The 121896-nt window shown below is 41.5% G+C and overlaps 3 protein-coding genes and 1 long non-coding RNA gene across 8 annotated transcripts; 3 read left to right on the forward strand and 1 right to left on the reverse strand.

The window, feature by feature from the left end:
• The first annotated feature begins 5937 nt into the window (after positions 1-5937).
• Positions 5938-82900, forward strand: neto1l (neuropilin (NRP) and tolloid (TLL)-like 1, like). 4 transcript variants are annotated; one of them, XM_085468535.1, is made up of 12 exons: positions 5938-6685; positions 7393-7449; positions 7561-7695; positions 8073-8321; positions 53630-53671; positions 53901-54028; positions 66065-66147; positions 67756-67901; positions 73266-73379; positions 77474-78101; positions 79062-79136; positions 82053-82900. In XM_085468535.1, the coding sequence occupies exons 1-11, from the start codon at positions 6658-6660 to the stop codon at positions 79120-79122; spliced, it is 1671 nt and encodes a 556-aa protein (XP_085324661.1). In that variant the 5' UTR covers positions 5938-6657; the 3' UTR covers positions 79123-79136; positions 82053-82900. The 4 variants fall into 4 exon arrangements, with proteins under 4 accessions (XP_085324661.1, XP_085324662.1, XP_085324659.1 ...); XM_085468536.1 differs by lacking the exon at positions 79062-79136; XM_085468533.1 differs by lacking the exons at positions 79062-79136; positions 82053-82900 and adding an exon at positions 80122-81130.
• An 11386-nt stretch (positions 82901-94286) lies between these two features.
• LOC146702043 (uncharacterized) lies at positions 94287-108013 on the reverse strand. Of its 2 annotated transcripts, XR_014922271.1 has the most exons (6): positions 107948-107988; positions 96099-96150; positions 95884-95997; positions 95723-95783; positions 95526-95620; positions 94287-95430 (listed from the first exon to the last, which is right to left on the reverse strand). It is a non-coding gene; the product is annotated as an uncharacterized LOC146702043 (long non-coding RNA). The 2 variants fall into 2 exon arrangements; XR_014922270.1 differs by lacking the exon at positions 96099-96150 and having other exon boundaries at positions 107948-108013.
• On the forward strand, positions 102605-106785 carry timm21 (translocase of inner mitochondrial membrane 21). Its single transcript, XM_085468537.1, has 6 exons — positions 102605-103080; positions 103483-103545; positions 103631-103728; positions 103854-103927; positions 104031-104136; positions 105286-106785. Exons 1-6 carry the CDS (start codon positions 102792-102794, stop codon positions 105376-105378), a joined length of 723 nt encoding a protein of 240 aa, XP_085324663.1. The 5' UTR covers positions 102605-102791; the 3' UTR covers positions 105379-106785.
• LOC146702045 (uncharacterized) lies at positions 107545-117027 on the forward strand. The gene is made up of 5 exons (XM_085468538.1): positions 107545-108168; positions 108447-108528; positions 108630-108789; positions 111603-111735; positions 114810-117027. The coding sequence occupies exons 2-5, from the start codon at positions 108509-108511 to the stop codon at positions 115010-115012; spliced, it is 516 nt and encodes a 171-aa protein (XP_085324664.1). The 5' UTR covers positions 107545-108168; positions 108447-108508; the 3' UTR covers positions 115013-117027.
• Positions 117028-121896: the final 4869 nt, after the last annotated feature.

Raw genomic sequence — 121896 nt, forward strand, 5'->3', positions numbered from 1 at the left:
CACCTTTCACCTTTCACATTGTGTCCTGCGTCCTGATCGCTGCAGACGATCTCCTCTGTGACGTCTCTCCTGTACAGTACAGAATCGCTGCATCAATCGCCTGCAGTGTGAACGTAGACGATTTGATGCGGCTACGTTCACACTGCAGGCGAAAGCGCATCAAATCCGATTTTTTTGACCCTATGCGACCCATATCCGATCATTACGGAAGAGGATTAGGGCCACTGGAAAAAAAAAAAAAAGAATTCTGACTTTAATCTCAGAATTCTGACTTTAATCTCAGAATTCTGACTTTTTTCTCAGAATTCTGACTTTTTTCTCAGAATTCTGACTTTAATCTCAGAATTCTGACTTTAATCTCAGAATTCTGACTTTTTTCTCAGAATTCTGACTTTTTTCTCAGAATTCTGACTTTAATCTCAGAATTCATTATTTACATTATTATGTAAATAACAAAATAACTTAAAGCAAAAATTGGGAAACGTAAAGTCCGAAGTCTTTATATTAAGGGCCATCAGTCAAACAATATTGTTTGCTCTGGGTCTAAACAGAGCGCGTTGTGTGTGACGTCTTCTTTTGCGCATGCGTGCCGCTTTGAGCGTTCACACTGGAGCGCGTTTGCTGTCGCATTTTATTTGTAGTGTGAACGAGCAGACAAAAAAATCGGATCTGATCAAAAAATCGGAATTGAGCATTAAGACCTGCAGTGTGAACATAGCCATAGTCTATTACCCGATCATCTCACTGAACAACTGAAAACAAAGTGTTCTGCTGGTAAATAGATGTATAAATGATTAGCTGAAAATGAATTGCTGTACACCCACTTTTACTTAACATATTTTACCTTAGCAAAGAAAAGTAGCCACAACAGATTTATATGACAAAACAAATGTCAGGTACTTACATTAGTTTTCTAATAATAACTTCACCACACAACAAGAAATCCACCCTTTTTCTCAGAACAGCTTTCTGCTTCAAGGCTGCTAGCTTGAGGCTGGCTCTGAGCACCGCACAGCTTTAGCATTAGCCACTCTATCTTTGATAGTGTCTTTAAAATCTCCATGTTCAAAAGGATGACAGATTTAAGGTTGTGATTTTGTTTGTTGTTACACACACATTTTACTACGGTGGTCACCCCATAGTTTATTTTGTGTCTTCACTCACAGTGAACAGCTTTCAATGCTAACGAGATGTTAGCATATGGCTATAAATATGCGTGTGACTATTTTCTGCACAACTGTTCGCATGTGGAACCTGCAGAAATCAAATTGGCTCGTGATCTGACATATGTCAGACTGACCCAGTCAGTCACCGGTGAGGGCGGGAAAATGGTCCCTAGCTGGTCGATTGTTGCGTCTCTTCAGTAAATACAGAAACAAATTTTCGTCCAATTATAAGTATTAAGTGTTTTGTTTAATATCTTACTCTTTTTTGCATGACAAAATATTTTGATGTCATGTGGATATTAAATTTTTTATCTTTTAAATATAGCATATTTCCTCAAAAATAATATTATTAGCTAATGACATCTCCCTTACCTTTCAAAATACATGTAAGCTGTGATTCTTGCATCATTCCCCATACAGTATATCAATCTAAAATAACCCCCTTTTTAGGCGGTGGTATGACATTGGTGACTCTTACTCCTGCGCTGGTGTTATTACCCGCAGAGTGCCAGTCCACAGTGTCCGTGGCACCCCCCCCCTTCAACGTGGCTAATGAGGTCAAATGACGAATTACACAGTCGGTTAAACAAAGGGGCTCGGGACTTCATCCACAGAACAGATTGCAGAGGGTATGTTAGTGCAAATGCTGTGAAACAGCAAGCCATTGCTTGCTTCATGCTTGAGTGTATGGGAAGAATGAAGGAATGAAAGGCATGTGGAGGAAACACTGAAAAAGAATTTGCTGAAAAGTGGTTAAAATAAAGGACTACACGCAGATGTAATTCCTCTCAATCCTGTAACTAGAGCAGAAATCTGCAGACCAGGCGTAGCAATTCAGCAGACATTTAGGTTCATAGACAGTACAGCTGCCCCTCTTGGGCTGAGATTAATTGCTGGATGGATAAAGCTACAGTGATTGACAGATGAGGAGAAACACTGAAGGGACTGAGAGAGATGAATGTGGAGCAGTTCGGAGGGAAATTAGTGCTGAGTGTTTAAAGTTTCTCAGATTATGGTTCGCTGGAACCAAATGTTTGGAGTTCATCATGCAAAATATGATTGAAGGTCATTAGAAGTTATCAATTAACACAATCAGTGGATGAGTTGTAGTCATTGTAGGTGGGGTTTTTATTTCCTGTCCTACTGACGCTGTTAACCCCCAAATACGTATCCTGAGAGTGATGCTAGGAGTGTGCGCTGCACAATATTGTGTCCGGTGTCCTTATATTTTAAAATATTCACCCCAAGGGCAGGTAGCTCACGTTGCATCCATCTTTAAATCTAATAGTGTGCCAAGGTAACAAATCATGTTTGACCCCGAATGTTCTATAAACAGCATCATGTATGCGCTGTGAAGCAAAATAAGAACAAAGTCAGGCATCAATTGCACTCAATTTTACAGCTTTGTTGAATGGATTACAGCCTTGGCATCGACTCGTCACCTCTAAGACTGTCAGGTATTTTTATTTGGTAAAATTTATGTTACCTTCATAAAACACTTTTGGTAATTTCCAAACTTTTCTGTAATAGTTAGTGCACCAGTATGAACAAGCTCTTTGACCAAAATGATATTTTTAATGCTAAAGTGTAGTTATTGTTGTTATCCATGAATTTTCAAATTTACTGTTTTACAAAAGAGCAGGAAAAAATTGCAAAGCACGTCATTATTTTTTGATTACGATGCCAAATTACAGTTATTTACTCCCATTCCTGAACAGAAAAATTTGTCTTAGTCATTGAATGTTATGATTAATTAATGTCTGACTTCTCCGACCTGTTTGACGACTCAAATTTGGGTAAAAGGATATGAAGTCAGTTTGCTGATAAACAGATAAAAAGTGCAGAAAAACAAAAAAAAAGTTCTTTACAAATTCAGCAACATGAAAACAAAGATTCCTTGAAACCTTACTTACTGACTGTTAAAGAGAAAATGATTCATTGGTTAATCCAGAAAATCGGCATCAGATTAACATTTAATGAAACTTATTTACAGGATAACTTTAAATCTCCTCTATATTAGAATTTATCTTCTGCAAAAGTGGTGAGTGTTATTCGTTTCTCCCGTTTTGTTTGTGTTGTATGTCAAATATAATTTGCCTTCAATCTGATTTTTCACACCGCACCCTGTTTGCATAACTCAAGATGCTCTTTTTCTTTTTTTTTGACGAAGAGCCCAGGACCTAAAATGACATGCTGTATTGCCAACAAACATAAAACCACGAGTAGTTTATGGGTTATCATCTCATGGAATTATTTTCTTACTAGCTCCAGGTGCAGGGCCAGGATAAAGGTAGCCTATCGCCAGAGACCCAGACAGCTAATGTAGCATAAAGAGCAGCTCAAAATTTGCCCGTGGACGGAGCAAGCCTTTCTTGTAACTGGGTCTTGCTTAATGAACTACAAGGCGCCTCAAATGACAAATAAATTGTGTTTTTTTTAAGCCAACACGCTGCTCAGTGCATCACTAATAAGGTTAATTTGAGTCCCAGTGGGCAAGAGGCATTAGCCTAAGTGTTTATCCGCTTTAGCACTGTCCCCTGTTAGAATGACAAAAAGAAAGTGTGCTGGCAGTGTCATTATAATGACAGTAAGTAGAAGGTGAATGCCTAATTTGCACATGAGGTCTGAGCCAAATGAACAGGAAGCAATCGTGAATTACTCTCTGTTTTGCGTATGCAGCAGAGTAATATACTTGTTGTGAGTGCATTTTTGCATGTTTTAAATGAAACTCATGCGCCTTGATGGGGTTTTTTTGTTTTGTTTTTGGGGGGTTGAGGGCACAGACTGTAGGAGTTAAATTGCCTCTAGACAATGAGCAATCGTGAAATTTAACTGAAGATGAAACAGCAAACAGAGCAGAACATGTGTAATGAACGACTTCATTGAACTGGCTGTTTAGTTATGTGCGTGCTGTTAGTAAAATGTATAGTTCCAGACCTGAATGTTCCCAATTCCCCAAACTGATTACAATTACAAATGTAGGTAAAGCCGACACAGCGCAATACTTATCTTCAGCCAAATGATAGACTTCCTTAATTAAAAATGGCAGACTTTGAGACTGCTGTTGAATGAATTATTTCTCTGATATTCTCCCACTGCCTCTGTGCTACTGAGTCAAAGAGGCGGTTTATGTAGCTAAACTGGAGGCTGCTGTTAAATTCGCTAAGGCTACTCTTGCATACAGTAGGCTAGATAAGCCTCATTTGAATAATACCCATGTAGCTCTGCTGCTTTATCTCCGAGTTTACCCATCAGAAATGTGTGCCGTTGTGTTTATGAAGTTGTCAGATGGCACAGCATCACTGCTGATCAATAACAAGCTTTGGGCACTGCATTGTATGATATTATTGACATCCCTTCAGACTCGAAGATCTATAATAAGCTTTGCCTTTGCTGAGAAATTGACATTTTAAAAAAATTTTCAGCATTTTTGTGTGTTTGTGAGATTTTGGAGGGAGCAGAGCGAGCTACACTGTGTAGCGGGTTACAAGTTTCATGGGAGTTTTTTGTACAGTAGCAAGAAAGTGAGTGGCTAAGCTTTGGTTCGTGTGTGGGGGTCCAAATCCCAAGTCCATTAAATCACGCTATAACAGATTAGCGGGAGCCTATTAGTTGAAAAGAGTTGTGAGATTTTCCACTCCCACATGTATTCTTGAAGTCAGCGTGGCACCTTCAGAGTCTACATTACCTGCTATAAAACCAAACAGTTTTAGAGTGAAGAGTAACAAGCCAATCTCTGGAACAGGATGTAATTAAGAGAAGGACGTTGGAGGCGATAGTGAATCTTTATCTTACAAATCTCAGGTGGGTTTGTGACCTAGAAAGACACACAGAGGAAGAGGGAGACAGGAAAGGAAACAAAGTTGTACAGGAGTATGTCATGCTGCAAAAGATGAGACATAAATGTCCACTATCGCGAACAGTTCTGTTGAAGCTGATCGCAGTTGCGGGGCAAATGCAAACCAGTAACAATAACAAATGCACAGAGAAACCGAGTCCAAGTTTGCCACTGCAGTAGGAGTATCTGAAGATGGATATTGTCTGATGGGAGCCAAAAACTATTTTGGGAGCCTGAGCCCCTGAGTTGTCCCTGGGCACCCTCTGATCAGCTTTGTCATCAGGTGTGAGAGTGACTACACAGTCAGTAGAAGAGTGCAGATGCATCCTGACACTCACACTACAGGAAAGTCGCTGGCACGGTTTTAGAAAAAAAGAAAGAAAAGTGGAGTTTTCTCTGTGTCCTCTTATCGCTCCAATTTCTGTAGAAACTGGAAACATGAAGTGCAGAATTTCTAAAGATGCCATCCTTGGTCACTTGTTTGTGGATGACAGGTGTGTTGTTGTTCTATATAAACTACGTTAGCCTACTTATGCATTTTAGGATAGCTCCCAAACACAGCAGAAACAAATGGGTGGATTCTTAATCTGATAAAAGAAGGCGATGTGCATTTTTTTCGACCATTGAAATATGACTTGAGATTCCTTTATGCTTAACAGTGCATTTTCCGTTTGTTTAACCTCGCTCCTTCGCGTTCCTCGACTGTTTATTTCATTTCCAATCCCCTTTGCCTTTTCTGCTTACCTTTCCCTTTTTATGTTGCGCGGTGGATCTAGTGAAAATGAATTCTGCAGCGCGTGCTTTATTGTTCAAACACGTGCGCGTGTCGTGTGTGTGATGAAGTCGTGTCCTGGAGAACTTTTCGATGCGTGCGTCAAAAGTACGTGAGGACTGTGGCGCATTGGACGGCCGTAGTCGGTGGTGAATGAACGGGAGGAGGAAGAAGATCTTACATTAGCTCCTGCCGGCTGCGGGGACTCAGGCAGTTGACAGAAACCCAGGCAGAGGGACTCAGTGAGAACAACACTGACAGCTTTTTTGGGGAAACACGGGGCGACAAATGAAAGCCAAACAAAAAATCAATTAATTATTATTATTTTTTGTATCTGTTTGGCAACCTCTTGTTTTCCAGAAGATTTTTACGCAGCGCAAAAGAGTACAGAAAACGCCGCAGAGATGAGTGTTGCGTGGTTTTACGTGCTCTTGAAGGATCATCTCTCTTGATAAAGGGACCAAAGCGGACAAAACAAGGTTGCCCGTGATATTTTCTAAAAGAAGATTGCAAAGGTGGAGCGATTAGAGAAGGGCTGATGAAGGGACTATTAATCCTTTCAGTGCATCAAACGTGCCAAGGGGTACTAGAAACGTTTGGATGGAAATCGGGCGAGTGTTTGGAACTGTTTTTGGTTTTATATGAAACTGGTGATTAGTAGTTGTTGTGACACATCTGGAAGGATTTTTTTCTCTCTCTGAGATTTTAATAAGGAGTAAAATTTCGCTTTTTTTTAACCCACCACCGAAAGGTTTGATAACATGAGCGATATCTCTGCGTGAATACTCAGAAACTTACATCTCTATCTTTTTTCTCTCTTCAAGTATTCCTAATCTAAATGGAATTAGTTGAGCCTAAAGCCGTTTGTGAAAGGAACAGACATGCTACATGGGCACAGCTTCCATCACGGTAAGACATCCGTATTCACCAACTGAAGCACACTTGCTGAAAAGCTCTTAATGTTTGTCCTACCCAAGCGCAAAAGCGGCATGATAATCTTTTAATCAGTTTAGACGGACTGTAAATATCAGAGCAACAGATCGAAATCAACATAGGAACAAAATGGTGATTCAGTAGGGATAAACAAATATGAGATGAAAAACGGATGCACCGCATCCTGCAACCTGTAAACTCACAGTGAAGGTCACAGTCTTAAGTTTTTTTTTAACCTCCAGTTTTATTTATGGCAGGAAATAGTCATATTGAGATTGTTGCAGTTTGTGATGTGGGCCTATCGTTTAAAAAAATATATAATTTTGAAGCCTTTGGCTAAAAGGGGCTTTATATAGGTGTAGTCTTTGTTGGAAGAGACTTTTAGTAGCAGCCTGTAGGTTATGTTCTTACGTGACCTATAGGTTGCGTGATCTATACTATTATTATTATTATTATTATTATTATTATTATTATTATTATTATTGGAGGTATTGTGTGTTTTTTTAATTCCTTTAGGTCGGGACCAGGTTGTTACATTACGTACATAAATACAGTCTTAATACCTTTGTTCCAACCTAAATGAAAAAAACAAACAAAACAAAGACAAAAACTAGTGTAATTAAAAAAAACAAAAACACCCCCCAAAAAAACCCCAATATGAATTCATCTTTCTTTCCTTACAGTTGTTGCAAGTCTACTCATACTTGGGTTGTGTGGGGCAACAAAGAAGGATACAGCAGGTAATAGCCATCACCAGCTTGTCTTTTTGGTGTCCAAATGTCCTCTGTTCAAATTTATATGTATATGCTTAACACTATCAAATACATAATGTATGTGTGTGTATATTTCAGTGAAAAACAATTCTGGAGTGAAGCCTGCAGGTCAGTGTGGAACGTGGGTAAAGGAAGCAGAAGGAGGGCTCTTCACTTCTCCCAATTACCCAAACAAATACCCCCCAGACACAGAGTGTGTTTACATCCTTGAAGGTAAATCATCTCTTTAAACACAGCAGTAGTGAAGAAAAAAAGCCAACGCGATCTAGCTGTTTATTCTCAACTAAAGCACTACTGAGGCTATCCTCAGTGAGTGATGATACACATTGGACTGATTGGCAAGCCTAGAAAGCCTTTTTTAAATATAAAAACATGTTTTTTGTGTGTCAGTGCACATAGCCTCATTAATGTAGTACCAAAGTGAATGTGGAAATAACATCTCTCGTTATTTAGAGATGACTTGACTAACAGCCAGAATTTGAGTTGAGCGCTGATAATGAAAGAAGCTGAATGTTCATCGATGAAAGCATGACTAATAGTTTACGCCATTCTTTGTGCTAGGTAGTAATTATTTCCATTGTGTTTTGCAGCTCCCCCAAGGCATTGTATCGACCTACACTTTGACGAGAATTATTCAATCGAGTCCTCTTGGGAATGTAAATTTGACAACATTGAGGTACGAGATGGACCGTTTGGCTTCTCCCCGATTCTCGGACGGTACTGCGGTCAGCACAGCCCGCCTGACATCAGGAGTAGCGGCAGATATCTGTGGATAAAATTTGTTACGGATGGTGAACTGGAAGCAGTGGGATTTTCGGCAAGTTACAACTTTACTGCAGGTATGATTGTTTTTGTAGCTTTTTAGGCTTTTTTTTAGACTTCCTTTATAAGCATATTCAGAGTTTATAGCTCTAACAGCAGGTTCCCAAGTGAATAACGAACATCATCTGGGGAGCTCGGCCTTGATATTTGTGGAAGCCTCTTAGAGTGTTATTGATTGTCTGTCTGCACACGCTCACTGTTACCATTGGCATTATGCTGTCATTGGCTGGGACACTCTTGTGACTGGTTGGCTCGCTCTTGTTTTTCTCTCTATATGTGTAGAGACATGGAACGGTTTCATCAACACTGATTCACAGGGAGAAGCTAACCTATCTGTAGTGTCGAACACAAACCTTGGCGTTTTTTAATTTACCTCATCTTTGGTCGTGATAGCATTACTGAAGCAGCATGAGGATTGGTGACAAAGAATCAGGGCATAAGAATGATTTAATATTCACTCACCCACACTTGACTGGGTTTAATAACACTGTCAACTTTTTTTTTTTAGTGAGTCAAAGGCTTGAAAGACATAGTGCCAGGAAATGCATAGAGTATGCCAATTTGTCTCCAAACCTTCTGGGGCATTTTACCATCGGATATTTGAGCGTGTCACTGTTTAAATAATGAACACATGCAGTACATGAACCTTTCATCTGAAAAACACGCTATTAGCTGCAGGCAGTTGAAAAGAAAGCTATTGGGGTGAAAAGGGAGAGAGCTGCAGATTTATCTCCGATTGCTTTGTGGAAATCCGAATGGTGAAGCTGTTCATAGGAAATTGCGGGTTTCTACTGTATATTGACAAAGCAGCCTGGGGATAAACCCAACTTTTACCTCAGGGAAGGGTTTCAATTTCATGCTGTTCATACTGACTCCTCTTCACCTCAGCGCACACTGCAGTACCATAGCCTTGCCCATCGTGTCATTCTGTTCTGTTGGCTTTGGTTTATCTGAGTAGGAGCACACCATTAAGCTCGCTCATTAACACAAAGATTCTTTTGTATTTATGTTCGATTAGCTTTACCAATATTCTTCAAAGGCAGATGTCAACTCTTGACCAAAATTAATAATTATATATGAGATAAGCACTGTTTCCAAAATGTTAAAGGTGATCATAAAATGTCAAAATAGTAGCATTTTCTGAGTTTTTACCCTGACTAAGTCTGCATAGCTTTGTTTCCTAATGGGTGTGAATAAGAATTCACATGCGGTAATTGCAATTAACATCTGTACTGTAATTTTTCAAAATTGCTCTGAAAAAGAGTTGCACATAAAGGATGTTTTTTTCATCCCTGATAGTTAAAGACCCCTCTTTTTTCCCAGCGGTGTGTAATTCAAGTATTGTTTCTCCTTCCTGCTTCTCTTGGGAGTCCTATTGAAAATTTGCTTAGAGAACAGTGAAAAGCTTTGCCTCTTGACTTGATAGGACATATCTGAGGCATATGATTTCCATAATTAATGAAGATAAAAGTCTTGAATTCACTCGACTCGATACTCTGAAATATGGCAGTGTGAATAGTGTCTCACATCTGCAGCTGCTCTGCTAACCATGCTAATTTACACAGCCCTCCTCTCATGAATGGAAGCAAAAGAAAAAAAGATGTGGCAACAAAGCTGACATGAATCATCTCCTCTCACTCTCTTTCCTCAGTCATTTTAGCAGCTGCCAGATAAAGAAAAAATTGTGCCTCTCCTTCACATTCTGCTACTGTCCTTTCAGAGCTCTTGATGACTAATTCGGTTAATACAGCAGCCAGTGAATGAATAACCAATGACTGGAATCTCCAGTATCTAATGTCCTAGCATAGATCTTGAGGTACTTGAAGTCTGAAGGTGCTATGTATTAAATTTTTATATTTATATAAGAGATTTAGCAGACAGTAGAGATCCAAATATAATAGTCTTTGATGCACTTAATGTTCCTGTTGATGTGACTCACAATTTAGTTGTCAAACACGTTACACCCAGATTCTTCATACTCAGTGTATTGTGTCACAGAACTTGTACAGCATTCTTTTTTCCCCTCTTCAAACTGTGCTGTAACTTGTTTTTTGCAAAGAAATCAAAGTTACGTTGGGATTTGACAGATATTTTGGAGGTATATGTACAGTAGCTTCCGACTCAATTACTTACAGTCACTCAGACACATTTTTAATTACAAGATTGCCTGGCACTTTTGCAGGATTTATAATGGAAGCTTACCAGGCCATGGCAAGCTGCCTGTGTGACTCACAAGCGAGCCACCTGACTGAATTAGAACACCTGACACATATAGAGGTTCCTCACATGACATCACTCATACCTTGCACGAGAGTTGTCCGTCATATTGGATGTGATACAACTACCAGTTATGAGGAAGAACTGTGTATTCCACATGAGCTGTTACTGGATGCTCCTGGCTATCACTAAGCACAATCAGTTGAAAAGAGAGGGCTGCACCAAAACCCTTTTTGGGATAGGTGAGACTGGGTCAATTAGCAAAAACAAAGTACTAAAAATTGAAAAAGTGTGATGCAAAGAGGAAATGGAAAGCATTTGTAAAGTCAAGTAGGTATGTGAAAAAAGAAACCACAAGGAGATTAATGGCAACACATTTTTCTTTCACGTTGACTGCCATCAACCTCCAGCAACCACTTGCCAACCAGTTTGGGAGCATGCGTATTTTTCTTGCAACGGGTGGTTGGTAGATTGGCCCAGTCCAGTCTCGAGGCCTGTCTGACTTGGACCTAATTTACTTGGCCTTACATTCTCATACATCCAACATGGCTGATAAGTTAACTTCACCTACTTAGCTGTCACGTAAATGCAAAACCTCATTAGGTTCCCCAGCTCCCCAATTGCAGCCATTTGAGACATGGCCTGTATAACACATAAGTCACTTAAAGTAACATTAAGAAAAGGATCTATGTGTGTTTGTGTGTACTGCATGCAGAAACCTTGACTTCCACGCAGGCTCTGTAAAAAGAAACTGCTTCTGAAGAGGGAACAGTGACAATGAGTTACAGACAAATTTCTTAATCTCACTTTGAATTAGAGGCAGAGTTGATGATGCATATGTCTTGCTGTTTATGCAAAAGAATGAAGTTCAGACTTGCTAGTCATGCTATTATCTACTGGCACCCACAGTGCAAGAAGTAACCATTTTGCAGCCTTCACACTAAGCTAAAAGGTTATTGGTCATACTGGCAGTAGCTTAAAGACATGTGAGTGGCTTCAGTCTTGGCAGCGAACTCTTTGCAAGAGAGCAATTTCACCAGCGTATTTGTTAAAATGTCACACTAGTTTCTCAAAAACACCAAAATGCTGTACACTTAGTCTTGACATGTAATCTTAATACCACTTTGAAACAGCACGCAAACCTCAGTGTATCTCAGAATTGATCACATACTGCTCAGTAATCAAGTGAATATATAAAAAAGCCTGTTTAGCCAGATGGGATTGAGACTAAATAGTGATCAGCAAATATTCCAAAACAAAACTATTTTAAGAAAGAAGAATAAGGCCTGAGGCTTCCTGCGTTATAACTTATGGTTTTATTTTTGTGTTAATCTGCCTTTTTCATTACAGTGCCTGATTATACATGTATTCATGGCAGAACCATAATGTAATTGTGAACTAGTGACGAAATGTAAAAGTGTGATACTGAGCCATTGTGTGCAAAAGCCCGTTGTGTGGTGCTATGAAAGAAACTATAATGAGCGCAATTTAGTTGTCTGTCATAAAAGCCAGCACAGTAATAAGCTTGTTATATTTTAAAAGCACACGTGAAGTTGTGGCCAACAGATTTGCATCATCCGTGGAGGTCAGCGAGAGAGCTAATGCATTAGGTTGACGGGCAGCCTTCTATATTGTGTAATATAAAAGTACAACGTGTGCAGCAGGGGAAATTACTCAGTGGAGGAGCTGTGGTATGTGTGTTTCTGTGTGTATGTGTGCATTCAAGACTGCTGGGGGATTTCAGCAGCATTCTGCTATTCAGGTTGTCCTAGGGCGCCGTGACCTTGGACCCTTGTGGACTGGTAGATTAAGTGGTGTTTCAGCACCTTAAGCGAAAGCCAGAGCAAATAAAAGCTGCAAGTTCTCCCGCCTCTTGCTCCCTGCACTCGGCTGTTTGCAGAGCCAAGACCTGGAACTGAGACAGATGCTGTGTGGTTTGTGATAAAATATGGAGACTGTGGTGCTCCATGAAAAGCGACCATACATTTATAATGTTGACTGTTTTAATGGTTTTCGTTCGATCTTTTTGAAATGTGCCGCACACAATCTAATATTCCTCATCGTTTAAATTCCACAGGAAACCTCAGATGTTAATCGAACATCTTCTTAATGTTTTCTTCTATTTAAAATTTTAACCGTGCCTGGTAATCAAGATGACACTGAGCGATCACAGTGCTTCAGAGCCAACCGCGCTCTAACTGGGCTGAGAATTATTTTGAAATGAGTCAAATGGCATTTAGTATTATATCTGGAATAGGATGTATGGGCCCATCACAAAGGAGGCAGGGTCATGAGATTGAACCTAGATGGGCTCAAACAGGAAAATTGGAAATTGAACCACAGAGATCGACTTGTCTCTCTTGGAAGCGGCTGAGTACAGCGACACCATCGCTGGGGCTGGGTAGAAAGTTCAGTAACTTCCCAGTAACACATCTCTTTCCAAAGCCATTTGCCAGCAACTGACATTTAAATGTTTGAGTCACATTTTATTTAATTGCATCCACCAAACTCTCAGAGTGAACTTTCTAAAGACACTGACATTCAACAGACAGGCAAAGAGAGGTAAATAATCATTCATAATAGTTGTAATTTATGGTATTGTGTGTGGAAAGCGAAGTCACATAGGTGTTTTAGGCTGTAATAAGGACAGTTTTAGGGGAGTTTGTTCAAAGTTTGCCTGTAGAGAGAAGTACAGGTCTGGAGCATATTCTACATTTGTCTGCAAAAACTCACAATATGTCATGAAAGTGTAAAAGAAAGACAAAAGTGGGAGTCATGGAGTATCTATCAGGATCGTATTATTATGTAGCACTTCTGTGATATTCAGTAGTTTGCAACACAGTTATTTGCCATCCATCACAATATCTGTGTAACTGGAGAGGGAAAAATAACCCTCAAGTGACCTGAAGTGTGTATTTATCCACTGCACCATAGCAACTGATCTACTGTTTCAACCATTCAGTTATGTGTCAGTTTAGTTAACCAACACCCCCTATTGGGTCCCACTGGGTAACCTTCTTATTTCTCCTTCTCCACTGTTCACTTTCTTCACATTTATTTGATAAGCCCCACCACAGGAAGTCATAATGCAGTGACTCTAGTAAGTCTGAATCCATTTGAGTAGCTCCATAGTTTGTGCCAATAATTAGCACGATGAAGCAGTACAATGTTTTGCTGTATCGAGGTATTGAATGTAATTGTTGTCTGGACTGCTCTCTCCTCATAAGCATTTTCTTCCCCGACTGCAAACTATTGTTAGCTACTGCAATTGTTCCTCGTAGCTCTTTTCTCCCGAAAGACAAAAAGATGATGCTTTTCACGCTACAAAATCTTTTTCAAGTACTAAACATGTATCCAGTTGTTGGCTGATAACACTTAGTTCAAACACATTTCAGTCTTGTAGTGTGTGCATGTGAGATGCGGTCCACTTGCCATCATAAATCTAATAAAAACATTGTCAAAGTGGTATAGCACCTAAGGTAGTGGGAGTTAAATTTCATTTTCCTCGGCCCAGCAGTGGTAGGGTTTCAAATTCAGTGGAGCACAGAGAACAGGTAGAAATGGAGAGAGAAATCTCCCATGGTACACTTTTGGGTGTTCCCTTAAGACCTCAGTGTGTTTGCCTGAATAAGATTCTTGCATGTAGTCATTACTAATAAATCACAAAGCCACCACCAACAACAAAATTATCTCCCTCCTTATGTTTTGCTCCAGTGCTTATTGCCATTAGCGCTGCCTACAGTGCAGGACACATTCTCTGGGAGTTTCTTTTCTGATTGTTCAGGGCTGCCTGCTGTTTCTCTGATTATTATGGGTCTTTCTTTTCTTTACTGGAAACACATATAGGTGTACTTTTTTTTAACACACTCCCCATGTGTTATATTGTTTCACCAAAGGAACGCTATCAGGCTAAAGGCTTTAGCAAATAGAAAATAACCTGTGTTAAGAGAATAGGCTCTCCTGCGTATTTTCTTTTCTAACTTTTTGTTTTTGAGTGGTGGCTGCCAAACAAAAATCTAATTTCAAGAGGAATCTCATGCGCTCGCATCAGGTGAAATACGTCAAACGACAGGTGGTACGTCCGAGCTCAGCTAAAGACTCCCTTCTCTCTGCGCTGAGCAAAATGAGACGGATTGAGCGAGTTAGCATTACAGGCACACCTCTTGCAGCTGTGGATGAGGTCAGCCGTGCCCTCGCTCCCCTCATCTCATCTCTCTCTGTTTTCAGCTAGCACACTACCTCTTTTCTTCTCTCCTATTTTCTCTCATGCTATGCATGGTTCACACCAAGTTTATGAAAGGGAACAGCACACAATTCTTGCGCTTTCTGTGATGTGAAAATTGCAAATTTACATGCAATTAAAAGGTAAGTCTCAAATATTAAAACCCCGTTTCTATCATTCCGATTTATGATATTTACACCATATTGCTTAAATAAGATACTAACTTGGATTTTTCCCTTTAATTACTCCCTTTGTAGAATTATGGTTGGTAACTAGCTGGTTTGTTAGTGGTTTTCTCACCAGCTAGATATATAAGCTATCTTGTAAAACTACATATGTTGGAAAAAAGTGATTGAACTTAGCTGTGCCGCTTTCTTGTGTGACTGTTCATCTGCCCCACTCAACTCCTCTCACATCCTTTGCTCTGATATTACACCTTGCTCCTTCCTGCTCAGCAGTGGAATCTCAGCACAGAGTGTTCCCCAGCTTATCAGACAACAAGCCTTCACTCAGGGGACAACCAGTCAGAGTTTATCGCTCTTGTGGAACTTAACTCACTGTCCAGCGGGATGGCTGATATTTACGTCCTCTGGCTGTTTCAGCCACTCCTAGCCAATTACGCTGCAGATCAATCAGCAGCTCAGCCTGCCTCCTGCTTCTATCCTCTGTGGCGGTTTGTTAGCCAGGCCTGCTGTTCAGCTACAGATGCTTCTGGGGTCAGGGCATCTCTCTGTTGTAGCTGGAAGTCTGCAGTAATGTAAACCATGCTTGGTGTGGGGGTTTATTTGTGGTGTGGTGTGGGGATTGGAGTGGGGTGTGTGTGTTTGTGTGTGTGTGTGTGTGTACATGTGTTTGTCTACACCATGCAACTCTCCAATCTGTACCAAAATCTTGGCTGCCTTCCTGTTCAAACCCCTGTGTCCTTCCTGTGCGACATCCACAATAGAGTGCTCTATTGTGTATGCACGCTGTGCTTGCTACATTGTGCACATGATGCATATGGTCTCCACTGCATTGGAAATTAGCTCGAGTGTTGTAAGGCTTTTTTTTTTTTTTGCATTCTTCCTACCTCTGTAGGTATAACAGCTTGCCTAGGGCTCTTTGTTTCATTAGCCTATCGCTGTGGTGGATCCATGGCTGTCATGCCGAGAGCCCGACTCTCTCCATTATGCTGTATTAGGCAGGAATGAGATTGAGCTCTGTGTTTTATCTCTGTACACATTAAGGCCTCAACCCATCGAAAACGTCTAAGAGAGTTATTCCCTTAAGAGCAGATTGAAAAGGTCTTTTGATTGTTGGAAGGTGAAGGAATTTTGTTTGTTCATCACTCCTGATTTGCACCTCTGATTCCATATGGCATCACAGAGCAGACTGCTTTGCGTGCTTGATGGATTTTACTTTTATTTTCATCTTCTCATCAGTAGGACGCTTCCTCAGGGATGAATGATGAACGTTCTGTTTTCATTATCTACACTTTTGCTCCCCCATTTTCTTACATCCAGTTTGGCAGCGGCTTGGACTTTAAATTCCCAGCTTATCATCTAAGAGCAAATGTCCGATTCCAAAGGGACCTAAATCACATTTGGCTTCTGGGTAATCTAATAGGTAATGGCAGGCTTTTGTTTGGCTACTGGAAGAATGATGTCAACAATGAAGGAGGGCATCCATGATGGGATTATGAAATGTGGAATGTCAGTAATCCTCGTAATATTGCAGAATAATAAAATAGTTGCGGATTCAAGCAGATGGCCACACCAGTATATAATATTCCCTTATAGAAAATGACAATAAAACGAGTTAATGGTACATTTCATGAACTAATAGTGCAGCTTGGGCCATATACCAGCTACTCTACTTCATACACTGCTGAGACCGTGATGGAGGTTTAATGTATATCATTACCATCTGTTAGGCTTACGGGCAAACCGTGACAAGTGGTTTATGGTTTACAACTGAATGAGTTTCCTCCTATTTCAGCTTATTTCATGTATTCTTCTTTTCAAGGTTCAACCAAGGAACAAATACTCAACATGATTATAATGGAACAAAATGTTTACACAAAGCAGAGCGCAAAAGATAGACTGTATTATGTTCAACAAAACTTGAGTTTGCCCGCTTAGTTCAGCTGCCTCATCCTGCCTTTTCTTATGTGTGCAGAGGGTTACTACGGCGCCCAGAGGATCCATTAAGTGAGCTTGCAGGGTCCTAAACTGTTCCTATAAGAAAGGCCAGTTTAAATTGGACCGCTTGTCGTCCTAAAGGTGCATGTGACATTTGGTTTCATAGAGGTGTAAACCAGATTGCACGATGTTCCGTGTTATTTTGTCTCAGTTCACTTTTTGCTTGAGCTGCCAAGCATTTTTCTCGCTCTGCATCCTCGAGTCGCACACCTTGACAAAACTGTCAAAATGACAAACACGAATCTCCTTTTACCCTCGTCAAAGCTCGAATTGCTCATTCGTCTACGATTTTTGAGGTTCACGCAAGAGAATTTTACTTCCTTCTCAGACCATTGACTGTACACCGGCGTGCTCCAGCAGCTCATTTAAAGCCATCTTCTTTCAGTGAGCGACTGAAGTCTTTCTGGCAGAATGGAAGGACGTGGAAAAGTCAGGAAGTCAATCGTGTGTGTTCGTCTGCGTTTCTTTCTCAAACTAACACTAACAGTGTGTTGACGGCATGGCCTTGCTGGCATTTTCCAATTGGCAAGCTCGATTAATCACGGCACTCCTATACAATGCGACGCACATGGCCACCCACTGTTGCTGGCTCTCATTATTCCCCAACACGGGAAAATGTACAGCACGGAAAATGGAGGCAGAGAAAGAGCAAGACTATACAGGAAGGGTATATATGAGTGATAAAAGTAACAGGGAAAAGAGAACAAGAGACAAAGATGGAAGAAATTAAAGGAGGATTCAGTGATACAGAGAAAGATTTGGATTGCTGTGAATAGGTTGTGGCTGCGCTGTGAGGAAGACTGATAAAAGACTGGGGCTGCTCCATGTCCCCTCAAGGCTTCTGCTTCTATCTGAATATTCATTGAGCTGACAGTGGCTTTTCTCGCCACCATCTATAAAAGGATGCCAATTGGCTTTTACCTTGTGGCTTCTAATAAGCCCGTGTGCCTAACATGCATACAAATGACTCTTCGTAATACACAAATGCACATGCTCGTTCCTGTAACCTTCTCACGAGCAGCCTCAAAACAACTTAAAGTACCATGACGGTTTACTCTCAGTAAGTTTCAATTGCTGTGCATTAAAGATATTACATTTTTTTTAAATGCCACTTGTTTGGCTGAATATCTCCGGGATTGAAATTGAGACTTGCTGACTTTATCTGCTTTCCTGCATGCAGTGTGATTGCTTATTCTTTCTTAATAATGAAATATCTGATCTGCTGCAGGGGTTGGGGGGGGGGATTGTTTCAGGAAATCCTTCAGTTTGTCAAAAAGCAGATTATTCATCCATTCAGCACATTTATATAATTTTTATTCAGATATGATCCAGGATAGTCAGGTTTGCAGTGATTTTTTGTAATCACATTGCATCACTTTGCTCGGGGTTGCAGATATCTTTGTGAGAATAAATGAGTTCGCTGGAGAATCTGTATTCTGCAGGTACAAGATCTTTCCTGTCTAAACGTAATTTTTAAGGCTGGCTGTCACTGTCCACGTATATGGCCGTAGACATACAATCTTGTTCTTGTAGCGTGTGTGTGTGTGTTTGTGTGCAGAGGATATTTCTCATCCAAGAGTTGAGTCAATCTGGATTTTGGTTGGGCGAAACTGCTCAAATCTGTATGCTGCTCCTAATCCCTGTGCACAAACACAGACATACACTCTGGACCTCCGCTGAGCAGCTACATCTGAACCCTCAGATCTAAAAATCCTTTTCATTTTGTCCTCCAGTTTATTTGTAGGGGTAGTGTTGGTCCTGGGTTTGTGTGCTGGCAGCAAAAAAAAAAATCTCCATGTTCGTAAGGAGGAAAGCCGTGAAGAATAAAATGATGGGAAGTAGCTGAGCAGCAGGGCTCTATCTTCAAGTGGAATACACACACAGCACAATGCTGCACACATTTTGTCCGTTTTATACACCGGACAATCTTAAATATTCAGACGTAATCCGTTTTGGGGCTCTGCTGGTAAAATGTAGAATTCAAGTGCGATTTGAATCATAGTCCTTTCCCTAGATAACTGGGTGCCACAAGGACATAATTTCCTTTTTCTTAAATTAGAAAAGATGAGGTTGAATCTGCAGAGCTCGGCTGAAAATTTTGTCTCCCTCTGGGCAACACTGTATTTCCTGGTATTTCAAAAGTCTGCCAGCTTTTACCTTCTGACTTAGTAGATATTTCACACTCTGTCTCTGTTGTAGAAAGGGAGATTATGTGTGTAGGTTGCTGTACCTGTGGGAAATTACTTCACCTACCACTTCAGAGACATTTGACTAATGTTTTTGTTGCTTGACATGAACTGAACCACGCCACATGTAATGAAAACACCAGAGCACAGCGAGGTAAGAGGGCTGGAAACAGCATTATAGGGTCACGCGTCAGAAGGAGAAATAAAGAAGAGTGGGAGGTAGAAGGTGAGATTAGATTTAAAACCTCCCTTACAAAAACTCCTTGTGTGTTTGTAGCTTATAGGAGAGATTGACTGTGATCAAGAAGAAAGTCTGAGTCATTGATTTTATCGTGCTCTGCCTCTGAAGAGCAGGGCTTTGTGGAAACTTATATTGTAGTAGAAAAAGCTCAGTGAAAATGCCTAAATTGAGTGCTTGGAGAGGAGGGCTTTGGTGTGGCTTAAATATTCATTTGCTAGTGGCAGTAGCTCTGGAGTAAGGTTTTAGCTCCAAGCAGTGGATCTCTTGACACACTATTTGTCAAACATCAGTGATTTTTGCCCGATGGGCTGATGCAAAGCTGATTTCAAAAGCATGGGGTTTGAATGTTGAGTTACACGAGCATTTATTGTCCTCCTGTGGAGAAAGGTGCTTTTGTGTCTTAATAAAGAGGTTTGCTTTAGCAGTTTAGAAATGATAAGTGGTTTGTTAATGGCTGGGTATGCTATTTCTGAAAATCCGTCATCCTATAGCACTGCATCGTCTGTGCAATTGTTCTGTTTGATTGTTTGTTTGTTTTTTGGATAAAGTTTATTGTTGTGTCTCAAATTGTGTACTTCCACTCCCAAAGCGTAACATTTTACACTAGGTGACAAATCGTCGGTATATTACGCTGTCGGCCACCCAACACGTCCCTAATGAGGAAACATGGGAAGCATTTGGAATGAATCTTCACATGTGTGTTTATTTTACTTAAATCGCTTTGGAAAAACTATCTAACATGATTAAGGTGGTGGTTAACGTTAGGGATAAGGTTGTGGTTAGGGCTGGAATACACGGCTGGAACGTGTATTACCGAGGTAGCATCATTCTATTCGATTTCATCGACAATCTGGCGTGTAACATTGGAACGCGGAAGGTCACCTTTTGTGTTCCCATGGGATGTCTCGGGACATGAGACGTTAGCCCTCAATGGATGTCGTGTCTTGGCAATGCAGAGTAAAGGGAGGGACCACCAAACATGCAGCAGGAGGACTCTATTTAGCCAATACTGATGTTGTCATTGCAAACCAGGAAGCTAACAATAGAACAAGGTTGTTATAGTTAACTAAACTAAAACCTAAAACTAGATTATTATGGCAGAAATAGCCTTAGTTTTGTATTTGTTAATCTGATAAAAAAAAAAATAAAAAAAAAGATTGTCACAAACTACCTGATATTGTTTTTATGGACATGTTTATTGAGGCTTTGTATGTCTTCTGTTTACGTTGGAATATCTATCATATAAATGTGCTAATAATTTAAAAAACACTAAAAATTAACATTAAAACTAATAAAAAGTAAACTGAAAACCACTCTGGAAACTAACCGAAACTAAGCTGAATTTAAAATAAAAAGTAAAAATGAAATAAAATAAAAACTAATTAAAGAAAAATCCAACATGCAATAACTCTGCAGTGGAAGGCTGCAGACCTAACACAAACACTACATTACAGAATTAAGAGGCCTACAACAATAAGTAGATACATAATGACAACAGACAGAACAACAAATGAGGGATTCATGAGTTGGAACGGGCAAAGTGTAAAAGTGGATTTTGAGCTTCGATTTAAAAGCAGAGATTGAAGATGCTCTTTAAAATAAATGTAAAGATCCAAATGTATCACATGAACAAAATATTTTCAGTCTTTGTTGGCAGGCATGTTATTTAGGGGAGACTAATTCATATTCACGACTGCAGTCTACACAACACCCAGCTTTGTTGCCGTAACACATGTGAGTAATTAGATAATGTATTCAGTGCGCCACATGAAAATATCCAGAGAGAAATATTATATGAAGGCATCGACTCAGAATGCATTCTGAGCTGTCAAATACTGGTTTATCTGGTTTTTTTCCCCAGTTTGGCAAGACATCAAGTAAGCATTTGGACATTAAGTAGCTGCTGGCTGTCCGTCAACTTTTCCTGATGTCAAATCATTGTTGGAAAATACTTCCAAAAGGAAAGTTCAGGAACATTACCATGACATCAGTTTGAAGTACTTCTTAAGCATCGCCTAGACTTCCCTTTTTAGACTTTTTAGCAAGAGACGCTTTGTTTTTTATCAACTACAATAAAGTGACGTAAACATTTAAGTTTCTCGATAGAAAAGAAGAGAAAGGAAAAAGCACACCAACTCACAATGTCATCTGACTGAGTTAACTCACTTCACATATGCATCATAGGATTGCTGATGTCATAAGTGTAGACATCTGTAGAAAGATGTTCATTTCACCAATGAAATTCAATTTAGGTGTAAAAAAAAAAACATAAACAGCTTAAAAGTTTTTATTTATCAAAAGAAAAAGTGGGAACAAACATGGTCAGGTAAAATATTGTGTGGACTCCATATGAATTTTTCTTTAAAAAAATATGTTGCTTTTTTGCAATTGTTACACACTGAAGGACGACAGGGTTCATTCAGGTGCACATGAAGATTTATTGCGCTGAAACACAGCAAAACAATTCAGTGTTACTGGCGGCTTCCATTGTAATAACTGGCCTGCGTTACTTTTGTAGCATTATGTGTAATGGCCACGTATTAATCAGCCCTTAACACACAGAGAAAATGACCAGTAAACAATAGACAACATAACATGTACTGGCTGGTCTATTTCCTATAACTTTAACTGAAACCAGCTAACAGTTTCCTTTCACATTACTGATGGAACAACACGGTTACAGAGATTAATGCAGGAGGCTAACATGACTTAGCTAGCGCACAAATGTTACTAGCATTACCCACAGATAACGTGAAACAACTCCCTTATTAGCTCACATTAAACACCATATAAACAAGAATTACACTCCAAACATGTTAAATAAGTATCAACTTTACATAAATGTATGTAGTTCTCGTATATTGCTCTCACCTGAAACACAGCAAAACAATTCAGTGTTACTGGCGGCTTCCATTGTAATAACTGGCCTGCGTTACTTTTGTGAAGGATTATTTTGCCAGTTACCCGTTTGGCTGAGCCGCCACTGCCACCTACTGGCGAAACTAAATATCGCCCTAACATCACATCAGGTGGGAGCAAATGAGCTTTTCGCTCTGTGTTATGATGCAAACTATTGTCACAACAAATAGCAAAAAAAGATGATGGGGGGTGGGCACGAACACATAAGGAACACATCTGAGACTTGTTCTTAATGCTCAAAATACTCAGGGCGCCACACAATAATTAGATCCCTATTTTTCACTTTGTAACAGCCTGTTTGAATTTACCTCAGTTCTGCGTAGGACCACCGTTGGCATTCGTCCTTTTAAGCTTCAGTTTTTGCTCATGAGGATGTTGGGACTTCAAGCATGTTTTCTGCGTAACTCTTGTTTACAATTGTGCTGCTCTCAGTTCTGATTGGACAGATGTTTCTGTTACCATTGCCACTATACTGCTGCGCATAACAGCTTTTCTTTCTTCTTCTTTCATCTACTACCTGAAGGGGATTATCTGCCTCCATTCGTACTTCAGCATCCCGTAAAAAATTGCATTACAGAATTATTCAGATCCACGTACTGTCTTTGATTAGGCAGCTATGTTAATATGTTACTTGGCTACAGATATGCCTTCTTGACACAAACCTGCCCATTTATTGGAGAACACTGGCTAACACGAGTGCTGCAGTTTGCTGCGGCGTGCTGGAAACAGTGTTTTGAAGTTCCACCTTTCTTGGTGTTGGCAAATGTTGAGTCTTAGATGTTCTTTGGTTCCATTCAATAAAGGAAACACGTGCACATCACATTGCGTTTGTTAAAACACCAAGCTTCAGGTATCACTGCTTTGAACGGTACTCTGAGCGTCTGTTGGTAGAGAAGAGATAATTCCTTCCCTCTGCTGCCAGTGCACCACCTCATGAAGCTTTATTTGAAGATTAAATCCGCAATTTTCAACCCATAAATGGCTCCTTCCTAAATGGCTTCCTCCTAATGGAAGAAGCCATTTGTGTCATGCCATTTACGCCAGTGGCATGACTTACAGCGACAAAGGCGGGTGTTGTTGGTTAGACAGTTGTGAATATAAATTAGTCTCCTCTAAAGAATATGCCTGTTAAAAACGAGTGAAGATGCTACGCTCACGTGATGAATTTTGAAGCATTGATTTCATTTTTACCAACTTAAATTTGCCCTTTTGATGCCAACCATACAACTATATTGATAATGTTAATTAAACAGCCTCGCAGAGGTTAGCCCTTAAGGTTTGGCATTTCTCAAAGATTGGAAACTGTTGTAGTGTTTTTACAATTTCTTTTAGCACAGCTTGTGTTTTGTCAGTGCACTTGGAAATCTCTTTTGGGTTTTCTCAGTGCAATCCTGATCAGGACTTTTCTTTTCATTAAACGCGACAGGGATTTCATCACCTGGAGGCAACAGCTTGCCTGAGGTTTAGATGTGTGAAACAGCCGCAACTTTAGTAATTTCCTAAACTAGCAGATGGGATTATAAGATCGGCATTATGAGTGACAAAAGAGTTTACATGAGGGCAGGATATGTAAACGAGTAAGCGCTTCCTCTGTAGGGTGGGTGGTGAGTCCTTATTTAGGCATATCCGATTCCCACCTCTGTCACTGGACTTTAACAAAAAAAAATCGCTGCGAGCAATCGCTGCTGCACCGCGGCCGGCATAATTAGCCAGCGCACCAAAGAGCAGTGTTTCATTACGCTGGAGTGAGATCTTTATTTGATCTTTCTCTTTTAGAACATTTCCCTGTTAATACCCCTTCTGATGCCTGATTAAAACTCACAGTAATGTGCATACAACACCCCCCCTACACACACAGAGACATGCAAACACACACACACACCCTCTATCAGACACAAAAAGCCAATTTAAGAAAATTAAAAATCTTTTAAAAGGATGTAGTTATCTCGCTTTTTTTTTCCAGCGGACATCTTTATGTAACTCAATTGATGCATGACTGTTTCCATTAACTTCTGAACCCTAAGTTGGTATAAATATTCTTTTCAATTTAGATAGCGGTGAGTGGTGAATGGGGCGTTACGTTAGCATGCATGTAGCGCGTCGACCTCCACGACAATTCTTGACGAATCCTTCATTCTTTTTATTGCATTAAGCCGATGTTGCTCTCTGCTCTGTCTGCGAGCCCGGACGACCAGCTGTCTGTGGCGACGCACAGATATACAACGCAGCTCTTAATTGCGGATTGTGATATTCCATGTGCAAATCCTTCGCAACAGTGTGTCATTTATTTTTTCCCCCACTCATTCTGAGTCATCTCGGGCAATTTGCCTTCCCCTTTCTGAAAGCATCTTCTCCTTTATCCACGTTTTATACAGCATCTGAGCAACCTTGTATTTTTGCCCTCAAACTGGTTCCTCTGAGGCTTATAGCATGTAAGCACTTGCGAGAAAGAGAGAGGGGGAGATAACGACAGTCTAATAGGGTTTATCAAAGTCAACCTGAATACTCTAACAGTCTGGGCCTGGACATCAAAGCCTACTCTCCACTCCACTGCCAACTACTCTGGGCATCCGTCAAATAGCCAAGCAGGGGAAAGCCTAAATTGACTTAACTGGACGACGGAAATGTTTGTATTGTAGGGACAGTGTTGCATCTTCAAAAAATAAAAATACAATAACTGAGCCTTACACCGGAGTATCGTTGCACTGGTTTACTGAACCTTACTTTCAGGGCATGTACAGAACATGAGCATCCATTTTCTACTGCCTCCTACAGGACACACACTTCTTCCACTTCCTTACACATTAATGTAACACAGAACTAATACTGCCTCTCCTGGCATTACCATTGTAACAACACATTCATTCTGTTTCTTTCAGAAGAATAACAGGAACTTAGGATGTAGGTATCTATGAATAATAACTATTATGTATACTCATATATTTATATAACCACTTATTTCTTGCGATACCACAGACAGATACTCTGATGAAGGTGTAATCCCAGCCTGTCAGTGTGACTGTGAATAAACCTGACATTTTGAAGAATTAACTCGCAGGTGTCGCAAGAAGCTCTGTCCTATTTGAAACTGTGTGAAAGAGTCAGGAAGCAGCCGTGCTCATCAGTAGAAAATGCCAGAATGCCGCAAGGTCAGCCCCAACATACTTTACGACATGGTATCGATTCAAGAGGAGATGAAAGGAAATGCTGTGTGATTTGATTTCTCATTCATTGGTCTTAATTCCCCCTGACACACACTGAGAAACACACGGTCCTTTTGATTGCAGTGAATCTGACCAACAGGGTTATTTTCTCTAGGAGATCAGAGTGTTTCTTCCCATTTTTATGAGACTTCAAAGGTTACATGCAGAAATAAATGCAGCTCATATACAGTATGAATATATATATACATATATTCATCCTCTGGTAGCTGTGGATACACCATAATCCATCATGAATCTGCATATTCGTGTGAGTCATGCAGAGCAATGTTTGCATACTTTCCTGGCAATAAAAATTAAACAAGATTCTGAAAACAAACACAGAGGCTTTGCATAGTAAACCCATCTAAGGGATGAAAATCCATTATGTGAACTGTACTTTGTACTCTCCACAGGTCACAGAAACAGATATTTACATACGGCTGATCCTGCTTCAATTTGAATCTGTAGTATCGTTTTATATTTTGCCACTCGTAACTGCGGCTTTCTGGTCAGGATTGACTTCTAATTATAAGTGGATGTAATGTCTAATGTCTGGAAAGTCGAGGTTATTGATGAGATAAGGTGACCACATTGACTGTGTGTTACAGTTTGTGGTGACGTAGTGTTGGCACAATGGGATCTGTCTTAATTGTTTTAAGTTGTTTCCATTAAGTTGTTTCAAATGAACACAATTTACAGTCTGTCTGCGCTGAAGCCATTGTCTGTGTGATGCTAGCTTGTGTTTTACATGTGCTCTAAACCCATAAACACACCCAGAAGAGCGTATTTGCTCTTCAGAAAAAGACACAAAGTGTACAATATTTTTTATACTACTGCTACATTTTATTCCCTGTGAAACAGGTTACTGAACTGCAATATGTTAACTAGCAGGATTAGCAAATTAACAAAAACTACAAAGTACACTGGAGGTTGATTGGATTTGATTGGATTTTTTGTCATAAGTATTGAACAGGTAAAAAATTGTCCTACATAATGTACGATCGACAGTCATGTAGCGGATTTCATTAATCAAAAGTTGATGAAAGTTTACAATTGAAACCACCACACTGATCCTTGCAGGATCACCAGAGTCAGAATAAATCATCACAGATCCACCAACGCCTGCACAAAATCCAGTGGCAGTTCATAGTGTAATAGTGGAGATGTTTCAGTTTGTTAGAGCCAAGTAAATATGTGGCCAATGCTGCATGTGTGGACCACAAGCACCAAAAAATCAAAGTCAAACTGGGTCAACGCGAATACACAGGAAGTCCGCCAGGTAACAGTGAAAGTCAAAATCTGAGGAATCTAAGGGATTGTTTGTTTTTAGAAGGAAGCAAAAAATGACTAACCCTGTTATAGACTGATGACTTGTGTCGTATGACAGACGGAATAAGCTCTAAACCATGAAACCCTGAAGTGTATATGCAGTTAAGAAAATGGATGGACTTTTAGCCCAAACACTGCGACTAAATTTTCTTAAACTAGTATTAATACTGCCATCAGTATCAATTCCAAAACTCGAGTGTCAGTCAGGTTATCTCCATCACGAAGATTTATCAAGTGGCAGGCAGACCAACACTGCCGTCCCCAGAGTGCGGCTGCGAGCAGATGTTAAAAATCATAAACAGTCATTTTACATGTCATCCACATATCATACATTTCTGTCATAGTGCAGCTACATAGATGCAGTGTAAGCACAACTACAACGGCCAGTGCAGGCGTAGCTCACACACGCAGTGCACCCACACCATAACTGTATAGTTATTGATTGCTCCTCTCTATTTTGCTGAGACAGATGCTGTTTCTCCCAGGATGGTGCTAGACCACTTGGCTGGTGGCTGGTTTCCTGCTAGAAAGCTATCCTTCATCAACAGCCATATGCAGACTCACGCACACACACACCCATACCTCGAGTCATCACATCACTACTAATGACCTGCCTCTCTCATCTGAATGTAGACAGCTCGCAAACCTTTTTTCCCTTTTTTTCGGTCTCTCTTTGCTTCTGTCAGGCGTTGTTTTACCCACTCCCCATCACTAGCTTTTCCCATTTCTCGATACTCTTTAATAGCCTGGATTTCTCTTTTTTATCTCTTCCCTACTCTCTAGCTCCCACTGTTTCCCAACACTCTGCTGTTTCCATCTCCTCTTTCTACTCCAAACCCCTCTGTGTCTCTGTTTCTCACTTTATGTTTTTCGACAGCCAAGGCCATTTTTTTCTGCCCTCGTCAGTTTTTGTGTGTCAGTCTGTTTTTTATTTTACAGGTGGACAGGTGCTACCCTGGCTGTGTCTCTTAGTATCACATTGGGCAGCTCACTATGTCACAGTAGATGATTTAGTAAGCGTCAGCGATGCTTGTCTCCCTTTATCTACAGCACTAGAAACGCATCATTTCAGTTTAGAGCACAACTAATTTCTATATATCATCATGTAGCATCACAATTATGTTTCACTATTGATTAATATGTTTCATTAGCAACTCATTCATTATTTTAGTATAAAAATTACAGAAAATGTAGAAAAGTAGTTCCAAGACCCAAGAGAGATAATTTCAATCATCAGCGTGATTTTTTTTCTCTCTGAAAAATCTGATGTATACAGTCAGACACATGCAGTGCTACTGTGAGCAATTAATTGCACATAAATGGAATTTTTTAAAAAATATTTAATGAATTTTATTTATTAATTTACATTTGTCAGAATGTTTAATAAACACTCCAAAATTAGGATTTATAACAATTATTTCCTGGTTCAGGCATTACAGGGTTAATGTAAAGAGCCAGCTAGCTAGCTAGATAGATAGCTATCACCTGTATATAGAACTTATATAGGTGCCTGACAACAGACCCAACAGACTCCCCATGCAGACTGATGACGTTAACATTCCTCTGCACTGCCCTCTTAGTCTCCTTGCTAACGCCTTGGCTTAAAAAACATGTTTGATCATTCTCAGGGTTTAATCCTGACCAGAAAACCTTCAGCAATATACAGGGAGTGCAGAATTATTAGGCAAATGAGTATTTTGTCCACATCATCCTCTTTATGCATGTTGTCTTACTCCAAGCTGTATAGGCTCGAAAGCCTACTACCAATTAAGCATCTTAGGTGATGTGCATCTCTGTAATGAGAAGGGGTGTGGTCTAATGACATCAACACCCTATATCAGGTGTGCATAATTCTTAGGCAACGTCCTTTCCTTTGGCAAAATGGGTCAAAAGAAGGACTTGACAGGCTCAGAAAAGTCAAAAATAGTGAGATATCTTGCAGAGGGATGCAGCAGTCTCAAAATTGCAAAGCTTCTGAAGCGTGATCATCGAACAATCAAGCCTTTCATTCAAAATAGTCAACAGGGTCGCAAGAAGCGTGTGGAAAAACCAAGGCGCAAAATAACTGCCCATGAACTGAGAAAAGTCAAGCGTGCAGCTGCCAAGATGCCACTTGCCACCAGTTTGGCCATATTTCAGAGCTGCAACATCACTGGAGTGCCCAAAAGCACAAGGTGTGCAATACTCAGAGACATGGCCAAGGTAAGAAAGGCTGAAAGACGACCACCACTGAACAAGACACACAAGCTGAAACGTCAAGACTGGGCCAAGAAATATCTCAAGACTGATTTTTCTAAGGTTTTATGGACTGATGAAATGAGAGTGAGTCTTGATGGGTCAGATGGATGGGCCCGTGGCTGGATTGGTAAAGGGCAGAGAGCTCCAGTCCGACTCAGACGCCAGCAAGGTGGAGGTGGAGTACTGGTTTGGGCTGGTATCATCAAAGATGAGCTTGTGGGGCCTTTTCGGGTTGAGGATGGAGTCAAGCTCAACTCCCAGTCCTACTGCCAGTTTCTGGAAGACACCTTCTTCAAGCAGTGGTACAGGAAGAAGTCTGCATCCTTCAAGAAAAACATGATTTTCATGCAGGACAATGCTCCATCACACGCGTCCAAGTACTCCACAGCGTGGCTGGCAAGAAAGGGTATAAAAGAAGAAAAACTAATGACATGGCCTCCTTGTTCACCTGATCTGAACCCCATTGAGAACCTGTGGTCCATCATCAAATGTGAGATTTACAAGGAGGGAAAACAGTACACCTCTCTGAACAGTGTCTGGGAGGCTGTGGTTGCTGCTGCACGCAATGTTGATGGTGAACAGATCAAAACACTGACAGAATCCATGGATGGCAGGCTTTTGAGTGTCCTTGCAAAGAAAGGTGGCTATATTGGTCGCTGATTTGTTTTTGTTTTGTTTTTGAATGTCAGAAATGTATATTTGTGAATGTGGAGATGTTATATTGGTTTCACTGGTAAAAATAAATAATTGAAATGGGTATATATTTGTTTTTTGTTAAGTTGCCTAATAATTATGCACAGTAATAGTCACCTGCACACACAGATATCCCCCTAAAATAGCTAAAACTAAAAACAAACTAAAAACTACTTCCAAAAACATTCAGCTTTGATATTAATGAGTTTTCTGGGTTCATTGAGAACATGGTTGTTGTTCAATAATAAAATTATCCCTCAAAAATACAACTTGCCTAATAATTCTGCACTCCCTGTAATATCAGTCAATAAATCTGCTTATAAAGGGGGACACTGACTTGATACAGTCCAAAGTAGATCATTAGCAACTGTGATAAAAGTAATTTATGCTCCATTTGTATTTTTATTATGTTCATAATCATTTTTTGCCATTATTATTGGCTCGCTGCAGAAACTGGATTTCTGTCAGTGCTTCAAGCAAATATGAATCAGTTGTGGAAATCGAAACCCTGACACAATCAATCCCAGTGGTCAGTCTCTCTCACCTCAGATTAGTTATTTTGTAAACTGGCATTAAGGGTGACCTGAGCAAGGCTCAAATCTATTTGGCTTGTTTTGAGTGGACAATTTGACGAACAGTTTGTAATACTAAGAGTAGTAAGAGTAAGATGATTTATGTTGAATCACAAACACTTATCGCTCGCCTCAAACCCGGTATACAGGTTTAGACTCAGAAATAAAATCAAACTCATCAAAACCATCTTTGTTTCTGATTCCACTGATCTAATAGCCTCAAATTCTGGTTTGTTCAAAATAAAACCTTCAGTAGCTTACTCTACTGAGTTAGATGTGAAAACATCAGGGGAAAATGAGAATCAAAGCAGGTAATCAGAAAGATAGGAAATGAAACAGCAGGTAGAGCCTGATTGTGTTTTTTTTTCTTCAATGTTTTTTAATTTAATACTGCAAAATCTATTGAGGGCTTAGCCACTTGTGGCTTACACTAAACAAGGTAGCTAGAAAATTACTGTCTGGAGACTGACTGACTGACTGCCTGACTGACTGCCTAATATTACGTTCCCATTCAGAGCTAAATCACTTAATGCTATTAATTAAAGAGATCAAATATGTTTGGTTTAATTTCTCCCCTACACGTACATGTTGCTGTCTCATCGTGCCTCCCATGTGCAGATGTGCACCTGCACGGCTCTGCAGCTTTGTCACACAATTAGCAGTTTGCATCATAGTGGATGAGTAGTGCCACATGTACGATATGGAAAGTAGTGGCGCTGCGCTGCTCTACACATTCTGTGCTGTATGTCTGAGTAGTTCTTGTGAAAGATATCCCACTAGGATGTGAATCGCTGATTGCTTGGCATGCTTTTGACAAGTACAGACAGACTCGACTGTGGCTTTCGCTCAGTTCAGCAAGGTGCTACTGAGCACCGCTGTGTCTCTGACTTCTTTTTGTGTGCTATGTTCAGCTTAACCAGCCGCACGATTCATGACAGATCTAAGGAATGTGGAGCATTTTGCAGAAAAGGGAATTGAGCTCGAGTCCAATTGATCTCATTAATTCTGAATTTCTAAAACTGATTTCTGTCCTTTGCAAATTGCAGTGAAGTACAAAAATCTTCCTAATGCAGGCAAAGTTGTCCTTTCAGTTTGCACATGCTCCAACAAAATGTTGAAAACATCCAAATACTAAAAATCTTTGTTAAATTTCACCACTGCTCAGCCCCTAAATGATGCTTTGGGCTGCCTTCTTATCCACAGAAGGCTCCCTTGTTTTCTAACAAGTGAACTGTGACCTGTTGAGTAATTTGGTTGTGGGAACCACAGTGGGAACAGCTTAACCAGCAGTAATCTCCTCATCTGGCACTATGTGGTCTGTCAAACACAAGTGGGGCTTCATTTCACTTACTCGTTGGCATCCATCAAAAATGGATAGAACTATTTTTAACTTGGCATACGCGAAATAATGCATGTGAGGAAAGGATAATGAATGATCATAGCAGGTGTCAGAAGTATTCTGGTATAAAGCCTTGGGGCTAAGGGAAAATTGGACTGATCTTGCTGTATTTATTTATTCATGCTCAAATCTGGCAGACATGTAGCAAAAGCTATGTTGCAGAACAGCTTCCCTGCTGCTTAGAACCTTACAGCTAGTGCTGAGAGCTAGTGCTTGGCTAGCTTCCTGTTGCCTTCTTATTGTGCCGGTGGCAGGCGAGAGTCCCACTGCCAAGTAGGCCTTATCCTTCCTTAAAGCTGCATTTATTATTTTTCGGAGAAAAAAGTATCACTGCTGCTGCATGAGGCTTTTTAACTGCTTCTAAATCAAACTGGATATACATATGAACTTCCAAAGTAGTTTTGCATGTTAAAAATCCAGCAAAAATGAAATTTTTATGTCTGTGTATTCCTCTATTCTGTGATAAAATCTAATTTAAAGTAATTCGTAGGAAATCAGCACCTCTAATGTTGTGATTGATCTGAAATGTCTACGCTAGCTGGAGGAAGGTAAGCCTAATTTTTGAATTGGTGAAAAGTTCAGGAAAAGCCTGAGAAATCAAATGAATTCAGTTGATCTGCCATGTTTCAACAGGCAGAGAGCTGCACTTTCTTATTTTGCACATCCTACACCTATAAACAAGCGCACACTACCTGTCACGGAAACTGTCAGAATCAGCACTGACAGACAGCTGACATGTTTTCATTCCAGTATTATTAAACTATTTTAAGTATTAATGTCAGTCCCGATATGCACAAGCGGTTCCTCTGTGTGTCTTCAGCAAAATCAGGAAACCTTAAACTGAAATCTATTTTTTAATCTCCCGTGCGGCTGCAAAGGGCGCTGAGGATACTGGTAATGGATACTATAAATTATGTAGCACAGTGCAAGTATTTACTGTACCTTTGTGTGCACAGCTACTGTGCATACATATGCATATGCACTACACTCACAATCCTTAGACAAACCCACCCACACACACAACCCACATAAGTTAATCCACTTCCACTTTCAAATTTGCCCTCATAAAGCTTGTGATGCAAACTCATAAAGTGGCACTTATATGACTTATGAAGCTGCTGATTTAAAAAAAACAAAGTGCCAATCTGTGATAAAAGTTTTACGAAGTGGAAGAACACTCATATCTTTGTCATATCTCTGTATTCTGTTGCGCTTTATTGGTGTGTGAGAAGTTTGTGGAACAGTTATGCACCTACTGGCGCCATAAACTACACGATCTGAACTGCTGAGCATGTTGATGTTTGACATTTCAGGTAACGTAAGACGGTACTTCAGCACATGCTGTCAGTATGGAAAGTGTGACATGGAGATATGCAGAGGGCAATGGAGAAGAGCTTGAGTGGTTTTAGAGTTCATTTAGGAACCTTGTTATCAACATTATGTGCTCTGCAGCTTTGATTCAGCTTTACTGGTCATCACCATACTCATATATCTGACAGTGAGAAGTATGTGACTTGAATTAAAATGGCTGGCTGCAAATATCTTGCAAATGAAACTCACTCTGCTGGCTGAGATTGGCAGACTGAACGGTGTAAGACAGTTAAGATGCAATTTGCTCACACGGGCAAAAAACCTGTGAACAATCTGAGGTGCATAATTATTACATGCGAAATGCCATCACGGAAAGAAAGAAAGAATAAAATAGATGAGATGTTGATCATTTTTTCCCCACTTTTTTTATCGTGTGAGTAATTAAAATTTTCTTCATTTTCAGCAAATTGCAAACAGCTTAATTATCATTGCCAGCAACTGCCACTTGTCATCATGAAACGATGCTGACTGTCTTGCAATATTAAATTAAAGCTGCCCTCTGGAGTTTTTGACCACTATTAGCACACAGTAGTTTTTTTATGAGTGAGTCCTTATTTGATTTCAGCTGTGCACGTGCACGAGGGCAAACATGCGGCTTTTCTTATCAATTACTGACTAACTATGTAGGAAATGCACCCGCACGGGCAGTGCAAATAGGAAATCGGCACATCCATTTTCTTCCATGTATCCAATTCAGGGTTGCACCGGGGCTAGAGCCTGCAAACAGAAAATAATATAATGACCACCTTTGTTTTGGTTAATTAATGAGAAAATCCTACAGGAGATCTTCAAGTTACATATTTTAGTGCGTGCTGTGCAATTGATCTATAAATGAAAACTAACAATCACTGATAGATGATGAGAGCGTTTTATGTTAATTTATGTTTGTAATTGACGCTTGCATCCTTTTCTCTTGAAACTTTTGCAGGAGCTGCACATTTGAGTGTAAATAAGGGAAATAGAAGCTGAAGTGCTCATAATATCATAGTGAAAGTCGGATTCACATGGCTGCCCATCAAGTTGGGTGTCTCGACAGAGATGTCACACTGCTAACAGGCCGGCATCCCTGCTGCAAAGCGATGCGAGGCATGTGTGTGTGACACGTTGAAATGATGCAAACCTCTGGGCCTCAGTCTGGTGTCTTTGTTTCTGGGCTGTCATCATTCTCATGAGTCCAAGGCTGCTGACCTTAGACCTTCACAGTGACAGCAGGACTTTGAAACAACAGACCTAGAAGCCCATACTAAAACTGGAGATGTCAGACACATGAACTCCAGGATATGGAGCTCGGATGTCAAATAGTAACAGAATACGATGCCTGCACGGGACACTCAATTTGATGGGGGGGGGGAAATGTTGACAGTGTGACGTATAATGGTGCAAAGACTGTCGGTTTGACATTTGCAACTCAAAAATGACGGGCAAAGGCAGGAAGATGAAGGAGGGGAGGGGAGGGGAAGAGAGGCTTTCCTAACCCCTCTCTGTTCTGCACCATGGGATAGAGAGCACAAGCAGAGAGAGGTTGACGGGACAGGAAGGAGAAAGGCTGGCATGTTGACAGCTGAATTCTCTCTTTCACACACACACACACTCACACACATTCTCACAGGTATGCATTTGATTACATAAACTGAGTAGAGCTGATTTTAATACACAAGAGGTGTTTACTGTATATATTAGGCCTCACTGCTGACTTCTGTCAGAGGTCTGGCATATGGTCTTCCCAACATAATTTGTTGTAAAGAAAAGTAGGTGCCCTGTCAACACTATCACCTTGACGAGTGAACTATGAAGCGAGCTTTTAGAATGCAGAGTGCGCCAGCAGCTCCCCAAAGAGCGCTGCTAAAATATTTCAGCAGGATATTATTAAAAGTGTACTGTGGGAGACGAGAGAAAGAAAAGCTATCAAAACAAAAAGTGCAGAGCCCATAGAAAGGACCCAGCAAAGATTACAAAAAAACGATAAAACTCTGGAAGTTTTATAGATTGAAACAAACTAAACCTTTACTGTAACGTTTTGGATGATGAAGGAGAAACTTGGCCCAAGCTTGCATATAAAGCAAAGTACAGCTGAAAGGGGGAGGATGCATTGTTCTATTATGCACTGCCTCCGCTGAGAGTGCTATGATCAAAATTCTGCAATTTCACTTTGTCTGCGAGAAATGAAAATTATTGTATCAATATCCACTGAAACCATTTCTCTCCTTTTATCTCCCCGAGACAGAGAGATATTTCAGTATCCATGGGGTTCAGTCCAGTTACTCACAATAGAGATTGGAAATAGACAGGTACTAAAGAAAGGTTCATGGGGGGAAAAAAACTGAAACAGGATATGAACACGGTCCAAAAAAGAAGCAGATCCACATTCAGTAATTAGACCTTTCACCCCTACTCCCAAGCCTCCAAGTCCCCTGGGTTTCCAGGCTTGGCATCACTACATTTCACGGACACTGTAAGCACCAGGGACACATATAGATTAGCCCTCAAGGGTAGTCTCACACTGAGGCTATTGCTCCTGACTGATTACAGATTCAGCTCGAATGTTCCGCTCCCGCTTCTACAAAAGATATCAGCACCAGGGGTTAACTCCACTGGATTCATTTCTTTCTACAGTCACAGCGAAGATTATTGTAAATACTCACCAAATGCCATCACAGGTGTCTCGCAGACCTTATTTACCCCATTCGACAACTCTATTTTACGTTCATATGCGGTTCTAAACTTTTTTTTTTCTCCTCGTTTGGAGCCAGGAGTTTAAAATGTGCAGCTGCAGTTCGAGTTCAATAAGTTTCAGCAATTCATGCTCATCTCTCAGATTTGTAACACTGTCAGCCTCCATTTTTTTCACTTTGTCTTCACAGGGACATGATTTTCACGGGAGTATAAAAATTGAGGGGTTCTACTCCAAACTCAAGTATGAGCCGCTTTATGGCTCTAGAAGACGAGCGATCTCGGAGACATCAGAACATGCTAACAGGCTGAGAAAACCAAGTGTTCAAGAACGCTGTGAATGTTTGTGTTGCGGGTGCTGATCAGTTTGTAAGGAACACTGAAAAGAGATGGATGTGCTTGTGCATCGGAGCTTCCAGTGTGAAATCTGGCAGCAGTCCAGTCTTAGTAAAATGCATGTCAGTGGCCTTTGCCGACTGAATGATGAGCCCGTCACTAATGATGTGTCCATATGGGAGCATGGGATGAGCAGTCATGAAAGCAATGACAGAACACAATACAACAAAGTGGAACATCTGGATGCTCAAAGCTGGAGACACGCACCAATCTTGAGAGCACATGTGCAGCCATGTAATTGGATAAAGGATCCCTATATATAAAACACATTCCTACATCCTCACATTGAGAGATGGGGGAAAAAAACTGCTTGAACGCTCCCTGCAGGAGCTCCCGAGTACGGTTTGATCAACCACAACATTATAACGATCTCAGTGAGATCCATCAGCGCTGACAGTGATCACTCATGCCCGCTGTGATGAGGGTATGTGACGCTCAGCCATCTCTGCCCTGTAGCACAATGATGGTGAGAATGGTGTGTGAGGAGAAGATATGGACAGAGTGCTATGTGGGTGGCTTTTAGATGACAGTTCATCAGTAGCTCTGTGTGCATGTAGATATTTGTTGCTGTGCCAACAGGGACTTAATCAAGTGTCACTACAGTAAGTGGAGCCAGAGGTATATTTATGTGTGCGAACCTATTTGTGCCTGTTTGATAAAGTGGAGGGATTAAACACCTTGTTCCGTTGTAGTGTGTAAATCTCAAGTCTTTTCCACTGTGCAGGTGTTGATTTAATGGAACAGTTCGACATTTTGGGAAATAAACTTGTTCAGTTTCTTGTCAGCACAGTAAATATGAAGCTTCAGCGAGCAGCCAGTCATCTTACGGGTAGATCTTTGTTAGCGTTGGACAGAGCAGGACAGCTTTCACCCCCTGCACTTACGCTGTGTAGGATTTTCTAACACTAACAGACTATTAGTGGTAGCTTCATGTAGATAGACACACGGTACAGTGCAAAAGTCTGAGCCAAAGGCAAGTATTCTTCAGGAGTAGTTCTCCAGGCTTCTCAAAACATATTCAAAGCTCTTCTTTGGATGTTTCTGCCTTTTGTTCTGTTCTCTGTCACGGTGATCCCACACTGCTCGAGTAATGTTGAGGTCTGGGCTCTGCAGGGCCCAATCCATGACTGTGTTCCCTTGTGTGTTTTTCTATTCAGTTGTGTTTCCTGCTGTCAATGGTTTTTAGGACTGACAGTTTTTCTTTTGTCCTCCACTTTTGTTAAGCACACATTGCATACCATGCAGATAGATGGCAATTTTTCAGCTAATAGCTCTTTGGTACGCATAGGCAGACTTTGTGCAGACTTTTTAAACACTCATTAGGTGAGTGTGTAAAACCTCAGCTAAAGAAATGGAAAGAATGCATGTGTCTTTGTGACAGGCTGCTGGTAATACAGTGTTTAAAGATACAGTTTTAAACCGGTTCTTTGCTAAGTTCTCTGTTATGTGTAGACCAACAGCTAGTTCATCACTTGAGTTAGGGGCCTTTATGTTTGAATTTTTCATAAGTCAGTGTTAAGTGGTCGAATACAATGAATGGACTAAAAATGAGGGGCAAAATAGCCAATGTCCAAAGAAAAACTTTGAAAGACCTTCAGAAAGCCAGAGAACCATTGCTCAAGACTCACTCCTTAGAGGGTGACCTCTAAGGAGTGAGTCTTAAGGTCATCCGAGAGGTAAGCCATGAGGTAACACCATTAACGTTATATTTTTAACATGAGTAATTGACATTGTGCATGAATATTTCCAAACCTTAATCTTTTCCTAAACTCTGCGTGATACCCTGGTATTGTGCACTGAGGATATTTTTTAAGCTATACCTTTAAACTTCTTGGCAATCAGTCTTTTTTTTTTTTTTTTTGCCTGTCCCGTTTGGCTCTTTTGCCATCAGAATTATTGTCTAAAGGCAAAGAAAGATGCCCAACGGATTTACTTTACCAAATTGACCATCCCAGCCTTGCCGTAATGGTCCATTTGATTCACCTTTTATTGTTTGTTTTATTTTCACTTACTGAACATGGGACAGACTTGACTGGGGGAAAGAAGGGGAGAAAGAAAGAGGGAAAGAGAAACAGCTGAGAAGAGGGACGGGGAAGAAGGGCAAAAAACAAAAACCAACAGAATGGGCAAAAAAAAAAGGGGGGAAAAAATGCATTTATCAATCACCTGGGTCACCTGCTGAGAAAGAAAAAAGAAAGCAAGCAGAAGAGAACAAGAGTAATAGAATAAACAACATCACAATGATATATGGGAATATGACAGTAAATACTAAATGTTAAACATTATTGTGCAGCACATAAGATCAACAGAACACAGTGTGCTTTGAGGTAGGAGCCAAAAAGGATGTAGTTTGTGGGTGTGATCACCCGTGTGTACACCTGTGAGCATGGACGCGCTTGTTTTTTTGGGGTTTTTTTTAAAAGGTTCCTTCATGTAATGATCTGCTAGAGGGTGTGGGGGGGCCACAGCCCCGTCCTCCAGGGCATGAAGCAGGTATGAAGGAGATCAAAACTCCAGACATCCAGAGGCCCCCAGAACACAAGAGACCAAGGAAGACCAACAGAGGGGCAGCCGCGCCACTGTCCCGGAAAGAGCTGAGGAGAGTCCCAGATGAGGGCTCACTCAGCAGCCGCGGAGCAGAAGCCAGGGGGAGTTGCACTGACGCGCCCATGAGCTCCGCCGGCAGCCAGCCGTGCCTGAGTGACCGAGCCCCAGGCTGAGAGGCCGGGGGCACCCCACCTCCGAAGTGGCCCGAGCGAGCCCCAGGCTCCAGGCCCCGATAAGCGGCCGCCAAGGAGTGAGCCGGTGTGTAACTGGACGCCCATCCCCGGACACAAAGAACCACCAACGCACCGATGTCTGAGGGAGTCCGCCACTGGCAGGGGAAGTGGTGGTGGGGGGAGATAGGCCTCCAAACCTTGGAGGACCTGGGATGTCCCCAGAGAGGTGCCGTCTGATACCCAACCTGACATATAGACACAGGCACACACAGATACAAACATCCGTTCCCACCCTCATGCTCTCATATGCACTTACTCCACACTCAACCAACGTGGAGACAGACATAAAGAGACGCTGTACACACGATCACACTCCCCAAGCGTACTCTACGAACCGGGTCTAGGTACCCTTGCCCCTGGAGGGGGGAACTGCACCCAGACCCAGGTGGTGTTACCCTTTTCCCTGCGGTGGGGGGAGGCAGACCGCCCCGACTCCGCAGCAGCAGGGAGGCCCCACACTCCAGACCGCAGTCGGACGGCCAGCTCCTCCTCCCAGCCCCCCTGCTCCAGCAGGTCGCAGAGAATGGGGGTGAGAGAAGACTCCAAACCTCCCTCCACCCGCTCATAGCTTAAAGCTATGCTGTTTGTTATCGATTGTTGTCTTCCACTGAGATTGCAATTAAGGTGAACAGTGCGAACCTGCGGAAGTGCTGAGCTTTTAGACCCTGAACAGTATGAGAAGAATTGACGAATAATCAAACATCCTAACCTGGTCTGCTTCACTGAGTCCAGCAGGAATGCTTCTGTCAGCTTTTTTATACAGTGTGGTAGCTGCTGTGAAAGACATCCACCTCTGTATGGATTTTTTACTTGCAGCACACTAACAAGATTTTCCCAACAGGTCATCATTAGGATAAAATGCGAGACTTTGGCAGAGGTTTCTGGGTTAGAAAAATTAGCTCTCAGTTGACATTCAGCACATCCAGAATTTATCCCAAACAACCTGGGTGAATTTATAATGTGACAGATGCATGTCGAAACCTGCCATTATGGGCACAGGTCAGACATCCTTGGCTTCATCTTTCACACAAACCCTGATTATCAGTTCATTGTTCGACCTTTATTACTATTACTACCATTAAAAAGGGATAAAAGGCAAATAAGGTATGGGTTCAGAGTGCTGAACTATGTAATAGAATGAACATCTAAAGCAAGTCACATTTCAGTTCACATTTCAGGCACTGCAGTTTCTTCATTGTTCCCAAATTACTGGCAATATGAAGTCAAACACGTGGGTCACCCATTACTCTCTCGTCCACACTGCTGAGAGCTGTTTGAAACGCTTTCAGTGCGCACATAGAAATTTAAATTCTATTAGTATGTAACTATGGTACCATTCCACCCTCCAACGGCATCCCCCTCTCTATCACTGTTGATTGCATTTACTTATTTGGGTGTAATGGAACTGGCTTGAAAATATGCCATGCTGCATGGAATAGCTCTCTGCCTGGAAATATGCCATCATTATGCTTAACCACTCTGGGTGATTACCTACCTGCCAATTTCATCTGATTCCATACTTCATGCGACATATTGGGGAAGAAGTGACAGTCTATGATGTATAAAAGTGAATTTTCACTAAACAGCATCCTGTGAAATGACGGTCACGATGGACGTGGAGTCGGATTTGGCAGTTCGCTGCCAGTCACTGAATACGCTCTACAAGAATAAATTGCTGACTGGCATAAATATTTTTTGACTGTTGTGGCCTTAATGCGCAGTCATGGTTGGATGGGTGCTATATTTTAACAGGCTGGGGTGTGTTGGAAATAGACTGTGTGGAGAAAGTCAAGGAGGGTGAGCAAGATAAGGCCAAGTAGTTTAGCCCAGAAACAGCGAGTGTGTTACATTATTTCTATTACAAACCCAGTGAGACCAAATGAATGCAATTAAAACCGATCAAACCTGCCTGTTTTTTTATGAAATGATAATTATGTAGAACCATAGGAAATTAACCTTTTTTTAATCAAATGGCCAGTGATTTAATTAGAGGGTAAAATGTCTGTATGTGACCCAAGCACTGGGTGAAGAAAGCTCAGCACTGTTATCCTGCAGGCTCAGTTGGGATAGACTCATACAGGTCTCATGCAAGCAGCCCACCATATAAACTAACCACACAGATAGCAGCGTGCTAAGATATCAGAGCATTTGTGACAAAAAGAGTGAATAATGGACTCTGGATATTACTCAGCTGCATAGAATTACAGGTCAAAACGAGAATAAATGCAGAGCACCATCTTCTGGATGTGTAAAAAAAGGTTTGCTGGTAAATTTGCCACATACACTGTTAAAAGTAGAAATACACTTTTTTGTTTTTTATTCCTTTGGTAAACACCGGATGCTACATTTTCCAAAAAGCTACTTTATAGCTATTTTCCAGGAAAGAAGAAAAACACATTTCCATTCCAGCTTCTCAAGCTCGACAAAGCTCCTTCTGAGCCGCAGAATATATTACATAACAGTTTGCCTCCATGAAGCCCTTTGATGTGTACAGTCAGCGGAGAATCCCTTAAAACTTCATAAATGATGTGTGTTTTTAGACAGATTCCTCTGTTGGTCTCCATAATTGATTCAAAATATTCATCAATTTATTCACCACTGGTGTAAAATCCTAACAGTAATCCAGCACTCAGGGCCATAAAAGTGGATTTTAGCTGCTGTTCACCAAAGTCACTTCCTAATTAAATTACCTCATTCTTTATTGTTAAAAAAATCAATCAATTTCATCAAGCTCAAAGTTTATAGCCTCAAAAACATGTCATTCTCTCTGTATTCTGACTGTAAACTGTACTCCACCCTGCCAGCCGTGTTTCCAGAAACAGATTTTAGAAGTAGCTTGGGTAAGTAGCCCATATGTTGTTGGGATTATGTTCTCAAAGGGAACATGAATGTCAGAAATGTATCAGCATGGCTGACAGTTGTGACTGTTACCAGAGCTGTAGATTTTATAGCTTGTTCTGCCTTTGTTCTAATGACCAGATCCCTTAAGAGCTCTTGTTGTGCTACTCGGCTGCACTGGTGGTGTAATATTCTTAATGCAGCTGTCAATCCTATTATGGTCCGTCACTTTTGTGATGGAAAAGTGTAAGCAGCAGTCTGGGAGACAAAGTCTCAATCTGCGTCTTTCTCTCAGTTTCTTAATCTCTCGCTCATAATCCCTCATCCACTGTTAGTCCTCTCACTCTCTCCGTAATTAAAGATTCAGCTGTCAGATTGCAGTTTTACTGTTTCCACCCTCATTCTTCTTAGGTTTCACCCTTCTAACCAACTGACGGTTTGTTTAAGAGCTAATGCTGCACACAGTTTAACCCTGTAATTCTGACTAATCTTAAACCTGTTACCGAGCTAACGTGGAAAAAATAAATGCTTAGCAATCCCCCTTTCATGTTTTTGCATTGGCTACTAGTTGAAGTATGTTAGCCTGTAGTTTATCGCCCCGCTGGGTCAAATTGCAGCCTGTTGTTGGTATAGAAATGTCTGTGAGCCATCGATCGCCTCCCCGGGCCCTCTGGAACAGATGCACAGCGGCAGTGAAAATTGAAACAGGAGTCTGCTACCACTCATAATTCCATGACAGTGAAATGAAACACATCTCAAGAAAGCAATCAGACTCTTAAATTACCTTTCTTGAGGGGGGCATTGTTTGCAGATCAGCAGAACTATCCTTGCTCTGTCCCTTTATGTCACTGTATCGCTCGCTCAGTCTCTCTCCCTGCCTCTCAGACACTCTGCGTGCAGTAATGAGTGGCAGAGTGGCGATGTTGTGTTGATTTATTGCATGGTTGCCCAAGTGGAACCTGGATGGAATTTGTCTGTCATTGGGGTGTCACTTAGATGGAAACACCTGTGATGCCTAGGGACAACTAACCGCTCCATCAGGAATGGGTTCCCGACTGAGCTATCAGCCTATCCTAGATGCATGCACACAAATTTACACAGGTACACAATCACGTGCGCTAGGACTGAAAACAAAATGCACTCTGTACTGACAAAGCTACACAGTCTTTACTGTGAATAAAATATTGATTTATTACCATTCTATTTTTATTTTTATGTTACGAAGCAGCCCAGCTTTTTCAGAATTGGGTTCACAACATGAACCAAAGTGCTTTAGCTGCCCTAATCTAACAACAACAGGCTGTATATAAGAAATAAATATGGCCTCCAGGTCTGAAACGTGAAGCCAGCTCTGCAATTCTTTCTAAAGACCAAAGGAGGGAATGACTCGTCTGCTTGAAAAAACTGATTATACAGAAATCTGCTTACTTAATCTATATTTCTAAGCACTTTTCTATTTAGATTATGATTGCAATTGTATAACATATAGTGAGCCACTGATAAAGAAAAACTGCTAAAGCAATTTAGTTGTATGGAAATCTCCTTTTCACTCCATGAAAAGATCAGTTTTGTTACTTTAATAGAATATTTTGCATAGATCCAGTTATAAAAGATGATTTTATAAGTTAAGCTACCCCAGAGTAAAATAGTTCAAGCTCTTCCTACCAATATACCACTCCAACACTGCAGCATGCCGTTTCTTAACAACACATGCACACATACCTAAACAGGATGGGGGACATTGTTGGCAAGATGCAGGAGTAGCGTTGTATCAGCTTTGTGTCCTTGTCATTGTTCCCCGGGGTATTCTGGAAAGAAAGAGGAGGAGAGAAGGAGGAGAGCAGTTAACAGTTTGATCAATGGGAGAGATGGAAGCACATGCACACACACGCACATAGAGCTATGGGCACACACAACCATAAACAGATTTCTCAAATCCATCAGTGTAAACAAGAAAGGAAAATAAAGTAAAAATCCATCCCAGTGACTGAATTCCCCCAGAAATCTGGATGGACACATTTATTCAATGCGGCATATACACTGTGAGTTTCTGTAACAAACTCCTCACACTAGCAATGTTAAAGGATATGGGGGCAGAAAGATGGATGAATGGACCATTGAGCATATTTATTAATAAATATGATTTTTTTCTCTTCAATGCCGATGTGCTTAATGGTCTGTAGCGAACAAAGACATTTCAGCCTGTGAAACCAAAACTAATTAAGACAGTAAATGAACAAAACACATAATTAAAGACATTGCAACACTTCAGTATATTTTCATAATGCGATTCTGATTGAAGAGATTTCGAGCTGTAATCTGCCAGAGGTGCTTCTGCGATATGTCTACATTTGCTCATACATGGAAAGGTTGCAGAGTAGATTATAAAAGACACTCCTTATGGTATTTTTGGCTGTGTGATTTTCTTAGGAGCTATGTCTCACCATGCCTGGATGGAAGGGTAGTGACCAAAGTTATCAGCTGAACCAATCTAGCGTGGTTACTACAGTGCACAGGTACCTGCTAATAAGAGCTAAAATGTGAAGAAAATTATACTGGAATGTTATTAGCTGAAATAATCTAACTGCACACTTCTTAGGCTGTCTGTTATTTTAAAAATAAGTGCACAGCAAGTCATGAATTTGTGAGATAATTACAGTTAAAGCACTAAAACACATTCTACTTGAGTAATTTGAACTAGCTAATGTACCCCAATGGACTATAACACCTTGTGTTGGTACCATCTGTACCAACAGAGCTGTTACTCAAAGTAGCCACGGCCCTTTTCATGCAAACTTTAAGCCTTAATACAGTTTAAAGTGGTAATTTATCATACAGGGGGTTGAAGTAGTATGCAAACATTGTTTTTTTGTACTGAAGTTCAACATTTTGTAGGAACTGCCTCATTTTTGGAGCTAAACTCAAGTGGCCACTCTTGGAACAGCAGTTTTTGGTTCTAGTGGAGCGGTCCCCAACCTTTTTTGTGCCACGGACCGGCCTTTAAGGTGTCACGGATAAATACAACAAAATAAAATCAGTACCGGCACCAAAAAAAAGAAGATTTATTCATAACACATGGGAAAAGATCCAGGGAAACTGAGTTAATGATAAAAACGATTAAAAAAATAATGCTAAAAACCAATAAAAACCCTGAAAACCATAAATTTCACACCCGAGCCTCAACTATCGCAGCCTGGTACCAAACAACTCACGGACCGCTACCAGTCCGTGGCCCGAGGGTTGGAGACCGCTCTTCTAGTGGACTGTCTTGATATGAGGAATAAGTTGTTACAATTAAGTCCACATGTGTGAGTCGTCTTAACTGAACACTAACTTTTGAATACTGAAAAGATAACAGCTTATGATCCAAATGCAACATGGTGAATGGTCTCAATCAAGGGAGAGGACTATGGGACAAAAAGAAGCCTTTAGAGGTTAGAAACAAACGAGATGACCCTGAGTGTCATGTTTTCCCTGCTGAAGTGTCCTTGACCAAGACACTGTATCTCTGTCTGCTTAAAGAGCTTTTCTATAGTGGTTTTCCTTATGGAGATCAATAATGTATCGCATGAATCATAAATTCAACCACAAGGACAGAGATTCCCCACCTCTTGTAATTTATATGTCTCTGAAAACGATGTAACAGTCAGTTCTGCTGACACAGGATTTTTCTTTTTAAAAAAAGACACATTTCTGGATACTGATCACCTCCACTAGGAAATACTGAGGGTTAAGTGCTTTGCTCAAGGGCACTTGAAGTAGAGGTGGTAGTCACTAGCTGCTTTGACCTGTATGGATTTTATTTTCTCAGGTACAAGCTCATCCTACTCCTTTAAAGAGTATAATTTTACATTTGCAGGTCAGTGACATCCTAGCCTATCATTTTGTGCACCATAAGCACAAGTTGAACTCTTTCCATCTGTCTTTTTTCCCCTTTGCAGACTAGCTCAATACAGTTCTTAGCAGGCACATTGATGTGTGGCACTGGGATACACATCAGTGCTAATCACTGTTTGGGGCAAAGACCCAGCTCACTGGCCGTGTCACCAGGGTGTGGTGAATCCTATCAGTCCCCAGCAGATATTGCCCCCCACTTTTTCTCAGCTACTCCTCTGTATAGTTGGGTTGTCATCCACAGGGTCAACAAAGCACTGTTGAGTGTGTATTAGCTATATGGCTAATCTTTACAGCTCCGTTTCATTGAAAGAGGCTTTCACAATAGGCTTTTGTTTGCTCAGGGAAACAGTCCAGCATGTATTTTGCCTTTATAGTTGAAAGCTGGTCAAACTGCAAGAACGAAAAGTGCACTCAAAACAGGAAGCCGTGAAATAACGACACCGGCAATCGTCTCTGCCAGAATTGTTCTTCAGATTGAACTGATTGAACGGGCCAGACTGTGGAAAATCTTTTGTTTTCAGGCCCTGACTTTCTCACTCTGCCTCTTCCTCTGCTTGTCTTTTGAACTCAATCCTCAGCTACGGCTGTTGTGATTAATGGCAGCCATTCATTAACTTGATCAACCACTTTAGCAGAGATTATTAATCAGATGCTTATTTAAATGTCACCACCGAGCAGCTGAGAGGAAATGAGGCCACTGGGAAATTGAGTTTTTGTGTGTGGGCTGCTTGTCTGTCTGTGTGTGTGTGTGTGTGTGTGTGTGTGTGTGTGTGTGTGTGTGTGTGTGTGTGTGTGTGTGTGTGCGTTTGCGCACTGTGCATGTTTACTTGCTGGAATATTTCCTCACACTGCTAACCTTGAACTCATTCATATGCTGTTATACATGCATTTGTGGGAGCAGCTAATACTGAAGGGATATGTAGCAATGGAGCCTAATGTTCAATTCCAAATGAGACGCATTGTGTCTCATTAATAAAACATTTTGTTGTGCCTGCATTATGAAGAGCATTACAATACTTATGGGATTGTTCAGTTATTAGAAATTCACACCTCCTGACAGCTTTGCAGGGCTCTGCTTCATTTCTATGTGTGGGCCTAAAGTATAGGCTATATGTGCTGTATATAGAAGATTTATAACATTTATCACTAAACATGCTGCCAAATAGGGATAATCAGGACCTACGTATCATTTGTTTCAGAAAGTTTTACCACAGCAAATTCGTAATGATTGTTTTCGTGTCCAGAGTTGCCACTGCCAAACTGCTAGTACAAACATGTTTTGAAGAAATGTAATGAGCAAATTTGAGCTGGCATTTGCAAGCTGCTCATGTTTGCTTTCACATACAGTCCAGACCGTGTGTATTTTCACAGCTACGTTTTTTTCCCCGCTCATTCGGGGCTGTGCTTCAGCGCATTCAGTTTGAAATGAAATATTGGATATTACACTGAAGTCCCTGGTCTTTGCTAAAATTTGAGCAGGATTATGCCAATATTGAGAGAACTGTGTGGGAGGTATTTTCACACATAAGGGCCAGATTTTTAGGGATCTAAGTGACATGAAGTCAGAAAAAAATTTAATATTCTGTGGAGAAAAAAAAAGAGCAAAAACTTCAATGACAGCCTGAAGTCTTTGACACACAAACCAGGCCCTTTTATCTTCCCTGGTGTTGCTCACACAGACCTTCAGCTATTGCTTATTGTGGGGAATTTTTTTCCATGCATGCTTTTTTTATACAATGAACTCATCTATTTGTGGATTTTAAAGTCGTATTCCTTTACACGGTCACATTGTTACTCCTCACAGTCAGAATAAGTTTTCTGTGGAAGCTGTTATCACAACCTTTAGTTACTTTTTAAAAAATAAATGACAACTAAACACCACGTGAATATTTGCAAGTAAAATGTGTGGCTTTGTGTGACCTTTAGATGTGCTTTTTTAAAAATCTGATGGTTAACAGTGTACTTTAACCCAAACGAAGATCTAACCCTAATCAAGTAGTTTCTGTGGCTGTGTGAACAAATAGTTCTAGCGCCTGACTTTCTTCTTGTGGCTGCTCCTTTTAGGGGTCGCCACATCTACCTTTATCTCACCCTATCGTTAACATCCTAATTGTTGTATGCCTAAACGTAACTAAACCAGGAATAAAAATGAAAGCAAATAGAAAGTGTAAGCAGAAATTAAAAATACTCCCAGACTGGAGTCTCCCAAGTGAATGTCTGGTATGCTTGTGCCACCTTCAGCCTTCCTGCCTTTAATGAAGAAGCTTATGCTTGGCTGCTAGTCTATTCGTTGCCTCACTTCCTCTTTTCCACTCTGTAAAGCCGACATCATTGCTGCAGTCCAATGATCTATCTGCCCGCCTTCTTTAAGCCAGTCAGCCTCCACTCTGTATACTTTAACTTGCGCGGCTCCTCTTTCATTCTCCCTTGCAGACTCCTTCGTCCAAACCACCCCCTCCCCATCTCCGGGGGGTCTGCCCTAATTCCCATCACCACTAGGATTTCATTCTGCCGTGATGGGCCATCAGAGTCAAATCACAGAATACCATAATTGTGCAGAGTTCCTCAAATATTCAAAGACTCAAACTGAAGTTGAGACCTGGCACTTTGTTGTAGTACTTTTTTAAGTAGCCAACTTAGCATGCAGATTATAGCTTCTGTGAATTCTGCTCTGTCTCTGGGAATTGCAGTGGTTGTGCTACCTTCTCTTTTTTTAACCATACCTGTTGTACATATAATAATATGCAAAAAAGCTGTTTGTGTGGTTAAGATTAAACTGTACGCTGGAGGTGTTTTTCTCTTTAAGTTGCCTGTGAATGAAGAGCACATATAGGACTTAAAGTCTGCATCCCAGGCTTTAAAGTGAGCAGTTCTGTGCTGCAAAGGGTAAACGCAGTAAGTCCCAGATTACACTTAGACGAGCTTTATGAAGGGAGGAGAGGGTGTGGCCAAGTGTGGATGTGCTCTGAATCCAGCTTGCTTCGAAAGCATTTATACGATAAAGCAGGGCTTTTAAAGACACTGCAGCGAATACGTCTGCAGAGAACGCACAGATCCCACATGTCAGCTGTCTGAGCTGAAATCTCTATTTTATGATATTTACCTTCAGTGTAGCAACACACAGAAAGAGCCTTCTGAAATGTCCCATTCACAGTGTAATCAGTATTAATAGTGCTGGTGAGCTGATGCATCCAATTTAACAGGGTTAAATCAGCTGCTGTGGAAGGAGTACACTTCTTCTGTATATGCTTCATGAATCATTCCATCAATCCATGTAATTGATTAAATTGATTAATCAGCGAGGGCAGAGAAGGTGATGGATGGCGAGAGGGATGGGACCCATCAGAATGAAATTCAAGAGCTGAAGTTTAAAAAGGTCAAAGGTCACACAAGTGACATTTATAGGCATAGCACCCTCTTCGTTCTTGATGTTAGGAATAACCTTTATCAAAGGTTCATGAATGTGTGTGTGTTTGCCCGAATGTGTGTGTGCATCGCCATAGATACATTCCACTTAGGTTTCTTGCCCCTGTGATCGTGTTTGGGTAAGTGATGCCAAAGCCCAATAATAAATCTGTGCCGCAACTATCATCGATGACCTGAAGGTTACAGTTTCATTAAGTGTCTTCCACTTTGATTTTCTCATCCCTCATGCCCTTCTGCTCTCCTGCCTGCCTAACTCCCCACTACACCTAGTAAAGATGCTCTGAGAGGCAATGTAGACACGGATAATGAGAAGTGGGGGGGGGGGGGGGGGGGGGGGGGGGGGGGGGGGCTTTCATAAGTGGTGCAGTCAGCAGGCTTTGAGGAATGCATTGACATTTAAGGAAATATACTGATTACCTTTCTGATCAGCCTAGTTTGTTATTGATCCTTGCCTAGTACACGTCTGCGTGTTTGCAGATGCAGCGCCCAGATGAGATAACAGTTTAACTCTGTTAATGCCTCTTATTACTTGATAAATGTTGATATCTATCATAACATAGTTTTATATTTCAGAGTCTATAATTACTCCATCTTTAAGGTGATCACGAGTTAAATATACTTGCCGTACTAATTAACATCAGACCTTTGCAAGTTGGCTGATATCCACACCAAGGCTGCCTCAAAGTCAGTCCACAAGAAGAAGAATCAATGCATCATATTTTGTTTATTTCAAACTCCCGTGTATGAATAAACAATACCTGCTTGTGTGTGTGTGGATAGAGAGCGAGATCCTCCTTTTACATTCTTGTTTTTCATTATTTATAGTATATGTAAAGATAAAATGAGCTTAAACGATCAATGGAATAAAGATGCTAAATGGGCTCTAAATGTGTGGTTTTTAACCGTATACAAAAACTAGGCCACACCGCTTTCATTTGCAAATTTAACAAATGTTATATTACATTACAGCAAATTCACATGTTTTCCTTGTAAAAGGAAAAAAAATCACTCATAATATTGAAGCATATGGCATCTTTCACCACTTCTCCAGATGGAAAGACGACAAGTGGGTGGATTTGTTTGAAATGTACAAGCAAAGCATTGCTTTCTCCAAAAGACAAAAAACATGTTTACTACCACTTAGCTGTCCAAGGCCAGAGGAGCCACTTTTAAAATTGCGTGGTATTCCCCATTCAGCTTTTTAGAGATTGAATCATTGAGCCTAAGTTGAAAGCAACAATTAATCAGGAGGGAAGTGTAGTAAAAGCCTCAGGAGAAACTCTTGAGTACACTCTAAGCACGTCTCCTGACTGCTTTTGTGCTCACATGAATGTTTTACTGTCCCAGACGGTGTTAAAGTGCCAAAGAGAGAAGGGGTTTCGGCAGCCTTGCTACATTTGTCACAGGTATTCAACAGGCTCGTCTTCTCACCATTTGGGGAGGTTCCCATCTTCTGAATCTGTGAGAACAAAGCAGAAATTGAGCCAAGAGTGCCTATCTGAATCCTATCTGTTCCATCATTTGACTCCCTTTTTTTATATCACCGCAGCACAGGCGTCGGTGCAATGTTTTTCCGAGTCCGAAGTGCTCACACTCAAGTACCGACTCATGTCTAGACAGAAAAATTAGGGCATACATACAGACAAAAAAAAACTTTGACATTTAGACAAGGTGTTCACGCTGTGCAATCAGACCTCATTTTCCACACAGAGCTCAGTCAATGGTAGCCATGTCTCGATTTGGCAAGGAACAATCAGATTTAATGTGAAGCCTTTTTTTGTGTTTCTTGTTTCTGCAGGCTCTATCCTCAAAAGAATGCAGCCCGAAGATCACAGCTAACGGCATATCTTTGAAAGCCCAACCGCTCTGTTACTAGGCTGGAATAAAATGGGGTCTCTGGGAATGTATTGTAATTCTGTGGAGGTTTTACATCAAAGAGAATGCTGTATTTCAGGGCAGGTGACATGCAGTGGTGTAATAGTGGAATGCTGCATCAGAAAAGTAGCCTAATAACTTCTTTGCTCTTTCCTTTTATTGAGAAACAATCATAAATAATCACACATCGCATGAATTTTAGACGCGTTTAAGCTTCACCGGTTTGTGCTTATGAAATTCTGATAGACTGAAAAAACACACACAAACCTCCTTGACAAGATACACACACTGAAATGATGATGTGAAAGACTAGTGAGAGTGTTCAAGAGTCAATTTCTGTCTTCTGTGAAGTCATCTGAAGAGTGATATTGAGTCTTTGGGGATAAGAGATGAGACTGTGATGTTGCGCTAGCAGGAGGAGGGAACACAGCTCAGAAAGGCTGGCCTTGTTGATGTAATTTATTGCAACATTATTCAGGAAAAACTGCTAAAAAGCTCTCACTTGAAGCTGACTTTTTAAACTTTGCGTGACATGTTTCTTATCACGTACAGCTGGGAAGTTGAGTTTGATTTTTGTTCTGAATATGTAAAAGTTTGGTGGAGGATTACCGTCACAGCCTCGCAGTCTGCTAAAATTTTAAAACCTTTCTTTAGGACACATTTAATGTTTCTTCTCTTCCGTTTAGGTCTGTTAAGCCTCAGTTATGCTTTGTTCTGGCACTGCTAAATGGAACAAAAATGAGACTTATGTGGTGAGCTCAGGGGAGCCGAGCCCAAGAAAGGTTATCTTTGCTATATACTTTCCAGAGGCTTACAGCGTCATCTGCACAGGAAGCATTCATCTGAATGTCATGAATTACCACTCATCCACTGATTTGCAAAAAATGTAATCTAACCTGAATTGCTTTGAAATATAGCTAAAATAAGTGATGTTGTGTGTTAGCTAATGAGCTATGCTAGTGCTACCATTATCCATGCAAGCTATCTGATGGTTAAAACAAAATTCCAACCCGAATGAACATTTTTTTAAACACTGGCTATCTAACTGAGAAAGATTCTTCAGCTCTGACATGTTTGTGCATTTAGCTATTTGTGTTCCAGTAGTAAAATTAGAAAAGTGAGGATTTGTTATGCTTCCTAGCAAGGTGGAGTCATTCATCTACCACTAGCAATACAGCGCAGTACCAGTTTTCAGAATCAGAATCAGAATACTGTATTGATCCCTAGGGGAAATTATTTAAAAACAAATGCTTTATGCTTTTAAAAACACTTCTGCAACCCGTCGTGGGTAGAGACTGGTCAGGGCTCTTTATATGGCTTATTTAGCAGGTCACAGATCATAACAGATTACAGGTTTCGCAGTTTTGCTAACATTTGCATGCAATGCTGCCATCGTGGATTGTAAAGTCAGGACTCTCAAAAGTCAGGATTACCAACATGGACCTTGAAATGCACCCCCAAGCAGGACATTTTTTAAGAAACGCAAACATCTTCATCATAAGTTACTAAACACAATTGGTCACCAATTTAAAAACAATTTTTGCCTTTTAAGGGTGTACTTACGATGTGATTAATAATCGTTGATGATCTATAATCGAACAGATTTTTTTTTATCACAGTTAATTTTGATTTTTGTTTCTTTAAAGAATAATATTACATGATGCTGGTTGCATGTGATCTGTCGCTACCCAACCCTGATTGTGAGTAAATACTGACTTGACGGTGACCTCATGTTGGCATCAATAAGTTGGCTGCTACACTTCACAAAATCATCACCTGTCTTGGTTTAAAGCCAATTACTGTAAAATACAGCTGCAATGTCCTGATAACAATATTGAATTGAAGCACAAGCGTGCATTTGCCTCAATCCTCCAAATCGTTTGATTTTATTCAGAGCAATATCTGACAAACATATTAAGAGGTTGTTTTATTGTACTGCAGGACTTTGCATGTGGGTGGAGTAGATTTCTTTTTGTAATTTTATCAAACTACTCTAAGGAAACAAAAAAGCGTTTTTCAAATACTCCATAGATTAAAAAAAAAGAAAAAAAAGAATTGCCGCTCAGTTTGGTTTATTCATCCTGCTTTATCAGTTTCTAAAACGTTGGTCCTTTGGTTCAATGATTTCAGCTAGACTCGTTATCATGCATGCCCTGCAACGGTTTGTGAGCTCACACTTTCCAATGTTGTAGATGTGAACGTGCTAAAATGACAAACTAAACAACTGTATAGTAATTAAAATGCTAGCATGGTGATGTTAGCATATAGCTTAGTGCGGGTTCAGATAGACAAATAGATACTGGAGCACTTCCCAGTTTAAAACATTAATGGCACAGCTGCCTTAACAGTGTTGGTACCTGTAGTTAAAAAAATATTTTTTATGTTGCTTTAATGCTTAATCCACCAGTGCAAAGTGCAAAAGTCACACATAACCAGATGTTATATGGAGAATATCTGGAGAACTTCCTGTTGGTGACTTCAAAGAGGAAAAAGCAGCAAAGCATTCAGAGACGCTGAAATAATTTATACGTGAGGACAGCAGTTTGTTGTCTTTGCAGGAAGTTCCTCAGTACATAGATAAACCTTGTTGTGTTTTCCTCTGTAATGATTTTGATTTTGTAATCATATATTAAAAAATAATTTCCCCCTTCCTCTATTCTGCTCTCTCCTCAGATCCAGACTTTGGAGACATGGGAATACCCCCACCTCTGCCCTGTAGGTACACTCCCTCTCTCTCCCGCTTTCTGCTTTCTTTCTCTCTCTATAGCCATTCTTCTTCTCTTGTCTCTCTAAAGTGTATTTATGCTGTTTTACTATCACTTATATACATACTGTGTGTTGGTGCATGTGTTATACCTCTTAATCATCGGTGTTTGTCTGCATGAACCACACATGTGTGCATGCATTTGTTTTGGGTGTGTTTATACATATGCGTGTGTTTCAGCCTGTCAGTATGACATGGTTGGCCCAGAAGGTATCGTCGAGTCTCATCAGATCACCAGAGACGGAAAGGCCGGTGCCACAGAGGCCGTCGACTGTAAATGGTACATCCGTGCCCCGCCGCGCTCCAAGGTCAGTGACGTAAACTACGCTCCCATCAAACTGTGAATTTGATTTGAAGCCAAATTTTGAAATGTCACATGAAATAAAATGGAAATGAAATTGTGTCCCCATTAGCTGAGCTGATGACAGCACAACATAGTTACATCAGAAAGACTAATGTTCAGCTGACAAATCCTGGATGTATTCCTTGTGAAATTTCCGGCTTCTGTTGAGATATTGAGGATATTTTTTCTTAATAATTATCTGTTTCCTTTCTATATTTCGCCACACAGGCAGTAAGATCAGGGGTTGCATCAGGAAGCTTTGATATTACATGTCAGTTTGTCTGCAGCTGTCAGCAGTATCCCGACGAGAGTGTTTGTGGCTGGGGGGAGGACTTGTTTCCCCGCTAGGGTCAGACAGATAGGCAGAAGGGTTTATTTGGGGTCAGGCCCATTTTTTTAATCAGTGAGCTGTTGCCAAGAGGAATAGAGGGAGGGAAGAAAAAAAAGAGAGCGCTGCAGAAGGAGAGAGGACTGAACAAACAAAGAGAGGCAGGAAGCGTTACCATTGATAAAATAGTGTTGGGTTGCAGTTTGACCCTGAGGCCTGCAACAGCCTGCATTTGTTTTCCTCGCCTGTGTTTTGCATATACAAATACAGGACATGCATATACATGCACACCTTTGCTCCAACCCCTAATACACACTAGACATGCTTCCTTATCTACTAGAGGTACCTGTGCTGCATTAATGCATGGGATTAAGTGTTTCCTAAGGGCAGAGCAGCAGTGCAGGAAAAGGCTATATTTTACAAATGCTACCACCTCTCATATGATTCTATATGGTTTGATCCTGTACATCCATGACTGCAGTAAATCTGCTGCTCAAATAGTGTTGGCCCTCTTCTGAGTGCATTTGGGGGGTTTGATTTGATAGCATAAGGCCACAATTTTACTTTGACTTTCATGGTTAGAACAATTCTTTGAAGGGCAGGAAGGAATTATGGTGTCTGCATAGTTAAAATGTTAAAATATTTGATCTCCCTCGTAATACTAAAACTATAAATCGTGACATTAAATAAACCCATGTTTTATATTACAGTGTCTTTTGGATCTGCGCGTGTCTGGTTTGTACATATGTGAGAATGTATTTATAACTTTGGTCATGACAGGCTTCTTTAACTATGACTCACTTATGGCACAGACATGTGGTTCATTTATTTTTATCGTTCTTATTATCTTCATTATGCCACTGTAGAAAGTCAGATGACCAAAAGAACTGGTTGTATGTAAACACAAAATGTATATGTCTTCTTTGCAAGCTACATAGAAATCTGTTCAGTTTTAAAGACAAACAAAACCTAACCTGTAAACTTTGGGTTTGATGTTTACCTGGAATACAGTAATGTTAGTCTGTGAAGGTTCTCAGTCATCCAGGTCATCGTAGTCAAAGGAGCTTGCAAAGAAAAGCGTCTGGACTTCTTTAAGTTGCTTGAAGACGTTTCACCTCTCATCCGAGAAGCTTCTTCAGTTCTAAGGTCAAATGGTGGAGAGTCCCAGATATAAACCTAGTGGGAGTTTCCCCCCACGGAGGGACAAAAGGACCCCCTGATGATCCTCTAATCGCCTGAGCCAAGGTGTGAAACTGGGTGTGGGTCCCCATCAGCCAGAGTTTCGGGTGTGTTCATTGTGAAACCTGGCCCCACCTTATCATGCAAATTCCTGAGATCAGATGGCCCAGGATGTGAGTGGGCGTTAAGGCGTCTGGGAAGGGATCTCAAAACTGGATTATAGATGGCAGAGAGTTGGTGTCGTAAACCACCACCTCTGTTCAAAGATGGTCGCTCACAGTGGACATAGATGGCTTCTTTCACTCCTCTTTCAAACCATCTGTCCTCTCTGTCCAAAATGTGAACGTTGGCATCCTCGAAAGAGTGTCCTTTATCCTTAAGATGCAGATGGACTGCTGAGTCTTGTCCTGTGGAGGTGGCTCTTCTGTGTTGTGCCATGCGCTTGTGACGTGGCTGTTTGGTCTCTCCAATGTAGAGGTCTGGGCATTCCTCGCTGCACTGTACAGCATACACCACATTGTTAAGTCTGTGTTTTGGCGTTTTGTCTTTCGGGTGAACCAGTTTTTGTCTCAGCGTGTTGCTGGGTCTGAAATACACCGGGATGTCATGCTTGGAGAAAACTCTCCTGAGTTTCTCTGATACACCGGCTACATAGAGGATGACAATGTTGTTGCGTCTGTCCTTCTTAGCCTCCCTCGCTGGTGTCTGGTCTTCTTTTCTGTGCCTCTTTGCTGACTTTAAGAACGCCCATTTAGGATAGCCGCACGTTGTGAGTGCTTCCTTTACATGTGTGTGTTCTTTCTTTTTTCCTTCAGGCTTAGAGGGAACATGTTCTGCCCGGTGGTGTAGGGTCCTAATTACTCCAAGTTTGTGTTCCAGAGGGTGATGGGAGTCAAAGAGGAGGTACTGGTCCGTGTGTGTGGGCTTCCGCTAAACTTCGATGTTGAGTTTGCCGTTCTCTTCAATGTGCACAGCGCAGTCCAGGAAAGGCAAACAGTTGTCCTTTGTGTCTTCCCTGGTGAACTTGATGTTTTTATCCACAGCGTTGATGTGCGCAGTGAAGGATTCCACTTCTTGGGTCTTGATTTTGACCCAGGTGTCGTCCACATATCTGTACCAGTGGCTGGGTACTCTTCCTTTGAAAGAGCCAAGAGCCTTCCTTTCCACTTCCTCCATGTAAAGGTTGGCTACAATAGGTGACACGGGGGAGCCCATGGCACAGCCATGTTTTTGTCTGTAGAAGCCTTCGTTGTACTTGAAATATGTAGTGGTGAGGCAGAGGTCTAACAGTGTGCAGATCTGATCGGGTGTGAAGTTGGTCCTGTCCTCCAAGGAGCTGTCTTCTTGTAGTCGTTTTCTGACAGTCTCCACGGCCTCCGTGGTGGGTATGCAAGTGAAGAGAGAGACTACATCAAAGGACACCATGGTTTCATCTGGATCCAGGGTAAGTTTCTGGACCTTGTCTGTAAAGTCAGTGGAGTTCTTGATGTGGTGTGGGGTGTTCCCCACGAGAGGAGCAAGGATGGTAGCAAGGTGTTTAGCAATGTTATAAGTGACTGAGTTTATGCTACTGACTATGGGTCTGAGTGGGACAGCTTCCTTGTGGATTTTAGGAAGTCCATAGATGCAGGGTATGGCATCACCTGGGTAAAGGCGGTGATATGTAAGGCGGTCAACAATTTTGTCCTTTTCAAAGTCTTGAAGGCAAGCTATAACTTTCTTTTTGTAGCTGCTTGTGGGGTCTCGCTTTAAGGCTTCGTAGGTATTGTTGTCACTGAGGAGAGTAGTGATCTTTGTATGGTAATCTGTAGTGTTTAGGACCACGGTGCATCTTCCCTTATCAGCTGGTAAAACAGTGATGTTGTGGTCTTTGCTCAGGGAAGCGACGGCCTTCTTTTCCTGTATTGTGAGGTTGGATGGAGGGACTTTGGCACTGGAGAGCGTGGCTGAGACTTTCATCCTGATTTGCTCTGCTTCTGTCTGTGATAATTTATTAATCCGTATGGCAGATTCTGTGGCTGTGATGAGGTCCACTATGGGCAACTGTTGTGGAGCAATGGCAAAATTGAGTCCTTTGGCTAATACTCTCTTTTCAGGTTCAGTGAGAATCCTGTCTGAAAAGTTCTTAACCCATTTCTCCTGACTGACATCAGGTGTGTTTTCTTCTCTGGGTTGTGTAGGTTCAGGATGAGGAGTGTGTGTTTTTGAAAGCAAGGTGTGAAATTTCCTGCGTTGTCTTTCTTTTCCTTTAGAGTGTTGGGCCCGCTGAGCCTTGTCCACAAACTTGTAAACCTCTTCTAAGATTGGAGAGGGTAGAAGGATTTCCAGTTCCTACAGGGTCTGGCTGATCTTGATCTGGAGGGCATCTATGGTGAAATGGACCTGTCTTATCCTTTCACTTAAAAGTTGATTTTGTGCTCTCTGTAGAATCAAGTCTGCTCTGTATCCCCTGACAGTGGATCCAAGGCGCAGGCTCTTAGGAACAACTCTGCTTTGTCTACATCTTAGGTTGAAACGGAGATGGTTCCTATAATCTGCTAGTTTCCTTGATTCCCTTTCATACTCCCGCACCAGTTGAAGGGTGTTCCTCCCAAAATGTACGGCAATATGTCTGTGAAGGTTCTCAGTCATCCAGGTCATCGTAGTCAAAGGAGCTTGCAAAGAAAAGCGTCTGGACTTCTTTAAGTTGCTTGAAGACGTTTCACCTCTCATCCGAGAAGCTTCTTCAGTTCTAAGGTCAAATGGTGGAGAGTCCCAGATATAAACCTAGTGGGAGTTTCCCCCCACAGAGGGACAAAAGGACCCCCTGATGATCCTCTAATCGCCTGAGCCAAGGTGTGAAACTGGGTGTGGGTCCCCATCAGCCAGAGTTTCGGGTGTGTTCATTGTGAAACCTGGCCCCACCTTATCATGCGAATTCCTGAGGTCAGATGGCCCAGGATGTGAGTGGGCGTTAAGGCGTCTGGGAAGGGATCTCAAAACTGGATTATAGATGGCAGAGAGTTGGTGTCGTAAACCCCCGCCTCTGTTCAAAGATGGTCACTCACAGTGGACATAGATGGCTTCTTTCACTCCTCTTTCAAACCATCTGTCCTCTCTGTCCAAAATGTGAACGTTGGCATCCTCGAAAGAGTGTCCTTTATCCTTAAGATGCAGATGGACTGCTGAGTCTTGTCCTGTGGAGGTGGCTCTTCTGTGTTGTGCCATGCGCTTGTGAAGTGGCTGATTGGTCTCTCCAATGTAGAGATGTAGTCTCTCTCTCTTTGATGTAGTCTCTCTCTTCACTTGCATACCCACCACGGAGGCCGTGGAGACTGTCAGAAAACGACTACAAGAAGACAGCTCCTTGGAGGACAGGACCAACTTCACACCCGATCAGATCCGCACACTGTTAGACCTCTGCCTCACCACTACATATTTCAAGTACAACGAAGGCTTTTACAGACAAAAACATGGCTGTGCCATGGGCTCCCCCGTGTCACCTATTGTAGCCAACCTTTACATGGAGGAAGTGGAAAGGAAGGCTCTTGGCTCTTTCAAAGGAAGAGTACCCAGCCACTGGTACAGATATGTGGACGACACCTGGGTCAAAATCAAGACACAAGAAGTGGAATCCTTCACTGCGCACATTAACGCTGTGGATAAGAACATCAAATTCACCAGGGAAGACACAAAGGACAACTGTTTGCCTTTCCTGGACTGCGCTGTGCACATTGAAGAGAACGGCAAACTCAACATCAAAGTTTAGCGGAAGCCCACACACACGGACCAGTACCTCCTCTTTGACTCCCATCACCCTCTGGAACACAAACTTGGAGTAATTAGGACCCTACACCACCGGGCAGAACATGTTCCCTCTAAGCCTGAAGGAAAAAAGAAAGAACACACACATGTAAAGGAAGCACTCAAAACGTGCGGCTATCCTAAATGGGCGTTCTTAAAGTCAGCAAAGAGGCACAGAAAAGAAGACCAGACACCAGCGAGGGAGGATAAGAAGGACAGACGCAACAACATTGTCATCCCCTATGTAGCCGGTGTATCAGAGAAACTCAGGAGAGTTTTCTCCAAGCATGACATCCCGGTGTATTTCAGACCCAGCAACACGCTGAGACAAAAACTGGTTCACCCGAAAGACAAAACGCCAAAACACAGACTTAACAATGTGGTGTATGCTGTACAGTGCAGCGAGGAATGCCCAGACCTCTACATTGGAGAGACCAAACAGCCACTTCACAAGCGCATGGCACAACACAGAAGAGCCACCTCCACAGGACAAGACTCAGCAGTCCATCTGCATCTTAAGGATAAAGGACACTCTTTCCAGGATGCCAACGTTCACATTTTGGACAGAGAGGACAGATGGTTTGAAAGAGGAGTGAAAGAAGCCATCTATGTCCACTGTGAGCGACCATCTTTGAACAGAGGCGGGTGTGTATGACACCAACTCTCTGCCATCTATAATCCAGTTTTGAGATCCCTTCCCAGACGCCTTAATGCCCACTCACATCCTGGGCCATCTGACCTCAGGAATTCGCATGATAAGGTGGGGCCAGGTTTCACAATGAACATACCCGAGACTCTGGCTGATTGGGACCCACGCCCAGTTTCACACCTTGGCTCAGGCGATTAGAGGATCATCAGGGGGTCCTTTTGTCCCTCCGTGGGGGGAAACTCCCATTAGGTTTATATCTGGGACTCTCCACCATTTGACCTTAGAACTGAAGAAGCTTCTCGGATGAGAGGTGAAACGTCTTCAAGCAACTTAAAGAAGTCCAGACGCTTTTCTTGGCAAGCTCCTTTGACAGTAATGTTAGGTGTGGCTGGTGATGCTCACCAAAAACCATACACATTTAAATTGTTATTTAAAAAGAGACATTTAAGGCATTTAAGGGACATAGTACATGTTTGATTTCTTTGGTCAATAATTTAAGATCCCAGTTGTAATGCACATTTGTAACCTACTGGATTCACATCTTGGCTTTCGATCTAAATTTACCCGGAGGCTCATTAGTTAGATGGAGCCACTCTCCTAGCTTGGGAGTCACGGCACCAAGTGCTCTGATTACCACTGCACTGCTGTTACCTTCACCCTCCACATCTTCTCGAGCTCTTCTCTGAGCCCTTGGTACTTCTCCAGCCTCTCGTGTTCCTTCTTCCTGATGTTGCTGTCATTCGGTATCGCTAGATCGATCACTACAGCCGTCTTCTTTCGCTTGTCTACCACCGCTATATCTGGTTGGTTAGCCAGCACCATTTTGTTCATCTGTGTCTCGAAGTCCCACAGGATCTTAGGTCGGTCATTCTCCACCACACTAAGGGGTGCCTTCGGGACTTCCAGGCCATACTCAGCACAGATGTTTCTGTATACTATGCTGGCCACTTGGTTATGGCGTTCCACGTATGCCCTGCCTGCTAGCATCAGGACCATCTTTAAACAGCTTGCACCTGGGGTCTTGCCTGGTGTGGTAGACCCCAGCCTCTATGGATCTTGTGCCTAGAGCTTACTCCTGTGCTGCCATGATTAGTGCCTCTGTGCTGCCTTTCAGTCCAGCTTTGTCCAGCCACTGGTAGGATTTCTTGATGTTAGCCACTTCCTCTATCTGCCGGTGGTACATACCGTGCAGGGGCCTGTTCTTCCATGACGCTTCCTCCTCTTCCTCCTCTTTCTTAGGTTTCTGCTGCCATCGTCTCTCAGTTGGCAAGAGATGATATGCTATGATCATTATAATAAGATACTACAGCAGGATATGAAATAGTGACTTGCTCTGACTTAATGTTAATAGGAATCAATTTTTCCGAGTACGTGCATTGTTCAGTTATTCCAGGGGGTGAGGCAAGGTAGCTGTATTGTCAGCTTTACTGTGTCACTATTAGTTTCACTAATTCAGTGCTTATTAGTGATGCCATGCTATTATGGTTACTGTAGAGATCTTTTAAGATTTATAGAGTACACATTAGAGAAGCTATTAAGGCATAGTTTATATCAGATGGAAGCTGTGATTAGGTTCACAGTATTTTTTTCTACACAGGCTTTTCATACTGAACTGCAGGCTCTCTGTACTGTACACACACACACACACACACACACTGGCTTATGATATGACTGGCTGATAATGGTTCGACTGTTATTCATGGGCACAGTATTTGTTCTTATCTGGCATATTCCTCGGGTCGCATATTTCCTGCTAATGCTCTGGTTTCCCTTCAGAAATGACCTTCGGATTCAGCTGTTTTGAAAACTCAAGGCCACAGGAGTTATACAACTGCATCAATCAGGAGACTTACTCTTAGTCGTCACATGGAAGCTTACAATAAGTGTTAAATTGAAACAGCTATTAGCAGGGAGTCTTGCCAGGGTTAAAGGTTATGCTTGATTTTTTTTTCTTTTTTTAAAAAAAATCAATTGATGCATTGCCAGTGAGCCATCAAAACAGACAAGTCAAGTTTGTGCGCATCACATGCATCCTCCGTTTGTGTGTGAATACGTTAGTTATGTGCATGAAAGAGTAACAAAGCAAGCAAGCCTGGCAGTATGATGTATTAGTTTGAATAAGTGTCACATTTCGTACTGCAGAAATGCCTCCGAGGCCAAGTCATGGGCCAGAGGCTGACAGTCATTGGCACTGATGGACAAGGCAGCAAATCACATTTTTAGTACAACTCTATCTTCTGTAAATCACAGTCCTGAAGCTCCCACCTGCACTGCAACTATTCGCACTCAGTTACACATAAAATATAAAAAACCTACAGTTTCTCTCTTTGGTTCCTCACTACCTCTGTCAAGTAGACGCATGCATGGTCACATGCTGCTGCAGAGAGGGGGACTACATTACTGTGTGTACGCATGCATGGAGGTCGCACAGTGTGTAAAGCAAGGTGTTCATCTCCCTATGCTTATACACTACTGCACTACACCCAGTGTGCCAGAAACAGCAGAGATAATGACATCCTATACCGGAGGCTCTAATTAGACTGCACCGGAGCACTCCAGAGAGAAGCCGGGAGAAGGAGGTAGGAGAGGAGGTGGAAGCATGAGAAAGGAGGGAATAAGGGAAAGCAATGCTTAATAATGCGTTTTACTGAAGATCTTAAATATATAGGGATGGAGTTTTGGGGGTGAGATGGCACATGGCAGATGGCAGAGAGAGGGATGGAGTAAAAAGGAAAGAAAGGTGGAGACTGACTGAAAAACATACCTGCAAGTAAGCAGTAATGACCATGTGTTGTTGCCAGAAGTCACAGCAATGCACCAAATTTAATACCATCACGTTACTTTACACCACCATTCATCCTCCACTTCAGAATAGATTACCCTTCACTAGGATTCACAGTGATATACATGTCTAATAAGAGTGATTTACAAAAACTTTGAACTGAAACTGCATTATATTTAAATTTATAAACTCTTCCTATCACCACTGCTCTGTTTTTTTAGGTTCTTTGGGCTATTTTGGACAGCCGTCCAAATTCAGCGCAAACTTATTAGCTGTACTGAGGGATACATTCAGTTACCTCATCAGTGTCTCTGTTTTCCACAGAGCATCTCTGTCCCGTCTGTTTTACACAGTCTGGATTTTTCTTGCCCGCGCTGTCTGACACCTTCTACATCCTTTCATGATAATGGTCAAAATATGGACATTCATTCTGACTGTAATGAACAGCACGCGCTGTTACAGACACCCTTTAGCAACAGAGAGAGCATATTCTTCCCCGGTCAATGATGGATTCGGCGTCATTATTGGGCGCTGCAATCAATGAAGAAGCAGCCTATTTCCCTGCTGGAGCCAATCTCTCACCGTACAAATTGGTGATTGTATCTATCTTATCCGTTGCTGTCATTCTGTGTTGTGATGCCATCTGCACTCAGAATTTTTCTTCATCATCGGCCTGTTAGGGCTTAGGAGCCACAGAAAAACAACATCAGAAGCTTTTATTTGTGAATTTGTTAGTAAATGTTATATATTTGTCACATAATGAGGCCTTCCTGTTCACCTTCCAGTCAGTGCTCACAGTAACTACATCGGTCAGATAATGAGTTTGTGTATGCAACGCCTGATCAAAGACAATACTGAAAGGATTTTTTTTTCACAGACATGCACATCCTTATGGCCTGCCATACAAAAGTACTCGAGTTAAGCATGTTAGAATGCTACAATATTAGAAACTCTCACCCTAGAAAGCCATCGGCCAGTCTGAGGGCCAATTTTTCAGCTTAACTGGTTAGTGTGCAGGTCACTGGTTAGTCTTTCATAAGGGTTATATATTTAAAATTAAAAGCTACATTTTCACACGATAACTGACAATTTTGAGATATCAGCAAAGGAACTGATTGATTAAAAGAAATTTAACCAAAAACAGGTGAAACGGAAAACCAGAATGCCTCCAGTATCAAAGGTTTTGAACCTTGCCACAGCTCCAAGACTCTGTACACAATTTTGTGACAGTGCATCCGTTCAGATATTCTAACGTGATCAATGTGGAGAAGCCCCCTTCTTCAACACCATCACTGTCATGCTTCCATCCAGAAACAGTCATGATGGTCAAGACTGGGAATTATGCTATTTAATGGCTGTAGTTTTATTGCTTTAATTAGCCATTAGCACCAATTGAAGTCTATGCCAAAATCCTAATTTGTTCATTATATCAACATTGTTTTGCATTAGCAATTAGTCTCCGCTTGCTGAAAAAGTACTTTTATCAGTTACAGATGGCTGAATTTAGTGCATTCTTTGTGCTGTAGGTGGAAAACTTCATGTCTAATTCTCCCACCATTCGCTGACGATGAAACGACGGGGCCAAGTGTCCTAATTAACATGCTCATTGGTGCTTTTACCAATTATTTGCCTCTTCAACTCTAGAACAGACAAAGAAAAAATTGGCAGAGAGTCCCTAACTGTAACCTTAACCTTCACTATAACCTTAAAATTTTTGCATTAAATCTGTCGTCTTTGGTAATCTGCCATATGGAAAGGAGCCATCATCCACGTATTATAAATTCTTTGTTCTTAGTCAAAGTCATTTCTGGCAGTTTTCCCTTAATCCAAAGTTTTCCTTGTTCTTAAAAACTTAGAACTTCTAAACTTAGAAACCTTTTTATATTGTACTACAATGTCAAGTGACATTCGTCTCAGATCACTAACTTAATCACAGCATTATCCCAACTGCTGAGAAACCAAATTTTAGGCACTTACTGCATGTATCTCCAGTCTAAAGCTTTCAGTCATATTTTATGCTCTGTACTGGAAATCATTGTAATATTGACAAGAACACAACAGCACTCAGTGGCGTCAGCTTAAGTGTATTTTCAGAGTATCCCCCCCTCTCCCAGTGTAGAGCCATTAATATGAATGTAATCTATACACTCCCTGGGACAAATCACTTTTAGTCACATGCTTCCTATGTGATTGAGTTTATAACTGGATACATCTTTGCATCAGAAAGCCTGCAATGAATTTGACAGTATTTAATTCCACAATTGCAGTATAGGAGAGAAAACGCTTCCCCCATCCCTGTGACAGTATAGCTGAATATGATTGTTTTTTATTAGACTGATTATTGACATCAGTGTGATACCTCGAGAGAGCTAGCTTGTTTTCCCCCTCTAGTCCATTTCGCTTGTCATGTTGTTGAAGCCAAGTTGACATTGCAGGGTCCATTATCCTGCTCCATCTGCAGCTTTTGTCTTTGGGTATTTAAAGCGTCAAATTTTCCTGTCACAGTCCAGGAGCCGTCCGCTCATTAACCGTAATGATGGCAAGTGCTGTGAGCGGCCGACCAGAACCATAGCTGTGATTGGGGGAGCTCAGCCTGATGAATGAGTGACAGAAAATGGTGCGGAGACAGTTAGGAAGTGCAGAATAGCTACTATGAAGAGTCAAGGTGGATAGCAAGGTGGATATTTTACTCAACGAGCGATTGTTAGGATATTAAAACAGAGCATGTGTTGTATCTGTCTTAGTTGCTTCATGAATAGTTAGACATAAGGTAAGTCTGTTTATATACCAAATATGTCCTTTGGTGTATAAGTTCTTTGCATTTTAATTTTAAATGATGACATCTTTTTTTCGCTTAAATATCCAAAACTGGTGGCAAAACGTCCAACATGTCCTTAAAGTTTAACAAGGTTGTAGGTTTTATGTAATTCTTTATCTCAACAGATATGGATAATGAGTGCAAAGCTAATAGACTCCGTCTGTCTTTGAGTCTTCATTTGAAATGCGTATGTAATGACTTTGTGCTAGCTGCTGTCTGTCAGTCTTATTTCATTACAGGGCTGCTATATCAGGCACTTGGATAATGACTGAGATGCCCGGGCAGTAATAGGAAAGAGCTGAAATCTTTTCTCTCACTTGTCTCTCCTCTCCGCTGTTTGCTTCACATCTTTCTTCTGTCACCTCCAAATCTTACTGTGTCCTTTGATTTTCCTCGCCTGATCGCTTCTTTTTCTTTCTCTTCTCTTTGTTGTTTTTCCCTCCTCTCTGCCTCCTCGGACAGATCTACCTGCGTTTTCTCGACTATGAGATGGCAAATTCCAATGAATGCAAGCGCAACTTTGTGGCAGTGTATGATGGCGGCAGGTGTGATTTTTTTTTTTGTACATCTTTAATGTGACATGCTCTTGTTGCACAAGAGGGCTTTGTTTTAAATCTTCAATTGTATAAATCACTTCACTCACTTTACTTTATCCTCATATAACAACTTTGTGCTGTTCATGAGCTTCTGATCTGAAAACATGAAATTGAAGTCGCCTAAAAAAAAACTTTTTTAATTTAAGGAAACTGTTTAAGTATTTTAGCTGAGTTAAAGGGTAATCACATATTGGCTTTGTTGATGAAAGCTAGATAAAAAGAATGATGCTACTCATGTCTATATGGGAAATACAGATGAACTGAGCTGAATGACTGGAAAGGGTCAAGTTACAGCATATGTAACATCACAACTTCATAATTTCCATTTATGCAGTCAAAAGTGGGAGTCTTCTCCCTCAATAAACATGAAGCAATAATTTTGAGTAACATGCAATGGAAATATTTTAAAAGGTTAATTTATTCAAATAATTCTTTACTAAGGGAATTGTGCTCTAAACTGAATGTATACCAATCGAGTTAATCAAATTTGATTAAATGTAAAATTTTTAAATTGTAAAAAAAATTACATGGAAAATTTACATGCAATTAAATTATTTAAATTCAGGAATTTGGGCAGGATTTCTTTTCAAGTTTAGGCAGCAAGCTTTAAAGCAGGGGTGTCAAACTCGTTTTATGTCGAGGGCCACATACAGCCCACTCTGATCACGAGTGGGCCGGACTTTTACTACAGGTTTAATAGAGATATTTCATTATAAGAGAAAGAAGGTCAGTTCCAACAGTACGTCTCAGTCTTTCTACATGATATATAAATGCTGCTGTAGCAAATGAAAGAAATGTGTCAGCATGACTGTTTGGGCTTTAGCTGTAAGAAATAAATGTGTACAGTTCAAAAACTGTCCTGTAATTATAACACTGAGCTTACAGACAATGTCAAAATGTCTAAAACTTATTAAAATACACTTAATTGTCCAAAAATGTAAGACCTCTTTCACATTTTCTAAAGCTATCCATTAGGCCCGACTGGGCGATTCTGGCCCCTTGGCTTTATGTTCGACACCCCTGCTTTAGAGGATCTGGATGCTGGATTTTATTAGCTGTGGGTAGAACCAGGTCAGGCTATCCATTCCAGTCCTCATGATAAGCTACACTAACCAACTGCTGACTGTAGATTTGCAGTTTAAGGACAGATATGAGAGCGGTATTGATCTTCTTATCTAACTCACAGCATGCAAGCTGCACACTTGCTTCTCGCGCACTTCTCACAAACAAGTCTATTAATATAAAGTAACCTGTTTTTAATCTCCAAATAATGAGATTTTGAAATCCAGATTAAAGAAAACAATATTTGATACACTGAGATAAGGATATAATTGAATCACTATCTACTACACACTTGAGCTCAGCGGCAGTTTATTATCTTGAGAGATTCAGAATATTTAGCAGTGATCAGACGATAACAGCCCAGAAAAAACAAAACCAAACATTAAAGTACCACGACTGCTCTTTCCAACTCTGTGGATTATTAAGATGCACAGTGACTGCCTATGTTACTGGATAATAAAGTATGCATGCTTATCTCGTCCCGTCATGTCTCAGTTCAGTGGAAGACCTGAAGAGCAAGTTCTGCTCCACGGTGGCCAACGACATCATGCTGGTTTCCACGCTGGGAGTCATCAGGATGTGGGCAGACGAGGCCAGCCGCAAAAGTCGCTTCCGCATCCTTTTCACAACCTACCAAGAACGTAAGCTGATCTTTACTGCAGTGTGATCTTCCTGCTTAGGCAGCTTTCTTCGTCTGGTCTTTGCTTAATTGCAGTCGCCAAAATAAAAGCACGTCCAAACTGTGAGATTTCTGCACTCTTATAAGTTTATGTAAACCTAAGAAACTTGAGTACAAGATCACGTTTGGTCTGTGCAGACAGTGCAATGCAAATACCTGCTGAAACACACACACACATGATACATTATTACGTCCTCTGATATTTGTTTTTCATGCTAAACCCCCCGCGGTGCAGTCATAATAACAGCTGGTCGACACATCGTGCAAACAAGGCTTTTGCCTCAACTAGATTTTCTTCTTAATTGAGTGTCGATCAGTGTGTAATTTCATGCTGCATTCCCGTTGGTTGCCTAGTAATCGCAGGTTATAGAGGCATTTACATTTTCCCACATTTACATTTTCCCACACTGTTCAGTTGCAGAATTATTCCTATAACGAGTTTTAAAACACAATCAGAGATATCACTGTGATTCTTGCACATTGGTCATATTTCATCTGGAATCTTTCGTCATAGGAAATGGTCTATAATGAGTTTCCATTAAGATTCATAACAATGTAAACAGCAGCAAGCAGGAAACCACCGAACACCATTTCCATCACAGGGAATCTTGCCTGTGGGTAAATGTGAAGATGACAGCACGGGTGGATTTGAGTTCAGCTCTGCTGCATTAACACAGGTGGAGCATCTGCACCAGCTAATTCCTTTGTTTAAAATATGTAGAGACTGTGACTGCACCAAACCTACAATATGTTCACATCTACCTGTCTTGTTTCAGAAAAAAATCAGTTTGAAATTCACACAAGCACACTCAAAGTCTGTCTATTTCTCATTCAGCGGATTTTCATTGATAGAGATAGTCGTGTGGAGAGGCCATTCTTTGTACTAGCGACATGAAGGAAGAGGGTCTGGGGCCCATTAGTCTACACCGTGTCAGCATCAGTCGGTGCCTTTTAATGACAAGGACACGAGGAAATAGGTGCACGCAGCTGCACACTATTGAGCGATTTCAGAAACTGAATGGGGCTTCTTTCTGAATGTAGATAGGATAAGAAAAAAATCTTAGAATATTATTTTCAAACTGTTTAAATGAAAGACTTACTGCATTTTAAAGTTATTTTAATGCTTTTTGCTGCCATTTCAAAAGGACTGGAACCACTGACATTATCATTTGTGAGAAGAACCATTAACTCATAAAAAGAGAGGTTTAATAAAAGACTGAACTGCAATCTGTTTATCACTTTACACACCTGCACCTTGTCTTCATTGGCTGTTTATTGTGTGCTTGTGCTTAGCTTAATCAGTAAGCAACTGCAATAGCGACAGAGTTGTTTACGTTGTGAAGTCAGTGTCCCCTTTGTGAGGCCCTTTCACCAAGCAGAGCCAGGATGTGCTGTTGCCGGGGCAACGCCTCTGCCTAAGTCACTCAGGCGATCCCCGGCCAGACCTCAGCCTTTAGAGCAGCATCCACCACAGCTCAGCAGCACTGCAGCAACCCTGTCAACAGTGAATGCACTAATGTACCAGAGCTGCGAAAAACGCAAACAATTAAACAATTCAGACTTTGCTTGTTTTACACTCTCAGGACAGATGTATTTGCTTCTATTTGATGTGTATAAAGTGGTGTTCTGTGTTGGGAAACGTACTATATTGTTTTTTATTAAGATGCCAAAGCACAGTTAATAACATGTATTCCTGAAGAGAAGAGTTTGTTTTAGCAGTTAATTGTTCCCCTTGACAATAACATTTTTGGTTTTAGCAGATTTCTAAAAAGTTTGTGGGTTTTTTTATGACAGGTGGTCTGATAAATTTGAAAAGCACTGTATTTGATATTGTTAGACACATTTACTGAACAGGTGCCCTCGGGTCTATTGTTTCAGTTACATGAACAAAACATTGATTTTTCTGCTGTTTGTTTTTAATGAACTCATCATATATTCCGACTATTTAAATCAGTCATTGAACATTTATGTGAGATAAAAGATCCCCCGTTAAACAGCCAAATGCAAGCTTAGAAAAAGCAATGTCAAAATATAGTTTAGATTTAGTTTTAACGAATAAAATTACTTTTTATTGCACAGAAATGTAACAAAAAGAAAAATGAAAGCTCAGAACGGCAAAAACCAGCTGATATGAAAACAAAAATAATGGCTTTCATGCCCTATGTGATCACTGCAGATGAGTGACTCTGCTGTGCGCGCATGCAGCTGCTTATAGCCCAATTGTTACCATAAGTGCTCCCCAGCCATGGAGATCCTAAACCATTGGATGTTTGTTCCCAGCCGTTGGTTCCCAGTGGAACCAGCGGCTCTTAGAGTACCGTTCAGACCTGCTGACACCCGGCAAACTGCTCATGTGGGAAACGCAATGTTCTCAAACACAAACATGCAGCTTTACCATCTGTGAAGAGTTTACACCTGCTGACACTAGCACTGAACTTTACTGCTTCCATCCTCTCTCTCACATACACACACATGCACGCACACACACAAACGCATAAACAGCCCTGCTATGAAGGTAGTATATAGTTACAAATGTGAAGCATAAGTGATACCTACCTCTACCCAAGAACCAATTATGTCTTAGGTGATAAATGTACGCTTGCGACATCTCAGCTGTCAGCATTGTTACGGCTCATCTGCAACACGTCTCCCGGGTTGCAGATGGAAATTTGCTCTGGCTTCACTACACATGTCACTTTTTACCTATAGGAAAGCTTCTTTACTGTGTGCATGAAAGAGTTTGAGACCAACACAATATGCTAATGCCTGTCAGCGTGCTTGGTCTTAGATTAGATTATATCAACTGTAGGCACTCTGTTGCTTTGCAGTTAGAATGCTTTGGGAGGATTGTGGAGAGACTGTAGTGCTGGACATTGTAAAAAATCAGTACCAGATGCACTCTGCTGGGTAGTGTTACTGTATTTATTATCAGCAGTATTGAAATCTAGATAATCATAGCAGAAAATAAAAAAGAAGCATCAAAAAGGCCGTAGAGTAACAGAAAATAACTCTATGGGTAAAAAAAAAACAAGACTCAGGTAGGAGCTGACTATCCCAAATCATAACACGTGAGAGCTTGCATTATTGCAGGTGTTACCATGTACCAAACAAAAAAGATCTTTATTAAAAAATCACTTATGACAAAAAACAGAGACTCATCAAACTCATCTCATAGAAATATTATAACTGCACTTTAAATCAAAACCCCACGAAGCAGACATCTACAGTAGATTGAATTTAAAGATCCATGATAACCAGGTGTTGCTTATAGCACTTCACTGCAGACACCTCTTTGCTCTTAGACCCCGCTCTGCAGAGACACCCAGACTATTTTCATCAGCCACTCATTTACGACTTAATTTATGCTTCCAGCAGCGACTGTGGACATTTCTGTGTGGGCAAAAGAGCACTTTTATTACAGAATGTCTTGAAATTAATTTAGCAGGAGATTAGTGTGGATCACGCTCTTTATAACATCTGGTCTCACCCTGCCTTGAGTGGAAAACGAGAAGGCGTGGGCTCCCTCTGGTGGCTGTTAGCAAAAACAAACTGTCACAGCTTTGGTGTGGAGTGTACTACATGACATAAAGGATTAGAAAAACAGACTGAGGCTGGGGGCAGAAAATGAGAAGAGGAGTATTAGAACACACACAGAGAGCCAATATGACTCAGGAAATGCTGGCAAAGGCCCAGACAGGATGGGTTACAGAGAGAGATACAGATAAGTCACTCTAATTTGGTGTGTTATTATTCACTTGGGATGAGAGCTGGGATGAAAACAGCCATACATCACAGCGGTAACGCTGTCAAATAGTCCCCAGTTCTGCCATACTACTGGCAAGCTGCTTTAGCACCAGTGCCAGTGTTGTGTGTGAGTGGGGAGAAGGTGAGAGATAAAGACAGAAAGTAAGAGACATGCAAGAGACCAGGGAAGGACAGCTCCTCTGCAACAAAACAGCCAGCAGCTAAACAGAGCCATTCTGTTCACATGTCACTCACTTTTAAAACACAGAGAAACTGAAAGCGATCCTGCATTACTTCTGCTTTCTGCATCCTTTTCACATAAAGCTGCATGGAGCAGACATATTCAGCTTCGTATGCTTTAGGGATACTTTTGCAAAATAACAGGAGGGTCAGGTGATACATATATAGGTGATCTATCAGAAGACATCTATCAGTTACAATGAATAAATAGTAAAAAGGTCAATATCTTATCTTTTAATTAACTTGTTTATTTTTTAATTTCCAAGTAACACAGTTACAAAATTACAACCATGTGTGTAAATGCTTTAGACTGGTAGAATGGCATCAAATAGTTTATACAGTGTTAAACAGAAACCTCTTACTTAACACCCAGAAAATGATCCGTTTAGATTTCCAGGTTCTTTTTAGAGAAAAGAGACTTTCTCCTAGCAACCCAAACTTGCCATACTTTGCCCTGGCAAGCCTGAGATGTAGATGTTGTTTTTCTGAACATCCCAAGGTCTCATCTTGGGATGATTTTGCCAAGACATCAATTGGGAAGACTGCAGCATTGTCCTGACACTCAACTGAATGTTGCACATCTGCTTTTATAGAGGTGCTCAAATTTGCTCGTGATCATTTAATCAAACGTGTCTGATTAGCAGCACCTGGCTGCTACTTACCCTCTTAAATCATAGGGAAGCAAGAAGGGTGTACTCAGCTTTTCACCTAACTACATACAGTAATCTTTTTCACGTGAACGTGAAAATACAGTGTATAATAGCTTGCAACATCAGCACATTGATTTGATGAATTTCTGAAGAATGGCTCTTCTTCCTCACACTGAGACAAAACACGTGAATGTTGTGTCTCCGACAGGTCACACCATGGGGGCGGGTGTCACGGTGAACAAATAAACAACATGCAGTATAAATAGAAAGGATTTGTTTTGGGTGTGTGTGTGCAAATGGTTGTAAAATGTCATGACTTTTTCTCCAGACACCCCGCACACTCACCCGCATACAGCTCGCACACATACGCACACATACGCACACATAACAAGAAATTCATTCATATCCACAAGTTGTTTGAAGAGGAGGGTGAGAATGAAAATTCATGAAGAACAGATGGGTTCAGGGGAAGCAGGTTTGAACTGAGTCTGAAAATCTGCCACGCTGGACTTCTGCTCTACTTCTTATAATGATCAGTACAGTAGCGCATGTAATTGTCCTTTGTGTTTGCTATTTTTAGAGATGGTAAATATACTAAAAATTGCATTGAACTTGTCCTGTGAACTGAATGTGCAAATATAAATAAACTTCTTTAATGTCTTAATTGCTCATTGTGCTCTCTCCCCTTCCAGCTCCATGTGATGCAGATGCCTTCTTCTGTCACAGTAACATGTGCATAAATAACACACTCGTGTGTAATGGCATACAGAACTGTGTCTACCCCTGGGATGAGAACCAGTGTAAAGGTGAGATGTTACGTGTAGTTATCTGACCTCTCATGTCACAGCTTTAGCAGATCTCCAACAGCTAGTCACAGCAACACACAAAGATAGGAGTGGATGTTTAATGTTTCAGCACCATGGAGAGTGACACACAGAGAAACCTGCCACTTCTTGCTATATGCCACCCCCTTTCTTCCTTCTCCCTCTCCTCCCTCACCCAAATTTGAACCCATCGTCAAACTGATCCAAGCTGATGCCCCTCCACTGTCCTTTGTAGTCCCGTATTTTGAGCTAATGCCCATTTTTTTCATTTCCTCTGTCGCTCAGTCCTTCACTCCTCTCAGAATTGTAATGCCACCAAATCCATACATTGATCCCAAACATCTTATTACTGGCTGTTCATAATTTATAATGAGGAGGTTTGCTGATTGCAGTGTCCTTGATCTTATTCAGTAATTTAAGAAAGTGGAGTAAGAATTGACTAGTTCAGGGTTTTTTTTTTCTTTTTATAATGCAGCATCCTTCTTATTCAATACATGTATTTTTTAGACTATTAAAGTGTTTTGCCTGGTTTGCAAGTAAGATGTGTTCTTGCTATATTATTTTTTGTATATATTTTCTCCCTCAGATTGAAAAGTTGCACAGAAAAGATGCTTGCGTATTCTGAATGTGCACTCTAACCCTCTGAAGCTTTAAGCAGAACCGCTGACAAATTTTATCAATTAGGTAAATCCTGCGTGACCTATTACTCACTCAGACTACCAGATACCTTTCCAGCCTACAGTCTGAGTTTGAAATTGTGCAGAAATCAGCAAGAAGAGGGCTTGTCTCTCAGACTCCTACTCTGCTCTGGTAGAGTGTTGGCCCCACATTTGTCCTCATTAGCAGTAAAATGTCAAGTTTCATTTCTTTCTCCTTTACATGTCTGAATGTAACCATTTGCTGTCATTGAAGCTCAGTCCACTGCACTACAAGTTCATAAAGCATTTAAATGTCACCCTGATTGGCTCTCTGTACTGTGTGTGTGTGTGTGCGTGTCTTTATAGTAGCCCGTGTTATAAATAGACTAAAGCTGTGATCCTGTAATAAAATATATGTCCATCTGTTTGATAATTCATGGAAGTCACTTAATCTTAAGCTTAAGCTCTTTTAAAGGACATACCAGACCATTTGCTCATCCCATCACTAATTCCCATTTAGAAATTCTTCTAATGTTATGTATAATTGGTCCTTAAATTCAGACAAAAGCATGCTTCCAATTTCAGTGTAAGCGGCAGCTTTCATGTTGCTATCTAGCTAGGCAATTAAGGCAATAACCACTAAAAAGTTTCATTAATTGGTTGACGATGCACATCTCTAACTGATGTTATAATGTTGTAAGACAGCTTAAGTTAAAATAAAAACTCAAGTCTAAAGTAAAGCATGGCAAAATCTCTTTTTGTTTTGTGGTTTAGAGATTTTTTTTTCTTCTAGCGTCTACAAATTTGTGCTGACCTGGTTAATGGTTCAGTTTGGTTGGACTCGGATAGTTAGAAGTGGATACTGTAAGCAGAAAATCCTATAGAGCAGGTCTGAGCTGTGTTAGTTCACACTGTTCCCCCACAAAATAACCAGTATGAAATCCTCAGAGTGATGCAAAATGTGCTGGTTATCAAGGCTTGTGCTGTACTACAGTAAACAAGGCATGCTAACTAACTTGTATTATGCTTCATTCCCTTTCTCTTAGAAAGGCTTAAAAAGCATTCAGTTGTGTTTGTCTTATTTGCACTTGGTTTTAAAATGTTACCACAACCTTTGTATCCAGTGTCAATCACATGTCCCCAAAGTGTCAAGCTGACTTTTGAAGATTTCTGCTCTGTCTGCGTGACTTCTACTAAGTCGTTTAACCATTATTTTTTTTCATCCACCTGTCAACAGTCAAGTGCAGCATTTGTTAGGATTGGCTTGCAAAGAAATGAAGTGTTTCAAGAATCAATATGGCTGTACGGGCTGTTCTAGTGGTTGAGCTGGCAGGACGAAAGTCATTTGTAAAAGGGCATGTGATGAAATAAAAAGGAAACAACAAACAAAGTTTTATTTTCATTTTTTTTTCCTTAAAGACCAAACAGATACAGTGATGTGAAAACGTGTTTGCCCCCTTCCTGATTTCCTATTTTTGTATGTTAGTCGCACTTAATTGTTTCAGATTATCAAATATTAGACAAAGATCGCACAAGTAAACACAAAATGCCGTTTCTAAATTAAGGTGTTTATTTTTAAAATCCCCAAAAGATAGACCAAAAAGTAGGCCACACATCATGCCACGGTCCAAGAAGTTCAGGAACAAGTGAGAAACAAAGTAATTGCGATCTCTCAGTCTGGAGAAGGTTATAAAGCCATTTCTAAAGCTGTGGGACTCCAGTGAAGACAGAGAGCCATTATCCACAAATGCCAAAAACATGGACCAGTAATGAACCTTCCCAGGAGTGGCTGGCTGACCAGCACAGAAATGACTCATCCAGGAGGTCACAAAAGACCTCAAAACAACATCCAAAGAACCGAGGGCCTTACTTGCCTCAGTTAAGGTCAGTGTTCATGACTCTACTATAACAAAGAGACTCGGCAAAAATGGCCTGCATGGCAGAGTTCCAAGACAAAAACCACCGCTGAGCAAAAGAAACTTAAAGGCTCGCCTCAGTTTTGCCAGAAAATATCTTGACGATCCCCAAGACTTATGGGAAAATACTTTGTGGACTGACGAAGCAAAAGTTAAACTTTCTGGAAGGTGTGTGTCCCATTACATCTGGTGTAAAAGTAAGACAGCATTTCAGGAAAGCAACATCATACCAACAGTAAAATATGGTGGTGGTAGTGTGATGGCCTGGGGCTGTTTTGCTGCATGGAGGACTTCTGCTGTCTCCTAAAACATCCTGAAGGAGAATGTCCGGCCATCTGTTTGTGAACTCAAGCTGAAGCGCACTTGAGTTTGCAGCAGAGCAATTATCCAAAACACACCAGCAAGTCCACCTCTAAATGGCTTAAGAAAAACAAAATGAAGACTTTGGAGTGGCCTAGTCAAAGTCCTGACCTGTCCAGTCCTGTCCGATTGAGGATTGAGATGCTGTGGCATGACCTTAGAACAGCGGTTCATTCTCGAAAACCCTCCAGTTGTTACTGCTATGGGTGGCTTAGTTTAGAGAGAAGGTGAGGGTTTATTTACAGTGTGGCACCAAGTGAGAATATCTACTTAAATACAGTGAGACAGATAACACGGGGGCTCCAGGGGGTGGAGGGGGGCCCGAGGGGAAGGTCCAAGGTGGGGTACATACACTCCTCTTCAACTTAATCCACAACTCACTCTGAATGTCCACTCCAAAATGCTCACGCTCACTCACACACATCCACAGAAATCCAGACGGCAGGGAATCTAGAAGGCGAGGCGCTAGGTAATGTGACGATCCAGCGAGGAAGCAGCCTCTCTTGCCAACTTAAGTAGTCTGCCAGGATCAGTGTGAATGAGCCACAGGTGTGTGTTCAGGGGGGGTTCAGAGGCGGGGAATCAAGGTCCAGTTCCACCCTGGTGGGAGAGGCGAAGACAAAAACCACACACACCACGACCTCTCCAGATCTTGAGAACCATGACAGTTTTTCTCTTTTTCACACAGGGCTATGTAGGTTTGTACTTTTTCCCCCATTATATTAAACACCTTCATTTAGAAACTGCATTTGTATTTACTTTTGTTGTCTTTTTCTAAATTTTGTTGATGATCTGAAACATTTAAGTGTGACAAACATAGAAAAAACAGGAAATCAGGAAGGGGGAAAAGACACCTTTTTACAGCACTGTATGTATGTAAATATGTGGCCTACAAAAGACATGTGGCCAAATGTGTGAAGTGGTTAAATGTTTGAATCACAGCAGGTCTTGGCGGTTGTTTTAACTTATAATCATTGCTGACCACTTCTGGTCTAATTGCCCGAGATACATTTTAAAAGTAAGTTAAATCAGGCTCTTAGTGTTAACACTGTACACTGTTTCCTGGAGGGGTTTATCTTAGTAAATCCCTCAGGATTATATTGCATTCACATAAAAAAAAACTTTACCTTTTTTGTTTTGCTGTTTTTCTCCCACACTACAGAAAAGAGGAAAGCCAACATCCTGGACAACCTGAACAACACTAATGGGACCATAATTGGCGTCACCTGTTGCATTGTCTTCATTCTCCTCATCATCTCTGTTATTGTCCAGATCAAGCAGCCACGCAAAAAGTATATCTTGCGACGTGAGGACTTTGACCCCACCATGTTCCAGGAGGTCTTTGAGCCACCTCACTATGAGCTGTGTACGTTACGGAGCGCCACCACACCCACAGCGGCCTCAGCAGACTTAGTCGACCTGGCTGAAGACTTTGAGAACTACCACGCCCTTCGCCGTGCCTCTTCCCGCTGCGTTCACGATCACCACTGTGGCTCCTCCTCCAACCCCGGCTCCGCGCACATATCCCAGCTGTCACTCAGTGCACGAGAGAGCCGGGGCAACTTGAGCGCCCGTGATGCTGCGGCTGCCACTCTGCTCACAGACCTTCCGCAGCCTTCCATGGCAGTGCGGCCGTTGTTGCCGGCCACGGGAAATCGCAGGAGCATCTTGGTCATGAAGCACAGCTACTCACAAGAGGCAGCAGACAATGGATGTGACCTGGACGACGACCTGGAAGAAGTTCCCACCACCAGCCACCGGCTTTCACGCCACGAAAAGGCAGTACAGCGGTCAGTATCCATAGATTTCTGATCAGGGAAGAGCAACAACCCCAGAGTTAACTATGGGGATGTTTTGAGATATATGTGGGATATTTACATTTATTTTTTGCATTCCTTTCATTTTAGCTTCCTATTTTCATTTATTATTTTGATATTACAATAACCTTTATTTTTGCATTGATCCTTGTTATTTCCCCTTTTTCCTACATTAAAAACATTTTCTCAAAGGGCTGCAATACAAAGGACAAATATGTCTTTGTCCCGTCTTGCATGTTAATCCTTGAAAATGTAAAAAAAAAAAAAAAAAAACCCTCTTCCAGCTAGCTTTTTATGAATGTTGATTCACAGCTTTCCTACTCTAAACTCTACTGTGCTTTGAGGTTTGTCAGAGATCTTTAAGAAGACACAGACCTCAATTTAGCAGATGATAACTCTGTAATCGTCTGGTTTGACAGTTTTCCACAAGGGCTTGAATCGGTGCCTCACAGAGATATTTAATTCACTGACATCTATTCAAATGAATGCAGTTTGCTATAAAATACGCATTTGTATTTCTAACTGTGATAACTGAAAAAAAAAAGATAACTTGTAATCTCTATCCAGTAGCACATTATTTTGGCATGAGCAAGATTTTCTATAGAAAAAAGATTTTACTCTGTACTTGTACCGTGACTGCTTGAAAAGCAACTGTATATGTTTACAAAATCACTATGTGAATCAGAGTACATTTGTTTTTGGGTTTTTTGGAGGAAAAACTTTAAAAATGCAAGGTTTTCCTGCATGCACTTTCTATGTGCTCTGTGCAGAGTGTTTCCAACTGAATTAATTTTCTACCAAGTCTGCATGCCTGGCTCTCAGACGCCATCAAAGCACTAATGACGTTTATTGCTGTTTTGTAGCACATTATGCATTTTGATCTCTCTATGCAAAAGGAGTTTGATATTAAATGAAAGAGCCATGATATTTCAGGTTCTGCCTCATTGGCTCTTTGAGCAAACATGAATCAGAGTACAACACCACTAGGGTCTAAGAGACAATCTCAAGGTAAGCACCCTTATCCAACAATCAACATCTTTATATGTTGTTGTGTATCCATCGTTTGCCCAGTTAATATATACTTTTATGTATTTTATTTTTCTGTGATTTTTTTTTTTGTTTTGCGCAGGTTTATATTTTATTTTATTTTTTTATGTTTATGTTTGAATTGTTCATTTTCACCAAGATGGTTTTCTTGCTTGCAGCCATCTTGGCCGTGTTGAGTTTGTTTGAAGTCTTTGTGATGCTCAAGTTTACTGTATGTCCTCTTCCCCTTGAAGGCATACATTAAGTCACTCAGTGGATATTCATTAGCATGGACTTCTCCAATTTCATCTTTAGTTGGTGCTGGTATCAGTTAATATGTCTAACCCCTTCCCAGCTCTCCTTAGTTAGCCTACGGAAAATCATACTTCACTTAAGTTCACATAAAGGCCCAAAAGGGAAAAGCACACACTCAAATGTTTTTATTACAACATCACATTACATGCTTTAAAGGAGGCACATTGAGATGATGTAAATATCCTGTTAGTCTTTACTTATCACACACTCATAAAGAAGTCCTCTGTAGATTTGCATGATCAGTGGTAGTATTTGATTTTGTGTTTGGTTAATTGCGAAGCGTAGTGTTTATAGCTGTGTGTAACATTTGATGTGCGTATGCTCCTTAAATGTGCTTTCATGAAGTTGCAAAAAGCACCATATGAAACAACGATAGCAATGCATACATTTGAAATGTATGTAACTTTTCTGATTCATATTTGAATTTAATTGACAATTAAAGTTTCATTTGGTTTAAATGTGACTCAGCGATATATAAGATCATGCTTGCAGCTTCATGCCTGCGTAAGATGGAGTAGCCACATAAAATGCTACCCACTGTTTCGTCTTCTACTGTGAAAAAATGTGCTGTCCTGATATACATATGTGTGTTTGTGTGTGTGTGTGTGTCTGCTTATGTTCTGCATTATGTTGCATTGTCTCCATCATGTAGACTTCTTGAGAATAGTGCAATCCTGGATCAGTACGAACGGGCGTCACTGACATATGAAAAAACGGAGCGGAGATTTACACCAGCATGATGCTGCTGCTGCTGATGATGATGATGATGAAGGGACAATTTGATGAAACAAACTAAATGTGCAAAGATGAACATGAAGACTAGATGAAACTGCTGCAGATGCAAAGTTTTGAAAATCGTCTCTTTGCTCTACGTTCGGTAGCCAGTGCAGATGTCTCACTGCAGAAGCTTTGGACCTTTACAACAAACATCATTCCTGAACTTTAGATTTGGGACATTTAGAAACATATGTGTCATCATAGATTCTCAAGTGATCAGGAAATTTCAAGTTTATTTTAAGCATGTATTTTTTTGTAGCATACATGAGTTTGATAGCCAATTATAGGTGCTTGCGGTTTGTCAAATCTAGAAAGATTTACATTAGTCAAAATTGGAATTAAACTAATTACTAACCTAATTGAATTTAATTCTATTGGACAACTGTTTATTTGGTTAACAGCTCAAAGTCCAGTTTTATGACTCCTGCATGCTTCTTCTATACCCATTAAAGCATTAACATACTAACAACTGAGTATGAAAATAACGCATCTACTAACAATACTTAAGTCATACAGGAATAAGATGTGGGTTAAAAGGTGTTTTCAAAATAGATTAATTACACTGCATGTTATTGTGTGGCTGAATCATTACAAAGCAGAGCTCCAATTTCCAACATAATAATAAGTTCAACTTCTTAAATGTGCTAACTTTCCAATAAGCATTTTTCTTTAATTAATTTTTATTTATTTTTGGCAACTTTGATTCCTTCAAATCTGTTTAACTCCTAATTCTCTTACTTACTGTAGAAGCTTCATATCTTTGTATTAAAACAGGATTTTATACTAAGGCAAATTGAAAAAGTGAATGTTTTTACAGTTACTCGAGTTATCTTTCAGGGCTGATTTTACTGATGCTTTATAAAATAAATAACACTGAAGCTTCACCTTTCCTTTCCCTTTGTTTTATTGGCCTTTGGTCAGTAGTTCCTCTGTCCATTAAGCGTGTCCTCAATCTGTCAGCACACCTCGTTCTCCTCTCACAACCAATTAAATGTTGCTCCTTTTTTTTCTGCCTGACTTGCTTCTGAGGAAGCGCAGACTCAAACCGGAAGGATTTATTTCACCAAGCAGTGAACTTCTTTTCAATCTCTGAGAGTTTAAATAATTCCGGGTAATCAAGGTATCTGACAGGCAAGTTAATTGACTTTTTGTGATGCGTTTATCCAACTCGATCAGAAGTGAAGGATTAGCCTTGCACTCGGATAACACTTGCTACTGGCAGGCTGGTTAATATAAGACGACGTGCACTATGTGGAGAGTAAAATAAGTGGATCTGAGCACAGTGACACATGCAACACATTTCTTACTCACTGTCATTGTGTCCTTACCTGTATTTGTGGGAATTTGAATTTACCATCTATGTGTTCATTATTTTTCTGTGTTTAGCGTCATTACTTACATTCATACTCTCCACTATTTTTTTTCCTTCCGCATACACACAGCCATGCACATAAATATTCCTGCAAATAGCGAATAAAATGCTTTTCTTTTCTGTACACACATTTGCACTGCCTGGTCTGTGTGTTGTCTCTCTGCTTCACACGTCTGTCAACAGACATGTTCAGCACAGGTACCATATCCATGCTCTCTCTGTTTTGTGTCTTCTTTACTCTTTCTTTCTCTGAAAATGGACACACACACAAACACACACAGTCTCAAACTCATCCGCCGGTTTATAGATGGAGGCGGACACGCCGCTAATTAAGTAAGTCTGAATCAATTCGATCAAGCAGCAGCAGGAAGCAGATGAGAAAAGTGAAGGGCCCAGAGCGGACTTAAAGTAATAGTGTTTTCATTTCTCTGCAGATACATCAGACAGATGCATCATTCCTCTGCATCTTGCCAAGTTTGACAGCATTTGGAGCTAAGGTTTCTCTCCCATGTGCATCTTGAGTGAACTGTTGTTAAAGAGCAACTTTACCAATGTAGAGTGATGTTATGAGAAAATTCCTTAAATCAAGAAAAAAGAAAAAAAGAAAAAGGTTTGTGATGTATGAATCAAGTTTTTTTTTCTTCTTTGCTTTGGACTAGAGGTGCATTTGCTCCCCGCCGGTCTTGGATTGAGCCGCCACGGAGCGCTGATAACTTCAGATATGAGACTGAAAGTTTTTTTTTGTTTGTTTGTTTTTTTAAATTTAGAGTACCTTTAATGTAAAGTGATTCATGGAGGCAAAGAAAAAATGCAGAATCAGGTTTTTACATCATTTTAATGTAACCATGAAAATATAAAATTGCATATTTCAGCTGCTGATTTCACATATTTTCCTATTTTGGTGCCGTGTCTTTACAGTAGATAATCAGGTTGTTTGGTGGGGGGATGTGGTGAAGTGAAGAAGTGACTAATGTTAAACTGCATATATGGGTGCATACATGGTTGTCCCTGCCTTTCATCTAACATCCATTTCGTCTCATTTTTACTGATACTTTTACCGATTCGTTTTCAGTCTCCTGGTCAAAATTCATAGCATTGTGGTATTTTGTTTTTGTTTTTTGTTTTTTTATTCATGTGCATTTTTAACTGAAGACACATTAAGAAAATGCTGGACTGAATGTTTTCAATAAACTCATGTTTACTGATTTTTTTTTGTGATGACTTATTTAATAAATGAGTACAAACTGAATTAAGTATTATGTTTAGCATGATGTCATTATATATTTTTGATACATTCTTATGATATTGATAATGGTATCCCATCAGATGTAGGGATGTTGTTTTTGTGTCTCCAGATGGTTGTTTATTGCACTGGATTTATGCTTGGGGTTGTTGTCAGGCATATTGTTTGAGTGATCACACACCTATATGATGATATTGCACAGTGTGGCAACCTGAGCCTTTAAAGTTTAGACAACAATTAGACAACATGCAGAAACTGCAAGGAAGTTCAACTACATCTTCAAACATTTTGAAGGACACACCCTACAATTTTATTTGTTGACACATTTGTTGGACATTTTAAGAACAGGTATCGGTTAGAAGATGAAATAAGCACATACGATACTCAATGAATAGTGTAATGGTGTAACTGTCTGGGAGCAGCAGATGCACCAAGGCCAGTAAGAGCCATTACGAATTTCAGTACTAAACTTTGGGACAAAAGTTTAAACCATCAAAGATTAACAGTGTCATTTGTACCATCGCCTATCAACCTTTTTAATTTGTATGGATGAAATTTAAGTTATATTTAGTTGTTTTTTGTATATATTGTTTGTTTAATGCTTTTTGTGTTTTGTTTTTAATCAAACAAGCTGCTGCACCACAAGTTTTCTCACTTCGGACAATAAAAGTAGGGGAAAATCTATGACTACAAAGCTACAATCAGTGATCTGTTCGTAGTATAAGTAATAATTGTTAGTAGTTAGCATGTGGTGTTTAAATGGGAGGCTGTAGTTCAGGAAGTAGAGGGCGCTGTCTGCGATACACACCCAGGGCTCAGTGTGTACGTCTCCCTCTTATCCTATGGCACTTATGGTAGGCACTAACCTTTATATATAAGCTGCATAGGATATATATATATATATATATATATATATATATATATATATATATATATATAAACACCCAGCACGCCCCTGCGGGCGGTTTATCCTTCAAGCTCGGGTCCTCTACCAGAGGCCTGGGAGCTTGAGGGTCCTGCGCAGTATCTTAGCTGTTCCCAGGACTGCGCTCTTCTGGACAGAGATCTCCAATGTTGTTCCCGGGATCTGCTGGAGCCACTCGCCTAGCTTGGGAATCACCGCACCTAGTGCTCCGATTAACACGGGGACCACCGTTACCTTCACCCTCCACATCCTCTCGAGCTCTTCTCTGAGCCCTTGGTATTTCTCCAGCTTCTCGTGTTCCTTCTTCCTGATATTGCTCTCATTCGGAACCGCTACATCGATCACTACGGCCGTCTTCTTCTGTTTGTCTACCACCACTATGTCCAGTTGGTTAGCCACCACCATTTTGTCCGTCTGTATCTGGAAGTCCCACAGGATCTTAGCTCGGTCATTCTCCACCACCCTTGGGGGCATCTCCCATTTTGACCTCGGGACTTCCATGTTATACTCGGCACAGATGTTCCTGTACACTATGCCGGCCACTTGGTTATGGCGTTCCATGTATGCCTTGCCTGCTAGCATCTTGCACCCTGCTGTTATGTGCTGGATTGTCTCTGGGGCATCTTTACACAGCCTGCACCTGGGGTCTTGCCTGGTGTGATAGACCCCAGCCTCTATGGATCTTGTGCTCAGAGCTTGTTCTTGTGCTGCCATGATTAGTGCCTCTGTGCTGTCTTTCAGTCCAGCTTTGTCCAGCCACTGGTAGGATTTCTGGATATCAGCCACCTCCTCTATCTGCCGGTGGTACATACCGTGCAGGGGCCTGTCCTTCCATGATGGTTCCTCGTCTCCATCCTCTTTCTTGGGTTTCTGCTGCCTGAGGTATTCACTGAGCACTCGGTCAGTTGGGGCCATCTTCCCAATGTATTCTTGGATGTTCGTTGTCTCATCCTGGACTGTGGTGCTGACACTCACCAGTCCCCGGCCCCCTTCCTTCCGCTTAGCGTACAGCCTCAGGGTGCTGGACTTGGGGTGAAACCCTCCATGCATGGTAAGGAGCTTTCTTGTCTTTATGTCAGTGGCTTCTATCTCCTCCTTTGGCCAGCCTATTACCCCAGCAGGGTACCTGATCACGGGCAGGGCGTACGTGTTGATGGCCCGGATCTTGTTCTTACCATTCAGCTGACTCCTCAGGACTTGCCTGACCCTCTGCAGGTACTTGGTGGTTGCAGCTTTTCTAGCGGCCTCTTCATGGTTCCCATTCGCCTGCGGGATCCCCAAGTACTTGTAACTGTCCTCTATGTCTGCAATGTTGCCTTCTGGTAGTTCAATCCCCTCAGTTCTGACTACCTTCCCTCTCTTTGTTACCATCCGACTACACTTCTCCAGTCCGAACGACATTCCAATGTCATTGCTGTATAGCCTGGTAGTGTGGATCAGTGAATCGATGTCTCGTTCACTCTTGGCATACAGCTTGATGTCATCCATGTACAGGAGGTGGCTGACAACTGCTCCGTTCCGTAGTCGGTATCCGTAGCCAGTCTTGTTAATGATCTCACTGAGGGGGTTCAGGCCTATGCAGAACAGCAGTGGGGACAGAGCATCTCCTTGGTAGATCCCGCACTTGATGGTGACTTGTGCTATGGGCTTGGAGTTGGCCTCTAGTGTTGTACGCCACATCCCCATTGAGTTCCTGATGAAGGCTCTTAGGGTCCCATTGATCTTGTACAATTCTAGGCATTCCAGTATCCAGCTGTGGGGCATTGAGTCATAGGCCTTCTTGTAATCAATCCAGGCAGTGCACAGGTTGGTCAGTCTGGTCTTGCAGTCTCGGCTGATTGTTCTGTCTACCAGTAGCTGGTGTTTTGCGCCTCTGGTATTCTTGCCAATTCCTTTCTGTGTCCCGCTCATGTATTGACCCATGTGCCTGTTCATCTTAGCCGATATGATGCCTGACAGGAGCTTCCATGTAGTACTGAGGCAGGTTATTGGTCGGTAGTTGGAGGGGACCGGTCCCTTCTTGGGGTCCTTGGGGATCAGGACCGTCCGGCCTTCAGTTAGCCATTCCGGGTGTCTCTCGTTAACTAGCAGCTGGTTCATTTGTGCTGCCAGATGCTCGTGGAGTGCAGTCAGCTTCTTCAGCCAGTAGGCGTGAACCATGTCGGGCCCTGGTGCTGTCCAACTCTTCATACTGGAGACCCTTTCTTGGATATCTGCTACTGTGATGGTTACTGGACCCTGTTCAGGGAGGTCGCTGTGGGGAGTGTGATTGTGTGTACAGCGTCTCTTTATGTCTGTCCCCACGTTGGTTGAGTGTGGAGTGAGTGCATATGAGAGCATGAGGGTGGGAATGGATGTTTGTGTCTGTGTGTGCCTGTATGTCTGTGTCTATATGTCAGGTTGGGTATCAGACGCCACCTCTCTGGGGACACCTCAGGCCCTCCAAGGTTTGGAGGCCTATCTCCACCCACCACCACTTCCCCTGCCGGTGGCGGACTCCCTCAGGTGTCGGTGTGTTGGTGGTTCTTTGTGTCTGGGGGTGGGCGTCCGGGTACACACCGGCTCACTGCTTGGCGGCCGCTTGTCGGGGCCTGGGGCCTGGGGCTCGCTCGGGCCCCTTTGGAGGTGGGGTGCCCCCGGCCTCTCGGCCTAGGGCTCGGTCACTCAGGCGCAGCTGGGGGCCGGCGGAGCTCACGGGCGCGTCACTGCAACTCCCCCTGACTTCTGCTCCGCGGCTGCTGGGCGAGCCCTCATCTGGGACTCTCCTCAGCTCTTACTGGGACAGTGGCACGGCTGCCCCTCTGTTGGTCTTCCATGGTCTCTTGTGTTCTGGGGGCCTCTGGATGTCTGGAGTTTTGATCTCCTCCATACCCGCTTCACACCCTGGAGGACGGGGCTGTGGCCCCCCCACACTCCCTAGCAGATCATTACATGGAGAAACCTTTGGAATGCAAGCATGCTGATCCACACAGGTATGCACACATGGGTATTCACAGACGCGGACTAAAGCTTTCTTGGCTGCTACCTCAAAGCACACTGTGCGCTGTCTATCTTGCGTGCTGCACAATATCGTTTATTACTTAGTAAATACTGATATCTATGACTAGCTAGTTTATTGTGATGGTGCTTTGTTTTCTCTATTATTATGTTGCTCTTTGTTGTTTGCTGTCTCCTCTGTTTGTTTTTGTTTGTTTGTTTGTTTTTTTCTTTTTTCTCCATACAGGTGACCCAGGAGTTTTTTTTTTTTTTTTGTCTCTCTTCCCCCCCTTCTCACCGTCTCTTCTCCCCTTTGGTTTTCTTTCTTTCTCTCCCCCTCTCTCTCTCATTCATTCCCCCTGTCCTATTTATTAAAAAAAAAAAAAAAAAAAAAAAAAAATGACAAAGGATGAACTGAAGCTCTGCCATCACGTAATGTCACATACTGCTGTTTCTGATGTCATTTAGAAAAAAAAAAAAAAAAAAAAAAAAAAAAAAAAGGGAGGTCGCTGTGGTCTGCCCTCAGATCCTCTAGCCACTGAGCATTGCCGTTATGGGTTGCATCCTTCTCCCATATGCTCTTCCAGTATTGCTCCGTCTCCAGCCTTGGTGGTGCTGTCCTCTTATTGTTCCCTTGCCACTGAGAGTACACCTTTGCTGGTTCTGTGGAGAACAGCTGGTTTATTCTCCTGCCTTCTATCTCTCTGGTGTACCTCCTCAAGCGGCTGGCCAAGGCTGTGAGTCTTTGCTTGGCAGTTTCCAAGGCCTCAGGTATGGACAGCTTGCTGTATTTCTTAGGCACCTTATTTGTCGCACCTTTCTGCAACTCCGTTAGTTGGCTAACCTCCCTCCGTGCTACTTTGATCTTGCCCTCTAGCCTCCTTCTCCATGGAGGGTACTGCCCCTTGTGGCTGTTCAACTTGTAGCCAAGCATCTCACTGATCACTGCTGCCGTATTGTAGATCAGCTTGTTAGTGTCGGTAATCGTGGTTGTAGGTATTGCCCGTAGTGCTGCATTAACATCATCTAGCAGACCTTCTGAGGGTACTTCACGTAATCTTGGTAACCGGCTACGGGGGATCCAGGTTTCAAGCTTGGCCATGATCCTATTTTTCAGGTCAGTTCCTCTCGCACTCAACGATCCTTCTCCTATCGCACTTGGGGCTATGTACCCAATCTCGGGTGGGGGTGATGATATCGCCCCCCTGACCTGGCGTCCTGACTCCTCCTTGCCGTAGCATTTGTGTTGTACCTCGTCAATCTCTAGCTGTGAGAGCAGTCCCTTCTTTCGAATGTTGGAACACTGAGCTACTAGTTGTTTCGCCGTCATTGTGGATGTTGGGTATCGAAGAATCCATAGGTCCCTCATCCTATTCATGTAGCCCCTTCCGCCGGGGTTACTTGCGTAGTAGCATTCCAAAAACGCCCTGTTTTCGTCTCTTGCCCACCGATGCCTTCTTGTTCCAGTCTCCCACTTTTCGTCAGGGTGCCCTGGTTCCTCAAAACCTGACGCGGACCTTGTTGATCCGGGCGATCAACAATATACCATCTTCATCCGCTTTGTCCGGGGCCGGGTCGCGGGGGCAGCAGCCTAAGCAAAGAGGCCCAGACCTCCCTCTCCCCAGCCACCTCCTCCAGCTTATCCGGGGGAATACCAAGGCGTTCCCAGGCCAGCCGAGAGATATAATCTCTCCAGCGTGTCCTGGGTCCGCCCCGGGGCCTCCTCCCGGTGGGACATGCCTGGAACACCTCACCCAGGAGGTGCCCAGGGGGCATCCTTGTCAGATGCCCGAACCACCTCAGCTGGCTCCTTTCGATGTGGAGCAGCAGCTGCTCTACTCTGAGCCCCTCCCGGATGGCCGAACTTCTCACCCTATCTCTAAGGGAGAGGCCAGCCACCCTTCGGAGGAAGCTCATTTCTGCCGCTTGTATCCGCGATCTCGTTCTTTCGGTCACTACCCACAGCTGGTGGCCATAGGTGAGGGTAGGGACGTAGATCGACCGGTAAATTGAGAGCTTCGCTTTTACACTCAGCTCCCTCTTCACCACGACGGACCGGTGCAGTGTCTGCATTACTGCAGCTGCAGCCCCAATCCGTCTGTCGATCTCCGGCTCCCTTCTCCCATCACTCGCGAACAAGACCCCGAGATACTTGAACTCCTCCACTTGGGGCAGGAACTCATCCCCAACCCGGAGTGGGCACTCCACCCTTTTCCGGCTGAGAACCATGGCCTCAGATTTGGAGGTGCTGATCCTCATTCACACTTCACACTCGGCTGCGAACCGTTCCAGTGCGAGCTGGAGGCCCTCACCCGATGAAGCCAACAGAACCACATCATCTGCAAAAATCAGAGATGAGATTCTGAGGCCACCAAAGCGAAAGCCCTCCGCCACTTGGCTGCGCCTAGAAATCCTGTCCATAAAAATTATGAACAGAACCGGAGACAAAGGGCAGCCCTGGCGGAGCCCATCACCCACCAGGAACGAGTCCGACTTATTGCCGGCAATGCGAACCAAGCTCTTGCAACGGTTGTATAGGGATCGAATGGCCCGTAGCAATGGGCCAGACACCCCATATTCCCGCAACACCTCCCACAGGACACCCCGAGGGACACGGTCGAATGCCTTCTCCAAGTCCACAAAACACATGTAGACTGGTTGGGCAAACTCCCATGCACCCTCAAGTATCCTGGAGAGGATAAAGAGCTGGTCCAGTGTTCCGCGACCAGGACGAAAACCGCATTGTTCCTCCTGTATCCGAGGTTCGACTAACGGACGAACTCTCCTTTCCAGCACCCTGGCATAGACTTTCCCAGGGAGGCTGAGGAGTGTGATCCCCCTGTAGTTGGAACACACCCTCCGGTCCCCTTTCTTAAAGATGGGGACCACCACCCCGGTCTGCCAGTCCACAGGTACTGCCCCTGATCTCCACGCAACATTGCAGAGGCGTGTCAACCAGGACAGCCCTACAACGTCCAGAGCCTTCAGGAACTCGGGGCGGACCTCATCAACACCAGGGGCTCTGCCACCAAGGAGTTGTTTAACTGCCTCAGTGACCTCGCCCCCGGAAATTGGCGGGTCATTCCCCTCATCCCCAGACTCTGCTTCCTCCTCGGAAGACGTGTCAGTGGGATTAAGGAGGTCCTAGAAGTATTCCTTCCACCGCCTGACAATTTTCTCAGTCGACGTCAGCAGCGCTCCGCCAGCACTATACACAGTGCAGGTAGAGCACCGCTTTCCCCTCCTGAGACGTCTGACGGTTTGCCAGAATCTCTTCGAGGCAGTCCGAAAGTCTTTTTCCATGGCCTCTCCAAACTCCTCCCACACCCGAGTTTTTGCTTCAGCCACTGCCCGAGCCGCATTCCGCTTGGCCTGTCGATACCTGTCGGCTGCCTCCGGAGTCCCACAGGCTAACCAAGCCCGATAGGACTCCTTCTTCAGCCTAGTGGCTCCCTTCACCTCTGGTGTCCACCATTTGGTTCAGGGATTACCACCACGGCAGGCACCCACCACCTTGCGGCCGCAGCTCAATGCAGCAGCTTCAGCAATGGAGACGCTGAACATGGTCCATTCGGACTCAATGTCCCCAGTCTCCCTCGGAATGCTGTTGAAGCTCTGCCGGAGGTGTGCGTTGAAGATCTCGCGGACTGGGGCCTCTGCTAGACATTCCCAGCACACCCTCTCATATATATATATATATATATATATATATATATATATATATATATATATATATATATATAGTGAAACAGTGTTTGGTGAAGCAGTGTTTGGGTCATTACTCAAAAAGAAGTAATGTATTACACTTTATTTGTCACTTTTCATAAAAGTAATGGAGTACATTAATTAAATACTTGCCAGAGAACGTAATTTGTTACACTACTTATTACATAACTTTCTCAGTACTCTCTCAAATGACCTGAAAAGCATGGTCACATAATTACCGGTTAACACACGCACTATCTTTCTTTTAGTTTTTAGGTGTAAACAAAGCCAAAAATACAAAGAAAAGATGAAAACCAGCACAGAGAGACTTCAAAAGGATCTTCCCTGTAATTGTACTGTAAAATATGAACAGGAAGAAACTGAGGCTACTAGGCAGAATGCACATCACTACTTTGTTACCTGTAGAAGTTTAGGGTCTGGGTGCTGGGCCGGGTTTAGCAAACACTCAGTTTCAAAATCTTTCTGGGTTCTTGGGTTCTGGTCTTTGCGTTACCATGTTGTCTGTTCAGATGCTTCTAAAGAGCCAAAGTTGTATTAGCAGTATATTGCTCTTGTTTCTATCTTGGATGCAGTTTGCACTTTACCATCACACACTTGTCCTTTTGAAAATGAAAGTAATGTCCACATCTCCACTCCTTAAAAGCTGTATTGCTATATTGCTCCACAACTTTGTCCTCTCACATGAACTGAAATCGCCTGATTGTAGCCAGAGTGTGGCGAAAGATAAAAGCATGTTTGATTGATGTTAATTTTTTCTTTCTATCTGCCCGATGTGAACTGAAGAACCTTTTTTAACATAAGTAACGACACAATTAGTGCTGATTAAGCATTGACAGTATTGAGATGCTATTTTTATTCTGTACATTTTTCGCTTATTATCTCCTTCAACAGCGCTCAACTTAGAAAAACACCATTAGATTTTTCTTCTTTTAGACATGTGTGGTTCTATTTCTGTCATTTCTAACTTTTAGATTTTTTTAAAGATTCAACTTTATTCAACAAAAATGTATAATGTATTTCAATTGGCAGACTCTTCAAATTCTCATTCAATGTACTCCTCTTTCAACTGCTTCTACATATGTGCACCTAAAGACACCATTCAAACTTTAAAACGAAGCCAAGACATTGAACTATTCAGCTTTTAATTATCTTTTCAATATCTTTTATAGTTTTTCTTCACTTCCAGTTTAAGATCCATGCTTTCTTCACCAGTTTCATATTTTTTAATGGGTGTCTTTGTTTCAGTGAGTAGACCAACTGCCACAGTGGCAGAAACCTATGACATTATTTTTGTGCCTCGATTCTGAGCGCACGTTAAAAAAAAATTGTAAGCGCAAATGTTGGATTTTGAGGAGAACGTTTTTTTAAGAGAAGAAAAGTTTAATTTGAGCTAACAAAATTCATTTCTGCGTGCAAGAAATGTATTTCAGTGTTTGCTATTATCCATATACACACACAATAACAGCCCCTCTTGCTCAGTTGTTGGCATTTGCTCTTGCTCCTTCCGGAAACACGGTCCAGAATGTAGCTAAATCCAGTGGAGTGGTTTGGTTTAAACTAGATTAAAACCAACAATGGTCTTAAAATATATATATTAAAATAAAATAATAAAAAATACTAACCGAAAATGGACTTAGCTACATTCTGGACCGTGTTTCCGGAATGCAGTAGCTAGCGAGCTGATTGGAGACTGTAACAGCCAATCAGAATTTTTGCATCCAAGTCTGTGATTGGTTCTGTGGCACACTTATAACGGTATGCACGGAGCAGAGATGTTGTGAGCGCGAATGACACACTGAGAGCAGATGTCTGTCAGCACACAGAGCAGAGATCTGAGCAAGAGCAAATGCCAACAACTGAACGAGATGAGTCAATGTCCCTGACATGGATCCTGGAATGGCTAGAACTGTACAAGATCAACAGGACCGAAAGAACCTTCATCACAAAATCAGTGGGGGGTGCAGGGAACAACACTAGAGGCTAATTTAACGCCAGGAGAACAGTCGCCATCAACTGCAGGATCTACCGAGGAGATGTTCTGTTCCAACTGCTGTTTTTCATTGGCCTCAACCCACTCAGTAAAATCATTAACAAGACAGGCTACACACACGAGCCAACTTTTAGGAAAAAGATTTGAAATGTTCAGTGTATGCAACGAAACCCAAACCCTGATCGAATAGAAGACACTTTATTGGACATTGTAAGACCAAAGACAAGAAGAATGCAATGTATGCAGCAAAACCTTGATCCCCAGGAAGGGACCTCATTGGCCGCTGTCCGCCCTAACTCAAGAGCGATGCAGCAAACCCAAACCTAAGAGGGAAAAACCGGGCACCAAATGAGGTGATTCCATCTGACGCTGCCAAGCCAAAGGGTGAAAATAAGAAGAAAATGCAGAAAAATGCAAAACCAAACCCCAGAGCCAGAAGCCCTAGACCCAATCAAGGGCCTTGGCCACATCAGTCCAATGCCCACTTTAAACCCAATAATGGGCCTGGGCAACATTGACGCAATCCACAGTTTTTACCGAATCAAGGGCCTCTGCAACATCAGCCTAATCATGACCTTAGAACCAATGATGGGCCATCTCAACCACAGCCTAATCCTCACTTAATACCAAATGATGGCAGACATCCATATAATGAGACTGATGAAGTGGGTGCGCTGAGATTCCTCCTGCAGGAGGCTCAGCACATGTGTAAAACCAATCTTTACAAAATGACAGCTGCAAACCACAAACCTAAAACACAGAATGATTGGCTTCGCCTGCAGCTAAAGTGCTGCAGAGAAAATGCTGAAAAAAACATTCTTGAGCTCCAACAACAACTGGAACAGGCTTGCAGAAACAGACCCGAGGAGAACTTCACCCCTGTGGTGAATGCAGCTCCTGTTAAAGACGACAACACAGCTGTGACAGCTGCAGAGCTGAGTGTGGACGCTTCAACACAAATTACAGAAGTTCCACACACAGACTCTACAGACATGAAAACCGTTCGAGTAGCTGATTTGGAGACCCAAGTAAAAAAACAGCAGGAAGAGATCGAACAACTCCGTGAGAAAATCCTCAAAACTCAGAAAACTCTAGAAGAGGAAGTTGCAAAACGCAAATAACAGGAACAAAGAACCCACTGTGAGTACGCCAAACTCAAAGCCAAACTCAAAGCCAAATAGAGACAACACATCAGTCAAGTTCAGAAAAAGAGGCCAGCGTTAACAATCCAGAAAATTCTCCAGCCCAAGCCGAGACACTCCAGGAGAATCAGCAAGAAAAAGAGGAGGCCAGTTCTACCAAACGAGAAAATCCAGAGGCCCGAGATGACAACATGCCAGAAGAAAAACTAAAAAAGAAAAAGAAGTGCAACTGGTTTTTGAGACCATTCACTTAATTGACTTCACAGTAATATACAACAAAATATTAACAGTTACTTAAAGTGCCTAAACATGCATTTTAAGCATATTTGCTTAAATATTTTGTTGTGTACAAAGTTTTCATCGGCTCCACCCCCCCCCCCCCCCCCAAACCAGCCACGGCAGATGGCCGCCCCTCCCTGAACCTTTTAAAAGGTCGTTTTTCCTCCCTACTGCCGCCACGTGCTTGCTCATAGGGGATTGTTGGGTTTTTTTCTTTAATTCAGTTCAGTTTAATCCATTTATATGTAAATACCGTTGAATTGAATTGAACTGAATTAAAGATTTTTAGGAGACAGAGTCACTGAGTGAACCAGGTTATTATAACATCTTACCCATAAAAAATTACGATTGACCAGTTAAATAAAAAATTTGATTTACCAAAACATCTGAAGTGTGAACATTTAATTTTGTCTCATTTAAAACATATTAAAATGTCAAATTACAACAATCATAATAATAACAACATATTAACAGCAGAAATAAAAATGTTTACATTCTGCTTGAAAGCATTGTTCTTTGAATGATATCCACTGTATCTATGCTGTTGATGCCTTTTGAAAGCATTTCTAATAGCATCTATCAAGTAATATGCCTTGCTCAGTGGTTCATGGAAGTATTAACAGTTTTGGTAACTTCTTTGTAAATAGAAATTCTACAGTCTTATACTAGTAAACACTTTTGCTACATGCAGAAGACAGGTATAGTCAGCTGAGTATCCAGCCATTATTATGAACGTTTTCTCTTTGGCATCCACAGATGCAACAGCTCATAACAAAACGGTGCAAACACAGGTGAATCCACGTAAATATACTTTTATATCTGAAAGTCCTGAAGAGAACAGTGTTATGTAAACAAGTAGGAAATTAGTTGTTGGTTGATAATTTCTTTGTTGTAAGAATGATTTGTGGCAATAAATCTTACACCATTGGGAAGCCTGTTTATTTCCCTTTCAATAGTGACAAGTTTACAAGTAAAATGTTTTTATGGATTTGAAAGACAGACTTTGAAAAGGAAGCTCTTCAACTGGTGGAACATCAGGCATTGACAGGCTTTCAGAAGGAGGTTCTTCACTGGGAGGAACATCAGACATTGGTGGAAGCTCAGAAGGGGGCTTGAAGTTCTTGCATATGTGGTTCTTTGCTACATCAGCAATTGTAGTGAGCAGCTCTGATGCAAAGTTTGCAAGGTTGGTAAGTAGAATTTCTGGAGGATGTTTCTGTCTGATCTCCCTCAGAATGCTCTGGACTATGTTATCTCTGACAGAGCGGGACAGGTGGCCTGCTATCCATCGCTGTAAGAGTTTTGGTGACACAATCCAAAGTGGCCTTTGTGACACTGGTGGAGAGTATGCTCAAACTCTAGGAGGCCATGTTCAAGAGGGGGCAAGTAGGAAGCTCCCAGAAGCCCTGCAAGGTGTGGGGAACTACCTCTATAACCACTTGCAGTGAGCAGTTTGGAGCTATGCTCTTCCTGCTGCTTCTCTTTAAGAATCTCAATGTAATTTCTCACCATGCTGAGGAGTTTAGTTGTTCTGTAGAAAAATGTTATGATAATGATATTTTAAACATATTTAAAGCATCACAGAAACTGTAGCTGGACTGTTAATAATTGTCAGATGTAACTCACTGAAATTTAGGAGGAATGAACTCTGGAAATTTAAGGAGCATCCAGGCAAGAAATTCCTTGTCCCTCATTTTATTAACGACATTTACTGCCCACACCTGAAACACAAAACACATTTACAGTGTAGTTTTGTTTAGATGTTATGTGAACAAAATAAATAAACCTCCAAGTTACAAGTCTTGTGAGTTTTCTAGTCTCACCAGTTTCAGAAGAGGTTTGGCTTCTTTGTCTCCAAAATCCCCCAATTCAAACTCCCAAAGCCTTCAAAGGAAAATAAACAGAGGCTTTCTCTCAGCATTTACACTTCATCACAAACAGACTGTCAGGTTTGAGGTGGATGGTCAGTATCACAATAACTCACTGCTCTCTGAGTGTCTGTTTGCTCTTCTCCACCAGAAAAATCTCTCAGGTCTTCAGCAGTGATGTGTGGGATTTTGCTTTCCTGCTGAAGACTGAGGAACTCCATCATTGCAATCTAAAAATAAAAGGAGACATTTAAACATCACCACTCTCAGGTCCTGAGAAATCACCTGATATTTTACATGAGCTTTGGTTTGGATGGATCTCAGTCTTAACTGAGCCCTGTAGCCTGGAAGATGCCAGCAGTGTTGTTCGACATGAACAACACCTGTCAAAGAAATAAGAAGTTACCGATTGTTACTTAAGTTGATTCTCAGTCTGTCAGCTTTTAAAACTACGTCAAATTCTTTAAACTGCTAAAATGCAGAAGAAGGAAAAAACCTGTCATATACCCTGATGGGTTTGTAGATTCCTCTACTTGCTTCAGTTGAAATGTAGTTCTTGTGTCACAGTCGGGAACACAAACTGTCAAATACCGTCCAAATTGTGTAAATTGTGTAATGCGAAATGCAGAAATGAAAAAACTCTGAGCTCGATGGTTTCTGTTGTACAGATGAGCTGTTTTTAAAGTCTGATTAAATTAAATTAAATTAAAGTCAGATTTATTTTTATTTTATTTCATTTATTTAATATTTATTTAATGCAGAATTCTAGAACGGTCACCATGGAAATACTTGATGCAAGTTTCATGTTATAAAATTAAAAGAAAACACTTTATCTACATTACACTAAACTTTATTATCATATAAGTAGATAAGTGAAGGCTACAGGCGTCCTTAAGTCACTCCTGTGAAAAGATGCAACATGGTGAATCAGAAAAGACAGAAAGTTACTCTGCAGCATCGTGTCCTTTTATATTATTTGCCTGCTTATCTCCATTTTCTTACTGTAGATGTGAACATGAGCAGTAAAACAATGGTGGAGGGGACTAATGCATACATTTGAAGGCTGACAGCATGTAAACTGGCCCTTTAAACAGTCCAGAGGGAGAAATCTCTGTGTAATCTGTAGAATCTAAAGCACAATAATAATAGCACCCTAAATAATGAGGTCATTAATTACTAGGATACCTACTGTTGGAGTCAAATTGTTAAATGTTGTCATTGTGTTACTTAAATTTGTAAGTCTTAGTTCAAACTATAGGATCAAAGACATTCCTTTGTCTCATACCACCTCTCCAGCCACTCTGTTGGTGGGGGAGGCTGAGGTGTTTTATTATAGGCGCATCCTATCTGGAAGTTCTGTTTCTTGTGTGGTAAGCTTCCTGCTTTTATTACCCTTTTGGTGAGCAGGAGGTCACACAAACGCACCCCGAAACACATTCTCACACTCACATACCTATACACACACACAAACACATTCTCACACATACATGCATACACACACACACTCTCGCACATGCATACACATTCACACACGTGCTTACACGTACACACACAGTGCCTTGTCTTTTGTAACCATAGGGGGGTTTTACAATGGGAGGTGCTTGTGTGTACTGTAACTGCTGTGTCTTGGAAATAAAAGGCTGCGAGGAAGGCTGCTTAGATGAAGTTGGTTAGAAGACAGGTGAGGAGCGTTCAGCTCCAAGAGCTTGGGTTCCGACCAGTCTTCCCTTGCTAGCAACCAAAAGATGTTCGTCTTGTTTCTGTCGTTAACGAGAATAAGTTTCTAAACTAGCGGGGCCTGTGGAAACGCAGACCCAACACCTACTGCCATGTTTTTTTTTAGTAATATATCTCTCATGTTTTCTTAGTAATGTGTCTCACATTACTGATGTTTAGAGAGGCCTTGTTATGTTTCACGGGAGTTCAGGAGTGAGTGATGAAAGTGATGCTACACCACCACTCTGCCTCTGGACTAGTGGGTTGCTGCTCTATGAGCTCAGCAGGAGGAGTTGAACCCACAGTGGTTCCCTGGTGGGTAGGAACATCATACTTCAGGTTCAATATTATAGTTACGTTCTTGATGGTCTGAACCTCAGACAGGAACTGGTCAGGACAACTGACTCAGTTTTTTCAAGTTCTGTTACAGAAAGAGAACTAAAACAGCAACACCTACACCTCTACCTGACCACACAATGTTAATGATTTGTCTTTTCAGTGTTGCTATAATATTTTCGGTTGCTAAATACAGCTAAAAGCAGAAAATTCATTGTTGAAAAATCAACACAACCCGACTTACGAAATAAATTCGTTCCCGAGGGTCTTTCGTAAGTCGAAAATTTTCGTAAGTCTAAGCACCCATCGCGCCTTTTGAGTGAACGATAAGCTATAGGCTAATTGCTAACTGCAACAACAATCTGGTCGTTAAGTCTGACGTCACTAGCCATGTCTGGGCCTAAACTCTGCTGCAGGTCCATATATCAAACGATCACTATGGCATTACTGAGAGTTGAAAAACTGTCTAAAGTATTTCATCTTTAATAAAATGATCAGCGTTCTGCTCTACTAGGTGTAACAATTGAGTTTAACATCCAGGCATCCATGAAAACGGAATTTATGACATTTAACGGAGTTAGAAGTTAGCAGGAAGTTAGCTCGCTAGCGTCTATCTAAATACAATATAGCATGTCCTGACTGCGGGGTTTTGGAAACAAATTAAAACGTACAGCTCTGTTATCACTTCCAACATAAATGAAGACAGAAAACTAAACAGCAGTGACGTTTGTAGGCTTACTGAAGTTTGGCTAGCTGGTATATAATGATGTGCTACGTGACTAGGGTTGCCAACCGTCCCTTAAAAAACGGAATCGTCCCGTATTTAGAAACAAAAGTACACGTCCCGTATTGAGCTAATAAGGGACGCACTTTGTCCCGTAATACAGTGAGAATCAAAAGTAGTCTATAAATGTTAATGGAATTAACGCTTTGTTTGAAAACATAATTCCCAGCCCCTCTCCTGCTTTGTGACCAATGAGCTGACAGCACACTTATGACAATTCGAGTATGACAATTCAGATTATCTCATTGGTCGAGGAAAGGTCGCTTGCGGAGAAAATACCGGAAGACAACAGATGACCACAACAACAAGCATGGCCAACAGGGAAACAAACGCCGACACTGCGGTGCACGTCTCGGATGACAGTACACCTAAAGCTGGGCAAACACTGCGATTTTTTTCAGTCACGTTATTCAGCTCTTGCTCAAACTGCACGATTGACTCGCAGGGATTAGAAGTTTGCAGGTCACGATGCAGGTCTCACACTATACGGCCCGATGCTCTGATGCGACCTGAGTGCTCACACTGTGCCAACATAACATGAAGGTTATAACAGAAAATCTGTCGCTCGCTCTCTCTGTCTTTCACTCACACAGACACACCACCATCAACTTTGCTAAATTGCTAATGAAAAACATGATCAGGCAGCTGTGATTGAGCAGCAATGTAAATCCAACTATTTTCACGGTTGTTGTGGTCGTGATAATTTTGTGATGCCACATCGAAAAGGCTCGGATGAGCTTTCCAAAGTTCTACAAGTGCCTCCATCACTTGTGTCCAGATCACACGCTGCACAGCCGTGCTGCGCCGTCTTTTTCACCGATGTTTACGTGTTTGCGCATGAGCAGTGTGAGCGGCTGTGGTGACACCCTCACGAGCGATTGATGATCGGGAGCTGGTCGTGAGGTGTTAATCGCTTCTCGTTACCCCACGTATACTACACGATGCACGATGAAGGCCAAAATCGGGCCGATCACCAAATCGGTCGCACGACTCAAAAATCGGCTCAAAATGGGCCAAAAATCGCACAGTGTAAGCCCAGCATTAGAGCAGCAATGTTTGTTCCCCTCAGAGAAAGAAAAGAAAAAAGGCTGCAAAAGTACAGGGAGGACTGGGAAAAGGAAAACACCTGGCTGGGAAAGTGCACGATAACACCTATAAAGCGCACTGCACTGTGTGCCGGCGCACTTTTTCCATAGGCATGCTTCTAGTGGTGGGCACAAGAAGAACATGAGGGGCGTGAAAGCTCGGGGAACCCTTAACCAATTTTTTGTCCACCAGGCCACGGCAGAAGCAGATATGGTATGTAAACACTGGTTTGTTTTTTAAACCCTCTGGTTAAGGTTAATATGGGCATGTGCGGTGAATATCAGGGCTATGTGGCCAGAAGTGTGATAATATAATTTATTTTGTGTAATAAACAACTGCAAGGATGGATGATTACAACAAATAGATGAATAATACATAAAAGTAATACATAGATGAATAATGATGATGAGTTAAGATGCGTAATCATGGGAACAAGCGGGTTTACAAACAGGAGCAGCTGATTAGCATTAGAAAAGCTGAAATAATACCTCAACTGAAGCCAATTGTACTAAATGCACTATATGTGCACTGTTACAAGAATATTTTTCGTTCTATTGCTTTCTATTAATTTATATAATTTTAAGTTAAGCAGGACAGAGTTCTTTTAAAGAAAGATTTACTTATATTCTCAAAAGTTAAGCATGACAGGCTTCTGTTTAAGAAAGAGACCTGTTTTACTGTGTTAATGTTGTCATTTTGAGCTAAAAATAAATGGCTAAATGATCATTTGTTTCCCATATGGTCATATCACAAAGAATATGCATCTGCTTAAATCAAATTCAAGTCAAATGGTTAAAAAATAATTTCACACACACAAAAAAAGAGCTACCACACTGGGAAGGGTGAAGACAACTGGGTTGCCCGGCCCTGGCCACGAGGTGTCCCTTATTTATTTTTCAGGGAGTTGGCAACCCTATACGTGACCGCTAGCGACACAGCTATGTTAGCATAATATAAACAAGCTAACTTTTTTCCCACTCGATAAAAGTTAACGTGAGTGTTCTCGGTGGTCAGGAACAAATGTAATCGCATGGCAGGATGCTGTAAAAGGACCAAACTTCAGCCAGGAGAACAACTGAGATAATCCATCCACAATACGAGGTTAGTCATTCATATACTGCTGCATGGGCTGGGCTGTAGTTACATCCTAAGATTTTAAAAACTGAGCTTAAATAAATGATTAGCGGTAATAAAAGCCGAGAGAGGTCAACAGTGATCACTGACTGTTTTAGGAGCTTTTTGAGATTAAATAGAAGAAAATACAAAACATTAAACATGTTAACAACACAAAAGCCATATTAAACGCAGACTACTTTAGGCCTGGAAGTAGGATTCGTCACGTCATCACTTAACGACCGGATACGTTGTTCAAGTGGAACAGCAATGCGCAAGTACGAAAGCCAAGGGGGTTGTCACATGATTCGGAAGGCATTGTGGGAATTGTGGGCATTGTGGGCTCAGCCAATAAGAGCCAGTGGATTTTGTTACACGGGCATTTTGCCGTACCACAGGCAGAAATATTGCCGTTAAGTGCCTTCGTAACTTGATTTTTTCATTAAATGGGGTATTTGTAAGTTGGGGTTCCACTGTACTAAAGTTCCCCAAACAATCTACAAAGGGTTTTTTTCTGTCCACCAAAGTAAATATGATTCAAGAGATTTTTGTAAATTCACTTGTCCAAAAAGCAAATAAAAAGATCAAACAAAAGATATACTGAACGACAGTCAGCATTACCAGAGTTAGCAGAGCTACTGTAGCTTGGTTTATAGATTTGAATTAGGAGGGATGAAAAAGTGAATTCACTTGACTGGAATCTGCAATCTACTGACTTCTAATGGTGAGATTTTACAAGCTCTAACTTTAATGATACTTAAACAATAGGCCAGGCACGGCATTGCTTTTGCCTGAGCCTGTTCAGCCAGCAACACAGCTGTGTAATATGTGAATAAAATCAAAACCTGTTCCAATCAAATTTCCCTTTTTTTAAGTTTTGACCTTTTTTATTGTACTTCTAATTTCTGAAAAATTACTCTAAAGCTTCTTCTAATGCTCCAGAGTCTATTTGGACCATTTGGACATGACAACCATTAACTGAAGTATGAAATTATGCATTCCAAGGTTCACGTCAGAGTGCATGGAGTCAGGAGTAAATTGCAGTAGATTTTGTCAGTGTCTGTGGCAAATAAATTCAACTTACCTCCAAAACTGACAAATACATTCATAATTAACACACTTCCCATTGTGTGAAGACTGCAGCAAGACATCTGCAGATCTAAAAACAACAACAACAAAAACAACTATTAAAAACTAATTTACCTGCTCATTTGATGTCCCTCTTACATGGTAATTCACTCACTTGCTGAAACTCACACACACACACACACAGCAGATGTTTTGCAAATTTTTTTTTTATTTGAGATTCTTGTGTTTAGACCTTTAAAAAACATAATTCCACTCTTAAAGTGATTTAAAGAATATGAGATTTTAATATTCATTTAGATTTTTTCTGACTCTAAATTTTCTTTGGTCATTACTCAGTTTTTTTTCTTTCTAATGTACATTTTGAAGATATTCAGTTACTTTGCAACTTTGAAACTTCGTCTTCTGTGTGAACTTCAGCTTTCAACATTTCTGCACTTTGGCTTATAGGTGAAAGATTTGGTGTATGTCAGTTAAATTTAACAAGCTTCCCAAATATTTCAGCACTTTAAAAAACAAACAAATATTCATGTATCAGCATTCACACTGCATTTTCTCCAGGAAATGCATTCTCTAGTTGTAACGGTATTTTTTTTTTCTTAAAGATTTTTTTTGGAACTTTTTATTTTATTTTGTTGAAGACGTTTTCGCTGTAGACGATGATGAAGAGCGAGTGACGTTTCATTGCTGCGCTGTCGCTTTAACGGTGAGTGACGGCAATATTGTGCGCCGGTGAAGCACAAATCCGGTGACTGACTTTAACCAGTCCTGTTGCCCAGTGTTTTGGGTTAGTTTAGTGCTGTGAATTCATGTATACTAAGTCCGTTTTGTTTACTTAAACCACACAGTAGGCTGGTTAGTGTAGTTCTGCGATATTGGGAAGGGGCTCGCTCAAATCAAATCATGGCTTATATTCAGGTTTTGAAGGTCCTGCACCGAAATCTGCAGCACAGAGCACCACAGGTCAGCGTGCTTATCCATACGCACAGGAGAGTGTCAACATTATCAAGACTGGCCTTCCACAGTGGACTAGAGGCTAATTCGCCTGTGCTAAGCTGCTTAATACAAACACACAGACGGCGGGGTATTTGTCTCGACTTTACAGCCAGAAATAAAAGCAGCCCCGAGGACCGAGACAGGTCAGTCTCCAAGTTCCAGAGTGGGAGTCCAAAGCCTTCAGCTGCACAAAAAGGTATGCAAGGCGAGGAAATAAAAAGGATTTAAGTCGTGCTCATATGTACTCAGATATTAGGAGCGTAGTTTCATGATAGCCTGCTATTTTCAAAGCAAACCATTAGGGTTTGTCCGTAGGCACTGTGAAGAAAATGTACTATATTTAACCAAGCAATGATTTATTCCATTGCAGCAGCAGTTTTGGGACAAAAATATACACAATTATTGTATTTATAATCGCAATCAATCGCTCTGATTATCACCAGCAGCAGAGGAAATATCTTAAAATGACCCAGGAGTTTATTTACTGAATAACTGAACAAACACTTGCCTTTATTAGTGAGATTCTAACTTTGCCTAATATAAATGAAAACTATGCACAGCTGTTGCATAATAACCCTCCACACTGAATGCCTTCCAGTGAAAGAAGCTGGCAGGGACTTCACCTACCTGATTGTGGTACTCATCGGGCTTGGAGTGACAGGTGAATACAGCGGAATTAAAAAGCTGCAGTCGTAACCCAAGCAATTCATCATCCTGTTTGAAATGACGTCTGTGTGTGTTGTCAGGTGGGCTGCTGTATGTGGTGTTCCAAGAGCTGTTTGCATCCGCGAGTCCAAATAAAGTGTATGGGAGAGCCTTCGATAAAGTCAAGTCACACCCAGAGGTATGAACGATATTAGTGACTGTCAAACATGAGGCCAGGCTAACAATGTTACAGTTCAGTATTTAAGGTCCTCTTGATGATCTTATGAGGTCATATAAAAAGTTTCTTGTTTATTGAAAATGTAGGTAATTGGTGCATTTGGTGAGCCAATCAAATGTTACGGGGAGACCACCCGTCGAGGAAGGAGGCAGCAAGTCAGGTTGGTGTTTTGTTAATTAGTCAAACAAGTTCAGCAACAAAGCCCGCTTTTAGTTAAGGTAGCCTTAACATGTATAATGGCAGTCTTTGTCTCTTCTCCTCAGTCATATCGAGTACCTGAAGGATGGAATGAAGCATATGAGACTTAAGTTTTACATTGAGGGCTCAGAGCCGGGAGTGAAGGGGACAGTGCATACAGAGTCTAAAGAGGTTGGTATTCTGCCACTCAAAAGCCAGCTTATGAAATACATACATGCACAAGCACTGATTGACATTTCTGCGGTGAATGTTTTGTGTCTTTTCACTAGCGCCTACTCAACTCGACTCTGCTCTATTCAGTTTCGGTCATTTTTAATCATATTTGAGTACCACCTCGATGTAGGTGGGATCGTTGTAGCAAGGCGACCTGGAAGTCCCCTGGCGTTATTTGTATGTGACACAAACACAATGCAAAAATGGAGGTGTGAAGCAGCACTGCACTCCTCTGTCGTCACTAACTAGGGAGAGCATAATTAGCCAGCCACCCTGCCATTGCCCCCGAGCCCGCTGAACCGCCCCTCTACACACCTCTGACACAGGAGGGCATCAAGCCAATTGTTTACCTGCTACCAAACTGATGCTAAAACTCTGCATCTCATCATTGGACCAAGCTGTTGGTTTGTGTTCTTATGAAGGAGTTGCTCTCATGACTCACCCAGTGATGTCACCCTCTGCTCAATCAGTGGCTTGTGGTCTATTGATGTCATATTTTCAGCTTGACTCAGCTCGCTTGGAAATCCAGACTAATAGGTACTCAAAAAGTACCTAGTAACAAGTACTACCATCTAATAGAAAATTGAGTAATTTTCAAATTGAGATAAGCCGAGTAGGTGCTAGTGGAAAAGATGCTTTTGTGGGGCCTACAATGTAGCCTACCTATCGTAGGCTCGTTGTTGCCAGCATTTATGCTTGTGCGGGTGTATTACGGGTAAGTTTATGTTGATGTTGTAATTATTATTCCCTATATTGAGGCAGTGATTGTTGTTCTCTCACAGTTAAATTGAAAAAACGTGGCAAAAAAGTATTCCCAAAAATGCACAGAAGAAATCGGCTGTACTGGACAGACCAATCACAGTGGTTGCGGGCTGTGACGTGTAGTTAGATTCAGGTGCATGTCAGGTTACGTCATAGAGTTTCAGAGGATTTTGCAGTTACAAAACGGCTTCAATGGGTAGATTTCACACTGAAGTGTAAATCCCCAGTAAGTGGCACTGTGTGTCTTCCTAAAGCTTTACCTAGTTTCATATGTGATGGCCGTCACATCGCTGATGTTTTTATATGTGTTTAATCAACCAGTTTTTTTTGTTGTTGATTTTACAGAATCCTGAAACTGGAAAATATGAGTTTCGTTATATATTTGTGGACATGGATGTCTACCCAAGACGGACTATAATTGTGGAAGATAACAGATAAGGACCTTAGATGTGTGATTCAGCGTTATGGAAGCATGAGGAGTGTGTGTTAGATGTGTTGCTGGACAAAAAAGCTGGAGAATTCACCTTCACATAGTGTCAGAGGCTGTTAAACAATTACAGCTTTGGTGTAGCATTTGGTGTAGAGCCTTGCAAAGCAGAGATCAAAGGATCACATGGCCCCGTGCTACTAATTTATAAATGTTTGTTTTTTTTACTAGATTGTGATCTTGATTTTGAATAAAATAAAACACTTGGGAACAAACATACAACTGAAGCTCTGTGTGTGTGTGTGTGTGTGTGTGTGTGTGTGTGTGTGTGTGTGTGTGTGTGTGTGTGTGTGTGTGTGTGTGTGTGTGTGTGTGTGTGTGTTTTGGACCCTCCCAGGGAAGGAAGTATGTAATAAGTTCTGTTTGTTGTTAGCAGTCAGTTTTCAAGATATCATTTTCAAATCTTGTTCGATGGCAGATACCAATAGCAGCTTAAGCTGTTTTCATTTTAGTTCACATCAAATGTGAACTTCAGTAAAAACTTTATATTACCCACTATATTTTGGCTTCAAACTTCTCAACAATAGATTAGACCTTCATTGGGGGACCTTCATTGTAAGCCCTCCAAGGTCAAAGTTAATCTTTGGGCGGGGGTGTAATTCAAGGAACTATATTGAGTAATACTTCATATGAAAGCGCATGGACAGAGCTCTACAACACATTAACTTTTTCAGTACAATGCCCTACAGCGTTACAATGACCCCATAAATTTTTACAAACTCACACACTGCATAACTATATCTTAAAATCTCAGGTTTCTATAGCTTGTACAGCCAAAGATAATAAAAATACATCATTTTAGTATGTAATGCTTCAAGGTTAAAGGTCACACATCAGGGTGCTGTAATAAAACCAGGCTGACGTCAGTGTGTATTAAAAGCCGGCTAAAGTTAGCAAGTTTAATAAAACCAGGCTGATGTGAGCTTGTTGTAATAAAACATCATAAAACAACCATGTTTTAGCATAGCCTTTGTCCTTCTAGGGGAGTTGCACTCTCTCGAGTGCTCTTGTTTATTGTAGAGATAATTTTCATTGGAGCTACAATTCTTCCTTCATTTGTAAGTTGTTTTTGGGGTGTAAGGTCCAATGACAATTTAACACATCTTTTACATGTTAAGCTCTTTTTTTTATATACATAAAATACAGGTCTAGAAAATATTATGGATGCTTTCCTGTCAAGTTTAGTTTATTTGTTGTGTACAGAATTACATTTTTAGAAATGAAGTATGAAACAGTCACCACTAGATGGAGGTAACGCATTGAGCTATGTACTGCATGACGTGCCCTTTTTTACATTTTTGCAAGTATTTTCCATATAGAATGTGGAAACCGTAATAATAAACCAATATTAAAACTTGTCTCAACTTAATGTCTCATTTTAAGCAATGGCTAGCAAGATTGCTTTGAATTTAGTCTGTTTTCCCTCTATTATTTTTAACTTCAAAACAGTGCTAATGTCACAGGCCTGGATTAAACAGGATAAAAAAGCAAAAGCAGGGAATAATTAGAGACAAACCAGACCATTAAATGTTCCCTTAGGCTTTCAGAGGCGGTCATATATCCATAAAGCTTTTTATCACCCTATAATTTGGAACTGAGCCCATCTATTGAGCAAAAACAGAAAATATTGATATTTCACAGAGTTACAGCAAGAGGCGTTTCGTAAATCCAGTTTATCCAAAGTATATATGCATTTTTCTATCAACGGAACAAAGTTTGATTAACAGCTTCGATCTTCTTACGTCCGAGATACTGTTGCTGGAGGTCAGCACGAATAAAAACCTCTATAAATCTCGCGTTTAATGGGTTTATGCTTCCAAATATTTGCACTGATCTCATTCTTGTGTAATACTGTATCCCATGTGTACCCAATCGTCCCTAGAACTCGTGCTACGTTCCATGACCCTCGGAAATAGTGGAATTTGTGATGGACCCCCAGTAAATCGTTGTAGCAGTTATCTTGGAAATGTCGCTTTTTATTACTGTTTCTGCGTCAGTGCTGCTGCTGAGATATGAGTCTCGTAGCTTTATATTACACGTCTGTAAATCATCTAAAAACAGACAGATTTAGGTGTTTCTTTTTTATGAAGGGGTTAAAAGTTGTTGGGTTTTTAATAATTAAAAAATTATAAACCATGAACGTACCCAAGATAACGTTTCTGGTTCGCATACCGAACACGAATTAGCTTGATGCTACTCGACTCTAAATAAGTTCTGTTTCAAACAGACAACACTTGAACGGGGAAATTTACGCGATTAATTATAATAACTGCGTCCAATAATTTGTTCCCAAGAGGGGGCAGTTTACGGGAAGCATGAAGACAGGAACCCTGTGAACATTTGAACACCGCCCACTGTGAAAGCGAAGGCATCGCTGAACACAGGGGCGTGCTCAGTCAGTCAGAGCTAGCTAAAACTCTGTAGGACTAGTTTAGTTGTTTCTCCAGGGTTAAGCCAGCGTGTAGCTGTTGTAGTAACTAGCTTATGAACTTGTATATAAGAGCAGGAAGGTATGCTCACCAAGCAGCCCAGTCTCCGTCGTTGTTTTTCTTGCGGTGTGGGTAAATAGTGTACGGCTGCTGCTGTTCCTGTTGTTGTTGTTGTTGTTGTGGCCTGCTAGCTCTAAACTAGCCGTAGCCTCATCTGACTCACGGAGCTCCACTCTCATCACATCCCCGAAGACGTTTGGGGGAATGGCACACCTCGTCAGCTAATCAAGAAGACCGACTTGTCGCTACAGAGTAAGTTTCGTTCTTGTGTCTGCTTTTACTAGACCAGGAAGCTATACTAACTGACAAACCGCCGTGTTGAACTCACCATCTTTTTTTTAAGTTGCATAAAAGTGCTTAACCCGAGCTCTGTGTGGATAGCGGCTTGAGGGTTACACATTCCATGTGAAATCTTCAATGATTAGTTAAGACAGTGCGATGGATTTTTTTTTCTTTTTGGTTGAATAGCCTTGGTGAAAAATGAGTTAAAAATTGCTTTAAGTGGAAGTTTTTCCTTTTTCTTTGGGCAGGAATCTGCAGTCTTCTTCCTCAGCTATGAGACTCTCTGCTTAATAATTAACATCTCACAATAATGGAGCTATACTGGTACATGTGAGTATATTGTATGTATTTTTCGTTAATTAAATACGGAGCTTAAAACTGATCCTTGAATCTGATCAACCTTCCTTCTCATTCTTTTGTGTCCTTTACAGAGTTGTCATTATATTCATCGTCATAAAGATATTTTTCTATGTGTGCTGGTACCGGTCGAGACAGAGGCAACTGGCAGCATACCTGAGCAACCCACGCAATGCTCAGATAGTCATTGTTGGAGGAAGGGCCTACCTCCATCAGATGTGTGAGAGACAGAGCGTAAGTGCAGAACCCCCAACACATATGAACATGCACCTCACAGCGCAAAAATCCAGCTGTGAACTTCTGAAGTGGTTTCACACCTTGGAGGAAGTGACTTTATACACAAAAGTTCAAGGGTGTTCACAGTGAAGAGGACCTCCTCATGCTGGCTGAGAGACTGGAGCTGAGTGAGAAAGAGACAGTCAAATAAGGTCGTGGTTGTGTTACTTTCTTTTTTCTTTTTGCAGGGGAGTTATTTGCTTTCTCGAGAAGGCATGCGGTTTCCAGTCGAGTCATTTTTACTTCGATAGGCAGCATTTCACTTTTAGTGTCATACTGAGCAAGTTTGTGGTCGTCCATTAATAGGAACACATTCTGGTTTGAATGCATGTGGGGGTTTTCGTTGATCTGGAGCTTTCCCCCCCCCCACCGTCTCTGTGTGAACTGTTGTGCAAAACCCATTAAAGCGAAACGCAAACACAGGGAGTAATTTAAATGATTGTCTTGAAAAACTTTTTTTAAGATCCTACCATTTACAAACTATTCATGAGATATATTGGGAGGAGGTAGTCTCGAATGTTTAATTTGCTTGAGATTGTGATTAGTTTACATGGTTTATTCAGGCTGTTTATCCAGCCAGCAGAATGGCTTTCATAGTTTGCTTTGAAACCTCTCATGTCTTGGCGAAACACGTGCTTTTCATGCTCATTTTAAAATTAGCTATTAAAGGCAGCCTTCTGTTTTATGAGCCCCTTGAAATGCGTGTTGGATTTGCCTGTGTTTCTGTTGATGTTCTCAGGGATACGTCTAGAATAATAATGCCTTTCCTCAACTTCAGCGTGTAGCAACTGTTTTCTGTGGGTTACGCCACAGGTTTAGGCATCGTGTTTGTACCTTCCCCAGGGCCGTTCAGCTTTACTGCCTCTCTAAAACACCTGGAAGCAATCTCCATGATTCAGAGCTTCCCCAAAATGAGAATTATTAACAACGGTTTCTAACTCCAGACCGCTACATTCACTCCTTGTTAGGTGTTGTAAATGCTGCATGAACGGGAAAGTTAGAAACAGGTTTTTGTAATAGATTATTAATTTAAATGGAAATGTACATACAGAAATTCATCTTCACCAGATTTTGAATTATTTTTCGGTGTTGTCTGTCCATGTAGCAAGCACACAGAGGGATATTTTTAGTATTGTTTGAAGGATTTGTGCAACAGGAAGTGACCCATTTATAAAATAAATAATGTAGCAAATGATGCAGGGGCGACTGAGCAATGCCGAGGCCTTTGACCTTGGGTTTCCCAAGACCAATTATGATATTATGTGTGCTATCTGAACTGAAGGAACATGCAGTCCAACACAAGATTGCCGGCTGGCTATACCTCCTTGAACTCATTTTGCTTATTCACTCCTCTCTAATCTTCCATTTGTTTCACAGTTTCTGCATTCCCCCGTTCCCCCTCCCACACTTTCCCTTTTTCTCCCCTTCCTTTTTCCCCCTGTTCCTCTCTTTCTTCCTTTCTCTCTTCTTTGTTCCCTCTGCTGTCTCGGATATATAATGTTCCCTGTTTAGATTTTAATGGAATGTGCAGCAGGGAGACCCCTGTGGTCATCCATAACCCGGTACCCTGAAAGTTTTCTGAAGAAATGCCAAGACGACTCAGCTTCATGATGCAGCACTACTTGTTAAACCTCTTGGACAGCTCTACTCACTCAGAGACTAATATGGCAAAAAAAAACCCAACCTTTTGATAGATAAGGGCCATGGAGAGAAATCCAAATGATTTGATAAGCTATGAGCTGGTTTCAGTCCTCTTTTTTTAGGCCTACATAAACAGTTGCTATTATGTAAGTGGTACCCAATACCTGGGCCATGGACTGGTACTGGATGAAAGCATTTAATTAGATTTGGAAAATACAGATCACAATAATTGTGCAAGTTTAGTTTAATGTAGCTTATTAGTGTGGTAATTATCTTGAACTATTCTGTCGGTGCTTCACTTTCATCATCATTTCCTATCACGCCCACAACAACAGGATGATTAAACTAATAAGCTCATTAGTCTGTCATCACCGACTTACAGCGTGTACACCTGGATCACCAACATGGGCAACAGGTTCAAGAGAGCTTGAAAGCATCATTCAAAGGTGCTGATCTGTCACTTAATAAAACGGACTTCTTTGTCATATGTGGGCTGTATCACAAATCTGCAAAAAGCATTTTAAAACAGACATTTTTTAACATCTCAACTATTTTCCCGTCTTCTCTCATTTCTCCTCTCTTTCAAGGAAATGATTGTATGTGTATTAAAAACGTTCCAGCCTAGTGTAATGTAAGCAACAACTGCTGTTATGTTTATACAATGAACTGGCAGATGTCCTCGCTTCTTCTTTTGTGTAAATACAGGCTTAAAAAACGGTTTATCGGGTTTGGGGGGAAAACGTTCCATGGTGGTGATCTGTGTTTGAAGTCAAACATTAATGATTTGATTCTTTGAAAATGCTGCCCGGCTGTTTATGTTCTGCCCTTTGTTCACTGGTGGTTTTTTGACTTGTGAGCTGTGGACTGTGGCAAAAAGAAAGAAAAAAAGTTTAAAAGAGCTGATGCATGAGTGTAATATTATGATAACCAGCAGCAGCGTCATCTCCGGAGATGTGTACAGTAAAGTTAATGCGGCTCGTTTCCTAATAGTGTTAGCGGTGTTATGATGTTGGCTTTAGCTAATAGATTTCTGTCTGTAACGGCTAAGTGTGTATGTGTGTATTTCATTGTGCTTCTGCTTTTTGTGTGTGCATTTGTGTAATTAACTCTGTGTTTCCTTCCTCCTGTAGCAAACATCAGTCTGGCCTAGTTGGTATGGTGTCCAGGATGACCTTTCACTAGAGGAGCCCTCCACAGCCCTGCCACCAGCAGCATCCTTCTCCCAGCTCGACATGCCACCACCATACGAGGCAGTATCTGGAGGTAACAAAGCTGAATAAGTCACACACATCTTTTGCCTCCTTGTTCTGTTGTTAGCCTGCAAGCGAGCCCCATTCAAAATGTTTCCCCCTTCTCGTACTTCAACATCCTGTGGGGTAGAGCGCTCGACCGTTATCCACTAACAAGTTGGTTCACAGCACCCAGTAAAGAAAAACAAGATATTTGATTGGCACAAGGGCTTAACTGGAGTCCCCTATTCCACCTGCGGTGCTGCTTTGAGCAGTTTAGTGTCAGATTACACAGCTTGATGGTTTCACTACAACATAAGGGTGGTTGTGTCATATGTACTTGAGATGAATTGTGCGTTAATTACATTCCCTGACACCCCCCCCCCCCCTTTAGTAACTGCATTTACATCGATTTCATTCACAGAAACGGTGGGAAAGTCCACCACGTTTCCTGACTGAATACTCTGTGTGGTCGCTGTGATTACATAGTTTCATTTACTGCGATGCAGAGCGCTTGTTGCTGACAGTTTTATAGTGGAAGTGGCTTTTTTCAGATATAAGTAACTGAAAAAGAGAAGACAACTGCCGGATGATGTTTTTCGCTCTGAGCAGCGTTTGCCAGCTTTAGAAAGTCTCGGGGCACACATCAGCTTTGGCATTGCTTCAGAGCCTGTGCACATAACGGCTGTAGTTTCATCCAGTTCCCTTTAGTGCTCCATAGTACTTATTAGAGCTGGGCGATATATCGAGTTTTTAAAACATATCGATATATTTTTATACGAGATATAAGATGTGACAATATCCTTTATATCGATATAGTCTATGTTACGTTATAATTATAGTTGTGGAGCCGCAAGTTTGCCTCTCTTTCGTCCACTTTTGTCTCTACGCAACGTTACTCCGCCTCGCCTTCACTGAAGACAACTCCCCCTCCTACCCCATCGCTTCACGTGCAGGCAGCGACAAGACGGACACGGCAAATCTCCGTTAACGAGTTACTGCGCATCGCCCCATGCGTGGGGCTGGACGGCGTCAACGTGCTAACGAGCTAAACATGCTAACGAGCTAACAGCGCTAACCCTAAAATCCTTTCATTCTCTCAAAAGTTGATAGCGCGCCTTATGTATGAATTCTGGTTGTGCTTGGTGGCCGCGAACCGATTTTATGTGGTACACGGCGCTCAGCAATCTGTCAAAAATGTTTGAGTACGACTTTGGTAAGCTACGGAGCTGCACCGCTTGATAGATTGTCGGCGCATTACGGCTACCGAGGAGCTTCGCGGAGTGATACGTACTGTGCATCAACGTAATATTACCGTATTGTGTGTGTATAAGGACCATAAATGGCACCTGTAAGAGACGTGGTTATGAAGCGGATTTCAAACTCCAGGCTATCAGTCACACAGTAAAACTTGGGAACAGAGCAGCTGTAAAATCTGTCTGTCTTTGTTATTACGCTCAGCGTCTTTTAGTTTACATTTTGACTGCACAATTGTGAGCTCTTTGTTTAGCACAAAAACAACCTTGTTTTCTTTTATTTATGGAGCATTATTATTTAATGAATGCTCATAATTTAATTTTGAGTAATTTTTCATGTACATCTGTGCTGTATGTTAATAAAAGTGCCTGTGTGACATCTGGGACACAGCTTTGACTAAGAACTCTTTTTGTTCTTACTTTATGGCTTAAAAAAAATATCGAGATATATATCTTATATCGCCATCCAGCTAAAAAATATCGAGATATGAATTTTGGGTCATATCGCCCAGCCCTAGTACTTATATCTCTAAAAAGAGCTGTCCTAATTAAAATGAGTTCACATGCTGGTTTGCAGTCAGAGGTTTGTTTGTCAGAGTAACTCCATCAAAATGAAACCATCTGTTTCAGTTGTATCCAAGTGCATTGCTTCTGTGTGTGAGTTAACTCGTTTTTGATGACTGTTTTAAACTGCGCCAGAAAAAGCAACACTAAAGAAGAAAGACCCTAGTTCCTTTTCCTAACAGAGGCTCAAGTACTGGACATGTGACTGGCACTTTGAGAGCTGATGACTCTTTCCCAATTATTTTGTTTTTTAATTCCATTACCCCACTTTTGTTTTTCAATTTTAAATAATATTGCTACTCGTAATCACTCTTCTCTCAACTAGAAAAGGGATTTTCTCCCTTTTCTAGTTGGGGTTAAATGTACTTTAAACAGTCATGTCAGTGCTTTCAGTTTTTCCTGTTTTGCATAATTAGCTGCAAATATGTGTTTTCGTAGGAGGGCACAAGCTAGCCACTCCAGCTTTTAAATCTTTGTATCAAGTTTCAGAGCGTCCTCTTTCGCAAATGGCATCTCATTTGATCTGAAGTGGTAGTTGAGTCTGACAAGCAGGATGTGGTTACAAAGGCTGGAAATGGTGACATTTCAGCAGCAGTGTAATTACACAATGTGACTGGTTCCATTTCGCCCTCATATCAGATCTTTTTTTCCTATCGGAGACACCGGGGAGGGGACGTTTGGGTTGCTGTAATACAGCAGTTTTAATAGTGCCACTGCATGAAGGTATAATAAGCACTGAATTCGGCGTTACAGCCACACAGCACTGTGTAACTCCTGTTTTCTGCGTCTGCTGCGGCACAATTTAACATTCGCTGTTATTGAATATTTGAAAGTTTTGTGACCGTATGAAGCATGAGTAAAAATTCATCATCTCAAAAAGCTCAACCGAGAAGCTGTGAGAAGTACCGAAACCTTTTTTTTTTTTTCCTCTTCCATAAAGGGAGTGTCAGGAAGGTTAAGATTATAATCTTTTTTTTATGATTTTTTTAAACAGCTGACTAAAGTCAAAGTCCTGCCCACAAAAAAAAAAAAAACACCTTGCTGCTTCCTAACATTACAGCTCATTCTATGATCAGCGTGAGCCCCATGTTTAGAGGTGATTTATGTTTTCTCCTGTCGGATGTTATGGTTGAACAGTTTGTTTGTAGTTTATTTTGGTGCATAGTTCTATTATATTTAAGGTGAGGGAAACATTTATCCGGTGGATATCCCTAAACTGAGCAGCTCAGTTCGGGACAAGTGTGTATGATTTCCTGTTTCCTTAAGCTGTCTTCTCTGTTCCTTCCAGAGGACGACCTGAAGCCCCCTCCCTACAGCGAGTGTGCCCAAGGCGACGTGCCCGACGCCCCGCAGCCCTGCCATAACACTCTTCGTATTTCTGAGGGAGGAGACTCCACTAGCGTAAATGAAGCCCCGCCCCCCTACACAGCATCTCCCCCTACACAAGTCAGCCAACAGGACGGCGCTGTAAGTCACAGCGGGTCCACTTAATCAATCCCTGATGCCAGTTTGCCTTTTCCATGCACTGCCTTCCTACGTTCAACCTCAGTGATTGTTGCCAGCCTAACTCTCACAGGAGAGCAAATGTTTATTTGGATGTTTGTGCGTGTATATGAGTGTGTGTGTGTGCATATGTTTGTTGTTTTGTTTTTTTTTTTACTTTGTGTTGTTTAAAAAAAAAAAAAAAGTGGTCATCTGATGAGTTTGGCAATAACAGATGACTTCAGTGAGCCTGTGTGCCTCAGTCAGGACTGCCTTCCAGCTAGGATGAAAATAATCCCCTTGACCTCTGAGTTTCAAGGGTATCAGTGGAGCCACAGATGAGCGAGAGAGACTTTTAAAGTGTGCTCTGTTTTATAAAGGGTTTCTCTGAGGCCACCTTCTTTCACAGAACTAAAATAGTTGATCAGTCTCAAAATCAAACAGATGCTTTAGTTTTTGTTCCAGATGCTATGAAGCATAATATGTGGGGCACGGCTTCATATTTGTGTCCGTCTGTAGACGCTGTTCTGAAACACAGTAAGCGAGTAACAGCCTTCCATACAAATTCACAGTGTAGACAATCTAATTATATTTCAGAGGAACTTTGCTATGTATAGCACATGTGCATAATAAATACTTTCAACTCCAAACTGTGTTTACTCAGTGCTTCATTATGAGTGCACTTGAGTGCTATTTGATAACAAATGCACCAATTGTCTTAGATAATTACCCCATTATCCCGTGTGTTTTTTTTATTGTGGTGATTATACCGGGACGTTAGACAGTTCAAGTGACTATTACCCTGAGAATGGGATTGAGCGAGGGCGAACAGAAAAGGGGAACAAGTGGATGAAATAAATGTACGCTGGCAGTAGAAAAGATACGGAGCGAGTGGTCGTAATCGGTGTAGCTGCTGGGTTCTTTCTGCTGCTCATCATTATTATCTCCTATACACCAGATTGCAAATAGTGTAAACATGAATTCTTCTTCTGTTAAAAGTTGGAAAATTGGACAATTGCTTTTGTTCAATGGGTTGAGAGAAATGCAAATGTGTCTTATGTAGATGTAAATCCAGCTGGAGGATGATCAAAATCATTGTAGTGAATTGTAATTCTCATTTAAATATGTCTTCAAATGAAAACGTGTAACAACCCTAGAAAAACACTCACAGGGCTACGAGCAAAGGCTCAAAACATTCTTGGATGTGAAGGCTGCTTTTTGTGGTTTTTAGAAGTCACCAAAACTGAGCTGTCACTTTTTTCTTCTCTTTTTTTCTTTGTGAAAAGAAAACGAACCAAAAAATTTTTTTTTTTTTTTTTTTAAACAGTTCTGTTTCTGATCATTTTTACCTCTGCCACAGGGTGGTAGAGTTCAGCTGTTTTACATATATGTTTTCTTCTGTTGCAATTTTTCAAATACTATTTCTTTGTAAATTTTGTTTTTGTTCTTTTCTCTTTTTTTTCCTGTCACTGCATTTCAGTTAATCCAGAAATAACACTGTACTCCCAAATAATCCATTTTACGTGTTTGTTTAATCAGTCTGTGTGTAGTTTCTGACCATTAAGGGGGCGGGGCGTGAGAAATCTAGAAAAACTGAATGAATTTTAAATGTTTTCTGGACTTTTGGGTAAACGGGGTCTGTTCGGAGAATCACATGTGATGTACTTTAATGGTAATTCTTTGTATTGTGATGACAAATCGTCCGACGCTGATGCGTTTTTACCAAATTTACCTGTGTTGGTTTTACAATCTGGAGGATGTAACGGAGAAGCTCCGAGGTGCAAATCTGAATGTGGGCTTGAAATGGCATCTTTTGTATGGCGGCAGCATGATGACGATTGACGACCTGAGTGTTACGAGGCTTCTGTCCGTACTGTGTCCTGTTTGTTCACTTCACGTTCATTCCCATTGTGGGCAACATATCAGATGTCCCCACTTAGTAGCTTTGCAAGTCGAGGGGAATTAATTATTTTTTCTGCTTTGGGAGAAATGCATCTTCTGTATTAAATTGTTGTTATACAAAATATTGTCAGTTTCATTTTCTCATGTTTGAGGTCACCCCTGGGCTGCACAGCAGAAGAGCAACACTCACTGGTTCGAAAATACAACACAATCACTTTCTAATATACACTTTGGTCTCTGAAGTCTCCACTGTCTTTAAAATCTGCACCTGCACTTTGTAATGCAGATTTTTCCAAACCAGGGAGCTATCACGTTATTGCCCTTTTCTTTTCTTTCTTCCAAACATTGAAAAGCTCTATCTGTAGCTAGAGAATTAAATGTAGCTGCTAGTAGCTTCTTGTATTCGCTACGACAATGAAATCATTCTTTTGCTCCCTTTAGGGTCACCACAGAGGATCATCTGCCTCCACCTCACCCTAGCATCTTTCTCTGTCACACCAACCCCTCTGTATATCCTCCCTTATGACATGCATGAATGACCTCTGTGGTTTTCCTCTTTTACTCCTGCCTGGCAGCTCCATCATTAACAACACTTGTCTAAAATATCCACAATCCCTCATCTGCACCTACAAACGCTCAACCTGAGCAGCCCCTCTGATGTTTCTTGTCCATTCTTCTCACTCCCAGTGAAAATCTTAACATCTTCATACAGAATTCACATTTCCTCATGTTACAAACTTATTCCAAGATGGATTATTTTATCATTTTTTATCTCAGAATTCCACACACAGTACCCTGTAATGGTAAATTGAAAGTTTTCTTGAAATTCTTGCAAATGTATTCAAAGTGAAAAACGTATAACATGTACACAAGTATTCACAGCCGATCTCTGATGCGATCCCACCTCGAGCCCATACATCACTCCAACCCCTCACCTCATACATAACGCACCTTACTTTTAAACCGACTCTGATAGACCTCATGCGAACATACAGTAGAGAATGACAGCTAAATACACATCGGCATGGCACTATAGTGCTTCACCCAGTATGAACTCCTCTCATTTGTAAGGCAGTGAAAGGTTAGCTGTGGGTTCTTCCTCGCAGACTGTTTTCCTCACCGCATTGGAAGTTCTGAAAAACGAACTAGGTACTGAGAAATCCGTGCAGCCAAGTGTAAAAAGGCACTATTTAAAGAGTTTTTTTCTTCTGTCACAGACATGTTTCTTGTGCTCATTATGTCAAAGTAATTCCAGCACAAAAGGAAAAAATATCACCAGGAAAGCAGTCTGTACTCATTCTGGCTAATATGGGGCTTCGGTGCTCTGAGTTAGTCATGTCTTTGATTCAGTGGTCCTTTAAGTGTGACCGTACCCTCATTAACCTCAGTTGAGCTGGTAAATACTTGAACCTTGTTATCAACCGATCCCTCAATGAAGTATGAACAGTGGAGGGATTATTAAATAGAATAAAAAAAGGTTAACCACATGTGAGTACATGTAGGAGCAGAACAAGCTGTGACCCCGTAAATCGCCACTAGAGGGCAGTCTCGCACCAGTGATAATGTCAGCCACATGCTTTCGAGCAGCCTGCACCTGTTGCTGAGCCCGGCGGTCTTTGAGTGCTTACAGGCTCTTGCTGGTATCCCCCCCAGTGCAGGATGATGTCTTTTATCACACGTTTAAACGGCAGAAAGCTCCACTGACTTTTGTTCCAAAGTTTTAGATTTCTGATGGAAAAAATAATTGGGCTCAGTCAGGATCAATTGTAGAGCCCTCTTGTGGAATGAATGCTCAAGGACATTCGTTTTTGGAGCTGCATACAAATAAGCTCAGCCTAATGTTGCATTTTCTTCAAAGAAAAGTTTATGAATCGTACTTAAAGCACATTAAATGTGGTCAATCAAAAAAGATGAGAAAAATGTATTTAAGGAAACAGCTCCCGCGACATTAGACTATAACCTTCGTTCACCGATTCCTGTGTTCATGCGTGACAGACCGTGTTGTGTCAGCTGTGAATAAGTTATCCAGATAAGGTGTGTGGCACTGATTTTGCTGTGCGTAATTTATGGTTTTGGGGGGAAATATTTGCATTTGGGGAAACAGGCAATAATCCATCATGTATATCGCTTTACTGGTTATCACATCCTGGTATAAACAGCTGCATAATGGAGACTGCTCTCAAGGATATTCACCGAACTGCCTTTGGAGATTACCAATGTCTTGAAGGCCATTCGAGGAACACAATAGATGGCTCAATTACCCACTGTTGTCTGTCAAAGATATATTGCGCTCCCAAGACGTGCAAGTGGATGCGGCACCTGTGAAGTGACGAGGATTCTGAGAGTAAGGTGTACGCACTGAACACGGAGAAAGCGGTGCCTTTCGAAGTCTCCGGGAGAGCACATTCCGGGCATGGGTGAGGACGGATAAGATGTCAAAAATACTTCTGTTTTTGATTTTCCACCACAGAGTTGTTTCAGATCAGGACTGCTTTTTTTCACTGTTTGAATTCTTCAGTTGCTTCAAATTCACATTACATTCCTGTGCAATGACAGTGTATCGTCGCAACTCTGAGGGAGCGTTAATGAGTTTCGCAGGTCATTTAACAGCTAACAGGTTCCTGTCTTGTGCTGAATACCTTCATCACTTTTTGTTATCCTTTTTTTTTACTTGTTCATTACAGTTTGTATTATGCATTAGAAAATAAGGAGTTGCACTTATTTACGGGATAACTGCCTGCGTAACTTAAGTCCTTCAGCAACTGCCAAGTGACCATCCCTTGCAGGACATGCATATCCTCTGTAACTTGTTGGAAATGAAAGTGATTTCCTGTCCCAAAGCACGGCGCACGTGTGTTTTGACATTGCTTGAAACATGTGTTCAACTTTCAGTCTTGTGCAGCAGCAGTTTAACTTAGTGTGGACCTAAATTGTTCCTCTGGTACTTTAGTGGCTCGCAGAACCAAATTTACCATTAATGTCTGTTTGCTTCCCATGTGAGAAATAAGCGGGTGAAAAACTGCGGTGCTTTCTGTTCCGTTCTACTTTATACTCCTACTGCAGTACAAATCAGTGCTGCTTCCTACTACATTTGTTTGACAGATCTAGTTACTGGCCCACAGGGATCCACTAAGGTAAAGTTCAAACGTGTGTTATTGCATTTAACAGAGTTCTATCCATTTTTCTCTTATATGGGATCATTTAATAAACAATAATGTCTGTCATGCAAGAGTTAATGAAACCCCTATTAAATCACACGGCTCTTGCTCAATCTTCATTTGGGGTGAGAGGAACACAGGAGTAGGGTGCTTATCTCCAGGAAAAACCCTGATCTTTTCATTAAACCTGGGATTTGCTTCTGCCCTTTTGGACACAGAGATTATGAGAACTGATGTTACTTGTTCAGATAGAAAATACCCCAGAAGGATATTTAGACCCTGTGATTATCCAGCAGTTTATCATTATATTGTCATGATTTAGCGGACGAAAACAAGACACCCTGAATAAGTTTATGTTTCAAAGCATTGCTGCCCGTAACAGCTTTCATCTCCATCAGGTGGCAAAAGCATGATAAGCAGGTTGATTGTGTCTCCTTGGCCCCACAAATATAGATATGATCTAGAGGGCAGAGACATGCCTGCTCCTGTCTGTGATGACAGGATAAGTGAGGATGTCTGAATGTCAGGCAGGAAGGATGAGAACTCGGTGCAGACATGCATGTGTCTCGGTGTAATGATATAGCAGTCAACAAGGTAGGGTTTTTTATGTTAAGGATTTATTGTACCTCCTGGATATAATCATCATTCTTTCTTCAGGACCTCTTCTTGATGGCTGCACAGTGCTTAACAGTACTTACAAAATGTGCAAGCAGTGCAGCCTTCCCCAGAGGTAATTTGTTAGTAACCGGAGCCGGTATATTTTGCATTTTTAATCCCAGAAATATTATCCGAAAGGAAAGTTGTCATCCAGGCAAGTGAGTTTGTGACATATAGGCTACCCACCGCCGGTTTCATCAGAACCAGGAAAGGTGAAAATGAGAGATTCTCTCTTCTTGGAGGACCTGCAGCTCTCCCCGGCACTGGCTTGTGAAGGAAACCATTCGTCTAGCCCACTGCCGTTCCTTCAGCACTGTCAAATTTCAGCTGAGAGCGGGCGCAGAAACTGTTTGGAAACATCTCCCTGACTTGCAGTAATGCAGTAATTCTTATCGGGATTCGCTGTTCCAAAGTGTTGGGTTTGCCCTTGAGCATATTGGATTTGACGTGACGTGCATTGCTGACTTGCTTTGAAACTACGATGAATTGAAGACGTGTGTCAGCTCCTTGCAAACAATGCTTCTCCACTTGTGCAGTTTATGGAAAAACTTAAAAAGGAGCAGGTGCAGACCAGATTGAATGCTTTTTTTTTTTTTTTAGCTGTCAGAGGAGCAGACATAGATCTGCAATACACAGAAGCAATGAGGGAAAGAGCAGAGACACTGAGAAGTCTAGAAGTCTGCAAATCCTACTCAGTGCTCTGAGTTCTTCCAACCTTTGACCTTATGTTAATTTCACCTACAGCCTGCTGGGCCTCAGTGATTACCTGCTGTCCCAAACAACAAAATCCAAGTTCCTCTGTAGAAAATGACGCCTTCTGTCTGGTGCCAAAGGAACTGTTGTTCCCCGTTTATCAGCTTAGTGAAAATTTACATTTTAATTGAATCCTGATGTTTGAGCCAAACTATGCTTACTGAGTTACTGGAGCCCCTTCAGAGAAACGACTTACAGGCTTGAAGTGCAAGTGCAGCAAAGATGACGGGCAGTCAGAGCCGCTCACATCAACTATGCAGAATTTAACTTCATGTGCCAAGATAGCTCATTCTGCCGTCACCAGGAATATCTTTGGCTTTAGTGTGTGTGGGAAAAATCACAAAACTCCAGCTGGACTTTGTGCGTGTGCATATTTACCCATCAGCTTGTATGTGTTTTAATGAGTTTGAATGTGCCAGGATT

The sequence above is a fragment of the Copadichromis virginalis genome, linkage group LG9 (assembly GCF_057382275.1).
Source record: "Copadichromis virginalis isolate Kocher_CV1m ecotype Utaka linkage group LG9, C_Virginalis_male_GT1.1, whole genome shotgun sequence".
Lineage (NCBI taxonomy): Eukaryota > Metazoa > Chordata > Actinopteri > Cichliformes > Cichlidae > Copadichromis > Copadichromis virginalis.

What these genes read in the sequence shown, in the direction of transcription:
- neto1l (XM_085468533.1), top strand. Translation starts at nt 6,658, where the DNA reads ATGCTACATGGGCACAGCTTCCATCACG. An exon ending in TGGGCACAGCTTCCATCACG is followed by an intron (nt 6,686 to 7,392) that starts GTAAGACATCCG and finishes CTTTCCTTACAG; the next exon opens with TTGTTGCAAGTCTACTCATA. An exon ending in AACAAAGAAGGATACAGCAG is followed by an intron (nt 7,450 to 7,560) that starts GTAATAGCCATC and finishes TGTATATTTCAG; the next exon opens with TGAAAAACAATTCTGGAGTG.
- timm21 (XM_085468537.1), top strand. Translation starts at nt 102,792, where the DNA reads ATGGCTTATATTCAGGTTTTGAAGGTCCTGCACCGAAATCTGCAGCAC. An exon ending in CATCGGGCTTGGAGTGACAG is followed by an intron (nt 103,546 to 103,630) that starts GTGAATACAGCG and finishes GTGTGTTGTCAG; the next exon opens with GTGGGCTGCTGTATGTGGTG. An exon ending in AAGTCAAGTCACACCCAGAG is followed by an intron (nt 103,729 to 103,853) that starts GTATGAACGATA and finishes TTGAAAATGTAG; the next exon opens with GTAATTGGTGCATTTGGTGA.
- LOC146702045 (XM_085468538.1), top strand. Translation starts at nt 108,509, where the DNA reads ATGGAGCTATACTGGTACAT. An exon ending in AGATGTGTGAGAGACAGAGC is followed by an intron (nt 108,790 to 111,602) that starts GTAAGTGCAGAA and finishes TTCCTCCTGTAG; the next exon opens with CAAACATCAGTCTGGCCTAG. An exon ending in ATACGAGGCAGTATCTGGAG is followed by an intron (nt 111,736 to 114,809) that starts GTAACAAAGCTG and finishes TGTTCCTTCCAG; the next exon opens with AGGACGACCTGAAGCCCCCT.